The sequence below is a fragment of the Lynx canadensis genome, chromosome B4 (assembly GCF_007474595.2).
Source record: "Lynx canadensis isolate LIC74 chromosome B4, mLynCan4.pri.v2, whole genome shotgun sequence".
Lineage (NCBI taxonomy): Eukaryota > Metazoa > Chordata > Mammalia > Carnivora > Felidae > Lynx > Lynx canadensis.
Window position 1 is genome coordinate 110,165,094 of NC_044309.1, and position 144,179 is coordinate 110,309,272.

Consider the following 144,179-nt stretch of genomic DNA (forward strand, 5'->3'; position numbering starts at 1 on the left):
TCAATTGATACCCTTGTGTGATTTCCCTTCTATGAAACTGTTTTCTCTTGGTGCCTTTAAAATTCTCTCTTTATTATTACTTTTTGCCATTTTAATTATAATGTGTTTTGGTGTAGACATCTTTGGGTCCATATTTTTAGGGTCTCTCTGTGCTTGCTGGACCTGGATGTCTGTTTCTTTCTGCAGATTAGGATGTTTTCAGCTATTATTTCTTTACGTAAGTTTTCTGCCTCCTCCTCTCTCTCTTCTCCTTCTGGGATACCTATAATGCAAATGTTATTACACTTGATCTCACAGAGTTCCCTTAACCTATTCTCATTTTTTTTTTATTCTTTTTTTTTTTCTTTTTGCTGTTCAGCTTGGTTACTTGTCATTACCCTGTCATCCAGATTGCTAATATGTTCTTCTGCATTCTCTAATCCCCTGTTGATTCAATTGGTGTACTTGTTATTTCAAGTTATTGAATTCTTCAGCTCTGACTGGCTCTTTTTTATATTTTCTGTTTATTGAAATTCTCACTGAGTTCATCCACTCTTAAGTCCAGTGACTATCTTTATGACCATTGTTTTGAATTCTTTATCAGGCATATTGCTTATCTCCACTTCATTTAGCTATAATTTTTGTCTTGTTCTTTCATTTGGGACATGTTCTTCTGCCTCCTCATTTTTTCTCTCTGTGCTTGTTTCTGTGTATTATGTAGGCCAGTTATGTCTTCTGGTCTTGAAAGTAGTGACCTTGCATAGAAGAGGTCCTGTAGCACAATGCCTTCTGGTCATCAGAACCAGGCACTCCAAGGGTGTCCCGTGTGGGCTGAATGCACCCTCCTCTTGTGACTGAGCTGTGATTGCCTTTGGCCCAGCTGGTTGCAAGGATCTGTGTTGCTTGCTGTGGGCACACTGGGCAGGGTTTCCTCCCCATATTATTAAGGATCTTCTTTGTGGCCCACTTGGGCTTATTGGTGAGCGGGGCAGGTACTCACCCTAGCTCTATGCAATTAGCCTCTCTGTCACAGCAGCAGGTGCACCAAAGGGCAGGGCACAGCTGCAGCACCTAGAGGTGCACTGGTGTGTGGGGTTATCTGCCACCAGCCTCACCAGGGCATGAGCCACTTTGGTGTGGTGCCAGTCATGGCGGGGGCTGCTCCAGGTGAGGTGGGTGCCTGCGGAAACAGGCAGTTGGGATGCAGTGGGTTCACAGGGGAACGTTGGGGTAAGTCGTGCAGTTCTAACAAGATAAATGGAAGGTGTTAGCACTGGTTCCAGAAAAGTGTCTGGCTATCTAGGTTGGGGGATGGGAAAAGAAATGGCAGCCACCAGAACTTTTGTTCCAGGAGAAATCTCCTACAGATCCCTGTCCCTCTTACACACATTCTAAGATTATTCAATGAATCTCCTTCACATATACCCCAAACGCTTTTCAAACTGCTGCTTCTGATCTGTGTCTTGGGCCAAATTATTTAGAATGCTGACTTTTTAAGGGCAGGGTCTCAGTTTTCTTCCACCCTCTGGCTCTCCTGAAGTTAAGCCTGTTGGTTTTTAAAGCTGCTGGAGTTAAGCCCCACTGATTTTTAAAGTTCTTGGAATAAAGTCCTGCTGGTTTTTAAAGCTAGATGCTATGGGAATGGTCTTCCCAGGGGAGGTCCCCAGTGCCAGAGATGCCCAGTGTGGTGTCTGATCCTCTTGCTTTTCCATACTTGTGATGTCCCTCCTGTTTCTGGTTAGTCTGACCAGGGGTTTGGTTCGCAACTATGTCTCTATCTCTTCTACCCTTTTCTATGATTAGCAGTGAGAAGTCTGTTCTGCCAGTCTTCAGGTGGTTTTTCAGAGTTAGTCGTATGGACGCAGCTGTTATATTTGTATGTCCATGGGATGAGATGAGCTCAGGAGGCTCCTACTCTGCCATCTTCTTAAAACTCCTAGGTCTTTAATAAATAAATACAATGATTACAGAAAGGGATCCTTTATATCCATTTTATATGTTTGAATTAGTTTATAATTTCTCAATTATTTTTATGAACGATTCCAAGACATCTTTCCAGACTGGAGTTAAATGTCTGAGTTTTATCTTTTTTCTTCTAATGTTTTGTTTGTTTTTGTTTGTTTGTTTGTTTGGAGTCTTTAAAACTATGTTAGCAGTCATTACAAGTTCCAAGTCCTTAAAATGTTATTATGTCCCAACAGCCTTATGTTAGAAGACCATCTTGTTACACAAAAACTCTTTAGAAAGTTTTAAAATATGTTAAAAAATGCTTGAAGCTGCTCTATGAAAGACAATGTTAAGAGAATGAAAAGACAAGCCACAAACTAGCAAATATGTGTAGAACACATATCTGACAGAGGGTTTGCCTGTAAATATATACAAGAACCTTTTAAAATTCATTAGTAAGGAAACAAATAACCCAATTTAAAAATGGACAAAAGATTTGAAAAGACACCTCACCAAAGAAGATAAACAGGTGGCAAATAAGCTCATGAAAAAATGCTCACCATCATTTGTCATTAGGGAACTGCAAATTAAAACAATGATGATAAACCAGTACTCATCTACTAGAATGGCTAAAATCCAACAGACTGACCATAACAATTGCTAGTGAGTATGTGGAGCAGCAGAACTTTACACTCATAGCTGCTAGGAATGCAGAATGGCACCGCCACTTTAGAAGATAGTTTTATGTTTTCTTACGAATCTACACATAGGTGTACCATACGGTCCAGAAATCATGCTCCTGGGCATTTACCCAACTGATTTGAAAACTTCTGTGTTCCAAAAACATGAACGTTTATAGCAGCTTAATTCATAATCACCCAAAACTGGAAACAACCAAGATGTCCTTAATACGTAAATAGATAAACAAAGTGTAACACATTCATACAAAGGGATATTATTCTATGATAAAAACAAGTGGGCTATCCAAGCCATGAAAGACATAGATGAGTATTAAATGCATATTTCTAGGTGAAAGAAACTCGTCTGAAAAGGCTACACATTATGTAATTTCAATTATATGATACTCTGGAAAACATAGAAACTGTAACAACAATTAAAAAAAATTACTGGTTTCTAGAGGTACAGGGGAATGGAAGAGATTTTGAATAGGTAAAGCACAAGGGATTTTTTTAGGGCAATTAAACAATTCTGTATGTTCTATAATAGTGGATATACAACACTACACATTTGTTGAGACCAGTGTATTGAGAAGCCGAAAACATGTTATCTCACATACGGATTTTCTGGTTCTATAAACACAGCAATTTTATTAAATTCTATTGTATTTCCTCACCACTAAGAGAAAAAAAAGTGTATGGCTTTGTTTATAATTGTATACTCTGCATTACTGAGCATTTTGTGATTGGGGAAAGCTTTAATGAAACCTTAGTCTTCCACTTACAGTTTTACATATCAGGAGACTGTGATGATTGTGAAAATTTCCCACAAACTGGATTCTGCCTCCATTCATTTCAAAACTCATTTCTCATCCATCACCCGCATACTTCTGGTGCCAGATCCATAAGACACATTCACTAGGGCATCATGATACAACCTCACATATACTTTTAGGTCATGGTGTCCTAGTAAATTGGCACAGTGTCCAGTGGGAGTGTTTCTGGAAGCCATTCCCACATGAGAGGTACTTTAATATCTTAAAGATAAATGCAAGTGGCTGCAAATTTTACAAAAATATATTACTATATGAATACATTGCTAGCTCCTCTCTATGACATATAGAGGGCCTGTATAAGTGAGGACCAGAAATCTGAATTTCTTTAGCTTCACAGAAAATCAGCCTCCAGGCATTAGGGGTCTTTGGAAGTTCTATTCTTTCAGTTTGCAGGTAAAATAGCAATCAAGATTATCGGCTAAGAGTGGGAATGAGGAATGTAGTGGGTGCTTTGGAAGAGAAAATAATGTATGAAATAGCTATGAGAATGGAAAAGCAATGGACTAGAGAAATAGAATTGTTGAGCAGCATTAAGACCCACTTGATGGGAAGGAATCTACAGAGAAATTAGTAGGCATGATGGCGTGTTGTACACCAGACGTGTTTAGCCCTACGAGTGCAGACAGAGAGTGCATGGATAACTGGATTTGAGCAGGGTTGTCATTTAACAAGCAAATATTAGGAAATGAGAGCGATTAAATAGAAGGTATATGTAGGAGAGTGATTATTAATGCTGGATTGTGGATTTTAACCTGTATAAGGAGAGAAGAGAGGACATCAAGTTTGACAATTAGTGGAAAATGGTAGAATCGACAGATTGACAGGCCCACTGGATCAAAGAGAATAAACTGGAAAGATACAAAGTGGTGGTCAGAGATGGAATACATGGAATTGAAGCGATGAATGGATTGCAATCAATGGCAATGACAAAGGCTACAGGAAGACCATCAAACTAGGGGACTAGGATGGTGTTGAGGACTGGTTCATTAGGAGAAAAGTTCAAGGACCTGAAGGGACAGGATGTTGAAAGGATCATTTATGTGCATATCAAAATCCCAAGAATGAAGACAGGAGTACAAATGAGTGACAGTGAACCAGGTGCTAACACCATCAAGAAATGAGGCCGTAGAGCCTGGGAGTTATATATGGAAGGAACAGTGAGTGGCAGTGGAAAATCTAATGAGATTCAAATCTGGGAGGGAGGAGGGAGGAGAAAGTAATACAGAAGCGGCAAGAACAGATAACTCACTTCTGGACTCTGTGATTGTTACGGAGGAAACACAGCCACCAAATGAGAGGGCTGAAGAGATAGATACATCCTCAGAAGACAGACTCATTTTAATTTTGAGTAAGATGAAGGAAAAGTTTTGAAAATACATTGGATTTTGCAAAGTATGGGCTTTGGAATTCCAAAGGGCACACATTATATTACAGTCTCAGTGTCCATCTATAATTTCCTGGCTATTGTGGCACAGTGAATAGAGGTCTATTGAATGTTACACATTCTTCTAATAAATGAAAAATGTAAGGCTACAGAATAGCATTATATACATATATATGTGTATACACACACACACACATTCACATATATGTATATAGTTTGCTCATGCCAAAAAGTTCTCAAAGTTAACACAAAGTAGTGGTGTTCATCTGTGTGTGTGGGGGGGGGGGATCTAAATACAATGAATGTTGAAGGGATACGTTTGCCTTTATTTTATAGCCTGCTGTAGTGCAATATTGAAATGTATAATGATGAGACAATTGAAATATGAATACTTACTGACTCTAATATTAAGGAATTGTTCATTTTTCTTAAGTGTGGCAAGTATATCATGGGTTTTTTTTTTTAATTTAGAAATACATATTTACAGATCAAATATTTTTGGGTATTGGCCTAAAAGTAATATGAAAGGGGGAGTGGATAAAGAGTATAGATAGGAGACTTAGATACAAGATCATTCTGTAGTTGAGTAAAGTTGAACCTAGGCTATGGTTACATGGGGGTTACATTACACTACTGTATTTTTATACATGTTTCAAAGTGTTCATAATAAAATGTTATAGAAAATAACTTATCAGACATTATAATAGGTAGTATCTATTCAGTTAAAATTTTGTTTCATTACACACTTTATTATATTAAATTTGGGGAACATAGTGTTATAAATATTCATGGTCCTACCCCTCACATTGTTTATGGCTTAAAAGTAAAAACAATTAGCAATCTCCTCTCCTTCCCCAAAATTATGAGATGGACCAAGGAGGGCCTTGTAAGCCATGTTAAGGCATTTGGGTTTTCCTTTGAAAATAATGAGAAACGATTTAAGTGTTCCAACCAGAGAAAAATATCAGATGTCTCCATATTATTTGTTCTAACTTGAGGAACTGATTGAAAAAGGGCTAGGTATGTGTGATCAGTTAGGAGGTTATTAAAATTGTCTAGGCTTACATCGGTGAAATTGCAATACAAAGGCTGAACAGAAAAGGCAGAATAAGCAAAGAAGTTGAAAAGACATGGTGGGTGAATAAATATTATGTCATAAAGCTAGGGTATATGGTCTGAAAAGTCAAATACCGACCAGAGGTTAGCAGGATAATGATTTATTGCCTAAACCATATTCGCCACCATGGTGTTTGATCTTGCCATTCCTCTTCTCAGAAACACACAGTGGTTTCCCATGGCCCCTAAGAATGTCTACCCTCCTTGTTGTGACATTCAAGGTCATGCTCTCATCTCTCTGTGTATCTCTTTTTGCATTATATACTCTGGGTGCACTGATTTGATCTGATAGAATATATAGCTTCTTGCTTTGGAAGGTGCTGCTCAGACTGGGCCTAATTCTCCTCTGTCAAAATTTGTCTTACCCTTGTAAGTCTTATTAGCCCAAACACCCAACTCCTCCATAATCCCATGTAGTCTATATCCATTCCTCCTTTCTGCATGCTCTAAGGACATTAACTGGACCTCAGCTTTATACTTAGGTAATAACTTCAGTGTGGTTTTATAAATATTATAGTCGTTTTCAGATCTTCTCCCCAACCAAGTTAGAAACCTCTTGAGGTCAAACAGTGTTAACTTTATCTTCTTCAATTACCTTACCTATTTTAGTAACCGGTTACCTTACCTATTTTAGTAACCGGTAAATACGTCCATATTATAACAAAATCTAGATTTTAGCTTATATGCTCAACCATTTTTTAAACATGTGTGATAACCTTGATATCAAATGACAAGGCAAACTTATGAGAGTGCATAAAATTCTTTATTTAGAACAATAAAGTATATGTATATATATATAATGTAATTTCAAATTCAAACCTGTATAAAAAAGGGTCAGGACATATACCTAGTTTAAAAAGTACACATATAGTATATACACATACACATCACATTTTACAACGTTTTTTATTTAATTACACTTCAGTCATAATAAACTAGAATAGTGTTGACATACATTTACATTACAATATGCAAACTCCAATCTATGAATGAACTAGCAATGTATCTATGCATCCATCTAAATGTTTGAATACTTTTCAAGTCCATCAATTTAAAAAATAGCGACAAATGGACACTATAATCACACATTAATCCTTATAATATAGGATATTTTTATTGAAAAAATTTTGAGCCTTATAGCTGAGAAATCAAGTAGTTGAAAATACTATGTTTTTAAAACAATTTTATTTTTAAAAACATCATAAAGATGTAGTTGGAGATGGCAGTTATAAATTTACAATGCTTAGGAAACATTTTAGGATTATGAATATCCAGTTTAAATTATTTCTAAAACATGTTGTTAGGAAATAAAAGTACCATTACTTTATTTGTAACAAAGGCATTTCCAGACTTGTTAATGAAAAGCAGCAAAACCATAATTTGTGCAATAAAATATCATAAATTAACTAGTTAGAATTTCAATGTTTATATTTTAATGCCAATTTTACAAAATAATACTGTTTCAAAGACAAGCTGGCTTACTTTAAAATTCTTATCCCACCTTCTAATTTTAAAATGAAATTTATGGATGACCCCTTTCCAAATGGATTATAAATTATTTTTTGGCACTCAAAAACTTTAAGCATCTTACATTTCTGTTCTAAGCTTTTAATAAAATGACAGCATTTAAATGCTTAATTTGGTGCATTTCCAAATGTTGCACATATCTTATAGTATCTCTTCCTGACTAAAATGCACTCGTGGTTTTCATTCTTCAGAGGTGATCCAAAAATGTTTACTTAAGCAAAGGAAAAAGCCATCTCTTGTGTAAATGGTTACCCAATTCACCCTATAGGAGATTGAATTTTACTTTTACTAATGGATCCTATTTACATTACAAACAAGAATAGCAATGACTTTTTGTGTTCAAATTGCTTATTCACAGATCAGAATGGAATATCTCATATGGAATAGTTTCAGATCTATTTTGTTGTCTTTGTCAGATATCAATAGGTTTCACACCTAAGGTGTGACCTCCAACTTCACCATAAATAAAACATGGAGATCCAAAGAGAAGAGGTGACTTACCAATATCAGTTAACAGCAGAGAAGTTTCTTACAATTTTTTCCAACATCTGCCTCATTATGCCAAACTGTCTTTTGAAAAATTTCTAAGAATACATGGGAAATGGCTAAAAGCCCCATATTGGAATTACATTTTGAAACCAAAACCTAGCTGCAGAAAAATATTGAGATATCCATGAATCATGAATCATGAATGGATTTTTCTGTTAATTTCAAACCTCAGTTGAATTAGAATACCAAAATATGCCACAAAGTTTCCCCGAAGTACTTTCATACTCAATTAAATGTGTTAATTCTTACTAAAAGCAAACACTACATTAAAAAACGCGTTTTCATTCTTCATATACTTAATTCTTTTTAAAGAGAATAGGGTACTTATTCTATTAGCATATTGAAAAAAACTGAAATTTGTCTCTGACTCATTAAAAAATGGCAGTGTGGTAAGCACGTTAGATTATAATACAAAATCCGGCAACACTTTGATATTACTGGGCAGGCACCATTTATCACAGAGCCAGTTTCTTTATAGACTTGTGTTCTACCAAAGAGGTGCAAAGCTTTTAGTATAATTTAGAATCTGCAGACTTCTGAGATCATTTTAAAAGGCAATTTTGGAACATTACAAAAGATATCAGATACATGGCACCAATTTAAAAGGTGATTTCATGATTGATAATATCAGTTGTGAGTTTTCCATGATTTCTGAAGGATATTCAGCACACATATCAGATAAAATAAAGCAAATGTGTGTGTGTGTATGTGTGTATATATATATACACACACGTACACACACACACATATTCATCTCAAAGCAGATATGACATATAATTCCCAAGCAGCCAGCATCCAAAATCATGTTCAGCCTTTTTCTACTGTTCATGCATTTTATTGAACTTTAGTGTTTTAAAAATTGGTAATTCACGTAACTCTCAATGAACTAATACATTTAATTAGGTAGAATATATCACCCCTTGCCTATGATGCCAGATTTCATAACTTGCTGAATTTGTTATTTAACTCTATTGATTAGGACCATGTCCTTGAGTGTTAAAACCCAGCTCCTGCCTTTGAGAATAAAAGTGCATTTATTGTACTCTCAAGCTCATTAAACAGCATTTTCTCATGGCTAAGAAAATCAAAACCATTGGTGAAATAAACTATTAAATTGAGAAGTATCAATCTTCTCAATCTACACCTGACCTACACACATAACTCATACTAACTTATATCTAGTTTCTTCAAAAAAATCAAAGCCACACACTGAGAGTCAGGTCCTTTCAGCAATTAAACTGATCGCTGGTTTTATTACTAAACGTTTGATCCATGGGATATTTAAGGGCCTGAGTAAGTCAATGCAGCTTCCCAAAACACCTGGGTTGTATCTTAGAGAAATGACTACCATCTGAGGAAGCCCAGCACTTTAGAGAAGGAAGGGATTGTAGAAATCATCTGGGCTTTTTGGTACAAAAAAGCGCAAAAGCCGCTTCACTGGAGTTGTATTTGGATCCTCTTTTAACATGAAGTCCAACTATACTAGAAATTCTTGGACTTTTGAAATAAAGGAAAGCTAGCAGTTTTTCATGCCCTTTTGTATCACTACATTGAAAATGATCATCTGAGGGGGTAGAACATGACAATAATGTTATAACAAGAATTAAGTTATAATAGCTTTGGATCCCTTCATCTGTATGTTCATGACCTACTGAAAGAATCTTAAACCACAAGAAACCATTTCTTTAGTCAGATCTTCGACTATTAAAAAAAAATGGCAAGGGAAATTCACAAAATGTCTTACAAGTTTTAGTTTAAAAGCATGATGTCCATCTTGAGAATTCTTACCAAATTCACTCTTAATACAACAAACGCTGTCACACATTTTAAACAGCAAACTGACATGCATAACTACATAAAGCTCGCTATTTTAAATTCATAAATATTAATATAGAGTGCCTGGTTTTAAATAAATGGATCCCTTAAACTGATAATGGTGACTATACAAGAAATAACTAAAATTTCCTGATTCCTTTCATTCTTATAAAAGCCAAGTAACCTAATTTTCAATACCCATATTACCATGTGGGTGTGGTTTTCTAATCTTAGATACTAAATATAATTTTTAGTTTCTCTCATGATGTAAATTGAAAATGAGACCTTCATAAATTCAGCAATTTCTCTTAAGTCCCTTTACATAACTCTGTAATAGTTTTAGAATATAAACATTTCATAATATATTTTGCAAGCACAATTTATACACTCTATAAGTGGTAGGGGAAAGGGGTGCAAAATGTCCTCCTCAGTGACCGTGCTGTTCAGTGTTCATGGCTTCTTTGGGCCATAACTCCTTTGGAGAGTCTCCTCTCTGCAAAGGCATCAATGTTTTTTTTAGGGGGTGTTTTTTTTTTTTTTACATTTTTATTCAACTTACTTAAACCAAAGCAAACCAAAACAAAAACAACCCAGTTCATCCATTTCTCCCAACCACCCCCATCCCTTGCAACTACCAATCTTTCCTTTGTATCTATGAGCTTCGTATTTTTAATTTTTTTACTTAAAAATTTTTTTTAGATTCCACATATAAGAGAGATCATATGGTATTTCTCATTCTGACCTATTTCACTTAGCATAATGCCCTCAAGTTCCATCCATGTTGTCACAAATGGCAAGATTTCATTTTTAGAGCAGAATCCACTGTATGTATAATACGTGTGTTATACACACACACGTAACACATTTTCTTTATTCATCTATTGATGGACACTTACATTGTTTCCATATCTTGGCTATTATAAATAATAATGCAATGAACATGGGGCTTATACATCTTTTAGAATGTGTTTTCATTTTCCTCAAATACCCAGAAGTGGAACTGCTGGATAACATGGCAGTTCTATTTTAATTTTTTTGAGGAAACTCAAAATTTCCCATAGCGACTGCACCAATATACAGTCCCACCAACAGTGCACAGGGTTCCCTCTTAATTCTTATATTTTTGATAATAGCCATTCTAACAGGTATGAGGGATATCTCATTGTGGTTTTGATTTGTATTGCTCTGTTGATTGATGGTGAGCATCTTTTCATGTACCTGTTGGCCATTTGCAGGTCTTCTTTGGAAAAACATCTACTCAGATCTTCCCATTTTTAAGTTAGAGGTTTTTTTCTTTTTCTTTTTTTTGCTATTATTGTAGGAGTTCTTGGTAGATTTAGCTATTAGCCCCTTATCAGATATATGACTTGCAATTATTTTCTCCCATTCAGGTTTTTTTTCCCATTTTATTGATGTCATCACTGTTCTAATACAATACTGACTCCCAAGCATGGATAGATCCAGCTAACCATGTCCATTTGTCTAGTGGGAGATAGGTTTATGTCAAGAAGAGACCAAGATCAGACCCAGACCATTAATTAGCAGCTACAAGGCTGACATGTTGCCTACTCCAATCATTTTGTTCCTACTGCTTTCTAAATGTAGACTGGCTGATGCTGTTGAGTTTTTGTTTTTAACATTTTTTCTAGATTCATTTCAGAAAAATTATCCCCACTATACAGGATGAAATCTACTTGCAAAGACCAAGATTACTATGAACTGCAGGTTGTAACTGAAAATAAAGCTATGTGACTTTTCAGCAATTAGACACTTCTGGAGGCATGCAAAATGGTGCATGCAATCTGGGACACGTGCTTTCTCTCCCAACGTCAGTTGCAAGTTCTAAATGAGACCACCAGTCCCCCAGGTCTTTAAAATAGAGTCCTGCTCCATGCAAGGTCTTCTTTATAGATGATTAATTCAGTGCCAGTTTCACAGTAAAACACTTTGTTCCAATTTGTGAATCATCCATATAGAGTCATGGGTAGCAAGAACAGATAAAAATGCAGTCTGTTACTCCAGACAGAATATGAATTTGTTTAAAGCTGCTTCATTTATGAAGCAAACATGAACTGTTACCCGCCTAGAGAGGAAAGAAAAGAGAGAGATTATGGTGTATCTGCTTTCTGCCTTCTTTCCATTCTCAATAGCTGAATTCATAGGACTACAGAATGAGTAATATACTTAAAATACAAGCTTCACTTACACAAGCTACAAGAACTTGAGAAATCTTTTCCTAGATGCAATGATTAGTCACTCTCCGTGACCTCCCTGGTAACATTTAACATTATCTGAATGATCTTACTCATTGTTTGACTCTCTCCTCTCATTAAAATGTAAGCTCCATGAGGACAGAGACCTTTGTCTATCTTTTTTTACTGCTGTACTCCAACACCTAGAATAATACCTGGCAGAGGAAATATTCAGTAAATATTCCTGGAACATAAGGATGGATGAATGAATACCCAGTGGCCTTCACACCCATTTGCATACTATAGATTGTTTCCATTTGTGGTAAGAGGGTTATTTTGCAGCCTGAATTTCTCTAACCAAGCTATGAAAAGGTAGTATATACATGGTGAGGGGAGAGGGTTTTTGAAAGACAAAGACAGTGTCTAGAGAGAAATGCAGTAGCATTAAGGAGACATCAGTGGAGAAGCTAATAAGAGACCATCAACAAACAGCAGCCTTCTGGTCACTGAGCAATGCCAGTATCTTAACTGCTAAGCCATCACTTCTCCCAACTGAGGAAACAGCAGCAGCAAGAGGGCTTTCAAAACTGTCAGCCAAGAAAAGGAAGAAATCCTGGCATCACATCCGGACAAAGTCTCTGGGGAGGTTCATTTGGCCTTAACATAACTTATACTTGTTGAAACATTAAAGCCAGACATTGTTTCAGTTCTTCAGAGCTGGTGCTAATCCACTGAGCTTTGGACTCAGCTTTTAGATTTTCAACTTTCACATCAAGTCTCTCTACTTACTTAACTATTTTTTTCAAAGATCGTATCTTCACAATATCTTCAATCACCACCCCTAAATAACCGCGTATGTTGCTTTTTCTTCCCTACTCAATACCCTTCGTCCTTATTTCCTGAATTCAAATATCTCAGTTTTTAAATATTTGACATCAACACAAAGGTTATATATAAACTGCATAAAATTCCACAGTATAAATGGTAAGAAGTGCACTATTTTTTTCCGCTCTCTCTAAATGAATTTACTACAAATTGTACTATGACAAATTATCAGAGAACTCTAGAAACTAGAGAACCTGCATCTGGGAAAGGAGAATTAAATCCCAAGAGGAAAATTAAGAAACAATTAAGAGAAAACTTCAGAAATCCAAAATATATAAGTAGATGATATTTTTAAAATAAGCCTTGATTAAAAAACCAAAAGGGAATCACACAGAATACAAAAGGATATATTTTTTAAAAAAGGAATAGCTTGAAATTCTAAACTTAAGTAGAGAAGATTGGAAATCTATTTCTAGTTTTGTTCCCAGGTCTCTTAGCAAAGAAAATAAACTTGAAGGTTGACAACAGTTTTCCCATAAAACAAAACAACAATTTTTATAATGATACCCTGGGATCCTTGCAACCACCTCATGAAATAAGCAGGGTGAGTCTTATTATCCCCTTACTAGAACTTGAAAAAACAGGGGTTAAAAGACAACTGACCCATCCAATAACCTACAGCTTAACTATTTGCAGAGCCATGGCCTGAACCCAAGTCTGATCCCTTCTTATCCTCTATGTGTGTGTTCTCAGAAAGAGCTCAAAAGCAAATCCTCTGAAATTCTTAAGAAATATCTGGTAAAGAGTCAGAGATCTTGGCAAATCCTGTGTGTGCCAAATGATAAAAATTCGACTCAACGTTACCCGTATTCCAAATCTAGGATCTATTATCGCCTATCTTAGCCCAGATCTGCAGGAAATGTCCAGGTTGTGTTTCTTTTATGAATCTCTCCACCAGCCTACTTGTAATAAGTTTAAGTTTATTTGAGAGAGAAAGTGGGGGTAAGGGCAGAGAGAGAGAATCCCAGACTGCACTGGCAGCACAGAGCCTCATGCAGGGCTCAAACCCATGACCCATGAGATCATGACCTGAGATGAAATCAAGAGTCGGATGCCCAACTGACTGAGCCACCCAGGACCTCCCAAAATTACTTTCAACACTTACCATGCTGGGGTGTCTCAATAACACTGACAAATGAGTGTCTACAAACTCATGTTATTTACTGTCAACCAAACAGGGCCTTCTCAGTGATGCAGTCCTTCTTCCAACGTCTCAATTAAAATTCTTTGTAGATGACTCCCAAACCCCAAATCTATTACCTCCAGCCCTGACTGTTCTTTGAGTTTCCAGTCTACGACATTTGCTCCCATCAATATTTATTAACAACTCCTTCTCTTATTTCCTTTTAATGGCACCGCCATCTGGTTAGTCTCATAGGCTCCAGATTATCCTTGAGTACTACCTGTGATGTCAAGCCTCACATTCCATCAGTAACTAGAATGTGTTGATTATTTCACTGCATATCTTCAAACAGATCCATGCTTTCCTATTTCCATGGCCCTCGCCCCAGTTTACGTCATCATTCTCTCACATCTGTTTGGAAGATTGGCCTCCTAGGTGGACTGCCTGACTTCAGTTCACTGCTTCCATTCATCCGGCCACACCAACATTTCATTACTTTCATAATACTCGGTTTTGACTGTATTACTCACATCTTTTTGAAGCCCTCCATAGCTCCTTACATTACTCAATAGAGTACACGTCCTGTATTTGTAATTTTTCAAACTGATGCCCACATCCTTGCTTCTCAGCATTTCAGCCCTTCATGTGTGACCTCCCACTGTAGTCCAACTGTACAAATGGACCTTTGAACACTTTCTCTGTACTTTTGGCCTCTCTTAGTTTATACCAATTGCAGTGTCTGGATTTCCCCTTCCCTATTGCTATTAAAATGTTACCAGTCATCCAAGATCTAGCTCAGTATAAATGCCACCTCCATCACACCTACATGATGAAACCTTTCTCCTATTGCTAGTGATTTCTTTCTCCTTTCAGATAAAGCAACTGTTTATGGGTGTGCATACTACAGTTCTAAGAGGTCTATCCATACATATCACCATCTATATCTCTGAGTCAAGGACACATCCTGTACAACCATAATCAGTGCCTTTGATCTCTTATTGCATTTTCCTTGTAAGCTCCTTTCATTGTTTTAACTTTGCAAACTTCTAGTTTGCTTTTAAAAATAGGTTATTATGCATATGTCTTACTTCCTTTGGTAGGCTATAAGCAATTTAAGGACACAAGTAGGCTATATTAAGCTTTGCATCCAACAATGTATCTACTAGAGTGTGTTGAAATCACATTTGTGGGAAGAATTAAGAGTGAAATTTTCCTATAATATACTCTTTTCTTTCTTTCTCAAACTGCTACACACAAGCTAATAAATGAAAAATTCTTGTGGAATGCCACTTATGAATACTTGGCATCAGCTAGTCAACTAAGTCGATTTTAAACTGTTTATATAGATTAGTATATTTTCTCTTAGCACCGGTTTCTTTTGTTTCTAGTTCATTACCTTATATTCCATGTTATTTCCTTGTTTTCAAAATATCAAACCTTTCCTCTTTTCATTTTCCAATTACAGGTTATTTCATTTGAAGAACTAATTATTCCATTTTTTGTTCTAGTATTCCAATATTTGTCATTTTTTTTTAGCTGGTGAAACTTCCACTTGAGGGAGAAATCCTTGCAATAAATCTGAGTCATTCCCTGTAATTTCCCCTTCCTTGTTAACCAAGAAAATGACTATAATCCAAATCATATCTAATATTTAAAATATATAACAACAACTGCATATTACATTTCTATCTTGGTACTTTTTACTACGGCTTTCTTATTTATCAGCAAATTTCTTCTTACTGCATCCTATTCTGCTCTCCCAAACCTTTTCCTTCACCACAATCCTCTCCCCAAATTACAAAGTTCTTCATCAGGCCTTAAACCTTTGTTGGTATAGGGACAAGCAAAAGGCTTTTACTCTACACAGTGGGTACTCAGTAAATGGTAACAAATGATACCTACATATTCACACTTTGGAGTCTGCAGATTCATGATGAAACCTGGCTCTTTTGTCTTTATTTTTCCTATCTTCTCCAGGTCTATTTTTGTTTTTATTTTCATAAATTTTATTCTCATATTATTACAGTTTTCTGAGATTCTCATCTTCTCCATTTGTCCTCCAACAAATATTTATTCATTACTGTATGCACAAAGTAGATGTTATAGAGTTTGGTGGGATTCCAAAATGAAACTCAGAAACAAACCTTGCCCTGTAAGAGCTTATGGTTTAGCAGTGGACACAAAATAACTATAAAAGTGTGAAGTCCTATTAATGTGTTAATATTACATGAGTATTACATGTCATGTGACATAGGATTAGAAGGCTATAAATTTGGGAAGTCAGCTTTTTGGAGGTGGTGGTATCTGAGTCTTGGAGAGATTTGCACACCTGATGAGTAAGATATTTATGAAGGAGAATGCCAGTTCATTCCTTATCCATTTCACATTGACTACTCAATAATGTGTGAGGAGTTTATTTCTAAATGATCCAGAGCTTCTTTTTAAACCTAATGTGATAATGTATACATGAATAACATGTTACATTTTAAGAAAAATCATTTCTCATGACTATATTTCCCCTTTAGATGCTTTACTTTCCTATTGACCCAAATCAATAAGTTAAATACACATGCGCGCGCGCACACACACACACACACACCTACATGATAAAAATAAATCCTACTGCCCCTTCTTAAAGATTTTTAAAAATTTATTTTATTGAGGTACGAACACTTAATGTGAGATCTATCCTCTCACCACATATTTAAGTACACAATGTAGCATTGTTAACTAGGGGCATAATGTTTTATAGCAGGTCTCTACAATTTACTCATCTTGCACATAAAAAACCCTACTTCAGAAGAACTATCTTCCTTACCAGTGGTTAAACTTTCATTCAGGATTTATTCACTCTGTCATTCAACAAGTATTTGGTTTGAGTCTACAACACATAGGCAACAAGCTGAGTTGCTATGAGGAGATACAGCAAAACAGGCTCAATTCCTATCCCTGAATGTTCCCTGACTAGCAGACATATGCAGAAATTGCTTGACCATGGTTGTTTTCAAATGCCATTTTTTCCCTCCTAAACAGGTGCCCTGGGTTTTCCCATCATAATCCATTCTCCAAACGTCATAGGGCAAATACCACAATTAAAAACCACATGATTAAAGACCTGTGTGCCAAAACAGGATCCCAGCGATGCAATCCAAAACCAACCAGGACATTACTTGAGCCGTCAAGACTCAATTAACTATTTAATGTGTGGTTTCTGGATGTCTAGCTTAAGGGAACTGAAATGGCAGACAGGAAAGCAACAGTCAGGCTCATGTTGGGGTTGAAGGGCAGAGGAATTATTTTTCTTAGAAAGCTAGGATTTCAACTTGGAGAGTACTGCTCCAGAAAATAAAAAGTATTGAATGAAAGGTCTATTCATTAACATTATTTGACAGAAAACAGACCTTAGAGAGGAGGTAAGATCGTGAGCAGGGGGGAAAAAAAGTGCTATTTATGGTTTGGATATGGTGATCCAGAGCACGATTAAAGGCTGAAATGAAGTCTGTGTAATAGCAGGGTTAAAATGTTAGAGAAATATGAGACATTGTTATTGTATCATCTTATTTGGGACTGTTGGAAAACGTTTTCCAACTATCAGAGTGAGCTCCTGGAGAAGGCAAAAAGCTCTCTGGAGAGAAATCTCAATCTGGGACAGAAATGAAACTGGAAGGACAGTGATCTACAAAGAAAAGGCAAAGCTCACCACAGACCATGTATCTCATAACCCCGGAGAGTGGGTGATCTTCTGACCATGAGGGAGGGCAGGGAAAGAACTGAAGACTCAGGAGGATGAGAGGACATTCATACACCACTGTGATCAATGTGTCGAGATCGGTGGCCGTAACAAACTAACAGCCAGTTAGCACAAGTAGAATGAGAAAGGCAGAACTGACGTGGCTCAGGTGGGTGCCATCAGGGTGCCCTCCCCCTCCCCCACACTAATCCAGGGTCTGCCACTCAGCAGCTGTGAAAGTACACAGGAGAGGAGGTATGAACATCAGGTATCTGTTTCTGGTGTAGGTTTACTGCATCCTGGCTCTGGACAGTCATGGGGCAGGTGGCCCTTTACCTTGACAACTTTCTTCTCCTGATGTACAAGCTATTTTGATCATTTATCCTTTTCCTTAAGATAGCAAGGAAAGATTTGTGGCATGCACTTGTTTACAGCATCTAACAAATGAGTTGCTTTTTTTCTATTACGTTATGGTAGTCACGCCTAACTGAAATTAGTCTTATTTTTACTTCCTCTATTAATATTATCTTATTTTAGTCCTAATTTGTTCTATTCCCCTTGGTTAACTTATTTTCTGGCCTCAAAAATAGTAAACACTTGACTGTTAATTTTTTGTATCCCTTACACACAGGATGAATCCAGTAATCAGAACGACTAATCACTGTTTGCCTTTCAAAATGTAAGAACACACATGACTGCATTGTGCACATCTAATTCATTGTAACAGCTTCAGTTACCACACCAACATCAGTTTAATAGTCAACTTAATAAATTTTGTTTCTAAATTTTGGCATCTAAGATTCTGTAGGGTTCTTGTTTAATCTTTCAGCTTAAATTCTAAAAACTTACCAAGGCACAAAAGTAACAGTGTTGATATAAGCCACAATTACACCTCTTGAAACTCTCTCTCTTTTTCTTGCAGCATACTGAAAAACAACAAGAAAAATGCTTATTTGCTTTTGGACAGAGATTCTGAGGTACACCATGATCTGGGCATTGTAAAAGGTAGGGTTTTTTTTTTTTTTTTTTTTTCTGTAAATACAGTAACAAAAGATGGCAAAACTGAGTGGAAAGTTTATCTTCATCAGTAATTCTAAAGGGAAGAAGGAAGACCTCAACACAGTCTTCCCCAAGTTGTTTAAAAAAATTCTCTCTCTCGCATATGCAAATACACACACTAAACATGCCTATCTGTACTTCATAGGTGTATCTGTATATACGAAGGCATGATACGAGAGAAAGTAACATGCCAAACGAAAACTATAAACGGGGGGTAAATCAAGGTACTAGTGCTGGAGCAATATGGGGTAAGGGAAGGCAAATACATGAAGTATGCAAGAGAAAAGTCACTCAACTATCCTGACTAGGAAGTAACCTTATGAACCAGGGTTGCAGGTGGAGTTTAGAAGGGCGAAGGGGAAGATTCTGCCGCAGCTCAGCCAAGACATCATAAAGGGGTGGATGAAGAGGATGACGATTTCCAAAGTGCTAAGAGACAAACAGAGGAATGAGCATGTCCTGGTTGCTAGTGTGGAGATGGAGATTATGCACAAGTGTGCCTCCAGAGCCCCATGACGGGCAGTTTAAGCAAGATTCTGCTGAGCACAGAAATAGAGCTGAGACAGCCACTACTGATACCTTAAGAGGAGTCACGAAGACAACATGAAGGTATATTCTATAGGGAAGCAGAGATGTAGGACTGAAGCAAGTGTGAGAGGTAGGAAGTGTGGATAAAGACTGCAGATATGCATTGGGAGCTACCACTGAGAGCAAACAACTTGTTAAAAGATGTATAAGCACGTGCAGGGCAAGTGAAATGGCAATGTCAAGCCTACTTATGCACATATTTAGCAAAACAAAATACCTTATCTCATTATCCTCTTCGTTAATCTGTATATTTTCAACTGTCCTTGTGAGATTCGGTTGTTTCTTCTGGGAAAAGAACAAGGACATAGATTGTAGAAACATCAACGGACAGTATAATATTCAAGAGGTAAATGGTCTCTACTTTGATCTTTATGTCAATAACTCCAACATCAGGGTTTTGTTTCCCAGCATGTAGCATGTAAAATATTTCTACAATAAAAAGTTATGAAAAATTGCATCCGTATTAGCGACTTACATTTTCAGGGTGCTGGAGGTGAAAAAGCAACGAAGAAACAGAAAGATTTAAATGGTAATTCAAATTCAAAAGACATTTCAAAAAGTTGAATCGTAATGATTTAGCACATTTTAAAATCTGAGACAGGTTTCTGTAAGAAGAGAACAAAAGAAGAAAAATCCAAAATAGCAGATAATACAAATGACATTTCTGTTTGGCTTTAAGTGCATCATATGTTTTTCAGTTCTATTTCTTCCTTTTTACATTTAGTTCAAGCTATTAAAACCAGTTATCATTTCTAGGTGTACATTTAAAAACAATTTTTTTTTTAACATTTCTTTCTTCTTGAGAGAGAGAGAGAGGACAGAGAGAGAGAGAGGGAGGGAGGGAGGGAGAGGCAGAGAGGCAGAGTGTGAACGGGGGAGGAGCAGAAAGACAGAGAGAGGGACACAGAATCCTAAGCAGGCTCCAGGCTCTAAGCTGTCAGTACAGAGTCCGACGTGGGGCTCGAACTCAAGGGCCATGAGATCACGACCTGAGCCAAAGTCGGACGTTTTACCGACTGAGCCACACAGGAGCCCTTTAGATATACATTTTCAGATAGAGGGGTTTTCTCCAAAGCATGATAAGGAATGAGGGCAAAGCCTTAAGATTTAGATTTTATTGAGACTAAATTAAGGTAGGATCTTTTCTCAGAAAAGGGGTGGCTTGTTAATCATTTATATAAATGTAGTATGAGCAAATAAACATCTGAAGTTCAGGAAGTTTTGATCAAGAAATAAAAGAGTAGCAACCCTACCTTCCAGTAGAAAGGCTCCAAAAGCAATCGATCACAAGAGAAAAGCACGCTGGCAATGCCATGACTGCCCATTGTATGCTGGAGTCTTCTATGGGATTTGTGGCCTTCCCTGTAAGGAAAACAGTACAGTGGTGAACACGGCATATCCATGCTAGAGGTTTGCTCTCATGCTGTGTGTGATTGGCCCCACCTGTTGCCATAACGTACTCTTGACCTATCTCTGTTTGGAATATTTGGAAAACTGGTTTTTCTGCTGGGCGTTGTTTTGGGACAGCAATACAAGTCCGTGTCGTCTCCAAAATACGTACGAGGAAAAAGAAAAGAAAACCCACAGAAGGTTATCTGACTTGGTTAATGTTGACACATATGGACCACAGACGACATTTTCCGAAAAATTATTTATAATATCAAGGAAATCTAAAACCTTTTCACTTTTTCACTCGTGACATCTTGCCAAGAAATTTTAGAGGACGTGTTGCATTCTGGATCAAGGTCGGTATGCATTATGCTGTTTGGCCTGCTGCATATATTAAGTCATTAAATATACTTTGTGGTTAGGGTCCTTTTAGGTACCTCACCCTCAGAGTCATGGCATTGCCTCACCACATCTCCGGTATCCATTTGCTGCACGCCAGAGAATGCCCAACACGGTGCTAAGGACTAAAGGTTTAATTTTTCAGACTTACATTGGAAAGCCCCAGAGTACCAAACACTAAGAATGGTTGAAAGAACCAGTGTCCTCTCACTGCTTACTCTAAATAAAGTAACAGCGTGAGAGAGAAAACGTGTGTGAGATTAAATTGGTCCTCTCAGCTTTGATCCTGCTTGGCAGAATGATCGATGAATTAAACAAAACACATCTCCCACAAGGGTCTCTTCTCCTGTATCTCCTTTTACAAGGACAGCTTAGCTGTTAGAAACACACGGACACACATGCAACTGGTTAACAGTCAAACCTGAAAAGGTTTTATGCATTTTCAGCAAATTATAAGAACAAAATGTTAAACTCAATCCAAGGTAAGAGTGACCATTGGGGCTATAATATTGCACAAGATCTGGGTTACCTGTGTCAGCTACGGTCACCTATTAACATATTAAGTACCCTAAAGTATATAATGTAAAAGAACCAAACCCACTGTACGGTATAAACTTTATAAGGAGGAAATGAACTTACAGATTTTAACCTGAGAGGCAAGAAGAAACAAACGCTATCTACTGCAGGGAGAACAGGAATTGCCCATTTCCCCACCATTTGTAAACTGGGAGCAGGAAGTTCAATTCTAGGATTCCTGTTTCCCAAAGGCTCTAATAGGAAGTTTGTGTGTGTGTGTGTGTGTGTGTGTGTGTGTGTGTGTGTGTGTGTTAAGGGGAGGGTTAGTGAGTCATGGGTACCCCTTACACATAAGAAACAGGGAGACTGTCTAGATAGGAAGTGGGGTCATCCATCCTGAATCACTTCCTTAAGACTCAACTACTGTCTTCTGGCCCCACCCCCCATCCTACAGCCCCATGGGAAAGAAGTTTCAAGAGTTTAAAGTGGAGTTCAACATGGATTCTTTCAGCAAAGTAAGCCAGAGTTACAAAATGGGATTTGGTAGAATTGAAGTAGTACTACTGTCATTATGATAATATAGCTATTTTAAGGGTTACAGAAGATTATGCGTGCTAGTCTGGGATTTGACTACCATTTATAAAAGAGTTTTCTCTCAGAAAATGGATTCAGAGTTATAAGCAATTTTTGCCATTTTAGGCATTTTAATATCACTGTCTGTAAATAACTTGGCTATTTGTGGTTGCATTCCAGTAACAAGTTTGATTTCTCCCAGGGGGCCACTCTGCTACAGCCCACAGTGTCTATTGGGACTGCTGTGTAGTTATGACAGATTTGACCAGGTGACGTCCTGGAGGGATCCCCTAATGAAAGTATCCAGAGAGAACAGAGGAAGCTTCTGATGTTTTTGTCCCCCGACTCCAATGGAAAACTAATGAGCCAGGATGGTGCTATGGAAAATTCCATTACATATGTTTGGATAGCCAGATGCCCTGGAATCAAGGCAGCCAAACACCCTGTTTTTCCCCTTCTTTCAAAAAGCCAAATCTTGAATTGAGCCATTCAGACCACAGGAAGGACCAGGCCCACTACAGCAACAAGCAGAAGCAGGCTACTAGAGAAAGAGGCATTCTGGGATTCCCCACTCACAATCTTTCTCAGGTAGGGCGGCCCCTAAAGAAGGTGTTCCAAACAAAGCCATGCTGGAGGAGAGATCTAATTAAAGAGAACTCACCTCATGCTTCCAGAGTATTGTGACCTTTTTAACCATTTTAAAAGTCCTTCCCCTCCCTGCTCCTGGACTTTGGCCCCAAAGTCTTAGCATCTAAGACATAGAAGCAATCCACTTGCCAGAGGGAGGGGCCTGGTAAAGACCGGGAGGAGAAAGGGACCAGGAGAACTGAGAGCTTCACCTCCTTAAGGGGTCAATGTTACCTTGCTTTTGTTATTTCTCATTAATGCAAAGAGCTTAATAGCCAGCCTTTGGTTCTCTCCACTGATACTGCCATCCCTCTTGCAGAGAAAGAAAAAGGATGTTGTAAGAAAAGGCTTGTTCACACCTTCATAGCTTGGCTCCCAAGAATTTCTATTGCTGCTATCTATGTGGGATCAATGAGATTTGAACTGTCTGCCTCAAGGCCCATATGGTGGGTGTCTGGGGTCAAAGCCCAAGCTAGTAACAAGGCTTTGCTTTTAGTAAAGATTGTCCCAGAAAACTTGTGAGGTAAGGGGGCTCATCTGGACAGGATTTGAGTAATCCCAAATCCCTGGGTTGTTGTTATAATGGTTCTCTCGTTATTATGAAAAGGGTCCATTGTCCAAAATTTATGGGAACTGATTTGTTTGGTTTGACTTATAATACACAACATCTGTTCAAACACAAGACACAAAAAACTGCGCTACAATTTTGCTGAACTACTATTTCGAATGATTCTGCTTATGGGCATCACCATGTCTGTGAACATGGATCTCTTGGTGCTTAGAAAACCTGTAGCTCAGTGTCCCTCCATGATTCAGATTCAAAGCTCACTGTAGGCTTGCCACATTTACTGACCCACAGGCTTGGTGTACCTGACAATTCTAACAATTAATGATGAACACATACATAAGGCATTGTGAGAAATAAGCCCACTGGCCCAATCAAAGGAGGGACACAGAGACTCGGAGCACAGTGAAGTGAGGCTTTAATCAACGTTCTTGCAAGATTGGGTGTCTGAGGGACAGGCACGCTCAGGGAAGTTGCGGCAAACCATTTTTTTCCTAGCATGCAAGTCCTTCCTCTGGTTCCTCATTGGCTGAGTAATAGAGGTTACTGCCTGGGACACAGACAATGCCTATGGCCCATGTCAAGCAGAAAGCAGTCTGACTGGAACAAATGTACATTCCCTGAGGTGACACAGAGACTTTCAGTCCCTCCTCCCTTTGCTCTTGGGCACATGCTCATTGCAAAGCCTGAAAAACAGAGAGGGTAAGAAGAATCAGGAAGTGAAATGTCTAAGGGTTTGGGTCTCCATTGTGTGTGTGTGTGGGTTCGTACTTATTTCCAATAGGTTGTAAACCTGTTAACTAGAAAGCACAGCTTTTTAAAAAAAATTTTTTTTTAATGTTTATTTATTTTTGAGAGAGACAGAGACAGAATGAGAGTGGGTTAGGGAGAGAGAGAGAGAGGGAGACACAGAATCTGAAGCAGGCTCCAGGCTCTGAGCTGTCAGCACAGAGCCTGATGCGAGGCTCGAACTCATGAGCTGTGAGATCAAGACTTGAGCCACCTAGGCACCCCATACATAGATAGCACAGCTTTTATTTGGTACTTCTGAAAATACTGCCCTTACTTCTCACAGGCAAGGCCCCAAGTTCATGTGTCTTAACACATTTAAAACTCACAGAAACCTTCTGAAGGAGGTATTATTATCCTTCATTTGACTGGCAAGTCTAGAGAAATTAAGTAACTCACCCAAGGTCACACAGTTATCCAAGGGCTAATGCTGGGATATAAGCCCAGGAGGTCTGACTCAAAGACTCTCTTTTTAGAAGATGTATAAGGTAATGTCAAAGTAAGAATTTCTTCCAATATTCTTCTTAAATACTGTCTGCAAGGATCTTAAACATCCTTTTAGCTTGGTATATAAAGTTAATTACTTTTACTGTGAAAACCCAATTCCTTTTGGGTAACTTGAACACTTTTATAAGGGAGAATCATGGGATAATACAAGATATGAGAGGACACTCATATCTCAGGACTCCTTCATAGACTTTGGTCTTCCGGCTAGCATGGCCACTTTTTGATTCTTATCTGGAAAACTGGTGTGATCACTTCAAATTTCTCTGGCCATATTCCCCCCAGAAGTCTTACCTCCTTTATGCTACAACTAAAAATGTTTACATACTTCTATTATGATACATACTGTAATCCATACATGGTATATATGATAAAATACTATGAGTATTTTATTTATGTATGTGTCTTTTAGAAAGATGTAAGCTCTACAAGAGCTAGTCTTTGTGCATGGCTATCTAAGTGCTATATTGATGAGTGACATCTGACAGCAGCAAATTATGCAAGATCCATATTTTTTACAAAAAAGAAAAAAGAAAAGAGAAAAAGCAAAACAAAGGAAAAAGAACACTGACCATTCATTTTGTAATTTAAAAAATACCTTCAGACTCAGAGGCACAGGACTGAATAGGTGTTTTATATTCAGTTGTTTTTTGAGGTAAGTAGAAAAGACTTTTGTTTCCAACCATGATAATAGCAGATTAGCCCTCCCAACCTAAATAGTTATTATCATAGACAGATTATAGGCGGCAGTTACTTTCATACATTAGCCAACAGATAGCACAAGAATGTATTCCCTAAGAGAGTAAAAACACACATGGTGAGTCCCACGATTATCTTCATTTTCTAGCTAGGAGGTATGGAAGATAGAGCCCAAGGAAAGTTCAACGGTCTCATTTGAGATAGGGTATCAGAAACTGAAGTTCAGGGATGCAGTGGCCACAGTTTGTGGGGCAGGTTTATTTGTGGGAAAGGAGCGGGGCTGAAAAGAAATCTCTGGAGGCATCTCCTTAAGTCACCAGTTAAGAAATAAGCTGTGCATGGACAGAAAGAGACTTCACAAAACCTGGCAATAAACAACACCTGGGAAGCTATGACCTTGGCATTCAGAGACAAAGGAGCTCTGACAAGCAAGAATGGAGAGATTTTCTAAGCACTCAATATCTCAGAAATTTCACGCCTTAGAAATAAGGCTACTCTCCCTCTTTCCTCCATGAAAGCTTAAAAACAAGACTGACAAGGAAAATAGTCTGCCAGTAACTGAACTGCCTACCTGAACAAAACTCAAAAGTCTCTAAAGGAATGAAACAAAATCTGCTTTCTCAAAAACATAGTATCCATAATATCCAGCATATATTCAAAAAATTACTAGTTATTTAAAGGGAAATGTGACCCATAATCAGGAGAAAAAAGCAGTCAATATACAATAACCCTGAGATGACCTACATGGTGAGATTAGGAGACAAGCACTTTTAGAGCTTTATTAACTACAGTTGGCACTTGAACAATGTGGGGGTAGGGGCACGACCCCCTTGCACAGTTGAAATCTATATATAACTTTTGACTCCCCCAAAACTTCACTAATAGCCTGCTAACTGGAAGCTTACCAATAACAAACAATCGATGAACATATATTTTGTATATCTATCCTGTATTCTCACAATAAAGTAATCCAGAGAAAAAATATTAAGAAAATCATAAGAGAAAATACATTTATAGTTCTGTAAAAAAAATCCATGTATAAGTGGACCCATGTGGTTCAACCCCATCTTGTTCCATGGTTCCAGGGGCCAAAAAAGAAAATATTATCATAATGAATATGCAGAATGCAAATCTCAGCAGGAAAATAAGAATCAAATGGAAATTCTAGAATGCAAAATACAGACTTAGAAATGAAAAAAATGCACTAGATCCAAACCCAAAGAATGTACAGCACCAAGAGTGAACCCTATGTAAAATATGCACTTCCAATGATTATGATGTGTCCACGTAAGTTCATCAGTTGTAACAAAGGTACCTCTGGGGTGGGGGAGGGGGATGCTGATAATAGGAGAGGCTGCACATGTGTGGGGGCAGGGAGGGTGTGGGAAATCTCTGTACCTTCTCCTCAATTTTGTATGAATCATAAACTGCTATAAAAAAATTAAAAATAGCAAAAAATAAAAATGTACTGGATGAAAAGTTTAGCAGCTTACAAATGGCAGAAGAGTCAGGGAACTTGAAAACAGGTAAGTAGAAATTATACATTTTGATGAATACAGAAAAGAGATCGGGGCAAGGGAAAACAATGAACAAAACCTCTAACATCTGAGATAATATTAACCTACCTAATATATGTGTTATTGGCATGTGTGTGATTATTAACTAAGTAGAACATTTCAAGTTAAGATATATATTGTAACTCCTAAAACAACCACAAAATAATAAATTTTAAATTTTATTGAAAACAAAATAATAAAAAAAATTAACCCAAAATCAACCTGGAAAGGAGAAATAAAGAAATGAGGCAAATAGGAAACAAAATGGTAGACCCAAATCCAACCATATGTTGATATGATGATGATGATAATAATAATAATAATAATAATAATATAAGAACTGTATTAAATATAAATGGATTAAACACTCCAATTAAAAGTCAAAGACTTGCTAAAATAGCAAGGCCCAACTATATACTGTCTACCAGAGATGTACTTTAAAAATAAAGACAATAGATTGGAAAGAAAAAAATATACCATGAAAAAAGTAAGGATAAGAAAAACTGGCTCTACTAATACACATAAAATACACTTCAAGACAGAATACTAGCAGAGGTAATGAGGAATATTTCAGTAACAATATAAAGGTCTGTTAATCAGGAAACCCATAATAATAATCAATATATAACCACCTAATAATACAGCTTCAAAATATATGAAGTGAAAAACTCATAACCAAAAGGACAAATGGCCAAATCCACAATCTTAAGATTTTTAATACCCCTCAGTAATTGATAAAAAATTAGACAAAAAAATGTAATAAAGATATTGAAGATCTGAACACTATAACCATTTTGATCAAATTTGAGAATGCTACACTCCATATTTGAATGATACACATAAAATAAGTCTCAATAAATTTTGAAAGATTACAGTGTATGTTTTCTGAATTTAGAATTCAGAATTTAGAAACCAGTAAGTACCCAGAAGAACCACATATGTTTAGACATCAAGCAACCCATTTTAATATTACCCATTAATCAAAGAATAAATCACATGGATAATTAAAAAATATTTTTGAGGAAATGATGGAAACACAATATATCAAAGTGTATGGGATGCAACTAAAGTTGTTTACAAGAAAACTTATACCTTTAAGTGCTTATGTTAGAAAATTAGAATGGTTTAAAAATCAATGATTAAATTTTTCTACTTGAAGAAAACTAGAAGTTAGCTGAACAAACTCAACCCCAAGTAAAAGGAAATAAGAAAGATGAGAAATCAATGAAATAGGGGCGCCTGGGTGGCTCAGTCGGTGGAGCATCTGACTTCGGCACAGGTCATGATCTCATGGTTCATGGGTTCGAGCCCCGCATCAGGCTCTGTGCTGACAGCTCAGCCTGGAGCTTGCTTCGGATTCTGTGTCTCCCTCTCTCTCTGTCCCTCCCCCACTCGTGCTCTCTCTCTCAAAAATAAACATTAAAAAAATTTTAAAAAATGACATAATATAAACTAAGAAGCTAAAAGTTGCATCTTTGAAAAGATTAATAAAATTGGTAGTAGAGATCTTAACCCATGTAGTCCATTCTTAAAACTTTTCAGATCTGACGTGTTATGTAATTCAAAATTTCAGATTTTACAAAGTTCTGTCTTACAAATAATATTGTATATAATATCCTCATTGAGGTCTGGGTAGCACACTGTAATCAAACACAGTATTTCTGTAGTGAAATCAAGAAATATTCACTTTTGGAAGGAAAAATACTATATATAAATAGCCTTATCACGGGTCAGGTCCAGTTTTGGTGGCCAAAATTCCTAAACAAACGGATTTTAGAAGTTTTTAAAAATTTTCTGAATTGCAGATTTGTTATGGTGGATTGGTACTAAATTGATTACTCTTATTTACAGGTAGTTCTTCTATGTCCCTGATCATATGACAGTGCCCCATTACAAAGTTTTGAGGGATGATTTTCTTAGCTAAGATCACAGGATGAAGTTCTTCCTCCTATAGCTTCCATGAAACTAGAGGATCAGAATATTTAGTAAAACCCAATGATCTTTATAATGACCTTGCCTGTATTTGAAAAGAGGACATTAGACTTGCACAAAATTGGGTTCTTGGTTAAAAGGAAAGAAATTTCAGGCAAAGCAGCATATTCTCCTCTAAAATAATTTTATAGTAAAATAAAATCATCAAATGTACAAACACACAATAGTAAATACTGTGAATAGTAAATATAAACAAAACTGAAAATATCCTTGGAATTCTATATAACCAACATTTGTACTTTCAATTTTTTTTTTCCTTTTTTCAACGTTTTTTTTTTTTTTAATTTTTTTTTATTTTTGGGACAGAGAGAGACAGAGCATGAACGGGCAAGGGGCAGAGAGAGAGGGAGACACAGAATCGGAAACAGGCTCCAGGCTCTGAGCCATCAGCCCAGAGCCCGACGCGGGGCTCGAACTCACAGACCGCGAGATCGTGACCTGGCTGAAGTCGGACGCTTAACCGACTGCGCCACCCAGGCGCCCCTGTACTTTCAATTTTTAAATTCCATTTTTGTCAGGCAAATTTCACATAAAAATATAAGTTGACAATGAATAAAGCTTAAAAGTATCTAAAATTAATTACATCCCTTATGTAAAATAATTTTAGAAGATTTTGACCCAATTCTCTAAAAATTATTTCCAGTTACAGGGAAACCCACTTATACAAGCCTAATATTTAATTCTGAGGAAGACCATAACAGGAAGAACAGTAACAGAACAGTATTAATAGTAGTAATTGCAGGAATTTCCTTTAAAGCCCATGCAATACTCCTATAGATGCTAACTGGAGTCATGCATGCATTAAATCAGATATATGTACTTACTATTACTGCTACTGCTGTCATTCCTAAGGGAGCTGGCTGCAACAGGGGGTAACATAAATGGTTTTGTGACACTGACCCTGGAATCTAAATAGAAAGCAATAATGTGTCAGTGTTGCATGGCGATTTAATGAATTACAGAGTCTGCAAAAGCCTGAAGTGCAATACCAGAATATTTTCTAGGTCTGCTTCCCAAATCTTGATTAAGATCCTATTTATTTCATACTGAGTCCTGTTCTATTTTTATTAAATGCACCACAATCACATTATAGAACAAGGATTCATTGCTTACATGGGTTAATAAGTATGAGTAACACAAATTGTTGGTAACTGGTCTTAAAAACAAAACAAAACAAAACAAAACAGAAAAAGCAATGAAATTAGATTTTGTAATACTGGGACCCAGTGGGAAAAAAGGTTCTTAATACAGAGTAACTACTGAAGATCAGAATTCATGACCCAGAGGCAGACCTTAAGGAAAAGATTTGAAAAGGGTACATTAAGAAGAGTGGAGGTGAAGAATAATATACTTGCACAATGCTAGCAAAGACCAGATAAAAAATATGAGTGACGAATTCCTATATTGTTTACTCACACACAATTCTTATATTTGAAAATGAGGAGTGTTGCTGTGGCTTGAAAACCAACAAATTAACTGATCATTTCTTTCATGCCATTGATATAGGTCTTTGTATTACACATATACACATACATCTTTCTCTAGCTACACATATATTTGAGTCAGAAGTAGATTCTTACCTAAACATTCAAGATTCAAGCTTGCTTTTGACATTTAAATTAGAAATGCTTACATGTCTTACCTTTTTCAGGACTTAACGTTGAAGAAACCACACATTCACTAGTTTTAGATGCCACCATCTCCAAGTCCTTGAAGGCATCAATGGATCTATTAAAAATTCTAAAGAATTCTTCAGGAGTAAAAAGCCTGGGTTCTGGGCTCTTAGATGATTTTTTTACATTCTAGAAGAATAAAAAAAAAGGATTGTGTTTTTCAGATAATTTACAGATTTAACTGATGTCAAGGTAATAGATTATAAATATGTCCTCCAAAGACTCAAGTAAAATTGATACTTTTAGACAACTGCTTTAACACACAGAATTCAATTGGTACTGCAAGGTAGTGATCCCATCCAGTTAGGTCTGGGGCTCAACTCCAGATAAAAGGAATGGGGTGCTGGTGGGGATGAGTAAGGTGACTAGAAATGCTTTAAAATAATTATTCCTCAAAAAAAAATACCCTTACATAACACATTCTCCAGCCCAAAATTAACAATTCTGATGATACTAAATATTGCCAAGAATATGGAACAAAGGGGACCCATATACTGGTGGAATGATGTAAACTGGCACATTGGATATCCTCTTGTAAAGTAGGACATGTGTCCATTTTGTAACCCAGCAATTCTACTTCTAGGTGAATACTCTAGTGAAGTTCTTGCACATATGCACCAGGAGACATATAAGAAAGTTCTTAGCAACAGTATTCTATAACCCTTACATCAAACAACAGAAGAGTGGTTTAATAAATATTGGTATATTGAATCAACTCTATAAGCAGGAAAAAAACTGAGTTTCAGCTGTATGCATCAAAGTGAATATAAGTTATAAACAATGCTAAGTGAAAGAACCAAGTTATGAAAGAATAAAGAGTATGATTAATTTCTAGAAGTTCCCCAAGAAAGCAAACCAACACTATAGTTTAGGAATTTGTAAATGCATGATTACCTATAAAGAAAGGCAGGTAATAACAACACCTATGTAGCACTTGCTATATACCACTCTAAGTGCTGTATATAGATTAACTCAATCGCCAAAAAAATTGAGAAATACCAGCTGGGTTCTTGCCAAAGTGTCATGATTAGTAAGTGTACATTCTCCAGTGTTTGGGGTACTCTTCTCAACATCACCATTTACCTAGCACCTAACTCCATCTTTCAAGCTCCAATGGGAGCTTATTTCCTCCGTGACACTGTTCCTGATATGCCCTACTTTTGGGGTCCTTGATCTTGTATCATTGCCCTCAGAACACTATTTGTACTAACAATATGAAAAGACATGTTAACTCTAAGAGGCTATAGATTTTAAGACACACTATTCAGAAATTAGAAAGTAAAGCACAGAAGTGATGAAATACAGTGAGGAGGCTATTAGTATGGTAAGAACTCTGAGTTTGAAACACAAATGGGACTGACATTGGGTCTCGAAGAGTGACTGGAAGATGGATGAGAAGGTAGTATTTGAGTTTTACAGTACAGAACCATGTTTAAAACCTTAGATTTAAGCATCTAGAAGGCCTGTAGGATAAACCCTGAACTGTAAACTCTATGCCAAAGCAGGCCTCCCAAGACCTATCTTATTATAGATGAGGTGTTCTAAAATAAGAATAAGAAATATTTATTAGGATTTATTTTGCCAGACATGGTACTAAGGCATTAATCAGAAATCAGCCAATGTCAATTCCGTGAGATGCATCCTGTCATTGTCCTCATTTTAGGCATAAAGAAAGTGAGCACAGAGAGGTTAGGTTCACAAAGCTAATTAGTGAGTCAGGATTTGAACCCTAACACCTCATTTTTAATCTCTATACTCTGCCTCTTCAATATACTTAGATCTGAAAACACTGCCATGACCACATTCTGAGGCTGGTGACAACGAATCATCAGATGCCCTGGACTGGAGATGTGAAAATGCACTTCATTGTTGTGACAGGATTACTATGGATAAAAGGTTAAGTAAGAGTGTTCATTATAGGTAATTTTCCATTTAAAGATAAATGAACATTTGTAACCTAATAGGTAGGTTAGAAGGACTTCACTCCCTTCTGAAATAAAGGTGTTTTTTTTTTTCTTACGTTGAGGTGTGAATAAATTTTATTTTTATGTTAAGTAACAACATTTAAGCCTTAATGTAGATTTCAGCATTGCAGGGTAACTACAAACACCTATTCACTGTGCTCATCTGAAAATAATTTTTAATTAAAAGTCTTTAAATTAAAAACTTCACAAATAGAGACAACCCCACTCTTGCCACTGCCAAAGGGCATAGGTTTTGGAGAAAAGTAGTAAAAAAGGAATCCCAGGGAATACAAAGTTACCTCAGATGAGTGTCCTTCCACGCACTCCACAAGGTCATCCACTATTTTCACAAGTTTGTCTATGATAGAATAATTACTCAAGCCTTCAGAAATATTCGAAAACTTGTCCAGAAGATCAGTCAAACTGACTGACAACTGTTCCACCATCACGCTTATCCAACAATGACTAGGCTGAAAGAAATTGAAAGAAAGGAAGATAAAATCTCTATGGTCAGTCACCCCTCAAAGACATCAATGTTTTAGTCACTGCTGGATAAAGAATTTCCTTATATCAGAACAGGTCAGATGTTTTGTTTACCTCAGATTTAACATCGGTTTCAAAATTTGCAAATTAATAAAGATCAGAGCCAATATTGATGATGAACAATATTGCTCTCGTATGGAAGTAAACTAAGAGCTAAGTCTTACCCTTGACAAGGTTTACTCACTGTTCTTAGAAAAGCTTTAGCACAGAGGGAGTTAAAAAAAAAAATTGTAGGAGAGAGCCCTAGCCTTCAAGGAACTTGCAGTCTTTTGGTGAACTGAAATAATAAGCAATGGATTAAAAATAGCCTGTTTTTCCAAACTGCTTGATAGATTTCAAGGTTTCTCTACACATAAATTCATGTGGGTCTTTAAAAATCAAACAACAATCATGGCAGGAATGTGGTCTGAGAGAGAAGCACTTTTGCCTTAGCAGCAGGACCAGCCACATAATTTGTGGGTCCAAGGACAAAATGAAAATACATTTATTGTTCAAAAAGTTGTTCAAAGCTGACTAATTACAAGATGGTGACAGTAAAGCATTAAACCAAGCACAGAGTCCTGCCCATGACGCTAGCCCTGCCCATTGGTTAGAAGCTCAAATCTTAAGAGTCAGGTATAACTGGGTTTGTTTTGGGCTGAGAAACTCCAGACAAGCCACGTAAATTCTCTGAACCTCTCTTGGATGGGAATGGGAATAATGGAACAAGGTAGTTATGGGGAGATAATGTACATAATGTGTAAGTTTTATGAAGGCAGTATTTTTTTTTATAAAAGCTTGTTCCCCATGGTGTCCCTATGGCCTAGAACTGTGTCTGGCATGTGGAAGTTGCTCAGAAACTATTTGCTGAACAGATGCATGAGTGAAGAAAAAATACATGAGAAAAAAATTACTCTGTCAGGGATCTATACTTTATGTAAAGAGCCAGATAATATGTTAGACTTGGCATGCTAAGAGGCAAAAATAAAGGATATTATGTAGGTACATATATAGAGAGAAAGAAAATTTCTACAAAACTTTTATTACAGAAAATATAATTGAATATAATTTCTTTTGCATAATAACCAAATTTAATCTTTTTTAGTACAGGTCTACCAATAAAATTAATGGAATTCTTTATTTTGGGTCAGCATTTGGTGTGGTTGGGCCTCACAGCATTCTCTATTATCAAACAGACCACAAATGTCCATCTGTAAAAACTAATCTCAGTTAGCTGGCCATATAAAACCAGGTGCAGACTGGATCTGACCTACAGGGCATAGTTTCCCAACCTTGGCTATGAATGGTTCTGGGCCAGTAGAGGTTTAGATTATTAGGAAAAACCTCCTTGATACATTAAAATGGATTTCAGGATTTTTTAAATTATTGTGGCGTTACTTAAAATAATTACTTAAGTTCATATATATTCTGTATTTTAATGTTATGTTTTCTCACAAGGATCTTTTAGGTAGAAGCTCTGATTTTTTTCTTTAATCTGCTAAAATGTAACAAGTGAGGGAAAAAAGACTGGGAATGGCTACAATTGCCATAGCTTATGTGATCCTAAATTATTTAAAATAACTTCTGCTGTAATAAATATATTATAATCACAGGGAGTAACTGATGCCACGTAAAATAAATCAAACCACTAAACCCAATTTCTACCAGCAGATATCTCTAAGGGAAGGCCAAGTAATTTATCCTAAATTAGGATATTTGGGGCCCATCTATTCATTTAACAGAACAGTTTTAATTAATAGAACACAGCTAAAAAGGAGACTGGTTTATCTACAGAATGGTAAGCCCCAATTCCTGGAAGCACAAAATGACATTCAAAACTTTCAGGAGTGTTGGCTCTGGCTTCAGAAAAGTAGAATAAACAAACCCCCAAATGGGAATTAGTTCAATTAGGCCATTTCACTCAACTCATCAACCAAGTTCTCAAAGACTATGTGTTTCCAAAGAATGTTCAGAATGGATTCTTTGTTTTGTTTACTCAGTGCTTATCCCAAGCACATGCAAGTTCACATTCACATCATTCGCACGTCTTTTTCCAAGATGTCAGTCTTTCCTACGGGGCTTAATCACTCTCCAAGTCTCCCACCATTTAGGCAGTGATAATTCCCTTTTAGATAGCCAGCCCTATCAGCAAGGGGCAGATTTCCTAGGATACAGGACACAGCATATCCTGGAAATACTGTTTGAAGGGTATTTATAGGGCAGGGAAGCCTTCCCCAATTAGTTCATTCTGTTGTAATTGTGCAAATTTTACTGTGGCAAGAAGATTTTAGGTGTTGGGTCTCTTCAAACTCTGTCATTATTCCGCTTTATAAATATTCTTGCCTATCCTTCCCCTCAGATCTTCTGATGTGGAAGAACCAAAATCAAGTTCCCTTAATCTGAAATAAGGTATTCATTTAGTTTCTGCAATCTTTGCCTTAAGTGAGCAGGTTTTTTTTTTTTCTTTTTTGTGGTTAAAGTAGAAAAAAAATTTTGTTTATAGGTTTCTTATATTTAAACCAGGGAACTCTGGGGGTGCTTATTGCTACCACTTCTGTTTATCTCTATTTTCAGCTGAACTCTAAGTTTGCATTCTGCATTCAAGTTCTCATTTAGCTATGACGACTCCCTCATGGCCACCCACGTTCTGTCCACATACCTAATCAACAGCTGAGGCAATCAACTTTTTCCAGGAAAATCCTCAAGCCTAAACTTGTAATTTCTTACAGTGAAATCATGGCAATCCAACAATCTAATCTTAGCCAAATCTGCCCCTTTAACATGAATTCATTGATAGCCAATATGAAATTTCTGTACTACACTGCTGAAAAACACATCTCTAAACATCTTATAAGTTGTATTTCATTCATTACTCATTCTTGCAATAATTTTCTTGGAAAAAACTGTACAATTCAGAGTTCTATCTTTTCATTAATTTGTTCAAAGAGTTAACATGTTAGGATTTTAGGATTCTTGGACTTATTTTTTTTATTTAAAAAAAAATTTCTTAATGTTTATTTTTGAGAGAGAGAGAGTGTGAGACAGAGTGTGAGTGGGGGAGGGCCTGAGAGAGGGAGACACAGAATTGGAAGCAAGCTCCAGGCTCTGAGCTATCAGCACAGAGCCCAATATGGGGCTCAAACCACAAACCACGAGCCGTGAGAACATGACCTGAGCCGAAGTCGGACACCTAACTGACTGAGCCACCCAGGCACCCCAGGATTCTTGGACTTATTCAAGATGGATCTGAGGTTAAAAAAAATATATCAAATATCGGCCAGTTTTGACCTGTCTCCCTGCAAAAAAGAAAACCAGTTCTGACTATATCATCAAGCAGTTTCATATTTTCTTTTTAATTAAATATAGTCAATGATTTGCAAAAGAGAACAAAATACAGTAAGCTAATACTTCATTTGTGAGATGACAGACCTGTTTTTTTTTTTTTTTTTTGACTGATTCCAAGATTATGATTAGGAAATGGATGATTTAAGGCTATGGGGTTCCCAAATGTAATCTTTTCCTTTGCCTTAGTAACAGGCATTATTGTCACACTTTCTTAGCGTTCAGAGACAATTTTAAGCTCAAACAGTTCCATATAAATATTAACTCACAACATGCATCAGAAGAATGTAAGATATAAATAATGTTCTCTATTTTACTAACAGAAGAATGTGAAGAATTAGGAAAGTTGATAAAGCCACAGAGGAGTTCAATGAAGTGATGTAAAAAGTACCTTTCAAATTCTTAAAGTACATATACCTTAATGTTCGACTCACCTATATACATACCAAAAGAAATACAATCCTTGCTTTGAAAGGGAAAATCTAGGGGCGCCTGGGTGGCTCAGTCAGTTAAGTGATTGACTTCGGCTCAGGTCATGATCTCACAGTTCATGGGTTTGAGCCCCGCAAGGAGCTTTGTGCTGACAGCTCTGAGCCTGGAGCCTGCTTCAGATTCTGTGTCTCCCTCTCTCTCTGCCCCTCCCCCACTTGTAGTCCACCTCTATCAAAAAAAAAAATTAAAAAAGTAATAAATAAAATAAAAATGAAAGGGAAAATCTATCTGGGTTTTCCTTAACTCCATACTCTCAATTTCTTATCTTCTTTCTTGGTAGCTTCCATCTTACATTTTCTGGGTTAATTACAGCAACTCTGGATAAAACCACTGGAAAGATATGCTTCCAATTCCTATATAACACATATCGTTCTAGAATGCTAAGTTAGTCAATGATAATGCATCAACATCCTTAACGGGCTACCATGCCCCTACCCTTGAAGATTTGCTTAAAAACTGTGAACCTCCTGTAAGTGATTTTTTTTTTTAAGTTTAAAGTGTGTGAGCTGGGGAGAGGGGCAGAGGAAGGGAGGGACAGGGAGAGGGAGAGAGGGGGGTAGAGAGAGAGAAAAGTCCTAAGCAGCTCCATGCTCAGCACGGAGCCAGATGTGGGGCTCCATCCCACAACTCTGGGATCACAACAGTAGGTGAAATCAAGAGTGGGGTGCTCAACCGAGCCATCTGGGTACCCCTAAGGGATTTTAAAGTTTATAGCATCATGACTAAGTTAATGATTTAAGTAAATGATTAAATGAAAGATATAAAAACTATTAAAAGCATTCTAAACATAACTAGGAACACTACTGCTTCTAAAGATCAATAATGAAAAAATCCATGCACATTCTAAAACCACACATATTTAAAATACATAATATATGAATATATGAAATAGATAACATATGATATGTGATATAACACCTCTGCAATCCCAGAACTGATACATTTGAGACCCTGGCTGAAATTGTGTGTTTTAAAAACATCCTAGTGGGTGCCTGTGTGGCTCAGTCGGTTGAGCATCCGACTTGGGCTGAGGTCATGATCTCACCGTTCACGAGTTGAGCCCCACATAGGGCTTTCTGCTGTCAGCACAGAGCCTGCTTCAGATCCCGTTCCCCACCCTCTCTCTGCCCCTTCCCAACTTGCAGATGAGCTCTCTCTCAAAAATAAACATTAAAAAAATAAAAATTGAAAAAACAAACATCCTGGGGACTTACTCAGTCTGCCATACTTTCTCTTCTCTGTTCTCTGCTTCATTCAAGAAATTGTTCTGCTTTATTAGCTGAAAGAACTTGACACATTATTCTGCATCAATCTTGGATGCAGAGGGAGTCTCTAAGAGCAGTCACCATTAGCTTTATAGAATCAGAAGGTGAAAGTGGACACAATGTACTGTAAATTTCTTCATGCAAGCACTTGGCGCTTCTTTCCATTTGGTAGCTATTTGAAGACAGATACCTGTGTGCTTCCTTACTGGGTCTAAGGTTGGTATCTGCGTTGTGAGAGTTCCTGACAAAGGAGCTGGGGTAATGTATCTGTTAGAGATTCTTACAGAGAAACAGCACTGGCTCATAACCATGAGCCCTCTGAGGAATAGTCACAAGAAGCATGCACTCAGTCTTCTATTCCAACTAATCTAATTACTAGCATTACCGCCCACTTAGATTGTTTTTGTTTTCTTTTCTTTAATGTGTGTGTGCCAGTATTAGAGGTATGAATGCCCAAGGCACAAAGCATTCCTTTGTTTCCTCTCCTGTTTCCAGCATTTCCCTTCTGAGAAATCAAAAGAACCTAGAGCCACGCCATTAGAATCACAATAGTTTGGATCTGGAAGGAATACCCAAGACCACCTGGTCCAGCCCCATAACTTCACAGATGGGAATGCCAAGACCTAGAGCAATGACGTGATTTGTCCAAGGCTGTACAATAAATTTAAAACAGAAACATTACAAAACCGAGACTCCCAAGCACTCACTTAGTTCTTTTGTCAGTGGTACAAAGCACATACAGCTGCAGCATTTCTTCTGCCAGGTTGTCTATGAGTCTTGTGGTCTCACATCTAGACCAGACTATACTGGCCCTTGGACTCAATGAAGAGATCTCTTGGGAATGGAAATGGTTCCGTCTCATTTCAATGAATTCAGAGTCTACTGATGAAAATAAATTTCTCCGAGCCAACGGTCACAACCAAACAGCAAATGCCAATTGCCTTTAGTGGCCTTTCTTTATCCTCCTTCTGGTATTTAGTCTTAAAGGCTAGAGAACTGACACTCCCCTGCTACTCACAAACATTCCACAGCAGGCAAATTTCAAACATTTCTATAAAAGCACTTTGCAAAAGCAGTGTGTGCTCACATTAGTAGTGTGGAATCTCTAAAATCTTAACTCCCTTTTGGAGGAGCCGGGTTTTGTCAGGATTTATTTTGGTCTTCTCCCTAAACAATTTGGGTCTTCGGTATTTACTTTAGGCATCTAACTTTGCATTTTCTTGCTTGAATTAAAGTGATGTAGAAACTTTAACCTGATTAAGATGGTAATCAGCCCACATACTATAAATACGTGTTGTTTCCCATGGCCTATAAATGGTCCCTGAGCCAGACACAAAATAGCACAGTGAGGAAGGAACAGCACAGACAGGTGAGGGCAGAAAGGATGAACTAGAGGTTCGGTGTTTAGTCTTAACTGTTAACACACTTTGTGATTTCAGTCAAGTCACTCCATCTATTCAGAGCTTCAATTTCTCCATAGACTAAAGGGGTCATAAAATACAGGGGCTATTAGCCACCTGTGGCTACTGATCGCTCAAAATGTGGCTAGTATAAAGCACTAACATTTTATTTTACTTACTTTTAATTTGTTTACACTTAAAAATCAATACTTGATTCAATGACTGAAAAACTTTTAAGTATATTTAGAAAATCTTAGGTTTGTGAATCTGCACTTTCAACTGTAAACTTTATGAAAATCTAAACATGGAGTAAATATTTCTGATGAAAATTTAACATCTGCACTGAAATGTGCTGTAGGTATGAAATACACTGTGGATTTTGAATAACATGAAAAAATGTAAAATTCCATTAATTTATATTGATAGGGTAAAATGATATTTTGGATATATCGTAGTAAAGAGAGAGAGAGAGGGAGGGAGGGAGGGAGGGAGGGAGGGAGAGAGAGAGAGAGAGAGAGAGAGAGAGAGAAGCCCAAGTAGGCTCCACGCTCAGCCCGGAACCCCATGAGGGGCTCCATACCACGACCTTGGGATCATGACCTGAGCTGAAATCAAGACTCAGCCGCTCAACTGACTGAGCCATCCAGGTGCCCCACGCGCCGCCCCCCCCCCCTTTAACTTTTTAAAATGTGGCTACTGAACAATTTTTAAGATTATATATATAGCTTTCATTATGTTTCTACTAGACAGCAGTGGTCTAGATATTCTGAACAGCATCTTAACATAATCACTAAAGATGGACCCTGCCTGTAGTTTGAGTACACAAAAGAGCCACTTAAAAATAGTTTTGGGATGCCTGGGTGGCTCCAGAGTCAGCTGAGCCTGCTTAAGATTCTTTCTCCCTCCCCCTCTCCCTTACTTATGCGCTCTCTCTAAAAATAAATAAAAATAAATTAAAAAAAAGACAATCTTCTTAGAATTAGTATTTAATGTTATGTTTTATTCATTTGACTAACATTTTATACCTATTCTTTTTAAATAAATACTTATTCTATGGGAGATAGAAGTAGATAACTACAGTGTCTGCTTGGCTGATTTCATCTATTTCTACAGGAAGTACTTCTAACCATAGGGTTGCCCCTCAGGAATCATACTCACAACTAGTGAAGTTGCCCTGTGGCCATAACTGATTGGACAACTGGCTGGAGTCCCTTCATGAAGCCTGGCTGCATCCTTGTCCTTTAACTTGGAATGCTACCCTTCAGTATCCTTATAACCGGAACTTTTTCTTTCTCTCTTTCCTCTTTAGAATTAAGTTTGAATTCATTACTATTAGTGAGAACCAAAGAACTCTAAATAAATGAAGATGGACCTTTCAAGATTTGGAAATCAAGACATTTTTTTGCCACAGTTAAATGCTAACTGGTAAGCAGTTTCTGAGTAACTACTATCTGCTTGAAAGGTGAGGAAATATAAAGGAGTGAAAGATTTGATCCCTAATCATTAGACAAATAAAATACAGTAAAAAGAGAAAATATAAGAAAATAATAATGATAGCATCTGACGATGTATAGATCTTATATCTTGGGCTTTTCCTATCTTAATTATTTCTCACAACACTTTGAGACAAATATATAACACATACAATTTTAAATAGCTAGGTGAGAAATAATATGATCAGGTACCCAAAATGAGTTGTTTCTGGACAAGTTCTATAAAAATTCAGAGATGATGAACTAAAAGGTAAAGTCTACAGATCAGACACCATCTTGGTATTCCTGACCACTGCATCCCCCGGGGCAAGCAGAGTAGGGGTGAAGCCAGTTTTACTGGATGATGCAGGGAAGAGAGCATGGAACAGTAGGAACTAGCCCTGGTGAGAAAGGTAGATCTCACCCTGATCTTGGACAAGAGGCCATGGAGAAGATGCTTTTAGCTGCGAGACACTGCAGGATTCTACAGGTAGAATTGCGATGGCTGGATGGAAGGGGAAAGGACATCCCTGGCCAAGGGAAGTAGCACTGAGCAAAGTCAGAGTTGAGAATAAGCAAGGTAATTTTAGGAGGCAGGGATGCATCTAGCTGGGGTGGCTGGTTTGCGTTGGGCAAAAATAGGTATTAAGATGAGGTGGTTAGGAGGAGGCAAGATTATGAAGATTATGAACATTAGATTCAGGAATTTGGCTTTCAGCCTTTAGTTACTGGGAACAGTGAGAATGTTCTTGAATATGGAAATGACTCAGTGAAAGTGGTTGGACAGAAGCCTCAAGAAAACCATGATTCCTAAAAATTGCATAATACGTGGGGTGGCTCAGTTGGTTGAGTGTCCGACTCAGCTCAGGTCATGATCTCATAGATCGTGAGGTTGAGCTCCGTGTCAGGCTCTGTGCTGACAGCTTGGAGCCTGGGGCCTGCGGCCTGCTTCAGATTCTGTGTCTCCCTCTCTCTCCACCCCTCCTTCACTCACATTCTCTCTCTCCCTCTCTCTCAAAAATAAACACACAAAAAACCCTTAAAAATTGAATACCTCATATCTAAGATTTTTAATAAAATACACATATATCTAAAAAAAAGACAGCAATAATATTGAAGTGCAGGTATTGTGTAAGGAGTTACAGGCACTCAACACAATAATCTCATGGACTCTACTCAGATCAAATTTGTTCCTTAGAGAAATTACATGAGATGACATGGGAACTTCTTCCTTCTTCACTTTCAGCAGGGATTTATTAAGTGCCTATTGTTCATCACGCACTGAAGACATAAGAGCAAACATCGACAAATTCCTGCCTTACAGATGTTTTCAGGCGTTAAGTAGAAGGTTATCAATTAAATAAATCCACAGATAAATGGAAAACTGCTATTTTGAAGGAGGTTACAAAAAGAGTTTCCAACAGGAGGATTTGGCTTCTTCGAGGAAGAAGGGGAAGGCTCCCTTAAAGAAGTGAAATTGAAAGCAAGAGTCAGAAGTTGCCGGGATCAAAGGACTGCTCAGGTACACAGAAAGCCATGTGCAGAGGAACAGTGGCAACAGGAAACACGTGAGGATGTGCAGCTAAAAGAGGACTTGGAAAGGGGCCAGATCATGAGAATCTTGAAGGTGTTATTTAAGGAGCTCCTTTTTCTGTTTCCTAAGAGCAACAGGCACACAGACATCAAAGTGTATGAAGAAGGAGGGGTAAAATAATCAGGTGTGTTTGTTTTTTTTAATTACTCTGTCTACTCAAGAAGAGTCAAAACCTCAAATGAGAAGTCCTGAAATGGCGAGGGAGATGGGAAGAGCCCAGAGGCCGCAGGGCCGGGTAGAGAAAGGTGGGGAGAATTGAGAATGGGAATCCTGGATACGAGGGTGAAGGCGCTAAAGGGAAGGTGGCCTGCAGGCTTATTGTTACATATTGCCAAGGGCTTCTTTGTTTAACCCTGCCTTTGGAAATAGAAACTGATGTGGCAAAGACTGGTTCAGGTAAGAATCATCAATACATACTCAATTTATGGGATAAACTTTGATGAAGAACCGTACATGGTCTTAAAACATCTCCCCAAATATTGCTTCTGAGTTGCTCATGAGTAAACACACAGAAACAGTGTAACACCTTAATCAGGTGATCCAAACAGCACCATGAAGGGGGAATATGGACACTGTGTGCCTCTGGGTATGATAACCTGAGGATGTTTCATCACTTATATAGCATTCATGGCTTGGAACACATAACCTAAATGTAACAGTCATCAAGAAACACCAATCAAGTGTCTCAGAGACACACGTTTTACTTAAAGAGGAGGGCTGTGTTACTCAAAAATCTCAGTGTCATAAAGACAAAAGAAAGGCTGAGGAACTCTTAAAGCAGACTGGTGGGCTTAAAACAGTACAAATTTATGATGTTACAGTTGTTGAGGTCAGATCCAACTCCAGGCTGTTTAGGCTCAAATCAAGGTGTGCACGTGGGCTGGTTTATTCAAAGGGGCTCTTCAGGAGAATTATTTTCCTTGCCCTTTTCAGCCTTTAGAGGCCACCACCTGCGTCCCTTGGCCCGTGGCCCCCTTCCCCATCTTCAAAGCCAATAGTGTAACATCTTCTAATCACTCTCTCTGGCTCTGATACTTCTGCCTCCCTCATATAAGGATTCACGTGATTAGAATAGAACAATCTGGATAATTTCAGATAGCTTAAGGACTTAGAGATGGGGCATTTAATTATATTGGCAAAATCCCTTTTTACATGTAAGGTGATATGGTCACAGCATGGGACATCTTTGGGAGACATTTGGCCGTCTCACACCTGATGTAAAAATGCAAGCCATTATCCTAGACTGGATCTTGTACTAGAGAAAAATACTAAAAAGATACAGCCAATAGATTTAAGTATTTTAGTTATTGGTAAATTTACTGAAGTTGACAACCATACTGTGGCTACAAAGGAGAAGAGCCTTTACTTAGGAAACACACACTGAAGTATGTAGCGGTAAACATCCCTTATATATACAAGTGATTCAATGAGTTCAGAAAAACAATAACACACATGTTTGCACATTTACTTTAGTAAAGTAAATGAGGCAAAATGTTAAAAGTAGACGAATATGCATTAAAGAGTTTGTGAGTGTTTTTGGAATACTCACAACTTTTCTGTAAGTTTGGAATTATTTCCAAATAAAAAGTTAAAGCTGATAAATCTATAAAAATGGATAAATCTTCTTTTTACTCAAACACCATAAGCAAGTCATAATATATATCATTTTATAAACGTTGGGATAACAGCACATGTGTGGCACAAATTCAGCAATCCAATTTTTGGTCTTTCTGCAATAACGTCACTGGTAAATGAAAGGATCAGAAATGTTTAGGATTTTTAAGGTTAGTGACTTAAAATCCTAACAGTCTGGCAATATTACAGTTTCAAGAGCTTAAGACAGAATTGGTGATTATCATCAGGTTTAAATACCAACTGGCTGGTAGCACCCTGCTATTTGTGAGAAGGAAACTGCTAGGTAATTTTCTAAGAAGTCCCTTAGAAAAGTACCTCCCCTCCCCCCACCATTTTCAGGAGTACTTAGCAGAATTTTAAAGCAAAACTACAACAATAAAGCGTATTCTATTCTAGAGCCACCTTCTGCCCGGTGCTTCAAGACGGAATTTTATTGCCGTGGCCCCAGAGAATCTTTCTGGTGCTCATTCCGATTCCTACTCCACCCTTTATTGTTTAAAGACAAAATATAACGCAGCTGGGTCTCTGACCACTGACAAACAATCACTGGCCTCTCCACTGGGAAACTCCTCTGGTCTTGGCAGAAACTAACATTTGAAAATAAAGGTAAAACAAAGTGTAAGACCCCGTTTCTACCCAAAGCCTTATGCACGAGCTTATTTTTCTTGCCAACTGTGGTAGCCAAGAACAAAGTTTCTCCAGTTGTGCCAGGACGGTGTGCCAAGATCAAATAATAGTGGACTTTTCTCAATTACAGAAACAAGAAAAAAAAACGTGGCAATGAATCAGCTTTATTTTTGCAAGTTTGGCTCTTGCTACCACAGCCCATACTAAAATGTGTGACTGAGCACAACCTAGGATTTTATCAGCACAAAGTAATCTATTTTGTTATTTTCAATTTAACGTGAAAAGCTGCATGATTTCTTTGAGTTTGGCAATCACAGACCTAAATGCTTCTGCCAGGAGCAGGATGCACCTTTATTACTTACATGTTTCACTCAGAACACCCTTCCTTGCTATTGATGACTAGAGGTTTCTTTTTAAGACTGTCACTTTTTAGTTGGACAACCCTGGGCAAAATGCTTATAAACCTCAGTGTGTCATTTGTAAAACAAGAACCCATACAAATCACAGAAGCTGTCTTGCCTTCCTTGAAGGGTTTTTCTAACCATCCAAAGAAATAAATATGTGAAATCATCATGAAAGTTAAAAAAAAAAAAAAAAGCATTATGAAAAGGCCAGATAGTCCCCCTCACCTAGTTATTAAATTTTTTGCACATAAAGCTAATTGATGTGTTTGTTCCTTAAAATGTCTGCCAAAGGGCTGGCTCCAGAACTTTTCCTAACAAATACTATACCTGCTGCCTGAGTGATCGACTGAATAGATGAATTAACTTTCAAGCTGCTATGATTTTACATTCCTATTTGAAGAGAACTCCCCCTAATTCAGCGGAACAGACACTAACCTAAACTTGAGGGTATCTGGTTCAACATGAAGAAACACATTCTAAGGAGTTCTAAGGAACTTTAGATAGCTCATGCTAAAATGTTTACTTTCTTAATGAAAATTGGCCTTTGACATTCTCTTGAAAATAACCTTATAGTCTTTGAATGACTTTTTAAGCACAAGCACTTAGTGATGTAACACACTTAAAATGGTCATCATTTTGATTGACTAAGCCACAAAAAGTATTCAAAGCCTAAGACAACTTGCACAGGGTGGATTTATAATAAGCATTTCATAAATCGTGGAAAGATGTTTACTTGCAGAGTAACCCAAACGATTTTAAATTAAGTCAAGGAACACAATCCAGTAGTTAAAATGAATCATCGTGGATCGGCACATTATAGGTCAAACGCATGTCACAAAATATAAGCAAGTTGCAAAGTGGTATATGTACTACAGTGCAATTAACATAAATATGAAAATATGCAAAAAATACAGTATCTTCTGGGTGCATAGTTTGCCGTAAATATGAAAGAGCAGGCAGAGTTACTATGCACTGTTGCACTCAACACAACTCCTCAGGCCATGACTTGAAAACACATGGTAGAATGAAAGATTCCAGCTCAAAATACTTGTTCCTAACATCAAATTGCCTGTATGAGACAAAGTGGGGACCACTGGAGATAGGAAAGAGGCATGGTAGTATTTATAATGTTTCATTAAAAATACATATTTATGGAGCGCATGGATGGCTCAGTCAGTCGAGTGCCCAACTCTTGATTTCAGCTCAGGTCATGATTCATGGTTCATGGGTTTGAGCCCCCACACTGGGCTCTTTGCTGACAGCACAGAGCCTGCTTGGGATTCTCTCTCTTTGGCCCTCCTCCGCTCTTGCTTGCTCAAAAAAAAAAAAAGAAAAAAAGAAAAAAGAAAAAAAACAGCCAAAACAAACTATGCAAGGTCAAATTCCAAAAATACCCTTCTTCAAATACTAACAATCAATAACTCCTAAATGGCAGATAATTTCCTGTCTCATAGAATGTTCTCATCTCTTTTGTCAGCTCTGAAAAGAAACGCAGAAATGTACAGTTTACATACCAAAACCATCCATCCCGGGGACATATTTGAGGGCTATCTTATAGTCTTTTGGAAGATTTGCCACCTACAGAGACCAGAAGAAAAACAAAGAAGGAAAAAAAATCCATGAGAAAATTCATATATATCAATTAATCATTATTTTTAATGGTTTGGAGGAAAACACATATACACGTGTCATATTGTTGTTAAGTTACCACTGAATATCAATATTTACATAGTGATTTTCCTTTCTTGATTTCCCTTTGTAATCACAGGCACTCTCAAAAAAAAAAAAAAAAAAAAAGGAAGTGACAATACAAGTCTTTTGGACTCCAAATTCAATAATGAGTGGCTAAGTATAATCCATTGAATTTTGGAAACCTCTAAATTTCAATTTTTACCTGTGGTCTTGGAATTCCCTCCCAGGACTAGTTTCCTACTGTTTCACCAAAGAATCAATAATATGATGTGTCTTCTTTGTTTTGGGTTCTTTTGACAGTGGTTTTCAAAGAGATGTGTCAACATCACCAGGGAACCTGCTAGAGATGTAACTTCTCAGACCACATCAGACCTACTGAATCTTACTTAACAAATTCTCTAGATGACTTTGATGCAAGTTTGAGAATTTATTGATCCTAGAAAAAAATGTCAGTGAAACTTCAAAAGAACTACTACTTATGAGATCCAAGTGCTTTCTAACCTAACTTGCAAAGATTCAGTTCTGTGAGAGAGCTTAATCTGCTTCCCCAGGACTTAAGAAAGGTCTCAAATGTTTACCTAGCTTCTTTCACAGGCTTTTAAAAAATATCTAACACATTTTTATCAGTCATTGTGAGATATGTTGACCAAACACCTGATCTGGAACCAAAGCTAAATTCTGTACTTTGGTTTCTCTCATCTATAAAATGGAGATAAAAGTACCCATGCCCAAATAGTCAATGTACGAACTAACTGAATGTGCCAAACACATCATAAACACAATCTAGATCCTTTACTGAGAGATATATTGGCAACTGACTTCTAGAATATATATCATGGTGTCTTAGAGTTCTAGATTCCCTGATCTCCTTTCCTACAAACAGTACTAGCTCGGTCATGCCACCACTATTACCATTTCCAGCTGAATACAGCCAACAACTGATTCAGACCATGGAGTCTTAAGACAACATATGGTGGAAAAGTGTGGTTTTGCACGATTACGTCTTCAATACATCCCAAAACTTTGCTCTTCCCCACATTAAGCTAGGATCTTGCTCACGTTTGCTGGACTGGGTCACCTCCGACAAGTCTCCCGTAACACAATCTGTATGTTTCTTCCTGGCCATGCCAATAGCTTCTAGAATCTGAGAAAAATTTGGTGAGAAAAGAATCTAGGCACAGGCATAAGTAGTCAGAAGGGAGCCAAGGGAGCGACTGCTCCCTCGTGCTTACCACCATTCTACCTCCAAGGGTACATCTTACTCGTCTTACACTCACCTTAGTCTGGAGCCTAACCTTTTCTGAATATGTAGTATGTGCCAGGCACTGTGCTCATGAAGGGCTTATGTTGCCTCATCACATCTAGTCTTCCGATCCCTGTGACACATTATCTCTATTTAACAGACGGAGAACTTGAGGCTCAAAGAGGTCACACAGCTACCACGTGAGGAGTATGGACGAGAACTAGAATTCAGATCTTGGACAGCAGTGCCTCCCTTTCCTCTTTGTTCTACTACACATTTCATCTACTATCTGCACATTTGTCCTGGGTACGTTCTTCCTCTCAAATTTCTCCCCATGCTTCCATGATTTCTTTTGTCTTTTGGATCTTCATTCCCATGTTTGAAAGGCAAAATTACCCAGTCATTTTATGTAAGCCCTGCTGGCAAAGAAACAGTGGACACTTCCACATGTGTAAAAACTGGAATTAGACTAAGCAACAACATTCTATTATGTTATGAACCAACCTTGTAAATGAAAGCCATTCCAGATGGAAAAACTGGACGAGAAGTGGCAGGTGTTCCGAACACAACCTGCTAGCCCCTTCTTCAGGATAGTTTACATTATCTATTTCTATCCATCTTTATAAAATTGACAGAATTCGTATTCAGCAAATTTAGGACCTGAGTATATATATACATACTCCTAACAAGCAGGAAGAAATATAAGGGATATGGTCAATTAATTTTATTATTAATTTATATATATAAATTGGTTCAAAGAAGTCAAAGAAACCTTACAAGAAGTTCTCTGACCAACACACTGAAATCTCTATACCTTACTACTTGGGGGGAAGGGGTATATAATAATAAATTCTGCATTAAACTGATTTGCTGATATTTAATTTCTGATAGGATGAAAAGTAATAGTATTTCTAAAAATGCTTCATAATCCATAACAAATTTTCATATACAGCCTGCCACAACTTCATGAGACATATATTATTATGTCTATTTTATAGATGAAGACATGGAGGCCCAGAGGGGTTAATTGGTGTCTCCAGGTAGCAGAGCTCAAGAGTTCCAGATGCAGGAAGAATACAAACCTGGCCCCACGTGCTGGGCTCAGTAAGTCATCTATAGGGCAGTCTCCCTTTATTATTTTCTCAGCTTACATTGGTTCCTTTCCAATTATATTTGGAAGAGAATTTAGGAAGAACTTAGGGAGTCAAGTTGTAGATTCTTATGGTTGCTTCATGAGTTACTGTATTACTTTCCAAGCACACAAGAGTGTGTTAAAGAGCACTCAGCACAGATAACCTTGTGATAAATTCAGCTTGATATACATGGATCATTATAGGAAGTGTGACAGTATAGAGGGAGCCTTGGGCCCGGAGTTTAGATGTTCCTTTGAGTTAGTCTGATGTACGAGTCACTGCACAGGTGCTGGGAATACACTGTTCGGGTTGGATCCAGGCCCTCAGCCTGGCAACTCAGAGATCTTGGGCAAGTTCCCTAATCTACTTTAGCCTCAATTTTCTCCTACCTAGAGGAGAGGTCGTATGCAAAGACAAAGAAATGGGAAAGCACAAGGTGTGTTTGGGAAATCGTGGACAGATAAATCAAGCTCCAGCAGGTAAGAGGTAGGAAATATGCCAGGAAAGCCACATGAGAGAAGGACTTGAGTGTTGGGTGAAGGCAGCCCACTAGGAGACAGTGAGGTTCGGTAAGACACGTTTTACCAGAACCGTACAGCAAGTCACTTCTTCCTTAGACACATCGTTTCTTCTCTATAGAACCTCTATTTGTCTCTAAAATAAAGGGAACAAACTAGTTACTGAAAATTGAGTCTGATCTAACTTTCTCACAGAAGAAGTGGTGCTGCATTAAATGTCTAAGCAGGGAGGGATGGGATAGTAAATTCAGAAAGATTGGTCTGCAAGGATGGATTACAGCAAGGACAGAAGAGAGACCAGGAACAGTTTAGAAGACCACTAGGAAAGTGCTCAACATGTATTAAATATTCCTGTAGAGATTGGAAGCTGAAAACAAAACAAAACAAAACAAAAACAAAAACCCAGGAACGAGGTTTAGAATCTAGGGCAGTAGCCCATTGGTAGGGTCAAACAGATAAGTAATCAAAACTGTAGATTCTGAAAACAAATCTATTCTAGTTTCTAAAATAAGTTCAGGGCAAAATATAAAATAATGAAATGGAACTTAACTGATTAAAAATTTTACTGAACGCCAAATTATCCCAGTGAGCTTTGTGATTTGGAGTATGAGGAGGTCAGTACTATGCCAGATTGTAAAATGCATAAAACAGCAACACAAGTCACTTTATGATGGGCCCACTCTACTAGATGGGCCCCTTTGGCTGTATTTTTTGGATGTCTTGAGGACTGACCATACTCAGTGACACTGGGAAGAACAAAGAAAAAAATGCATAAGGGGCAGCATGCAGAAATCCTGAAAACTCAGCCAAGAAAAAGTTTTTTTTATGCCAAATTGTCACTGGCTGCATAGCAGGCCCTAAAGGTGTTTGGACTCAGGAGAAAAAGAACTCAAGGTTAGAACATTTAATGCCCCCTCTAGATCGCTAATCTAAAATCTTTGGAACTCATAATTCAAATGTCGTTGAGGTCTCTAAATCTTATGAAATAGTGGCTTCTTAAATGTCTTTGCTGAGACACATACTTGTCTCCATTGTTCTCCCCAAGTTCAAGGCAACAATCAAAATACAGGAGTGGTAACTCATGGTTCCCTTGACACTGTACATAAAATGTTGCACATAACAAAGCCTCTGGGAAAAGAGTCCACAGTTTCCAGAGTTTCAGACCCAGAGAAGTTAAAGAGTTGCTGCTGTAGAGGGGGGAAAAAATCTATGCTCATATTTAAATATCACAGCCTACTCAGGTACAGCTTAGTGTAATGCTGGTTTTCAGAAATAACACAGGAGGAAGCTTTTTGCTTTTTAAATTTTCCCTTGTAAATCATCTCCTGTTAATACTAACAATCTAATTCACCAGGACAACTGTCTTCGGTTTTCACAGGTATTTGTTTTTTGATAATAACTCAATTAGCAACTAAAACAAAGGTAAGATGGCAATTTTACAAGACTTTTCTGAGTCATCGTTTCTCAGTGAAGAATACCTAAAAGTTAGAAGACTCTTCTCCCTCCAAAAACAAAAACGAGAGAGAAAGAGAGAGAGATTAAAAGAACATCTAGATTATATTCACTCCCTCATCATGTGACTACTACTTAGGAAGTAAAATTCGAGAGGTTACAATGATAGCTCTTAAAACTGCAGTTGACATTTACATCTTTTTAAATTTATTTTTATTTTTAATATGAAATTTATTGTCAAATTGGTTTCCATACAACACCCAGTGCTCATCCCAACAGGTACCCTCCTCAATGCTAATCACCCACTTTCCCCTCCCTCTCACCCCCCCATCAACCCTCAGTTTATTGACATTTACAGCTTAAATTAAGACATCATACATTATTAACTAGGTTCTTGTGTTCCAGAAACAGTTACAGGTTCAAACCTCTCCACTCAGCTTCCTATTTCCAGATAAGGATGATCAGGTCACTTATCACTAGGTCTCAGCTTCCTAATCAATAAACAGGGGGTAAAAATAATTACTTCCTAGGGTTGTAATGATTAAAGGGGACAATGTGCTTTGCATGGTACCTGGATACTCACACAGTAACTACTGCTTTAAAAAGTCAAGGAGTAGGAGACATAGTACCTAAGTGGGTCATCCTACAAAGGAAAAAATATTTTTTTTTCTTCACAGTAAGTTGGACATGCTTGGTAATATAGCAGGCCACATACTTGTTAGTTTTACAAATATTATTTCTAATATACTTCTGTCCTTTCTTTGAATACTGAAAGTCCAAAATTTAGTTTTAAATGGAAAAGAAGATTTCTACTGACCACAGGAGAAGAAATTAAAATGCTAAATATAGCAAACTAATAAAATTTAAAAACTATCCAGTTGTCAAACCATTGTTTTTCAAAGCTCCAAAAAAACAAAAACCTATGCGGTGAGAATTCTATTTGAAGAACTCTGCATTTGAAGAATAAAAATCAGAATTATTCAAAACTGTCCGAAGTGAAATTTATCTAAGATATTTTATGATCTCCCATTATGCTGAACTCCTATTATGTTAAAATAAGTGCCTATCACAAGACCAGGAAAACCATAAATTCCTGTGTTTTAATTCTATTACACTGATTTGTAAACTGACCTTGAAAGACAGAGTAATTTCACCCTTATAAGATGGGGCTGGGACTGCAGCCTGCCTTAAACATTATTCAAAAGATATTTTAAAATAAATAGGGTTTTAAAAAGCAACATGGTCACATTTAATCAAATACCCCCAAATGGAAGAACACCATGATCGCAAATGAAAGAAACAGTAGAAGAACAAAAGGAGAAACTAATTTGAACTATTTCAATATTTGTATGCCTCCTTATATTAACACAACTGTTAAAAGCTGTAGCCTAATTATCCCACAGATACAAGTTTTTAAAGTTTGATTCATCCTCTGCCCAGACACTTGACCTTTTCTTTAGGTAGGTCTGAGTTTGCCATTTAAAACAAGTCTTGCAACATTTTTTAGAAACAAAGCAAAATGTTCTGTAAATAGATGAACTATTATGCTGAGCAAACATGCCAGAAGGATTTCAAATGAAAACCATAGGGACTGTAGGGACAGCACAAAGGATCCAAGAAGAAATAAAAAAAAAAAAATGACATTAAGGTCGTAAATCATGTGCTTCTGTGACATGAGAATCACCCCAAGCAAACAGACTTCAGGTTGGTGGGCCCCATTGCAAGTTGCCACCTAATGCCGAGGCAGAATCGGTAGAGACTGTGAAGAAATGAGTTCAGTCAAAAGAAATTACTGTGAGCAAAGGTAAAAAGGTACTGTCAACCTACTTTATTTCTCCCAAATAGAATATACCAAGGTTATGCCAGCAGAACAATTACTTCTTGTTCTATGCAACCTCCTGGAGTCCAGGCATTACTGAATTATTCTGAAAGGTGCAACCGCACAAAGTATCATTATGAAATGAAAGAATTGCAGAGCTGAAAAGGGCTTCCAAGAAGATTTTTAGTGCATCTCTTTGGGCGGAGGGGTATCACAGGCTTCTCTGGGAAATTAAAACTATATACCCTGTTCCCAGAAATGTGCATAAAGCGTACAGAGGCACAGTCTGGAGCTCCACTTGTAAGAGTTCGAAGTTTATGAATCCTAGACTCAGAACTACTGATCATGTCCTTGTTCCTCGTTTTAAAATCCAGAAATTGAATCCCGGATTTATTTGTCCAAGATCACACAGCAAAGTAACAGCAGAGCTGACGCTTAAACAAGCCAGTACGCCTGACTTCAAGATGCTCCGCCCCACTCTACTTTAGAGTGAGGCTGTGATTATCTGTATCCATACAACTCTGAAGTCACTCATGTTGCTGTCTGAATTAGTGAAATTCATGAGTAAGGATGAGAACACTTTCTCCCCCTGCCCAAAGATGAAAAAAACCCAACCTTAACAAGTATTATGGCTTCAGCAGTCCTGGCACCCTATCACCTAGGCTGCTACTTGGCAACATTACCGTTCCTACACCCCATCTCCACCAGCTGAGACTCTGTATTTCTGCAGTAGAGCTCTGATAGCTGTCCTTTCATTAAGTACCCTAAAAAAGTATGATTGAATGATTCTCAGATGATATCCTACAAATGCTGGTTTACAGCAGTGACTTTCCAACATTCTTTTCAGAAGCTCAATTCTTTTTTTTTTTTTTTTTCTAATTAGGGGTTGACATCTTTTTTTTTTTTTAATTTTTTTTTTCAACGTTTATTTATTTTTGGGACAGAGAGAGACAGAGCATGAATGGGGGAGGGGCAGAGAGAGAGGGAGACACAGAATCGGAAACAGGCTCCAGGCTCTGAGCCATCAGCCCAGAGCCCGACGCGGGGCTCGAACTCACGGACTGCGAGATCGTGACCTGGCTGAAGTCGGACGCTTAACGGACTGCGCCACCCAGGCGCCCCTCTTTTTTTTTTTTTTTCAAATCAAGTCTTATTTGGGAGTCCAGATACACAAAAGCAGAGTGGCTGAGCAGGCTCTAGGAGCCAGTTTGAAAATCAATGTTGTAGAAGGCACATCACTGGTAAATGGGGCCAGGAGCTGTGCTTCCCTGCTCCTGGGTCTCAGTTTCTTTATTTATGAAACAGTTTGTCTAGATTATCTCTTAAGTTCTCTTTCAGCTCCAGTATCCTATGATCCCACAACACCACAACTACCACTAATAGCTAATAGCTACCACTAATAGCTAATATTTAGCAGGTGCTTGCTGTGTTCCTAACACTGTTCTACTAATTGATTCAATCCTTAAAAATCACTCTGTGAAGTACTATTTTTTTTTTTAATTTTTTTTTTCAACGTTTATTTATTTTTGGGACAGAGAGAGACAGAGCATGAACGGGGGAGGGGCAGAGAGAGGGAGACACAGAATCGGAAACAGGCTCCAGGCTCCGAGCCATCAGCCCAGAGCCTGACGCGGGGCTCAAACTCACGGACCGCGAGATCGCGACCTGGCTGAAGTCGGACGCTTAACCGACTGCGCCACCCAGGCGCCCCTGTGAAGTACTATTAATCTTAATACTGATGAGGAAACTGAGGCCCAAAGAAGTTTTCTGACAATGACTATATTTAAAAATCTGTACATACGTTCTCTCTTATTTAATCTATAAGACAAAATTGGGAAATAGAAACTGAGATTTAGAAAGGTAGTTAGTTACTCATCTAAGGTCAAAAAACTGGGATTTAAATTCAGGTCTACCAGGGCATCTGGGTGGCTCAGTCGGTTAAGGGGCTGACTCTTGATTTTAGCTCAGGTCATGATATCACGATTCCTGAGATGGAGTCCAGTGTCGGGCTCCACACTGACAGCATGAAGCCTGCTTGGGATGCTCTCTCTCTGCCCCTCCCCTCCTTGCTCACTCTGACACACACACACACACTCTAAATAAATAAACAAAACAAACTTATAAAAAAAAATTCAGGTCTACCACCAATTCCAAAATCCATTCCTTAACCAATATATCAGCACAGGTTGGTACATCACAAAATAAATTATATCTATTTAGATTTTATTTTTAGCTAATCTCTATACCCGACATGGGACTTGAACTCACAACCCCCAGATCAAGAGTCTCACACGCTACTGAATCAGCCAGGTGTTCCTACCACGAAATCTTTTAAATGGCATCCACGCATGTCTTATTACTGTGGTATTAATGATATGTATTCATATTTTTATGGAGATCATTTATCTCCCAAACTAGATTATGAACATTTTGAGGTCAAGGATTATTTTTCTACTTCCTACTCTATGAAATATGGGCTGTGAATCATGTCAATCTGTACTTAGTTAGGAGTAATCTGAGTCCAAGTTTTTATTAACTTGATTTCTTTCATTAATCCAAAGTAAACACACTAATTTCACTAAATCAACTCTTGAAATTAAAATATTTCCCAAGTCAGTTGCTGGAAGGGGTTAAAAACAAAACAAAACAAAACAAAACAAACACCTTTTTTCAGTCTTAGTATTTCACATTTGCCCTTGGGGTGAGGAACTATATTTTAGTGTCAACATTAACAAGTTATCCCTCTTCCAGGTACTTTTCTCAGTAATGCTTCTTGCCATTTTTCATTGTATCACCTGACAGGTAACAGACGGAGAATAAGCAGATGTTTAAAGACAAGGATGGAAAATCCTGGAAGGTGCTCAGAACACCTACTTAGGCCACTTCAAAATACTAGTTTGACATTTCACAGGAAGTAGTGCTTAGTGAGTAGTATTCCTTCAACGCTTAGCAAGTAATAATGCTTAGTAATTTTCCTTGACTACCACGTTAATCTTGGACGTGCGTGGCCTATGGTCAAATATACAATCATCTTCCAACTTTGATTCATTGCCAATATACTTGACATTTTCCCCTTAAGACCACTGCAGGTCTCCATTGCTCATCCCCAGCTCCACGGTCATACCAGCATCCCCAGGAGAACTGTAATTTCCCAGCTATGAACTACTTTAAGCATGTTTTTGAGACTCATGTTAATCTGACATCCATATAATTCACGTAACACAGATAAAGCCAGTCATAGTAAGAATCGGGACATACTAGGATCAAGACACTTTGGTTTCCAAATGTTGACTGAACAGATCATCTAGGACAGGAGTTCTTAAATCTTTCAGAAATTTCTTTAAAATATAGACGCCTGGAGCCCTTCCTCAGACTGATCATTGTATCAGTTTTTTGGAGTGCTGCCCAGATACCTGTAATTTTAATAAGCACCACAGGTGATCACAATGCTTATCACAGCAAAACTCATCAGGTCTTCATTCACTAAACAAACATTTAATGAGTGTCTTCTGTTGATATAAAATTTAGAATATAAGCATATATTTTCTTTTTAGTGTAGTTTCTTGGATCACAAATTAACAACTAACTTGAGGAATAGGTCCATGCTCTATGTTCTTTAAAAAACAAAATCAACTTTCCTTACCACATCTTTATACCCAATATCTAGCAGGGCAGATAGCAGGAAAATGGTGCACTGCTTTGATCACCAGCCCCTTGAATTAAGTGTGTTGATATATCTTCAGGTATTGCATCAGAGAATACTTTTTAAGCCTGGACCCCAGGGCATCTTTCTAAGGAATCCACATAAATTGCGTGTGTGTGTGTGTGTGTGTGTGTGTGTGTGTGTTATTAATTCTGCATTGAGCCTAAGCCAGAAAGACTCTGACCCTAGTATTAAACTTTTTTTTGAAGTTTGGCTATGAACCCCAAATAAAATATAAACCAGGAAACGTATATAAAGAGTAGGAAAGTATCTCAACAAATAGCACTTTCTTTTCTCCATATCACAACCCTTATCTCTTCCTTATTCTCGTATCATCTCTGTTCTCTAGACAGTTTTCAAGTAATAGATGCCACTTGGCTATTTTGAACCAGGAATTTGTGAAAAATGCTTCTCAAAGTTTGTTCATGCTGAAATCACATACTGCCGCTCAAGTGCGCACATAAAATCTCCCCTACATCAGGAGAGTTGGGAAGAATCCATTCCAGATGCTGTATTATTTCCCTCTCTGTGGTGTGCATTTTAAGAGAATGGTGGCATGAAACTGGCAGTGACCAAGGGGCACTGGTGTAAGATTGCTTTTGCTGAGAGAAGAGTTCCAATGTGGCAAATGTGGGAGAGAAGTCGTTCAACATTTGGGTAACAAACCACTCCTCCAGCTATGTTCTCACACGGGTCACCCACCCACCCACATGTGACAGGGTCTTTGTGTTGTTGGAAAGGGGAGAATGGCCATCTCAGATCTTTTTTGTTAGGCTTGTTAGAGAATAGTAGGAAGGCATGTGGAGGGGGATAAGACACACTGTGGAACCCACAAAAGAGAAAATGGGGAACAAGCTGGTGCTGCCACATCAGCACAAAGAGAACTCTTCGGTGTCCTTCACTGCCTGTGATGGAGATGAAAAAATGAGCAAAGAAACAAAGTCACCGCAGTGATGTACCAATTTTACCCACAGATTCTCCATGACCTTAAATATCTCCCTACCTGCTCTCTATAAGCCCTTCAGAATAACTCCAGGATTTCTCTCCTTGTCTTAGAAAAATACTAACTTGGGACAGGAAAAAAATGAAGTCTTTTTCAAAAACCACAAGAAACAAAAATTCACAGCTATCGAAAGCATTCCTTACTTACCAATTTTGTAACGTCTTTCACATCATCAGTCACACGGTTCCTGCAGAGCCCTTTAGTTTTGACCAGAGGGTTAAATAGGAGCAGCTGAAGATAAATGCAAGTGACAATCCAAGTCTAGATGAAAACAGAAAAACTGCTGGTGATGACCAGTGAAAAACTGTAATCACTCAAACGATTGCATCTTATACCTTAAGGTGGAAAGGACAATCTATATTAAAAAAAAAAAAAAAAAAGAAACAAACAAACAAAAAACTACTGCCTTAAATATAACTTAAATGCTGGGTGTTCAAAATATGCTGACCAAATTTTTAAAAAATTGTCTGTTAAAATGTGGTTTGGATTTTCATTTCAATGACATTATTGTTAACTCTTGTCAAAAGCTTTCTAAGGCCAATTTCCTAATGGCGATTAGGAATGAACATGTAGCAACTTATAAAGGATCTACCACTAAAGGTGTTTTCTTTTTTAAACTAGGAATGTATGAAATTCGTACCTTAAGGCACCAAAAAAGGCTTTCTATACTTTAAGTGTAGACCGTTTGGCAAGTAGCAGCAACCCCTGAGCAGTGCTTTAAATCCGATAGTATATGATAGTACTCCAAGTGAGGGAGAGAGATGTATTTTTAGATCTGGGACAGAATTTAACCTCATTTAAGAGACATCAAAAGAATCGTCGTTTTTAATCACAGCTTTTAAACCACTTAATAAGGAAAAACATTTCCTTAGTGAAGAGGAAGACATTCCTGAACCCTAGCATGATCGATCGATCTCTCTCTCTCTCTCTCTCTCACTCACACACACACACACACACACACACACACACACACACACACACACACGTGTGCTCACACACACTTCTCCTTGAAAATCCCACCATGTTTTGTAGTTACTTTTATGCAGGACTTATTTTTTCTTACTACACTGGATTCTAGGTTTTTAAGAACCTGAGCACCTGATTCTTTTTTTTATTTTTTTTATCCTTATAACACACAACACAGCACCTTGCACATTAAGAGCTCTTTATGTAAATATTGGCTGGATGAATCAGTGACCAAAGTAAAAACTGTCTAATGCTTCAAATTCAAATCCAATTTATTGAGCACATATTATGAAACAGGGACTGTGCCAGTCACTAGAGAAACAAAGGTGATGAAGATGCCCTTGAAACTCAGAGGCAGGTGCATAAAGAACACACACACTCTATGACAAATGCTTTGAGAACACAAAGAAGGAAGCAATTAATCAATTAACCTTAAAGGAGGAGAACCCCTTGGCAGGAAGACAGTGCCAAGAAAAGCCAGAAAAAAAAAAAAATAGGACTCTGGCTGGCTTTTGGAGGACAAGGAGGAGCTTGCAAGAGTGGACAAAGAAGGGACATGCATTCCAGGAAAAATAAACAGCATGAGAAAAGGCATGGATATCTGAAGACATTTTAAAATGTGACGGTAATCTTTTAGGAGTTAACATTTGTCTATGGCATCTTACAATTACACGAAGTCCATCTGCACACGACTAGAAACCTTTCCTATTTATGTAGCTAGCCAGGTACTTTTTAAAAACACTGGATTATTTTCAACTAATATCTGCACACTAACTAGCTGTCACACTGGACCAAGTGAACATCAGCATTTACAAAATTTCTGAGAGTACAACGCTACCTACATAGATAAGAGTGGCTTGTAAACAAAACCTAAGCCTTTTCATTGTTTTAGCATCGTGACCTATTCTAGCAGTAATCCTGTTTAAGTTTGGTTAAGGCTACTTTGAACACTGAGGGGTCATTCTGTTCATAGCACTGTCTCCCTTGGATTGAAATGAAGACTAAGTTGTGCAAATGATTTCCTGAAAACAACCAGGATGTTCTTCAGCAGGTGGATAAACTGTGGCATATCAGACAATGGTATATTTTTATTAAAATATTAATTAATATTAATCATTAATCATTAAAAAGAAATGAGCTATCCAGCCATGAAAAAACATGAAGGAAACTTAAATTTATATTATTAAATGAAGGAAGCCAATCCAAAGAGGCTACCTACATACTGTATGATTCCAACTATTAGGACGTTCTGGAAAAGGCAAAACTATGGAAACAGTAAAAGGATCAGCAGTTGCCAGAGACTGTAGGGGGAGGGATGAACAGGTGGAACACAGGATTTTTAGGGTAGTGGAAATACTCCGTATGACACTATAATGGTAGACATTGGCCACTGTACATTTGTCCAAACTCACAGAATGCAACATTAAGACTGAACCCTAACATGAACTATGGACTCTGGATGATTAAGAGGTGTCAATGCAGGTTTATCACTTGTAATAAACATACCACTCTGTGCATGTGTAGGGGCAGGGAGCGTATGGGAAATCTCTGTACTTTCCTCTCAATTTTGCTGTGAACCTCAAACTGTTCAAAGAAAGAAAAAAAAGTCATTAAAAAAAATCACTTCACTGTGGTGAGAACAAACTTTAGGGTAGCAATAGGTAGAAGAAAGAGACCATTTAAGGGCTATCGTTATCACCCAAGCAAGAAAGGGCTGTAGCAATGCACTGACCAGAATTGGTTTGATTCTGGATGTCTCCTGCGGGCTCAGCCAATAAGATTTCCTGATAGCTGGGGTGTGATTTGAAAAAGTCAAAGGTGACTCCAAGGTTTCTGGCTTGAGCAAATGAAAAGATGGTACTACCATCAACTGAAGTGGGAAGGCTGATGGTGGGGAAGGTCTGGAGGTCAGATTAGGAGTCTAATTTTGAGCGTGTGAAGTTTGAAATGTCTTTGAGATATCTTACTGATGATACCAGGTCATGATATTTGAATCTGGGTTTAGGAGGTAAGTTTGGGCTAGATACATAAATGACAGCCTCTGATGTATAAATGGAATTTTAAGCAAAGAGTGGCTGAGTCCATCCAGGGAATAAGTACAAATGGAAAAAAAAAGAACAAAGGACTGGGTCCTACAGTGCTCTAACTGTAAAAGGTCTGGCAGAAGATTTAGAAAGCACAAAAGAATCTCAGGGAGAAGCCAAAGGAGTAGGAGGAAGCCAAGTTTAAAAAAAGAAAAGTTAGGTTAAGGAGAATGAGGTCGAACTACGTCAAATACTCATAACAGGTCAAGTAAGATGAGAACTGAGCACTGACCACTGGATTTGGCAGAGTTCAGGTCACTGGTGACGTTATCAAAAACGGTTTTACTGAGGCAGGTGCAGGAAAAAGTCAGTGGGGTGTGGGTTTCAGAGAACATGAGGGAGTAATTAGAAACGGTGAATGTAGACAGCTCTCTTAAAGAGCTGTCCTTCAAAGGGGAGCCAATAAGCAAATGAATAAATAAAAACAAGTGGGGTAGTAATTGGCAAGGACTTGAGGGAGGGGAGAGTTCTCTCTGCAAGTTGGTAGGAGCACTGGGAAGTGTGTATGCCCCTGGGGCTGATCCAGCAGGAAGGTGCAACTGGGCGACGCAGGTCAGAAGAGAGGCAACTAATTGCTGGAGCAATGTTCTTGAGAAGGCAAGAAGCGGGGAGATCGAGGCGTCAAGCACAGGGGCTGGCCTTACGTAAGAGTACATACAGTTTATCAGTGCTATCAGACAGAATGTCCGAAAATGTGAGTGCAGATGTGGGTGATTTTTCAACAATACGGTGAATGACAGCTACCCTCTATGTGTGCCAAGCATTTTGTATATCTGATCATAAACAAACTTCAAGTTTCATATATTCTAATTCTAATGATGGAGAAATTGAACTACAGAGAGATTTGGTGACTTCTAAGTGGTAAAAACCCAGGTCTGTCCACAATTCTAAATCCTGTGCTCTTCACCACCCAATACTGTCACAGTACTCCCACAAAGCTGTCACATCATTGGTGAGAATTCCAAATAGCACAGTTCTAAAACGGTCATAATTTTTAAAATATTGAGCATATCAAGACAAGCATGTTCCATAATCCATGTCAGTTGAATACTCTATGTTTTTCAGATTACCATAATTTTTAATATGTTCTATTAGTTTTTAAAAATATACTAATACAGACTTCTATAACAATTGCAAAATAATGTCACCAAGGCAGCGTCAAAATATTTTTTTTGCATCAGTTATATACAAATACCAGTGAAGATAGATTCCTATAAAATGAGCAAAAGCCTATTTGGTCAGGGCTAAAATTAAATCTGTTAATACATTCACACATCTCTGACAAACTTGTATTTCTTGAAGCACTTTATTTTAAAGCTGTTAAATAAACTTACGTTGTAATTTAACTTTGTATATACTTAGCTACTAGTAAGGAATAGTCACCTTTTGTTAAATTCAACAGTTCACTCTGGCAAAACTAGACATTACAATAGAGAAGAAATCATAGAGAAATGTCCCTCATCAGTGTTCTCGTGAGAGCGCTGAAATGCAAAGCCTATTTCTTTGTATGGAAAAGTAATTTTTCAGTATTATTCTATAGAGAATACAGACATTTTTCTAACATATAGTACACGCACTTCCTTGACTTCTTAAACGGTGGGAAGAAGTACTAAGCTTTACTTTTTTTTGATGATTCAGGTTCATCAAATAAAAGAGAGACTAAGTGAAATAAGCCAGACATAGACAAATATGATATGATCTCACTTACATGCAGAATCTAAGAAAGAAAATAATAATGGTAACAGAGTAAAATAGAGTGGTGGTTATCAGAGACTGGGGGATATCTAGAAAGGATACAAACTTTCCAGTTATAAAATGAGTAAATTCTGCGGATCTAATGTACAGTAAGGGGACTGTAGTTAATACTATATTGTAAAGGAAAACTATGAGGGGATAGTTTGCTGTCATTTCATGATGTATGCTTATATCAAAGCCATCACATTGTACACCTTAAATATATACGATTTTTGTCAGTTATACTTCAATAAAGGTGAGGGGGAAAAAACATTCCAGGTATGCAGTTGTGACGACCTTTGCCTAAGTAGCTCCAAATTACTGTATTTGACTGAATGACTGTTTTTAAAATGTTGTTTTAGTTTTTGTCGGCTGGCTTCCCAGTTTACCAGTTTCTCCCAGTCTGTCAGTCATTACTTGCAACATAGTTTACTGCTAGTATGCCTGTTTCTAGCCTCCTGCAGTCTCAATGGCAAAACACAACACATGGACCACAGTGGGTGCCTATGGTAGTCAGAACTCTGGCAAAAAGATGGCCATGCCCTAATTCTTGGAGCTTGTGAATTTTTTGCTTTGTATGGCAGAATGGACTTTACAGATGTGATTAAGCTAGGAACCTTGAGATGGAGAGCCTACCCCGTATCTTCTGGGTCCAAGAGAGTGCTACAGCTCCTCACAAACTAAGAATGTTTTCCAGCTCTGGTGAGAGAACCGCAATAAAGGAAGAGGCGGAAGATGTGACATGGTAAGGACTTTACTTGCCGTTTCTGGAAATGGGCCAGGAGTCAAAGAATACCAGTGGCTTCTAGAAGCTGAAAGAGCAAGGAACAAAGTCGACCTCAGAGCCTTCAGGAAGGAACATAGTGGCCCTGACACCTTGATTTTAGCTCAGTAAGTCCACCAAGTTTGGATTTCTGAATCTACAGAACTGTGACATAATAAGTTTGTATAGTTTTAAGTGGCTAAGTTTGTGATAATTTGTTATAGCAGCAACAGAAAAAAAAAATCAGAGCTTAAGAAACTCACTTTTTGAATGAATCAATGCATGAATGGTATAGTGTTGCAATGCCCAAGCTTTTCTGGTAAGGAAAATAAACTGCCTCTGTCAGTATTCTGGGCCCCCAACCCCTGCTTTAAGCAAAGCAGCTCAGCTTTTTTCCTGCTTTATTTGTTCATGCTTCTGGGTAAGATTTTGTTTAAACAAAGGTTTCCAAGGGTAAGAGAGAGAGAAAAAAAAACACACAAAAAAACACATGCTTTTGAAAACTGGTGGTGTGATGGCAGAGAACAGAACATGAATCCAGGAAACCTCTCAACTCCTTTACCGTATGACCTCAAGTAAGCCAGTTAATTCTTCCAAATGTCTGTAGCGTATAAGAGGACAATAATTTTTGCCTCACGCACTTCATGGAGCGATGGTGAGGGGATCAAATAAAAACTTTTCCAACTACAGGTGCTGTGCAATTATTTGCTGTGCGGTTTGTAGGTTTTAGATAGTCAAGGAAACCAGGGAAAGAAGGGCTTCAAACTGAACACTCAGGGAAAGGACTTTACATAGTCAATCTTTCATGAACAAAGAATAGGACCTTTGGTATGGATACTTTGACACCAGTACTGGTTTCACACGCGTTTTTCAATGTATTTCTTAGTTCTCAACTGTGTTGAGAGTAGCTTCAGTTAACGCTGCACTTCCAATTAAGTGAGGTATTTCCCCATCTTTGGTTTCGCACTCTTCCTCTTTCTCTAATTTCTGGAAACCCTAACAAAGGTACAGGGGTACCTAAATGTGGGGGTGTGCACGCACACACACACACCCTATTGGAGATAGAATGCTGAAGCAAAATGTCCCTGTGTTTGTGACTTCTGCTCTAAAATGTATCTTTTCACTTTGGGCAGTCATCTCACTGGTTTTTTGTTTTGTTTTGTTTTGTTTTTCCTGTAACATTCTCTGCTTCTGCGTACGACATTTTTCTTTGGCTACTTTGTTTTAGCATCCTACAACTTTTCTCTCTAGGTCACGCTCATTATGTGATAACCTCTCATTTCATGATAACCTTTCATTGCACAGACACATTAAACTAATCTTATTGTCGGCAGTTCTAGATTTTTTATTTGGAGGCATGCGTCAAAAGTGTCCCCCACATACTCCCCACATCACACAGAATTCCACTAACCCTTTCATTGCTAATAGTTGCCTTGAAATTATTTACATGATTAAAAAAAAATGAGAAATCTGTATGTACTGTTAGAACTAAGCCATACAATAGAAATAGTTCTGGTAGAGGGAAATATAGGGAATTAACATTCATACTTAATTTTGAATGACAGAAAAGCAGATCTTTTTCTGGGGAGTTTTTATAGTGGCAGACCATGCTGAAAAGATCCTTTGAAGAAGAGGAAGAGGGGGAAAGTTACAGGAAGAGGCCAGAGACCCTGAAGACCTGAGACCGATGTCTCATTTTTGTTGAGAACCAGTCTCAGTAGATCCCAGTGGGACATTCATCTGCTCGTTAATTCTTCCTGAACATAAGAACCTTCCTTACAATAAAAAGCCACATGCCAGGAAAAAGAGCTGCAAAATCCCCCTAAAGCAAACTATTTACTTGATCTGAACATGTGTTATGACACAGAAGTCGCTTTGCAAACTTCTTTCCTTTGGTAGAAACTAACATGATTGCAGCCCAAGAACATCAGGGGAACATATGCTGTTTGAGAAATCAGAAGATTCCTAGCTTCTAAACTTAAAGAAAAAAAAAAAATCCCGCAAACTTTTCTATGAACTTGAGAAGCGATTTTAAAATAAGTGTTGCCAGGGCCCACGTGACAGACTTCTCAAAGTCAAAAAGTGAGTGCGGTGTCTGCGTAGCTCGTTTTCTTTATGCACAGACCTACAAAGTGGTATTGGGTCTGCCCCGAACAAAACAGCAGCTGCTGCCAAAAACAACATTCATCTTCTCTTTAATCTGGAATGCCAGCTAGCGAAGCAGGCAGTTCCCTTGTAGCCCAAATGTGCTTTGGAAACAAGCCAACTGGCTTAGCTACCCAGAGCCAGGAAAGCAAGTTACCAAGATACAGGTATAGTAATTAGTCCTGAGTTCAGGTCTTTTGAGGTCGTATGAACCATATCCTTCAAAAATAATCGTAATGTAAACTACCAACAGATTCTGGTTCAGTGAGTAACCATTTAATTCTACAGAACTTCTTCCTTCAGATTTTTAAAAAAAATTTTTTCATGTATATTTTTGAGAGACAGAGCATGAGTAGGGGAGGGGCAGAGAGAGAGGGAGACACAAAATCTGATGTGGGCTCCAGGCTCCCAGCTGTCAGCACAGAGCCGACGTGGGGCTTGGACTCACGAACTATGAGATCAAGACCTGAGCTGAAGTTGGACACTTAACCAACTGAGCCACCCAGATGCCCCTTGATTTCTAATCTTTAAGTAATATACCACTAAACATTCTAGAGAAAATACCGAATCATCCTACACAAATTCTTCTCTAGTGATCATCCAGTAAGCTCAAGGGGCAAAGTAAACACTTAGCACAAGCCTCTCAGGAAAGCAGATGTTAACAGGGTAGCTAAATGAAACTCAAGCCAGCTTCAAGTCCAGATTGGTGCACTAGAATCTTGTAAAGATCTACTTCCATATCTCTCCATGCAGATGCTTTTGTGAAGAAGTGAAATAAAAATACTCTAGGGACACGTGGGTGGCTCAGTTGGTTGAGCGTCTGACCTCGGCTCAAGTCATGATCTCATAGTTCTGGGAGTTCAAACCCCACATGGGCTAGCTGCTGTCAAGCACAGAGCCCATTTCCGGTCCCCTGTTCCCGTCTCTTTGCCCCTTCACTGCTTGCAGTCTCTCAAAATTAAAAAAAACACTAGGGGCGCCTGGGTGGCGCAGTCGGTTAAGCGTCCGACTTCAGCCAGGTCACGATCTCGCGGTCCGGGAGTTCGAGCCCCGCGTCGGGCTCTGGGCTGATGGCTCAGAGCCTGGAGCCTGTTTCCGATTCTGTGTCTCCCTCTCTCTCTGCCCCTCCCCCGTTCATGCTCTGTCTCTCTCTGTCCCAAAAAAAATAAAAATAAACGTTGAAAAAAAAAAAAAACACTAAAAAAGATCCTAAAGTATTGGTGATCACTAAAACATGTTAATATGCTCTACTAACAAAAACTGAACAACCTAGAAATGAATTTTTTAATATGAAAAGACAAACAATGGCTTTAATGTAAACAGGGAATTTAAGGATTTCAGTGGATTCAATATAGGGGAAAAAATGAGAAAAGTCACTATTGATAGTCCTTACTCTAAATGTAAATGCTATTTAAAGAGGAAATGACTCACATGTATAGACTTCTACTAAGGGCCACACACAGGAGCAACAGTTTGCAGATATTACATATAACCTTCCCACCAACCAGATTTTACAGGTTAGTAAAACATGCTTCAGTAGGATTAAGTAACTTGTTTATGGACACTCTGCTAGTAAACCCCTGAGCTGGGTTTAAACCAGTATCTACACTATACTAGGAAGGAAAATCCTGGGCTAGTCACATAATAAAACTGATTTCATTTATATTTAATGAACTATTCAATTTTTTCGAAAATACCTACGCTGTGGATGGCGTATAGGTCCATTTAGCTGAATCAGTTTTTGATTGAAGCCACCATATCAAATTATTACTAGGCTGGGTAAACAAGTAGTACAGGTAAATCAAGTTACACTTCACTGTAGGTTTATAAAAAATTGCATAGCTAGAGGGAGGGGAAAAAAAAACAAAGTGATAAGTTGTTCCTTCTGATAAAAACAAAATTAAGTGCTTTCAGACTTCTAAGAGCTACCTATTCATTTAACAAACATGTACGGGAGTGCCTGGGTGGTTCAGTTGGTTAAGCGTCTGGCTTTGGCTCAGGTCATGATCTCGTGGTTCTGGAGTTCGAGCCCCGCGATGGGCTCTGTGCTGACAGCTCAGAGCCTGGAGCCTGCTTCACATTCTGCGTCTCCCTTTCTCTCTGCCCCTCTCCCTCTTGTGTTCTCTTTCAAAAATAAATAAACATTTAAAAAAACGTATGGCGTACCTGATAGGTATGTAAGATAAAGACACAGCAGATGTCTTCTTTGGCCCAGGAGGGACAGCTAAACCTGACTTTGGGGGAACTGAAGGAGAGGCTCAGAGATAGCTCCTGGGAGATGACCCCTTCTTCGGGGGTGAATAGCAGGTAGCCAGATCAAAGAAAGCAGGGGTGAAGACACCTGGCAGAGGAAGTAGGAAGTGCCCATAGAATTGAGAAAACAGGGCATTTTCATGGAACTTCACATTGATGACATGACTGGAAAATGAATTTCAAGGAATAAATAATAAAACAGAGGAAGCTAGAGAGATAGGCAGAGGTCCTCCCAATTTTGCTAACTGGTGTGGATTTTATCTTAGAGACATGGGGAGCTCTTTATCTTAGAGCAGGGGAGGATCAAGATCTGATTTTAGAAAGGCTTATCAGGCATCAGAATGAAGGATAGGCTGGGGCTTGTGGAGGTCACTGAAGTCATCAACTAGGACAGACGCAGTGGGAGTGAAGAGAAATGGAAATGGACGAGTTCAAGAGGATATAAAGTTGAATGGGACTTGGGTGATGGGCAGAAAGTGTGTGGGATAAAAGGAGGAGGAGTCACAAATGACCTCCAGTTCCAGTTTAGGTGACGGGGTAAAAAGTAGAGCTATTCACTGAGCCAGGACATGTAGGAGAAGTGGTAGCTGGAGATTATTGGAAGTTATCACCGAAAACCTTGGGGGATAACCCCTCTAAGGGGGAGAAGAACTGTCTGCAGAGGAGAGGAGAGAATGAGAAGCGGAGCACGAGAGGCAAGTCTGTTGATTGTGGGATCTGCAATCACTATAAAAAGAAAGCACAAGAGGGCAAGTGTGAGCAATAAAACAGGCACTGAAAGAGGTCAACCTGATGGTTGCTGAAAAATACCTAATGGGGTTGACGCTGCTAAGGATAGTTTCCAGGAGTGACAGAGCTAGGAATCAAACCACAGTGGTAAATGAGCCAGGGGGAAATTTCAAGGCGATATACTACAACAGCTTGAAAAGGAAGGAGAACAGGTAATCTGGAAAGGCTAGAGAGTTCACTTTAGTCTGGGTAGAAGCAAAGACAGCTTGGAAAGAGTGGAGCCGTAATGATGTGCTAAGCTTTCTTCTTTCTTAAAGGGTCTGTGCCTGGGAACAACTCCCCTGTGGTCCATGACAGCCAAGTGAGCTGCGAGGCTTGGCCACTGTGGAAATCCCTGCAAAGAACTTCTACCTCAGGCTAGAATCTAGGGCCTAGGTGTTCAAATTTTGCTATTACTATTTTGGAATAGACATGTACAAGGCAGAAGCATTTGTGCCAGCAGTAGACATTACGTCATTAGAAACAATGGTAATGTAAGTCATTAGCTATTCATAAATACAACAGTTATATAAAAATAGAAGGAAAGAATTCCCCCAAGCAGTATAATCTGCTGTATTTTAGGGAAATGCTGGTTGATGACTAATTCTAATCAATTTTATGAGGATGATATGTAACAAACCAAACTATGCTAGAAAATTGCTAGGTGCTAGTTTAATGTTGAACCTAGATGTACATATTTGTTGCCAGATTTTTTTTTTTTTGATGTAAGTATACATTTTCAAAGAAATAAGAGACAGGCCCCCAAATTGGCAAAAGTATAGGAACATAGAAAAAAAATTTAGGGCAGTTTTGAAATTCAGATATTCACCTTCAAACACTCCACAGGCACAGGACCTTGTTCACTATTATGTCAATTAGCTGCTCTTAAAATTAAACCACAATATGCACTCCCAGTGTCGTAGCTTTCCAACAAACAGCTACAAAAACGCAAATTGTAATTTATACTCTCTCAACTATGTGACTCACTTCTGAAAGTGGGATCGCACGTAAATCAAAAGCTCTGCAATTTTTGAAAACTTGTAAAATCTTCTGCACTCCCAACAACTGAGAGATGGAAAATGAATGCAGATTCCAGCTGCTATCTGATCCCATGTGCTGAATTTGGACTGAATGACTCCCCTATAGAACTTCTTGTGTTTTGTTTTGTCCTATGGTTGCAATTAAATGGGCTCAGATGTCTTGTCAGATCAGCTACCAGGAGTCTTACAAGTTGGGTCTCTAAGGGACTTTTAATCTTTTAATTTTTAAGAACTTAATCTGAGGAAGCAGCTCAGAAAATCTCTGAAGGTCTTCTCACCTGAGTTTTTTTTTTTTTTTTTTTTTTTTTTTTACCACATTAAAATAAACCAAATCTTTATACTCTGTTAACTGCTTCCAATAGCATCAAAACCACTGGGAGTTAAAGGCATAAACTCAAAGAACACTCACAATCTTGATCATTTTCTCCATCACATCAGATGATAAGCCCAGTTTGCAAAGGTCACGGCATAAGCATCCCTGATTATGCAACGTGTGCTAGATACACCAACTGCTTTGGTTGAGTTGAATAAACTGTTCAAATGTTCCCTGCTTTCACTGAAGGTGCCCTAACCGGAAACAGGGTTGGGGGGGGGGGTGCGGGGAATTGGTTGTCTTACCTTTAGAAGAAAATGTAATCATCTGGGGTGTTTATGAAGATTTCAGATTCCTAAGCATCATACAGAATCAAAATTTCTGAGGGTGCATCACAAAGATGTGCACTTATAACAAGCCCTCCATGTGATTTTTAGGTATTCTTTAAAATCTGAGACATGCTATTTTAGGCTGTACTAGCTCATGGGTGTTATATCATTACAGAAAACAAAAAGGTCTAAAAAGGTAAATGAGTTTACATTTGGTTCAAGGGCTACATATTAGATTCTCTGGATTTAGAGCAACTTGAAAAAAGGAAAGCTAAACGTAATGAACAGTGTAGGAGTGGTGAGTGTCGAGGATACTACGGATTGGCTCTTTCAATTCCTACTCCATCTCTCTCCTAGCATATTCTCCTACACTGTGGTGGCTGCAAAACTTCCATTCCTTTGTAGTCAGCTACAATTGCAGATGTGACTTAGGTTCTGGCAATCAGGCACAACTCTGCAAGACTGATGTGGGAAGGAAATTCTTGAGAAAAGAAGCTGGGTGTTGGGCATGCATTTTGCTCCCTTGGGTGGTAATGCGGGCAGAAACTCCCTGCCATCAGTAGCAGTAAGAGCTTCCTGCATTAGCTGTAACAGTTTTACAGACAGTGGTGGATTTAACTGGGTTCCAGGCAACCAGAGTATTCCGGAAGCTCAGACTCCTCTTCTAGCCCTTCCAGTGGTTTTATAAGCCATCAAATACATTTCATTATATCCCCCACTCTGTTTAGCTGGAACGGTTTATCCCATCTGCAACTAACCCCTAAGCAATACTTGGAGAAAAAGAACCCAAGTTATTAAGCACTTCTTATAAAGGTTAGTCTAAACTTTCCGTAGGAATTTTCCATTAGTGTTTAAAAATTGAAACTGTAAGATAAGGATCACTTTAAAATTTAAGAAAAAAAAAAAAAAAAGAGAAATTTTTGATGGTCAACCCCGGAGAATGTTAATGTAATTCTACCACCTAAAGCACAGCAAAGCATCCATCTCTGACATGCCCGGGACATGTTCCTTTGGTAACAGTACACTTCATCAGCAAGTTCATTGTTGATGCAGGAGATAATGTTTAGAACAGAAGAACATCAGCAAAGTAAGACATGGATTCAAATCCTGATTCTGTCACTGACATGCTATAACCTTGAACCAATTATGTAACTTCTCTGAGCCTCAGTTTTCTCATGGGGCGGGGAGGGAATAGCATTTCTTTAGATTTTTGAAAAGATTAATTAAGACAGTATTATGTAAAGCACCGACAAGAGGCCTGGAACAGATCATGACATGACTGCCAATGCTATAGGTATTTTATCATTATTACTACTCCTTTAGATGCTGAATTCAAAACTAACAGTTGTACTAATAGTGAATTTCACATTCCATTTATGTTCTGCTTCCCTGTAGATTGAAGATCAGCACAGGAAGATGATCAAGAGTTTGTGAAACTGCCCTGGGTTTGGATTTGGATCAGCTCTCCCAAAGCAAGTGGCCATCTTGACCTGGTGTAAAAGTGAGGCTGAACTGTTTGGGCCACGGGTGAATGTTAACCTAAACAGCAGAGTTTCAAAAGTCAGCTTGAGCTTCAGCAATAAATAAATTCAAGACCGCTTTCGAAAACACAATGTGTGTACTCATGCACAGAGAAGCAGTGTGGAGTAGGGCCTGGGGGACAGTGATTCAGACTACCAAGGGGCACCTACGTGGCTCAGTTAAGTGGGTGTCCGAGCCTTGACTTCGGCTCAGGTCTTGATCTCATGTCATGGGGGCAAGACCTGCATCAGTCTCTCCACTGAGCATGGAGCCTGCTTGGTGTCTCTCCCTCTCTATAAATAAACAAATATAAAGTGCCCCTTCCCCACTCTATAAATAAGCAAATTTTAAAATCAGACTGCCCAACTTTGAATCCCCACTCTGCCACTGACCTGCCTTGTGGCCTATGGAAAGTTTATCTTTCTGTGCTTTAGTCTTCTTACCTGTACCATGGGCCTAATAGAACCTACTTTCCAGGCCTGTTGAGGACTAATATGCAAAGCACTTGGTACGGTACCGGACAGGAAGCACACCCCTGTAAAAGTTACCATTGTTAACAACGACACTTAGAACAAGCATCCTGGATAATGTTATTTCCAAACTTCAAGCCAAAACTCTGGGCACCATCCTTGATTCTTCCCCTATTTCCATATCCAGTCTCTTATGCCCTGTTAGTTCTACCAGCAAAATAAATCTTGCAACATTCACTTCTCTCCGTCTCATCTTGTACGGCTACAGTACAGGCTCCACGCTTGCCCAGAAGCCTTCAAAGGCCTCTAAATAGCCTTCTCTGCTTTCACGCTTGCTACTTACAACAGTGTGGCCCTTTGGGAATACATGACAGTACTCACTGCTTGCTTCGAATCTCTGCATACCTTTCCGTTCCATTTACAAGATGTGAGCTGCTGACCAAGGCCTAAAAGGCTCTACTTAACATAAACTTGCCTACCTCCATGTTCCCATCTTAGCATGCCCTCTCTCCCCACCATACTCACCACAACCCCACCGGCCTCCTTTTTGTTCCGGAAACACCTGAAATGTATTCCTGCCATTAGCCCTTTGCACTCGCTGCCATGAGCTTTCTCTGCAAAGCTCTGCAAAGGCAAGTCCTTCTCGTCACTCAGGATTCAGTTCAAATACCACCTGCTCAGAGAAACCTTCCCAAGGTGACCTGTCTTCAGCAGCTCCAAACCTTCTCCTATCACAGTTTTATTTCCACGGAATCACTTTTCATCAGAAAGTTCTCCTGCTTACCCAGTTAGTTTACTTGTTTGTCACCTGTCCCTACTGACAAGCATGTCGATGGTGTGAAGATGAGAAGTCTATTGTTCTTGCTCTTCACTCTTACCTCCAGCACCTGGAGCTCCTCCTCACTCACAGCACAGGCTCCTTATGTGTGCGTTGCACACGGTGCAACCTGCTACTGAAGTATCCACAAAATGCAAACCTTCTCTTATACGGGACAGACCACGATGGTTAGAGTGCAAACGCGGGTTTACGAACTGGGGTACAGATGAAGTCTGGATAACGCAGGCTTCAATTCTCAGCAGCCAGTGTCCATATTCACACAACTGAATTGCAACATCATCCACCAGTTTTGCTTATAATCTGTCTCTTGCACTGGGGTCTGAGCACCACCGGCCAGTACTTGCAGTGTCTCACCATTTTGTCCAGAATGGATAGAGCCGTGACGAGCACTGGGAAGCCTCTCGTGAATATTTTTTAAATGAACGAACACAGGAAGGACAAACAGAAGAGTTTTGCTCATCAGTAGGCCATAAACCATTGTCCTACTTCTCACTCGAGGGTCCGGTGAGTGCTAAATCCTAATGACATGTATAAGTAATATTCCACATTCTCTTAATTATTCAAAGTGTGACATTAGCTAACTGCTTTTTGGTTTGAACTTCTAACCATTATCTCTGTACCTTTAAGTACTTTTCTAGCTCCATGAAAATAGTAAATTGGGATATAAAACCAGGGGTAGACTGTAAGCTCCATGAAGCACAGCAATGAGGTGATTTTTTTCACTACAGTATTTCTAGCCTCTAGCACAGTGCCTTACAGTAAATGCTACAGAAACAACTAATGAATAAGGAACTACTGGAAAATGCCTTTCCTGGCAATGTGGCCAAAGCACAACATTAAGCCAAGGTGCTGACCTGCCTGTAAAATCCTCAGAATTCTTTTTTTTTTTTTTAAGTTTATTTTGAGAGACAGAAAGTGTGCACATACATACAGCATAAGCAAGGGAGGGGCAGAGACAGAGAGGGAGAAAGAGAATCCTAAGCAAGCTTTGCACTGTCAGCACATGGAGCCTGATGCGGGGCTCGATCCCACAAACCAGGAGATCAAGACCCAAGCCGAAATCAAGATGGATGCCCAACCGACTGAGCCATCCAGGCACCCCCCTCAGAATTCCCTTTCTAAAGAACCTAGATTAAGTATAATTTTAGAGTTACTTTCCTTTATTGACCCAACAGGAGCATATTAAAACAAAAACAACAATAAAAACCCCACAGATCTGAATGCAGACACTTTCCTATGATAAGTTCAGGGGAAATCTCTGAGAATCCTACAATTCTGCACTTCATTTAGAATTCAGAATACAACAACTTTAAATTTCTCCCTGTGTCCCCAGTGAGCTGCAATCCATCAAGATTTCTCAAGCAGTCAAAAAAAAAAAAAAAAAAAAAAAAAAATTACTCATGGTGCTTCTGCACTGGGAACACTTGCAGAGACTAGGACTTCACTTGGGAGCAGATATGTTCAGAAGCAATGACACAGGTTAAGCTTTTAAATGCTAATCTTATCTCTTCCCAAAGCATGGGTTGACTTATCTCTAGGTCATCCCTAGAGACCTACTACAGCAGGCAAAAACAAGCTCTTAGAGCTATTATTATTATTATTTTTTTTGTCATCCAGACCTATTCCTAGTATGATTGAAGATATAAAAAGCTCCCTTTTCTTCAAGAGAGTAACACAGGCATACTTTAACTGCTGCCCTCTCCCTTGACTTGTATGCAGGAAATAAAACAGCATGCTGGAAAACTCATGCACCAGCTCAAATGACACTCTCCGCCCCACTCCCATAGGCTTCAGTCATGCCTAACAGTAGGAAAATGCAATAGTAAGTGGTCAGCCCTTTTATTCCAATTTTTCACCATGATATTCATGAAGTTATACTTAGCATTCTCCATGATATCACTTATGGAGGAGAAGACTCCAAATTCAGTACAGAAAGAAGACTTAACAACAGAAATTAAAAGGCCGAGCTTTTACAGTGTATCAGGATACCAGTACAGGCATCACAGGTTTAAAAAAATTTTTTTTTTAATTTTTTTTTCAACGTTTATTTATTTTTGGGACAGAGAGAGACAGAGCATGAACGGGGGAGGGGCAGAGAGAGAGGGAGACACAGAATCGGAAACAGGCTCCAGGCTCTGAGCCATCAGCCCAGAGCCTGACGCGGGGCTTGAACTCACGGACCGCGAGATCGTGACCTGGCTGAAGTCGGACGCTTAACCGACTGCGCCACCCAGGCGCCCCAGGTTTTTAAAATTTTTAAAAAGATTCTGAGTTAACAGTCTTCAGAGTAAATGTAAACTATTTTGTGTTCTGAAATTCTTTCTCAAGTTGGACTTGGAAGCTTACTTGATAATATTCTCTGGTTTAAAAAAACAAAAGAAGAAGATGAAAAATGTACTTTAAAACCCTCAAGTTCTTACTCTAAGTCCGGGAGGAAAAAAACAAAAAACAAAAAACGAACTTTCTTCTTGAGTCAGGAAAGAGGGTGAGTGGGTAGCCATGCAAGATAATCCTTGGCGGGGGGGGAGGGGGGGGGAGTTTCTTTTCAAAGCAGCTGCTTTGCTGAGGAATTAAAGGAAGCTGGGGGGAATAAATGTAAACAGGGGGACTGCCTGGGTAGCACAGAGGCTCTCTCACCATAGCTGGGAGAATGGGGATCTACTTCCTCGGGACGTGGAGAGAGGCCTGTGTGGGCAGCACCTCCAGTTAAGTGAAATTTAAAAGATATGCTTCAGCTGCTCTATGATTTAGGTGCCAAATCCGCACAGATAATTATGCACATCTACTTCATGGTTTCATTTTTGTAGGTTATCTCCTCTTCTCATTTATGGTACTTTTTGGAGCTTTCATTTTCCAATCAGGGCAGGAGGTAGACTTTGCTCTTTTTGAGGTAATAATTATTTAATATCTGAGAAGTTTTATGGGTTCCAGAAATGTTAACATTTTAGTTCTACACCCCAAATGGAGCTTACCTGATTAAGACAAAAAGATAGACCATGCTACAAGGTTGCCTAACTTTAAAATTTCAGAACTTTGGGGCGCCTGGGTGGCCTCAGTCAATTGAGCATCTGACTCTTGATTTCTGCTCAGGTCATGATCTCATGGTTTCTGAGTGTGAACCCAGCATCAGGCTCCACACTGACAGCACAGAGCCTGCTTGGGATTCTCTCTCTCTCTCTCTCTCTCTCTCTCTCTCTCTGCCCCTCTCACACTCTCTCTCAAAGTAAACTTTGAAAAAAAAAGTTCAGAACTTTGAAAACTTGGCATCCAAAGAGTTTTATGAATTTTTTAAAGTATACGAATCTTATACTATATTGTTACTCTAGCACTGTATGGTAAAGCAGCATTATTACTTCCCTGAGTCACTAACATGGTGTATTCTAATCACAGATGAAACTTGAAAACATCACTTCTTATTAATCCTCCTCTAACCTTCTTCCTCTGCATGTAAATAGATCTTTGATCTTAAGTACTGAAACATCATTTTTTGCTAAATTCCTTAAACACATCGGTCTTAAATGTCACTCAAATTGAGCCATCTAATACTTCTCATATTGTCATATTTCTGTCTCCTATCACTTTCCAGATAGGGATTATACACATCAGGATCAGAATGTATAGAACACCCTGTCTCTGTCAACTGCACTGGCTAACTATTAAGTAACACAAACTATGAAAAGAAAATCTAAAAGGAAGCATCTTGGGGCGCCTGGGTGGCGCGGTCGGTTAAGCGTCCGACTTCAGCCAGGTCACGATCTCGCGGTCCGTGAGTTCGAGCCCCGCATCGGGCTCTGGGCTGATGGCTCAGAGCCTGGAGCCTGCTTCCGATTCTGTGTCTCCCTCTCTCTCTGCCCCTCCCCCGTTCATGCTCTGTCTCTCTCTGTCCCAAAAATAAATAAACGTTGAAAAAAAAATTTTTTTTTTAAAAGGAAGCATCTTGAATGTAGGTAAGCTGTGGAGTAAGAACCTACTTTACTTACAACAATCGTATTCATTATATTATATATGATTATTAATTGTATTGTATATCAAGGAAAACACGCTATCCAGGCAATACAAGAAGATGACAAATACCAGTACAAAGCAAAGGCTTAGGAGCAAACAGATCAGGTCTGAAGACTGACTAGATAGAAGATGCAAAGTCACTTGCTCAACCTCCCCAAGCCCACATTCCTCTTCTGTCAAAGGAACATCCACAGTACCACTCTCACAGATGGAGACAGGGGAGATAAAGCATGTATTTTTTTTTTTTTCCATCAGCAACAGTATTATGCCTCAAATCTTTTCTGGCTCTTAAACCTTCTATACATCTTAGTTAGCAACACTGCTGGCACCTGATATTCGACCTATTGTATTATTTCCTTAAGGATGGCCAGTAACTTGGGGTGCCTGGGTGGCTCAGTCGGTTAAGCATTTGACTCTTGATTTCCGTTCAGTTCATGATCTCACAGTTCATGGGTTCAAGCCCTGTGTCGGGCTCCTTGCCAACGGTGCAAAGCCTGCTTGGGATTCTGTCTGCTGTTCAGTCTGCCCCTCCCCTCTTCGTGCACACGGTTTCTCATGTATACACGCTTTCGCGCTCAAAATGAATAAACTTAAAAAAAAAAAAAAAAAAAAAAAAAGATGGCCAGAACTTTCCCACCCTCCTCTCTGTTTTAATCCATGGTCTCCATTCTCTTCTACAAGCCCAACTGGCCCATTTCTCTCTCCAAACAGAGTTATGTTTGAACAACATACGTTTGTGTGGGCCAGTGTTATCTGCATGGTTATACGTACTTCTTACTGATACCAACGCAGAATAGTACGATTCTAAAGTGTTCTTCTTACCTCCTAACTAAATCACTCTCCTTAGTGCCAACCCATATATCAACTGAGGTCAGCAGGCATAAAAATGATAAATACCCAGATCCAAGCTCAGAATGCAGCATCTGATCAGAGTTTGGTTCAGAAAATCTTTACGGAGATTCTGGTGCTGGGCCCCTAACTGGAGATACCAACATGAGGCAATTTAGACAGGCAGACAGGTAAGAAGATAATTTCAGTACATTGTTTTCATTCTATGATTTTTTGCTTTGGTTTTGTTTTGTTTTGTTTGAGAGTGAGATAGCATGAGTGGGGGAAGGGCAGAGAGAGACAGAGAAAGAATCCCAAGCGGGCTTTGCACTACTGGTGCAGAGCCCGACGTGGGGCTCCAACTCACGAATCGTGAGATCATGACCTGAACAGAAATCAAGAGTCGGACATTTAAATGACTGAGACACCAGGGTGCTCCTATGTGATTTTTTTTTTTTTTTTAAATGCTACGGAAGCACAGGGTAGATCCGGGGAGTACGGATGAAGAATAAGAGCAAACAAACATCACAGAGGGCTTCTTGGAAGAGGAAGTAACTCAGAGGATGGAGAAGGGCTGACAGGGCCAGAAGACCAAGTCTGGTGTACTAGGTGCATCACTACACCTTTATTACAGTGTCAGATGACACCATAATAAAATTTACCACTCAGGGAGCAGAGGGAATAAGCAACAGCCAACAGAGAACCCTGTATAGTGTGCTGAGGGTTTGGACTTTATCCTGCGGGAAATGAAAAGGCAGGGGAGGATTTTAAACCAGGATAGTTACACAGCGAGACTCCCTCTAATCACTCTAGATTGTGTGCTCTAGACTCTTTCAAACTACAGAAATCACCATTTGTTTTGTTGGATAATGAAATGGACACCCTTGGAAAGACTAAAACATCAAGACCACATAACTGTATTCAGGACATGGATCTCCTGTGTGGGCAAATTCTTGTTCTGACATTCCTGCAGAACCCTTCAAATGTCAGGACACAAATTTTGGGGTAGAGATGCAAAACTAAGCTCCCTTGTACTCCAACTCTCCTCCTAGACCACTAACAAAAATAATATGTGATAATGTTCCATCCCATTCTCCTTTGGGTCTGAAAATAATGGACTTATACTTTTTTCCCCCCTTAACATTTAAAAGAAATTTCGCTTCTTGGTTTCACAGTCTTGGTTCAATTTTTTTTGTTGTTGTTGTTAAATCTACTCTGAACTGAACCCAAAAATCACATCGTACATTTCTAGGTTGGTAATTTAATCACCGAGGTAGCAATGGTAAGAGATTCAGTCAAGAAACCTCTAGAAAGGCTCTTTAGATTATACAATGTCAGGAAACAGGAGCTGTTTTCTTTCACAAGTGCTTTGAACCAGTCAGCACTCCATCAAAAGGAACACAACAGTTTAATGTTCGGTCAAAGAATGGAATGCTTGTTTACCTGAAGTAACAGACTGATAAAAGTAGCTTGTTTGATTGATACAAACTTACTTGAAGATTAACCTGGACAATCAAGCCCTCACACTCTAAACACAATTACCTTCAGGAAAATAGAACACTCCCAAATTATTGATCCCCACACACTTATTAAATTTAGTACTTGCAAAATAATTAAGTCAAATTAAAAAAAAAAAAAACTTAAAAAAGCTTTGAAAGCAAAAACACACTTTGCTTAAAAGCACCTAGAATTTATTGCAGGTACTGGCTCATTTAATCCTGACAACCATCTGAGGAATTAGAACTGTTGTAAACCTCGTTTTACAAATCAGAAAATCAGAATATTGTGACTCAAGGTCATCCTTCTGAAGAGATGACTCCAGATTTAGGAATCTCCAAAGCTATCAATACATACTACACATAAGGTTGTTTGAGGCTCATTTTTGGAAGACATTAATACAAAGCATTTGTATGTTTAGAAAGTTTGAATTTTTTAATCACTCAAGAGTTAGAATAACATGACCTAGACCCCTGAGTGGAACAGCATGGTCTACAGAACACTCACTGCTCAATTATCCTCTCTCTCTCTCTCTCTCTCTCTCTCTCTCTCTCTCTCTCTCACACACACACACACACACACACAGCTTGTGAGGTAGCCAAGACGTATGTCACCATCCTTAGTTACAAAGGAGGATGTGGATCCTAAGCCAGACCCCTTACTCATCTCCAATTACCATACACAATCCCATTTCCCACATCTCCCATAACCTCTGCTCTTTAACAACAACAGATTTTAAATTATTATAGCCATCACACAAATGGAACAAACCCACAGAGTACACAGTCTGGCATATACTGATCTTATCTCTGCTGGTAAAATGTAGCCCCAAAGATTAGAGATACCACTTATCAAACATCGGTTTCGCGTCAGCCAACTTCCATAGATTATGTCATTTAATCTTCGTATTCTTCCAATTGTGTACTATTACCTATATTAACCCATTATACACATGAGAACATCAAGGCCTAGAGAAAGAATGTTAACAACATGCACACGGTCTTGGTGAGTAACAGAGCTAGGACTTGGGCTTCCTTCTAACCCCAAAGTCCATTCTCCTTCAAGTGTCTTTGAGGCCAATGAGTCAAGCACTTTCCACAAACATATAATTTTGTGTTTAACAGTATAGTAGGAAAATATGTGTTAAGCCTGACAATTATTTTTTATAGTAGTGTAATTCCATGAGTGACAATCACAAAGCAGGTAGATAACATACTCTTTCTCGGTTAAAAAAAAAAGGGGGGAAACAAGGAAAAGAAGGGGGGTGGAGGGAGGAAAAGGGAGGAAAGAGGAAGAAAGCCTCTAAGTATTCTTATTTTATTTTATGGAGGAGGAAATTTGGGGCACCTGCTTGGCTCAGTCGGTTAAGCGTCCGACTTCAGCTCAGGTCATGATCTAGCGGTTTGTGAGTTCGAGCCCTACGTCAGGCTCTGTGCTGACAGCTCGGAGCCTGAAGCCTGCTTGGGATTCTGTGTCTCCCTCTCTCTCTGCCCCTCCCCCGCTTATGCTCTCTATCAAAAATAAATAAAATGTAAAAAAAATTGTTTTTTAAATGGAGGAGGAAATTCCAGGTAAGAAAAGGTTAAGCAGAGTTAAATAACTTGTATAAGATCCCTTGGCAAGCTGGAGTCAAGAGCTGGAGGCAAGGCCTAGGTCCTCTAACGCAAACGCTCTTCCCATTCTCCCTGGACAGGTGGCTGTATTTCTGTTGATGCTGAAAACGACTTCTCCTTCTGGACGGGGAAAAGTAGGAAACCACTCACCAATTCAGGGGAAGGACTCCTACTCCGTGCCTCCAGCTCCAAGCACAGAGTTTAGGAATAGAGACTCTGGCTCTGAACTGGCTGGTTCATGAAGCAGCTCTACCTCGGATTAGCTCTGTGGCCTTGGGCACACGACAGAAAGAAGTAATTGCTCCTAAACTATCTTGCGATTGTAAATCATGCACATTTAGCTCTTTTTCAGTTTTTGTTAAAGTAGGGAATGAAAACAATCAAATTATTCAGGACTAAAGGGAGTCTGAAGCCTGAGTTATCTGGGTGAACTGCTTCAACTCTCCCTTTCGTTCTGACAGTCGAGACCTGACAATTAAAGTCACTTTAAGACAGAAGTCATTGACACTGATAAACTTACCACGTCTTTAATGCTCACGATAACAGCAAACATGTATTATTGCCAATGTGCCAGGCACTGGATTAAGGGCTTTTTGTGGATTTCATGTAATCTTCATTACCACCCTGGGTAAATGCACTATTGGTCCCCTTGTTTGGCAGATGGGGAAACTGAGGCTCAAGATGATGTGCTTAGCCAACCAAAGTAGGCCATCTATTTGGTGTCTGTTTGGTTCATCACACCCCTGTTCTGTTCCCTTCACCTGTACTCAAATGATTCCTTCTATTTAACACTTTCATTTCCAATAAAGTGCTGCTAGGTCACATACTGATGCGGCTGATAAAGGTATTGTGACTGTCATTTATTTAAACAATCCTAACATCAATGCAGAAAATGAATTTTTACTACTCCTGCACTTGGGCAAAGAATGACAATGCAAAGGTCACAACTTAAATGGCTGGTAGTTTTAAAAGCCAGACATAATAAGCATAAGGGCATTATTATGAAATAGTTTTCTAGTATCATCAGAACCACTTAAAACTGTCTTCAAAAATAGCACGAAAGAAGGTCAGAGCAAATTGATTAAAGTAATCCCTGAAGCCTCCCTGTTCCTCCAAGAAGTTTTTTGAAACACAATTTTAAAATATTTTAAAATCTTCCCTCTGTCAAAAAACAAAAAACAAAAACCATTTTCTTTGAAAGACACCAAGGATTTGGCAGTACTTCTTAATTCTGTAAAGTAAAAGGCATTTTTACAGTTTCTAAGGGGCCTCCCTTACAACACATGAGGGATGCATCTGATGGCTAAGGAGACGGGGGCGGGGGCTGGGGGTGGGGGGAGAGGCTGGGGACCAAGCCGAGGCTCCTGTTGGCCTTGACAACTATTTATACTCCTGGGTCAAAAGCAGCAGGTCACTTAAGCAGAAACTCAGCCCCACCTGCTCTCAGTCTCAGTCTTGCCCACATTAGATTAAAAGGCATAATCTACACACACACACACACACACACACACACACACAAATCCTCTGGACCACATGTGTATATACATACTTAAAATACAGGTGCATTCTACTGCAGCAGTTAGGAGGAATCTAGTCTTTGTAATTAAACAGGCTTGTCTTGCAAACCAAGCTCTCCCACTTACTTGCATTTTTTTCCTCTTAATCTTGGGCAAATTTTCTTTATCTCTCTGAACTTCAGTTTCCTCGTTTTTTTCAAAAAAAACATCACTATCTCCTTAAATTTTCTCCCCCCCCCCCAAGAATCCAATGAGATCCACCTGTGCAGTTTGTGGCATGGTGCCTCATCCACGGTACAGAATCAACACTATTAACTTACTAACTAGTCTTACTTCCATATTCTATTAGCTGCTGTCTCTCTTCTTAACCAGCTTGTCTTTTGGCCTATTTTATACAACTGTTTCCTTTCTCAGAAAGGGGAGAAAGGTAAAAGATAAAACTGGGGGGGGGGGAATTTTGCTGAATTTGCTAAGAGTACTTGAGTATTAAAGAAGGTAGATAATATATAAAAAAGGAATTAATCTCTAAGGATTATTGTAATTCATTTATTCATTCAAGCCCTATAGCCAAAACCAGGTATTGCTAATAATGAATTTATTTCTTATAGCATGTGGGTTTGCTGTAATGTTCTGTGATTCACTATTCTAGCAGAGAATCAGAAGATTATTTAGTAAGTACAAGTCACTGTGCCCTTAGACATGATCTCACTTAATCATTACCTCTTCAGTAGTATAATAGGCAGTTATTTTAAGATTGGGAAAGTAAAGTTCAGAGAGAAACACTGAAAGTCATATAAATAATAAGTGGCAGAACCAATAACACATCTGAGCTATAACTCAATCCAATGTTTTCTATTTTCTTGCATGGTCTCCAGTTTTGGTTAGTAAATTATATTGCATATATACTGAAAATTAATGCTGTAAATGGTGAACAGAGTAACCCTTCCAATCATCAACCAAACACATGTGTTTGTATAATAGACTCAATATAGTAGTTGAAATTTGCCTTCTGTTAAAAAAAACAAAAAAAAAATTCTTAAGAATATATCAGTACCTAACAACCTGAATCAGGTATCTATTCATTCCACAACATTTGATATGTATTTATTAAGCATCTAGTATAAACCATTCGGTTAGGGAACTAGAATCACGAAATTTTTGTTGTTCAAATTAGTATCACTGGCAGCTGTTTTAATATCTGAATTGCAATTGTTTTTGGATTCAATGTTTCTATAACAGAATATGCATCTTTGAGGTACTGAATTAGCCTCACGAATGCACTGTGGTTGTGCCAGCTAAATATCTTTGGGTGTTAGTGTTGGCAATCAACACTTGGAGTTGGCAGAGAAAAGACCTTATCTTAATTTCCTCATCTGTGAAATGGGATTTGGAAAAAAAAAAAAAAAAAACAACAAACAGCACCTACCTCCCAGAAGAAAAATTCTATGAATTAATTAATCTTGGATCAGTGTTCTACTAAGTGTCATTTTGGCATGATCTTAGTATCAGGATGATTTGATTTTATAAAAAACAATGATGGGAGCTATTTAAAATGGCTACACATTTAAATGTCAAACATTTAACACTTAACTACAGTAAATTTCCTTTTTATTTTCCCCCAAGATGAATCATTTATGTGTGACATTTGTACAGAGGTACAAACAGTGGTCAAATCAGTCTGGGATTTAAAAGTGCATAGAATTGATCAGAAGTAAAAAAGATCTAAGTTTCAAATGGGAGAAGAAAAGCCCACTTTCTGAATGTTGTTAAGACACAGCACTATGGCCATGGAACATTATAAACAAACACGTACTGAAGTTTAAAAACTATTTTCCTGGGCAGGGATTAAGAAATAAAAAGTTTTAAAAATGAAAAAAACAAGCCTGTTACAATTGTTGTGAAGACAAGGATTATATAAACCCTATTTTGCAGCTCTGTGCTTTTCTACATAGAATTTCATCTAATATTAAACACATTATGCTAATGACCTCCTGTTTATTTTTCATGAATGTTTTCTAGCTCCTCTTTCATCCTTGGCATTTTGGTGTCCACTTTGGACCACCTGGAGGCTGAAAACACCAGCCACTCCCCTGTACTGTGATAATTTATCTAACAAACAATAGAATAACATGTGTTAGGCCTCTGCATAATGGAACACATCAGAGATGTCTGGGCAGGGCCAGATAAATAAAGCAGTTTTCTAAAATCACCAGAAGATCCCAACTAAAGCAATCACAGGAGGTTTTAGTTGGTCATGAAAAATGTAAATCCCTAATGTGTTGACTGTTTCAGAAGCGTTAAATTGCAGGTTTACACAGAACCATAAATAATGATGTGTGACTGCCAAGGTTTGTTTCGCAATCCTTGGGTTTTCAAAATCACATTTCATATGAAACCTCTCCACCCTGCCCCCCATCTGAAGTTCCGCAGTGAATATAAATTTTGAGGGCCATCCTTATGGACAGCACATCCCAGGAGGGGGTTCAAGACCTTTATAACACAACCCGCTTTCTCTGCAACACTCTTCTTGGAAATCAAGGAATCGGTGTTTTCACAAGGCAGTTGCCTGGGAGGGCATTAGAAAGGGACCCCCAAGGAAACAGTGGAAAACTCAGCAGAAGAGAGACCCTCACAATAGACAGCTACTATTAAATTGTCATTTCTATCAGTGCCCTGGTTTACAACCATTCAAATGCGTGCATTAAGGAGAAACAAGCCAATTAGGAGAGGAGTTTTGGTCCTGGAGTTTAGTCAAGGCACTTCAATGGAAAGGTCACTGGCTTCAGAGATTTTATGTCAAGGTGAAAAAGAGGCGAAAGTTCTCAGCACCCACAGGGCTTTTGTTCAGAAGATAAACTTCTGTTCCTCAAAGAGCAACAGCATGTGTATAGCATACAAGACAAACACAGGGCCCTGCTCTGGGCTGTGCTCTTTCCTCCCAGGTCCACAGGGGAGGCCTATTATGCAGTGGGGATGCCCTTTCCTCAAAGGTGAAACAGAGGGAGGCTTGCTCTTTCAAGTGAGAACTGAGGGTGGGTTTGCTCTTGCTCTCGCCCTTTACGCCCTTTTCCACGGGAGCAAGGCATTCTTTGCAAGGCAACTGCGGGATTTTTGAGCTGCCATCTATGCACCAGGAACACAGAAAAGGCACCCTAACTGCCCCTGTTAAGACCACATTCTAATCCACGGTATTCAAGGCCTCAAGGCAACCTGCAAAGTCAAGTACTGAATTCCTGCATCCAGGTAACTGCTAGTTTAACTGTCTGGATCACTCAATTTTGACTTTGTTTTCATGGGTAGCACATTTGACTCTGCGGGCGTTTTGAGAAGAGCATTACCATCACTGTCTCGGCTCTATTTTCTGAGGCATCCACATTCTCTTGCTGGAGGAGAGGTCCAACTGACCTTTGACTAAGAATGTGGTCAACAAGAAGAATAGGAGAATTCATGCCAACAATAAGAAAAAAAGAGAGTCATGGCTTCTGACTGCTAAGGAAAACCGACTGCCTGTTACTGGGCTTGCCCCAACTCTCAGCTAGTATCAGTCCTTAAGGAAAGCTAAGGAAAGGAGATAGCTGAGAGGTGTTCCAGAAACTGAGACCACATTAGAACTGCAAAAAAGCCAGGGCAAGGAGAGACTCTGCCACTGCAAGTGGCAAGTGTCCTAAGTGTTATCCGCAGGAAAGGTCTCTTCCCTGCGGCAAAAGGGTTGTTCCCTCTTTTTTCCAGCTTCAGTGCCTCCAGCTACAGGTCTCCACTTCATGATCTTCTCAGGATTAACTCTGAGTGAGATGCACAGATACTACTACCACTCAGAGACTTGCCTGTGACTTGCCCATGATTTGCCAATGACTTGCCCCTGACTTGCCCAAGACTTGCCCAAGACTACTAAGATTCAGTGATGGGCAGTGGAGCAAGCGTGAACATTGGACCCATTCCTCTGATTCTGCCCACTAAATGCTCCTTCTACTCCACTCCCTGCACACAGATGTGGGGGGCTACAGAGGCAGCAAAGAGAAGCAAATAAATACTGGGAGGCCTTCATTACCTTTTGTAAATTTACCTCTTCTGGCTGTCTGACCTTGCCTTAGGATTCTTCTTCACTTAGAGAATTTAAAGATTAGAAGCGAAAAAAAAAAACCCCGTGAACTGTGGATATTGCTAAAACAGGAAAAGCGTTAACTACCATTATTATTATAGAGAAATTGCATGTAGTAGGTGAAATGGCTAAAAGTAGGACAGTCTATACTTAAACCTTCATTTCTCCCCATTGGCTAGTTCATAATCATAAACCAATGGTTATAATTTGTATTCACACCAAACCAAAGCAATGGTTACATAAATCTCAGAATCAAAGCTCAAAAGTCATGTGGTTCAAACCTTTATTTTACTAGGATCTTAGAAATAGAGAATTTTAGAGCTAGAAGGCATTTAGAAATCACCTAGTCCTGGGCACCTGGGTGGCTTAGTCGGTTAAGCCTCTGACTCTTGATTTCATCTCAGATCATCATCTCTTGGTTCATGGGTTTGAGCCCCATATCCTGCTCTGCACTGACAGTGTGGAGCCTCCTTGGGATTCTCAGCCTTTCCTTCTCTGCCCCTCCCCCGCTCATGCTTTCGCTCTCAAAACAAAAAATAAAAATAAATAAACTTAAAAACAAATCACCTAGTCCTACTTTCTCACTTTACAGTTGAGGAAACCAAGGTTCAAAGAGACTAAAATACCTTCCCAAAGCCATACAACTTCTATCTGGGCTAATAAGAGAACTCTATCCCCTAATATCCAAGTCAATGTGGCAGCCTAGAAACATAGTAAAATGTAGCCAAAAGAGAAAGAGAGCTACATAAAGAACAGTCTTTCTTTAGATGACACACATTGTGATTTTAAAAAAAGAACCATGAGGCCTAATTATAAGAAAATCACCACCCCCGCCCATCTCCTTTTTTTTCTGCGCAGAAGGAAATAGGTAGAGATGAAATGACAGTTTCTCAATCTCCTGGCCCTTGTAAACAGTTTTTAGTATACCCATAATTAAGTGAAAAGGCAAAAACATCTTGTTGCATCTACAAATTAGTAAGGGTATAGTCAATGGTTTCTATGAGACAAAGTCTACACAAAATAACTGAAAACAGCATTTATTATAAAAGCATCCCAGTGTTCCCTCCATTTGTTTTATAAATTGGTCTAACTACACAGGTGACAAACACCAAAAAAGGGTCTCCTGCAGCTGCTCATGATTCATGTAGTAGAAAACAAAGATAAAAGATCATTCCTCATATTTATATCCAAATGCTTTACACCCTTATTTACAAAAGGGAACATTAAGGTAATCGAGAAAAGGGGGAGGGGGGAAGTCTCACAAACTTGCATAATGGAAAAAAAAAAAAAAAAGTTACTGCATGTTGCCCAGTAAAGACATTCTGCAGAAATGAATGCATGGCCTCCCTCAGGAGAGCAAGTGCAAGAGAGAACATCAAGGATAGGAAGCTGACCAAGTACATTCAGTCTACAGTAAACTCTCAGAATCCTACCAGGGGAACTCAGAAAGTAAGTGAAATATGGATATGAATCAGATATGGTAATAATACTTCCAGTTTCTATTTTTATTTTCAATTCTAATTCCCTCATTCAGGTTTACCTTTAAAAGAAACAATTTATTTTTATTTTTTTTTAATGTTTATGGCTTTACTCTTGGGAAAGAGAGAGAGAGAGAGAGGAGAGAGAGAGAACGCACAGCAGAAGAGGGACAGAGAGGGAGACACAGAATCTAAAGCAGGCTCCAGGCTCTGAACTGTCAGCTCAGAGCCCAACACGGGCGGGGCTCGAACTCACAGACTGCAAGATCATGCCCTGGGCTAAAGTTGGATGCTTAACCGACTGAGCCACCCAGGTAGCCCTAAAGAAAAATTCCAAAGAATTTAACATCTCTCATGCCACATAGAGCCTCTGTCTTCACACATTCCTATTTGAGGTGTATTAATTACAGTCTATAAAAATATAACCATGTATAATGAGAGGCACTGAATTCACAGATCCAAATTTATAAAATTTTGGTCTGTCTGCTTTGTTGGGTAAGCATCATTTAGCTGCAATAGCCAGTTTTTCTTTGGTTTTTAAGTTGCCAGCAAGGCAATTCTCTTCTGGGGGATAATAAATTCTGACTGTAACTATAGGAAGTCACAGTACTGGGATAAAGACCTATATAAAATTTTGTTTAGCCCTTTACAATGATCAGGAAAAGAATCTTTATAACTAGTTTATCATCATACAGATTATAAAACAGAAATCCTAAGAAGTTTAACCATTTGCCTAAAGTCATTTGTCTTACCAGTGGTAAAACAGAAATCAGAGTTTAAGTCTTCAAAAGCAAGATCCTAGCATCTTTCCATTATAGTTGAGGCACTCCCCAGACATGGATGGAGAAGGCACATGCAGTGGGGTTCAATGGACCACGCAATAAAATATCCTCCAATATTTAGACTAGCTATTTGGGCAGGGATTTTTTTTTTCTCCAATGTTATTTATGGTGATGGAAGAATTTCAAACACTTATCATTAAAGAAAAAATGTGACTCACAATTGCTATCTTCAAATCAGTAGTTAGACATAAAATTTAGCAATTTTAATTGGTTTGGCTCAGGCCTTCAGATTTCCATATGGTTTCTTTCCTTGTTTTATATTAAATGAAATTGACTTAGCACTTGACTTTTAAAGTCTTGGCAGAATCTATCAATTAAAAGCTATCTAAATTAGAATTATTCAAAGCACACAATCCAAATGGAGCGATTTTAAAGACAAAATTTTAAAATGCTCTCTTCATAAATGTTATTTTCTATAAACTTGCATTATCACCCAGATGCAAACTTCATACAAACAAGAGGATTATTTTCTTTGGAATAACATAAGCTAACAAGAATTCTATTTGTTTCTTTTCAGAGAACTAACATGTGCCTAAAATGGCCTTTCTACACTGTTTGCAAGATGAATTTTTCCTATGTTACGATTTCTAAAACTGACAGCAGTCATAAAAACTCTCACAAACCATCTCAAAACTAAAATACAAGTACAACATCGATAAACATGGCACCAGGCCCATTAAACTGACAGCACTCTTCTAATTGGTCTTACCAAATATGCTGCACAATTGTTATTTAATATACCAGTATAACAGAGCATTACATTGAAAAAAAAAAATGATTACACATTGAAATAGATGTTCTTTCTAAGCCAGAGCCACAATTCTCTTCAGAAACTGTAAAAACCACACAAATACAATCAGAAATAGGAAAAATGCAAAGTGTATTCATTTCTATAGGCTGATTGAATTTGTTACAATTGTTCCTAAGGACTACTGCCCGTGTAATTATTTTCCAAATACTAAAGTCTTATCACACATGCTAAATGACAGAATAATTTATCAACCCCCAAGTGGTTGTTGATGGAATTTCCACACTTATTTGGTTTGAGTGAAAAGCCAGAATGCCTGGTGTCCCTGGGATTCTTGGAGAGCTTGTAATTCAAGTTAAAACTATTACAATTAATAAATTATCATTTTAGGTATTGGGTAATGGAAACATATAGAACCATATGCCTTAGAACTCTGGTATCAATGCCATCTTTATAAATGATCATTTAAACTGTTAAGCATTAATAGATATTCCTCCCTGGCAAGAACATTAGATGCAGAACAAATGACCTTACATATTAATGTCTAATTTCCTTATACTATTCTCCATCCTCATACAGTTGCACAGAAAACTTCTAACTTTTGGATTAGGAAATTTAACAATATGAAGGAGAATCTAATTCCCCTCCCCCATTTCCACGGATTATTTTATCGATTTCCTGCTATTTCCAAGTGTCTTCTTTTTTAGTGGCAAGAATGTGGAATTGCTAGAAGTATCCTTAAAGGAAACCTTGAAGGTCATCAAATCCCTGGCAATGAATGCCTTCATTCAACAAAGGGCACTGCCCTCCTTTGCCTGCAAACCCTTTAACATCAGCAAGATCCCCAGAGGGCTTGCACTTTAACTTGGTTGGAGCAGGTCACATTTCTAAAATATTTAGCCCTCTCAAATGTCCCTGGTCGGCAGCACTGAGTCACTGACGCCACAGCGTTTCAGCCTAGATCGACCTCTTTCAGGTTTTCAATGGAATTATTCCATGTAATCCGATTTACACAGCCATTTAATCAAAGTGAGAAAGGAGATTACAGAGCTCACGTTTGTTTTGCAAAGCAAGGGTGCAAGGATCATCAATCCTACTGACTCTCAAAGTGACAGGATAGTACATCCTCCCCCTTTGGAGTGTTGGTCATTAACCTGATCTGTCTCCTGTGTTGTTTAAATAGGAAAGTTTAGGCTTTTTTTTTTCTTTCTGAACTAGAAGGTAACGGTTTCTCCACCAGATCCCACCACTACTATCCACCTGAAGAGATGCTATTATAACAAGGAATTGGTCCTCATCCCCCGCCCCCCCCCCCACCGCCCTTACATTCCACAAAGCAGAAGGCTTGTACAAGTCAAATAATTACATTATAACTTTTGTTGTCAGTCTTTAACATTTGCATTTCAACATCACAGTGTGCAGATCTCAGGTGTGGCGGCGTTCAATGCTCTGCCTATGAACCTGCTTTCGAGAGGAACCCGCGCTCCGCTTAGTCTTGGGCGGCTGCCCTGAAGACTGCACAAACCTCCTTTCTGCCAGGCAGCATCCCTTCCCCCCGCCCCCTGCCGACCTTTCCACACCTGTGCACTAAGCTCAATTCTTCCTACTTCCTTCTGAATGTGTACATTTCCCAGGCCTACATATCAATTTAAAGTAGGATACAAAGCAACTCATTCAGTAAAGCATTTTCTGCTTACGGATGCCTTCATTCTAAACTGAGGATGTGGACAAATTCTCAATTTCCTTTTTTCCCCACCACTTCCACCCCTTGGACACATTTCAGATAGTGCAGTCTCTGAGAGATCCTCTTGGGGGTGAAAGGGCAGTTTTACCCAACTCGCGGCAGTTACGCAGATAGATTCCTAAGGGGAGAAGTGAGAAGAGGTAAGAACCATAATGCAGAACGAACTGTGGGTGGGAGTACCTCGGCAGTCCTTTCCAAACGATAAGTCAAATATTTGCTTCAAGGGAAAAAAAAAAAAGTCTAATTGTACCCCTGGGCGGTGCTTTACCCACAGTGTTTATGTATAATGCACAATTGAGCAGCACTGGGAATTACCTCAATAACTATCATTAGAGGTGCCTATTAAAAACAAAACAAACGAACAAAAAAAAAACCAAAAAACAAAAAACAAAAAAAACCCTTCTCCTCTGTAATGGAAGAAGGTGGGTGCAGTGTGGTGGTATTACCCCATCTGTGGCTCTCTGGAAACTCACCCAGAGCCGCAAACCTGGAAACGCCTCGCAGAGCGAAGTTTCCCGGGCTGGCCGGGCAGGGCATGTTCTCCGCCCCGCCGAGCGCAGCTGCTAAGGAGCTCCCGTTGGCTTCGCTCCAGCGGCTGCACCCGAGTCCACACGAGCCCCACGCCCACTTGGGGGGCTGCACAAAAACCTGGGTTCGAGAGCGAGCGTGGTGCGCTGGGAGCTGTTTTGCAATCTCCCGGAATCCACGGGAAAACATCTCCCGTGCAAAGAAATGCCTTCTCTTGGTAACTTAAAAAAAAAAACAAAAACAAAAACAAAAAAAACAAAAACCTCTCCAGCCAAAGAGCAGATCCTTCCATTTTACAGGAACTGCGGTTCCCGACTGACAGCTCGAAACTTAACGGCTGCGGCTCCAAACTTGACACCAGCTCTCTCTCATCGTTCCCTCCTCTCTCTGGCTCACCCGCCACAGCCGCTCGGACGCGCACGCCACGCCCGCCTCCCTCGCACCCTCCTGGCTCGTGCGGCGGGCAGAGCCCCACTCGCCCCGGCAGCCGGTGCCGAGACAAGCCGGCCTCCCGCGAGCTCCGGGAGCGATTTCCTGGGAGACCCGGCGAGCTCCCGGCGCGCCCTACTCACTTGTGTCTTCTTCATAAGGAAAGGCAGCGCTGTGATCCAGTCCAGGCAGCGGTGTGGCGACTCCGTTTAGATGTTCTGGAGCTCCAGCATATTGCACGAGCAGCGGCTGCAGATAGTCCACGCATTGGGTAGCCCGAGCGCAGCGCCCTCTCCCCGGCCCGTGCTTTCCCGCAGCGATCCCAGTCCCGGCGCAAGGCGGCGAGCGAAGCCCCGGCCGGCGCGCCGCCAGCACTTTTATACAGGTCCCTCCCGCCTGCTCCGGACACGCCTCCTTCCCTTCCGGAGCCCCGGGGAAGCAAGACGGGGCAGGGGCGCGGCGGGGAGACCCGGGAGGGAGGCCGGAGCGCAGCGAATGCCCCCGAAGTTGAACAAATCAGGCCAGGCGCTTCCCCTGGCGTGGCAGCCGCGGGCGCACACCAAAGGGAAGCCGCGAGGGCGCTTCCCTCCGCGAGCTTAACAACCTGCAGCCGCCGATCGCGCCGCGTGCCTGGTGCGGCGAGTCCCAGCTCTGCCTCTCAGCTCCGCCGGAGCTCACCTGGCACCGCCCGGGGATAGACGCGCGCTGGAGAGAGCTGGGAGGCCCCCCTTTTACACAGGCGGTTCGAGAGGAGTTCGCTGGGTGCCTAGCAAAGAATTCACCCCCCTCCCCGCCCCGCCTTAGGGAAATTTAAAAAAAAGCTTAATTGGTATCTGTAGCAGGCCATTGTCTTACCTTCTATTTAACAATTTCTTCAGTGAATGAATGAATATTTATAATTAAAAAAAATTTGTTGACTCAGGGTTAAGTATTGCTAAGGGAGATGGTATTTTCAGGATGGTTTGCTGTTGTTTCTTTAGAAATCAAAAAAATAAACAAAATAAATTAACATTAAAAGAGAAGGGATAGATTATTAAATGTGCGGGTCTCTAATAGCAAGTGTTTGAAAAGCTGTACTTTTTGAAAGCTGTTAGGGAAAGTTTTGAAGTAGGAAAAATAATGCAAAACAGTGATAATAGCTAACACCATTATGTAATGCACTTAATTATATACCGGGTGCCATGCTGAGGACTTTTTGTAGATTATCTTGTTAAATCTTTTCTCAAACCTATTGTGTAGGTCCTGTCATTTTTATTCCCATTTTATAGGTGATGAAACAGAGGCTTAGGTCAATTTTCCCAAACCACATCTAGTAAATTGTACAGGTTAATTGGAATCCAGAGCCCTCTGGCTATATAGCCCTTAAAAAAAATACTTAGAACAAATATTTTATTGCCTCTCCAAAACCCTTCTATATTTGTTCTTATAACTGGAGACCATTAAAAAGCATTTTATTAATTTTTTAAAAGAAAATGGTAACCAGACATAACACCAACAGTTTTTTGGAACAAGAATGATGTATAAATTTAGGAATTAGGTATTTTAATGAGAGGATTCCAAATTTGCATTAATTAGTTCAGTGTACTTTTGTTAAAAAATGAATATGCCAAACTTATAACCATTAGAGATCAAGAAACTAGGTAAAAGTTGAAGCTCACAGGGTGCCTGGGTGGCTCAGTTGGTTAAGATCCGACTTTGGCTCAGGTCACGATTTCGTAGTTTGTGAGTTCAAGCCCTATGTCTGGCTCTGTGCTGACAGCCTGGAGCCTGCTTCAGATTCTGTCTCCCTTGCTCTCTGCCCCTCCCCCACTCACACTCTGTCTCTCTCTCTCTCTCAAAAATAAATAAACATTAAACAAAATTTTTTTTTCAACGTTTTTTTTTTTTTTTTTTATTTATTTTTGGGACAGAGAGAGACAGAGCTTGAACGGGGGAGGGGCAGAGAGAGAGGGGGACACAGAATCGGAAACAGGCTCCAGGCTCCGAGCCATCCGCCCAGAGCCTGATGCAGGGCTCGAACTCCCGGACCGCGAGATCGTGACCTGGCTGAAGTCGGACGCTTAACCGACTGCGCCACCCAGGCGCCCCATTAAACAAAATTTTTTAAAAAAGTTGAGGCTCACTGTGTTAGTTTTCTATGGATGCTGTAACAACCACAAGTTTAATGGCTTGAAGCAACACAAATTTATTATCTTACACGTTGAAGGTCAGAAGTCCAAGATGGATTTCACTGGGCTAAGTGTTGGCAATGCTGCATTCCTTACAGAAGCTCTAGGGGAAAATCCCTTGTCTTGCCTTTTTTGGCTTCTAGAAGCTGTCCACATCCTTTGGCTCATAGCCTCCTTCATCTTCATCGGTAAAGGTGAGTTGAGTTTTCACATCAGACCACTCTGACTTTCCCTTTGGACTCTCCTACTTCCAAAGACCTTGTGCTTACATTATGTCCACCAGAATACTCTAGGAAAATCTTCCTATTTTAAAGTTAGCTGATTAACAACATTAATACTCTTTGCAATGTTAATTCCCCTTTGCCATGTGACATAACATATGCACAAGTTCCAGGAATTAGGATTTGACATCTTTGGGGGGGTCATTATTCTGACTACTGCATTCACTTAATGGCAAAGGACTCTGGGGACTTGGAAATGTGAACTTCGTATGTCATTATGCAGCCTTCAGCAAGTGCTTTGCTCCAGGAGGCTAGAGCTCCCACTGAGAAGACTACTTACCCCTCCATAATTATGAAAATAAATGTTTGAAAAAAAGGACACAAGAAAAGTTCACAGTATTAAATGATCGTTTTTACTTTCAATCAGAATAGTGCTGCAAATCATTTTAAGCAGAAGTGGAAAGAAGCCTGAAAACAGAAGCAAGTATGACAGTACTAGACAATCATTTAATTGTTGACTCCTCCCTGGTAATCCCAATCTTAACACAACCAGCCCTGCGGGGTAATTTTGCTATGCCAAAAAATCTTCCAAACACTTGCATATATATTATGTCTAAAGGATCTACACTCCTGAAATGTATATTATACTTTAATGGAAATGAGTATGAGCAAGGTTGTTTCAGATTGTGCTGCAGGCTATATGACCTTGTCTCAAATCATAGGTATAACAGTGTAACATGCATAACTGTAAAGGTTCCCAGGATGATACACAGATTAGTATTTTTATTTTATCAGAGGAGTATGAATCAAAATGTATACATTTTAAATGTGTATATATATAATACACATATATATCACATCAGATGACTCTAAGTAGTTTCTTAGTAAAAAATGTGAAGGGTCAATTTAAAGACAGTTTAATGTATAATATTAAATAAATAATAACTAGTACTAAAGGAGGGTGTTCGTGACAAAAATCATGAAGTCGGTAGAATTACAAAAGCTCAGTAAACATCAATCTAACCATATTAATTTTATGAAATCAATAGGAAGGAAAGGCTAATAAATTAGACCAGGTTTAAGGAACCCAGGGGGTAAAACTCTCATAAATTCAGGTCAATTTTTTTTTTATTATTCAACTAAGTCATTCATCTCAGTACTCAATATAGTACTCCTATAGTGTACTCCTATAGTGTACACTCTCACCCGCTCTCTCCCTCCCTCCTTCCCTTCTTTTCCCTCTCCATTCTGTCTCCTCCTCCCACCTGCACAGCTCAATCAATGGCCCTAGCTACATTAATATCATCACTGACTTTCTTATCCATAACTGTATTTTTTGTTTCCTTCATATTGCTGCATCACAGTTTTGCTGTAGAATCATGTTATTTGAAATCAGGTCAAGAGAATAAAAAAAGCATATCTCAAAGAGATTAGGAAGAGCTCATATAAAATTTGAAGATTCTCCATCAAGCTCATGAGGTAGTCCAAAGTGGGCCAGAAAGATGGAGTTCTTCCTTTAAGGTAGGCCTTTGGAGGAGACACAGGCCAGTATCCAGTCCCTTAGCAGAAGAAAACTAGGAGCTACTTAAAAGTGAACAAGAGGCAGAGCTATGCTCCAAGTGGAAAAGGAGACATGGGGAATATTTTCTTGTAGAAATAGTAGCTTCCCATTACAGGGTTCAGGGAGTTCAACTTCAGTACATTGGGAAGAAAGTCTCTCCATGATGATCTCATCTATGCTTGCATTCTTTCACTGCTACTTTGTCCATCATGCTGTTTCTGATTAATTGTTGGAAACAGTTTTTGGTTTTGAGCTTAACACTTGTTGTTAAGAAACAACTTTCATTTAGCAAGTAAGTCTTGTAAATCTTGTCTCATGCATGTAAAACATCTCTTGTTCACTCACCATTTTGTGACTGCCCTGTGTTAGACACACATGTTATTTTCAGTACGTTTCTTTACAAAAATGGCACCCCAAACTAAAATCTCTTTGTTTGACCAGGCTAGCCCAGAGGGTTGCCATCCATTCCCATCTTTGGGGGAGGTGGAAATGGAGAAGGATTAGAATTGTTCTTTGATCATGCAACTTCCTCTGCTGAAAACTCTTTGGTGACTTTCCATTGCTCTTGGGATAAAGCAGTACATACCTTAGCAAAGACTTCATGGCTTCCAGGGTTTGGCCCCTTGCTACCTCTCCAAAGTCCATTCATTTTGTGCTCCCCTGCTCCAGAGGCAAGGGCCTTCTCTCTGTTCCTCATAGTTCCTTACCCTTTCAGAGCCTCTGCATATCTCCTTCCTTTAGACTCCACTTACATCGCTTTGCTCAACCCTTTCCTCTTTGACTAAATAACTTTTCATTCTCATTAGATCTCAATTCAATATCCTCTATATTCTCTTCCTTAGGCAGGCTTTCCTTAACTTCTGATTTAGTCAGCTCTGCTTTTATTATAAACTCAAGTGTGAATTCCTTCTCTTCTGTAGCACTTACAAAGTAGCTGCAGTTTAACATTTGTCTGTATGATTATTTGATTAAAGTCACCGACTATGACTGTCCTCACTCATTTTTTTATCTTCAGTGTCAAGTATAGTGAGCAGAACATAGTGAATCTCTGTTCTAATTAAGTTGCTGATGCCAGGCTTGAGGCAGGGACTGTGCCAGGCTCTTAGCTTATACTATGTCACTAACTTCCTACAACAATCATGTAAGGGAGATAATTTTTCGATTTGATAAATAAGGAAACTGAGGACAACAAGATAGAGTAGTTTCTTAAAAGGTCCCTCAATCAGTAAGTAGAAAAAGCATTGATCTAATCCAGGCATGTGGACTATGGTAAGCATGTTTTATCTGCCCAGCACACCTTGCTATTCCTCTTCTGCTAGCAGCACCCTACTTTCTTTTGTAGAATTCACATGGATTCCATGTCTTTCAGGATGGATTGTAATTCACAAGTCTCTGTTTCCCTCATCTGCAACCCCACTGTAGGGGTGAGTTTATGACCCAGGCCTGTCCAATCCCCAGATTGGTGAGGTAGGGATACATCGCCTCAGGTGGACCAATCAAAATCCACTGTGAGACTTAGCTGCTAAAGTTAATTGGAAAGATCAACTCTCTCCTGTGGAGTTGCCAAGCTACAAAAATGTAAATCCTCCTTTATCCTTCTAGGTGTATGATTTTACCAGCCCTAAAAATGATGAAAAGCATCAGTTAATGGAGTATTCTTTGAGTAACCCTATTTTTTAGTATTCAGGGAATATCATCAAACCCATTTGTTTAGTTCATTGTTTTTCTTGGTTATAGAACAAAGATTAGCAAATATTGCCAAAGATACTAAATACTTAAATTATTGGTAGTTGGATTTTTTCCCTTTACACTGTGCCTAAAAATGAATCATAGGTCCAATTTAAAAATTAACAGTAAATAATTACATTCCTGAAAAGAGGTGAGCCTGGGTAATACCAAATCAGAGGGATGTTAAAAAAAAAATGTTTAAACTCTTGGGGCACCTGGGTGGCTCAGTAGGTTAAATGTCCCACTTCAGCTCAGGTCATGATCTTGCAGTTCCCACCCGGCATCAGGCTCTGTGCTGATGGCTCAGAGCCTGAAGCCTGCTTTGTATTCTGTGTCTCCCTCTCTCTCTGCCACTCCCTCATCCATTCTCTTCTCTCTCTCTCTCTCTCTCTCTCACACACAAAATGAATGAAACATAAAAAAAATTGTTTGAACTCTTGTGAAATTCTAGAAATGTTTATAATATTAACTCAGAATGTTCTGTTTAATGTTGTCAATAAAAATTGATCATATATCAAATGGAGTTTGAAATTGACAAAATAAAAGAATTAGTGTTCCATGGAGATAATTATAATAAAGATAGATCATTATTCTCTACATTTATCAAGTAATCAAGAAGCTATTAACCATATGATTCAAAGAAAAATTGAGATTATCAAGAAATATTTTTAAGTTTATTTATTTATTTTGAAAGAGAGAGAACATGGGGAGGGACAGAGAGGAAGAGAGAGAATCCCAAGCAGGCTCCATGTTGTCAGCACAGAGCCTGGCATGGGGCTTGAACCCACAAACCATGAGATCATGACCCGAGCTGAAATCAAGAGTCTGACGCTTAACTGACTGAGCCATCCAGGTGCCCCAAGAAATTCTAAAGTTATAAACTTATTCAAACATTCTGTTACGAATATGAGAGAAAAGAAATCCAATGGATCCTAGAGAAGGAATTTCCTGGCATATTTAAAATTGTTAAATTTTATGGAGATAACTCATATCATTTATTCATGTGTACTATTCATTAATCAATTTAACAAATATTTTTGAATACCTCCAAATGATTAATTTTCTTTAAAACATATTATCTATTTCTGTTATCTACTGCCCTACTTCAGAGTCACAAGAATTTCACTTAAACTATTTCAACAGATACACCAATGGTCCTCCTTGTTTTTGTTTTTTCCAGTCCATTTCAAATTCAGCGCCAACATTTCAGTAGCATCTGTAATAATCTGGTCATATCACCTCACTGTCTATAAATGTATGTTGATTCTCAATATCTAGAGAATGAAATCCAAAGTTCCTCACAGTTTGGCCCCAATCTTTATAGCTCCCTAGACTCATCTATTGTATGAGCCACTTCTGTCCATCTAGCCATGTTGGACTTAACATTTTCTCTGACACCTTTGTTCCTGTGTTCACATTATTCCTTGATCATGGAGTAGCTTTTTTCCTATTTTCTGCCTGAAATCTCCTTTTCATCATTCAAATCCTGGTTCAAATAACACTTCCTCTTTGAAGCAGAGTGCAATTCATTCTTTATAACCTTAATTACATTTACAATTAATGGGAAAATTAATTTGTAATACATGAGTCCTCACTCAGTGAAAGGGAAAAGGATATTGGTCACAATGTGATGAGTAAAAGAGTAAAGTAAGCTGTGGGCATTTGATGGAACATTCTTGGGAGAGAATATGAAATAGGGCTTGATAAAAGTTAACAATGTTTTCATGTCATTATATTGGCTACTAAAAGTTTAACAAATATTTTTTTGACTCAAAATGTATTTTTTAATAAAAGAGGAAAACTTATTTCAATTAACTTATATCAACATTTTGCTTGTCATTTTCTAATTCGGAGAGATTACAGAAGCTGTTATTTCATGAACACATTGTTTTTAATTTTTTTTAATGTTTATTTATTTTTGACAGAGAGACAAAGTGCGAGCAAGGGAGGGGCAAAGAGAGAAGGAGACACAGAATCTGAAACAGGCTCCAGGCTCTGAGCTGTCAGCACAGAGCCCAACGCAAGGCTCAAACCCATGAGCCAAGAGATCATGACCTCAGCCGAAGTCGGATACTCAACTGACTGAGCCACCTAGGCGACCCGTGAACACATAGTTTTTAAAACTATAAGGCAATTTTGATAAATGTAGTTTACACAGTTAATCTACAGATGAAGAAACTGAGGCCACAAAGGGCTAATTTGAATGAGGGGGTAGACTCCATATCTCCAGAACTGACTTATGAAACACTTTATGGCTAGTCCAAAAGCACTACTTCTAAGGAATCAAGATCAAAGAGTAAATATTCCACTTTTGTTTATAGTAAAGAGTGATTTATTATCAGGGCGCCTGGGTGGCTCAGTCAGTTAAGCATCCAACCCTTGATTTCCACTCAGGTCATGATCTCATGGCTCGTGAGTTCAAGTGTCTGTGCTAACAATGCGGAGCCTACTTGGGATTCTTTCTCTTTCTCTCTTTCTGCCCCTCCCCTGCTCGTGCTCTCTCTCTCTCTTGAAATAAATAAATGATCTTTAAAAATATGAAAAAAAGTGATTTATTTTTTGAAGAGTGATTTATTAATAAGCAAATGATTTAAAGATTATTCAGAGAAGGATTTCTAGAGAAGAAGAAAAGTTGAAATTGATTTTTTAAATGATACGTGTGTTCTACATATTCTATGTATATAGGGGTCTACTGAATATATATATATTTTAGATGCTTAACTACCATGAGATATTACCTACCAACTTGAAATATTTTGCCAGAGATCCCTCTTCTCCATGACATTTAAAAAATATATCATCTAATTGTACATTTTTGCATAATTTTCCTGGTTATGACTTTCATATGTGTCTCATAACTGTTATGTGTATAAGAAAAATTAATTTACATTGTGTTTTTGGCAGTGACACTATCATTTTCAGTTATCTGATTTTAAAAGAGATTCATGGCTCCAATTGTGGCAATATTTTTTTTTATGTTTTTCTTTTGAAATGTGTGTTCTTTCACAAATCACTTAAATGAGAAGTTTTGAACATGGCTTATTTCCTAATTGACAAGTGTTTTATGTACAACTCTTGAATGGCACAGTTAACAGAGTGTAGAGAAATAGATAAATATACTACTTTGCAAAGCTCTATGGCAAGATGTAATTCAACTCCCCTTGCTATCTCTTTCTATAAAAACTAGAAACAGGAAATACTGGAGAAACTCACATATTTGGAATTTTTTTTCTTTCTTTCTTTTTTGAAGGAGTGGTAGGTGACAAAGGATGGGTTTGACATTAAGCTGGCTAGGCAACAGAAAACTTTACTATTGTGGGTTCCACAGTCTGAAATAAGCATTGTAGATACTTTTTTTTTTTTTTTTTAGTGGATGTGCCACTTAATTAGACAAGTAGCAGATTTTTCATGTCTCTCTCAGCGTCATCAGACCATTTATCAAAGACCATTTATCAAGTTTGGATAAAAGACATTTGTTCACAATGTACCTCATTGTCTGTGTTTTCCCTCAATTAGAAACTGTTTGCAATGACCCTATCTGTAGAGGTTATGGGGATCTTGACCAGTTTTCAACCTATGCTTCAGAGGCCTTGAGGAAAGAGAGGGCTTTCAAAATTTAGAGATTCAACCTTAAAATGGCTACTAAGCCCTGGACATTGTCATCATTAGCCACATACACCAGCCACCCTCACCCACCTTCCTTTGCTTTATTCTGTTTCTATTCAAAGCTGCCATTCCATGTTATGGAGGCTCTCATGGCAAATCCCAGATACCACCTTTCTTTTTTTTTTTTTTTTTAATTTTTTTTCAACGTTTATTTATTTTTGGGACAGAGAGAGACAGAGCATGAATGGGGGAGGGGCAGAGAGAGAGGGAGACACAGAATCGGAAACAGGCTCCAGGCTCTGAGCCATCAGCCCAGAGCCTGACACGGGGCTCGAACTCACGGACCGCGAGATCGTGACCTGGCTGAAGTCGGACGCTTAACCGACTGCGCCACCCAGGCGCCCCAAGATACCACCTTTCTTATTCTGAAAACTAAACTCTAGGTGAGACAGTGTGAGACAGTAGATAAAAGTAAGATGATTGTTGTCATAACAATTGATTTTTAAATATGTACTTTATTTTTCATTTATAAAGAAGGCATGCTTAAATTGGACTGATTATTTCTATGATAACTTTCCTTTGCCTTAAAATATGTAGGATGATATTGTGTGTGTTATATCACTGAAAGTGCATCCCCCAGGTGCTGTAAGTATTCTATTTAAGAATTTCAGTCCAGGGCTGGCCAGCTAGCTTTCTAACTAGAAGTTACATGCTCTAGAAGATATCAATGCCAGTGCTTCTATTATCTATATCTATACCATCCACATTTACCTTATTCATAGATGTTGGAAATATGTTAGAAATAAGAATGTCGGATATCACCCATTAATAGCATACTATATGGCAAAATAGGCAGGAAAATGTTTGCTTACTGACTTACACCATTAATGTAAGAAAGGCTCACTGGTAAAATTAAAGCTCTTCAGGATACGTGGTTTGGATAAAATTGCTTTAGAGGCATGGACAGGAATAGGGTATAAGAATTCAAGGAAGTCTGAAGCCTTTGGCAGTAGAAATGAGGCGTGAGACTTGAGCCGTAAACAGACTGATTCCAGTTACCGGTGTGGGAGGATTTCTAATGACGTGTTTGTCTTGAGTAAATATTTCATGCAAGATGTTAATGAGAGCACTTAACTGTACAAAAAGCTAGGACTTTATCAAACTTTAAAGAATATTTTATATGACCTGAGTTGTGTCTATTTGTCAATACAGTGGTCTATATGTGTTACAAAATTTGGTTTGTAATTCGCTTTCAGTATGATCTGGTGGCCACATAATATACCACAAAGAACCTAAAAGCTGTGCATATTAAATTGGCTTGAGGTCAGTTCATGATTATCTATGGAGCACTTACCAAATGCTAAGTACTTTGCATATATTATTTAATCTTCATAGTAATCTATACAACAATCCTCGCAATACTCCTAACACAATTGTTACTTTTTGGTTGGTAAACCATCTATGCATAGGGTGTTGCTAATCATTGCCATTATTTGGAGAAGGAGAATCAAGATGATCAAATCCAGCTAAAGATGGGTACAATTACCCTGTTTTACAGATTAGGAAATTAAGCCACAGGGAGTTAAGTGACTACTCAAGGTCACAGAGCTCGAAAGTGACCAATTTTGGATTTAATTTGTGCCTGAGTGACTCTAAAAACCCATCCTTCTAATTATGATGATTTACTGCATCTGTTAATGATTCTTTGCTGTTAAAAAGAAGAATTTAGGGACTAAGAAGTAAGTTAATTTCTGATGCTACAGTATTTACACTGTAGAGTTTTCTTGTGTGGTCAAAAGGTGGAAGATAACTTGTCAAATCCTAGGGCATGCTGGGTAGCTGTCAGGACTATAGGATAATTAGATACCTTTCAAAGGAGTACGCTCAGCATGGAAAATGTCCTTAAGGACTCTGGTTCAAATGACTGATTTCATGACAATGAAGGACTCTGAAAGCGGAACAAGGTTCTTTTATGTAGACCAAAGGAAACAGTTAGGTTAGCATTGAGTCTTTTCAGGGCAAACATTGGAAGCTGAAGATTATCTGTGCTGATTTTTACCCTAATCCCCGTTACTGGGTTTCTGGTTACCTGACCTTAGTATAGGTTGTACAATATCATCTCTGTAACCTTTGTGTTTGTCAGTTTATCTTGATCAACTATCAGTGCAAAGTGAGAAGCTGTCTTTCATCTGGTTTCCAAGGGTGCTAACTAGAAAAGGAGAAACTAAAAAGTTTACATTGAGCAGAAATAAAGTAGCCAAGGTATTAAAGCACCTAACAGTGAATCTAAAGAAGGTATTTGAAGAAGGAAGACTTCCTAGGGAGAAGGTTCACTAAAGGATATTGGCACCATAGGACATTGCGAACAAAGAGGGTTGGCTAAAATCTTGATTTGCAATGGTACAAAGTTTTCCTATCTAAACTACAATAAAGAGTTTTTGTCAATTCATCCTTATGCTGAAGCAGTTCTCCTAAATCTAATGCATCAAAGATCTGGCATCATTAAGGAAGATAATCCTAAGAACTGTTAGCAATATAAGCAGAGCTGGCAAAAAAAAAAAAAAAAAAAAAAAAAAGTGTAATGCTACATAAGCTTTCCTCTCTGGAAAGAAAATAGCACAGGTTTGACTTTTGGAGACCAACTAAATCAGATGGACGAGCAGAGAGAGGCTTTGTAGCCAAGGAGGTGGGGGAAAGTGAACAAGAGAGCTGTAAAACACAAAATGATTTATTTACAGCTGTTTATTAGATGAAAGGAAGAGGCACATATCACTTATCTAACATGTTTCATTTTTTAGTGGAAAGAATATTAACTATTCAGTAAACAGACCTGGGTTTAAAGCTGGCTCTACCATTTTCCACCTGGGAAGTTTAGAGCACATTCTTTAACCTCTCTGGGCCTCACTTTCTCCAGAGGTTAAATGGAGCTTCCAGTATCTGTCTGTGTTGGAGTCTGTATTTGTCACTAGCCGTCTGTTTTTGACTCCGGGCAAATCACCCTACTGAGTGTCAGAAGTCCCATCTTTAAAAAGGGAATAATAATGCTCCCTGGTCCCACTAGAGAACTTTTTCCCATACATGTGGACCAAACATACAGGACTGATGCCCTTGGTGGCTTTTGTTCTGTCAAACCAGAATAATAATGACTACCTAGTAGTGGCATTTTAAAGATTATACAGTAATTTCTTTCAGATTTCTAGTTTGTGATAGCCAGGCTATAAATGGTGCATAGTAGGTATGCAGTAAATATTAGAACTACATTATTAAATTTATACAAGGTCTATAGGTATACAAGGTCTATAGGCATTGGCTTACTCAAAACTTGCTTTCACAAAAAAAAAATGAATGCCATAGTAGATGACATATGAGATAAAAATTTCTCATATTTAAATTGTGTTCTCCATTTTTTTCCAAAGCATAATCATATCCTCCTAGAGAAGGACACACATATATCATACCCCTTATTTTCCAGAAAGGAAGGCTGAGATCCAGAGAAATTTAGCAATACTTACCAGAGATGATGTGACTTTAAGTAGGAAGTTAGGCTTGGATTCTGAATTCCTGAATTCCATCCCAGTGATCTCCTCACTACATTATAGTCTCTCTGTTCTGTGGGTATGGCACACCTTTCTAGAAATCCTCTGTTATGGTAAACAGCAAGAGCAAGACAAAAATAATTAAAATAGGCTTTCCCCTTATGAGCTCATGATGTGTTGATATCCTTGGCTTATTGTTTCAGTTTTTTAAATGTAAAAAAAAAAAAGATACTGAATTCTCTGTAACATTTAGAGAAGAACAGAGAGAACACACTTTTGCTAAATTGAGTGGGCTCGTGCCACTATCAATTTTGAGCCTTGACCTGATTTCAGACCCTTGAAACTTGAAAATTAGCAAAATGTTTTGCCATTTTTCAGAAACAAAGATTGAAGCTTTTTAAGATTACAAATCAAATTCATCAACTTTAAATAGCTAAGGAAAACATATTTTGACCAACAAAGAAAACTGGAGTATCAACAAAATTATTTAATTTTCTTTGAAACATGTCTGCTTACAGTACATGACTACTTACCACACATCGTTTAAAAGCATTGGGTTTATAAGAATCAAGCCCAAACTGAGTTAAATTCCTTAATGTAATTTATTTTGCTCTGGAAAATAATGTTCGATAGGTTTTTTTTTTGCACTATTAGAATACTTCTAGAAAGTATCAGAAATATAAAGCATCGTGTAAATGTAATATACTATCTATTTTAGTTCAGTCCAACTTACAATAATTTAATTCAACCTATAATACCCATAAAGAGTCTACCCTTTAGGGCATACTGTTGGCCCTAAGATAACTAAGGTCTTTGAGGAATTCAGTGTCTGTCTGAGCTTTATGATAATAAAAGCATATAGTTAAATTTATTGATCTCTTGCATGTATCAGCCACACTACTAAGTTTTGCTCATGTTTTCTTATTTAGTACCCCAACAACATCCTTTGAAGATATATTAACCCCATTTTATAGATAAGGGAAAAATGGCTTAGATTAAGGAATATATCCAGGGACACACAGCTCACAAATGGCTTAATTTATTCACCTAATTAATATATTAACACAGATATGCAGACACAAACCAACATGCCTACATAAGTAGACACAAATACTTGCAACTTTAAAAAAACTATGAATAGGGGCGCCTGGGTGGCGCAGTCGGTTGAGCGTCCGACTTCAGCCAGGTCACGATCTCGCGGTCTGGGAGTTCGAGCCCCGCGTCAGGCTCTGGGCTGATGGCTCAGAGCCTGGAGCCTGTTTCCGATTCTGTGTCTCCCTCTCTCTCTGCCCCTCCCCCGTTCATGCTCTGTCTCTCTCTGTCCCAAAAATAAATAAACGTTGAAAAAAAATTAAAAAAAAAAAAACAAAAACAAAAACTATGAATATACTTTTTCTTCTTTAATTGAAGCCGAGGTGTTCTTTCTGTTAGTATTATTTCTCCTGCCAGCTTATGTTTAAATAATGACTATGTGATAGTGTCATCATTATCATGCAGAAAGGGCAATGTGTTTATAATAACAGAGGAGCACAAAAGCCTTTCATGGCTATTAACTCCAGTCTCAAATACTCTGGCCCTACCACAGCACTTTGTTCATTTTTTTAAAGACAAATTATAACCAAAATGATATTTAAATTTTCAGTTGACTTCATAATAAAACTTCTCCTCTTAAACCACATTTGTGTTTTTCCTACAGAATTATGGTAATAGCCTTCTTTGAATATACTCAGAACTGTCTTTTATAAAAGGATCCCAATAAATTTCATATAAAAATATATATACATATAAAAGGATCCCAAACACACAAGGCTGGAGAACCTCAGACATGTGTGCATGAGGGGAACATGTATAGGAAGGAAATTCAGAGAAACATGAAGTTTTAAAAAAAGAATAGACTCCTCCCCCCCATTTTATTTAAAATTTGCATATAGAAAACTCTTGGTAGAATATTTAGAAAAGTAGAGATTTCTAAATCCATTCATGCATTTAAATAGTAGATTGAGTGTCTGTGTTAGTTTATCAGGCTGCCATAACAAACTACCACTGACTAGGTGGCTTCAACAACAGAAATCTATTTGCTCACAGTTCTGAAGGCTGGAAGGGCTGGCTTCTTCTATGGCCTCTCCTTGGCTTGCAGATGGCTGCCCTCTTGCTGTGTCCTCCCAAGGGTGTCCCTCTGTGCACACAGGCCCTGGGTATCTCTTTGCATGTCCAAATTTCTTATTATAAGGGCAGCAGTCAGATTGGGTTAGGGACCATGCTATTGGCCTCATTTTAGCTTAATTACGTCTTTAAAGGTTCTCTCTATAAACACAATCACATTCAAGCTACTGGAAATTAGGACTTCAACATATGAATTTTGAGGGAAAACAATTCAGCCCCTAACAGCGACCTTTAGCTGTAAAGAACTGAGAGTTCTTCCAGATCTAGAATTCCGTGTCTCTTCTACAAAATTTTCACTGCATATAAATTGACCACAATCTAATTTTACTATATAAATGCTTTTCTTTTTTAAAAAATGACATTCCCGTTTTTCTGTGCTATGCAGAGAAGAAGATCCCTATTACATTGTCTGGGTTTCCTTCATAACTTAAAGGGAAATTTTCACAATGTCTGGAGCCCTAAATGTCCTGCAAATGAAGGAGGAGGGTGTGCTCAATTTCCTTGCAGCAGGAACCCACTGATGTGGCACCAGCCTTGACTTCCAAACAGCGCAGTACATTATGGGAAGGGGAAAAAAAAAAGCCGTGGAATTACCTCATAAATCTGCAGAGAACCTGAGAGATGCTTCTGCTGGTGGTTCGTGCCATTGTTGCCATTGAAAACCTGACCAATGTCAGTGTCATAGCCCCCAGGAATACTGGCCAGCGAGCCTGAAGTTTGTTGCTGCCACTGGAGCCATTCCTGTGGCTGGCCCCGTAGCTCCTGGAACCTTCCCTAACCAGATCCAGGCAGGTTCTGGGAGCCGCGACTTCCTGTGGTTACTGATCCCAGGTCTAAGCACCATCTGCTCACGGTGGCCTCGTAGGTTAACCCTCCCGCCATGGCTCCGTAGAACAGACTCTCTTCCGCACCAGGTTCACGTTGCCGTGTCTCTGTGAGGGTCTGATAGGGTGGCTACCGCTGTGGGAAGTTCTACGCATGCGCGCCACAGTCTTGCGTGGGTGCCCGTGTGAGGTCACGTTTGATCTCTGTGTCTGCAGAGATCCTGAAGGGATTGGAAAGGAAGAGCAGGCCGCTGCTGAAATGACCATGACCAAGGAAGAATTTCAGGGTGAGTGGACTGCTCCGGCTCCCAAATTTACTGTAACTCAACCTGAGGTCACAGAAGAGAGTGAAGGCCTGCAGGTGTCCTCTGGCCTCTTCCGTGGTTCCCTGCTGGAGTGCAGCGCCCAGCCTGCCCCTCAAGACTGCAGCGACACTGCTCCAGCTACTGAATGGGTAGGAACAACCACTGCGTGGTCTTAAGCTCTTCTTCTACACACTCTTGTTTTTAAATTTACTTTGAGAGAGAGAGAGAGAGAGAGCGCGCACAGGGCGGGGTGGGAGGGGGAGGGGCAGAGGGAGAGAGAGAGAGAGAGAAAGAGAGAACGAGAGGGAATCCCAAGCAGGCCCCACATTGTCACCACGGAGCCCCATGCGGGGCTTGAACTCGCCAACGGACCCGAATGGTGAGATCATAACCTGAGTGAAAAACCAAAAAGTTGGACACTCGACTGAGCCACCCAGGCGTCCCTCTTTTTCCACGCACTCTTAAACGGAAAATGGAAATGAGATTGCTGGAAAAGAAACAGTTTAAAAAAAAAAAAAAAAAAAAAAAAAGATATTCCTGAATTAGCTTTAGTAGGATATTTTATATATCTGTGTGTGCATATATAAATACACACGTATGCACACACTAGCAGGCAAAGAGACGGCTGTGGTTATAGCTACCTTGTATTCACTCACACATTTACAACCAAAAGTATGCATCCATTTATTAATTAGACATAACCAAACGAGTAGCAAGAATCACATATTCTTACCATGCTAGAAGCATTCTTTTTAAAAATGCATTTGGCTAAGTTTCTCTTTTAGATTAACACAATTTCATGCTACATTAAGCCTGATTTTGGGGTATGTTTATATAGACTAAAATAAATTATCTGCGGTTGTACCGAGTTAAACGTCATCCCGAGTACATTCAACAAGGGTCTTGCTGTTTTCAATTGAATTTTCCAAAAGTGGCAGCAACAGCATTTCCAATACCACAGGCTCTTGCAACCTTCAGTCAAGAGGTGGAGCCTGTGTCTCTGCCTTCCCCCCGTCTACACCTTTAAAACTTCGTGGGCATCTGTGACTGCCTCAATAAATGGAACGCAGCAGAAGGGATAATATGGGACATCTGAAAACAGGTCATAAAAGACGATGTAACAGTTATTTTTGTTTATTTGACTATTTTTAGGCAAGTTTTTCAAATATGTTTGCTTTTTTAATGCTGCCTATAGTTCAAACTTTTACTTAGTTTCTTTTTCGTGATTCATATAATATCGGTGTTCTCATCTAATACATTTGTTTGCCATTCTATATAAAATAGCCATCTGTTTTTATTGTGGAAGTAATATATTATGAATCTTGGATTATTCTGTCTACTGTCTTCAAGTATGACATAAACCAGTGAAATGTTCATTAATAAGTTGACTATCATGAGCTGTACCCATTTTGCTTTTCTAGACCAGTTTTCTCATTAAAAAATGGGAGGTTATATCAAATCAGTATATGATCATTAAATTACTTAAGACATTTGTTATAATGTTCTGAGTCCCTCCTTGTAGAGATTCAGTAGGTCGGGAGAAGTGCTCAGAAGACTTTTTTAAAATTGAGAGAATTTTTTTTAACAGGACCTTGATATGACTCTATGGTTAAGAAAGTTTTTGGAGTAATTTGTAGTTGTGCAATTCTTTAGGAAGATTTCAAACTCAGTAGAATTACATTTAATTCTTAATCACCATTGATAATAGGAGCAAGATGCTAATAATTCAAGGGGGTGTAAGTAAATCCCAGATTTTGTACTTTTGGATTTCAAGTGAGTTTTACATAATTTTGCTTATTGTTATATAGTCCTAATTATTCTTTATTGTTGAGATATAAAATTTAATATTAATTTTAAGATCCTTATCAACCATATACAGTTCCAGGAAAAAAAGCTCTTAAAAGATACACTTTTCAAATGATTCAGTCATTCCACTCCTCAGAGAAATGAAGACATATGTCCATACAAAGACATGGCTACAAATGTTCACAGCTTCTTTTGTAGTAGCCAAATAATGAAACAACCCAAATTTCCAATAAGTAAATGGATAAACAAACCATTTTATATACATATGATAAAATATTACTCAACAATCAATAAAACCAACAATTGATACACATAAAATCATGGATGAATCTCTATAAAAATAATTATATGGAGTGAAAGAAGTCAGACAAATAAATACAGTCAAAGTACACACTGTATGATTCCATTATTCAAAATTCTAGCAAGTGAAAAATAATCTATAGTGACAAAAAACCAGATCAATTTTTGCCTGGGGATACCAGTGGAGGGTGGGTAAGAGGGACACAAAAGTACATGGGAAACTTTTGGTGTGATGAATATGTTCATTACCTTGGTTAGTCTGATGGATCCATCAGTATACACATATATTAATACCTATCAAATTGTACACATTAAATATGTCCCTTTTGTATGCTAAATATACCTGAAAATAGTTTCTAAAATAATATAAAAAATCTTTAAAAATGAACAAAAGGTATGTGAGAGCTATGCAAAGAAAATTTTAAGACTTAAATGTACAGCATCTATGGGACATTTTATTAAATTCTTGGAAGAATTTTTGTGCTTCTACTGAATGGCATGATGAATATTTCAGTTTCCAGTTTTGATAATTATGTAGTTTGGGGATATTTTTTATAATGAGTTTGCATTTGAAACTGGATACTTGAACAATTAATATACATCTATGCCCATAATGAATAATAATGCCTAATTTAAAAATTCAGGTGTAACCAATGTTAATTTATTGCTGCAGCAATGTTCAGTCTGCTGTCTTGCTAAAAATTGTGGTTTTCTAACCTGATTTACCAGCATTCAATTACTCAACATAAATGTTTGAACCACATTATGATACAGGTTGTGGGTAGGGAGATGATATATATGAATTGGACAAACTTTGAAATCAGATAAAGGAGTGAAGACTCAGGCAACTCTAAGAGAAATGATAAATACATTTAAAGAATTACAAAAATGATTGTTAAAAAAGTGAAGAGTTACCAAAAAAAAAATAAAAAATAAAACCACAATCCACCCCACATGAATTTCTGGGCGGGGCAACTCATCACTCTCAATGGATATGTAATGCATTCCTATAGATCACTTGTATCTGAGAAGACCAGGGATGTCTAATGGGTAAAAGGCTATTTGAGATGACATTTTAAGGCAAGATAGAATCTGAACGTTAGGTTTGGGTTTGGAGAAGAGAATTTTCCAAATGAAGGGAACTATGTGTGCAAAAACAGATGGCTAAAAGTGCCAGATGCCTGTAGAAAATTTTGACTGGTACATTACTCTGTGAAGGCCAGTACTTGGAGTATAATTGGAGTGGTAAACTGATATCAGATCAGATCTCAAACACTCTATTTGGTTAGATTTGAGTTGGTAAGCAAGAGGGAACCATCAAAGTTGTTGAGCATTTTCATGTCATGATAAGATCTATATTTTAAGCAAATGATGTGACAGTAGAATGTAGGAGAATTTGAAGGAACGAGAAAAAAAATTTTCTGCTTTAATAGTTTTTCATTTTTGAAATGGTCACCTATTTGCCAAAAGATGCTTTCTTAAGCATATCACATTGCCTTTATTAGGGATGCCGAGAAAGAAGAGTTGCTTTTAAGAAATGGGATGGATTAAACAGCTAGTAACTGTACAATCCACCTGTAGACTTGGGTTTACTTGTATTCTATCATACTGATCATACCAGATAATACTCTGGATGAGAAGGATATTTGTCTCCCCTGATGGGGCAGCTTTTGGCAGAATATACTGCCTTGCTAAGACAAGGTGAGTTAAGAGTCAGGACTATGAACCTGCAGACAGAAAGTATTGGGTAAGTATAACGATACATCTGGAAATTAGGTAAAGCAGGGATCAGCATGCAAGTTTAAACTAGGCAGGGAATTAGTAGTGGTTATAAGGGGTCATGAGGCAGGTGTGGAGTTGAGGGGAGGAGAGGAGAATTTGTAGCATGTACCAGCTTCCCTGGTGTAAATGTTTCTACCACAACCAATTTCAAACTACCAAAATGGGATCAATAGGCTCACAAAATTTTTGAAATTTAAACAGTCCATTCTCGTGAGCCATCATGGGGCCAGCTCCAGCATACTACCAGTGCTGCCACAGAGATTTGTAACGTAGGCAGGGATAATGGACCAGGGATCAGGGACTTAGGCAGACAGACTGGATGAGAAGTTGTCTGAATCCAGGCAAAGCATCTGAGTAACATGCACCAATATCACCAGCAAGAAAAAGCTGGCTATATTATTGAAAATTTTATGAGCCATGGCCTCCCTTTGTTCTTTTCTTTCATCTCTCCAGGAGGGTAGGTCAGAGGTAGGTGGAGGCAAATTGGAGTATCCGCTTGAGTTGTGAGCAAGGAACCTAAGAATGTGGCAGTCACTGTCTTCTTTCTCCTGGATAGACATGATAGGTTTCTGGGTCATTGGTAAGGCTTTGCCTCCTCCTTTTGATTAGAAGCTTCATTCTCAAGCCTACAGCTTGACAAGTATGGAAAAGGTAAAAGTAGTCACTGAGGGAAAGCATTTCTCCATCTGCTAGTGAGTTGCTTGCTTCTAACCAGCTTTAAAAATGAGATAAATGAGATAATTTCTACAAGTCTTTCAGCTGCTCTCTTCCTCCCTCCCTCCCTCCCTCCGTCCCACCCGCTAAGTTCTGACTTGCTTAAAGCAAGCTATCATTCCCAGTAACACCATTCATAGATATGGTATTATAAAAATATTATTTTTTTTAACTTTATTAAGCTTTATTTATTTTTGAGAGAGCGAGAGAGAGAGCGAGCATGAGTGGGGGGGAGGAGCAAAGAGAGGGAGACACAGAATCTGAAGCAGGCTCCAGGCTCTGATCTGTCAGCACAGACAGAGCCTGACGCGGGGCTCAAACTCACAAACCGTGAGATAATGACCTGAGCCGAAGTCGGACGCTCAACTGACTGAGCACCCAGGTGCCCCTATAAAAATATTCTTTAGCTCACATTCTAGGATGAGTTTCAGTGTTTAAATATGTGGAATGAGGGACGCCTGGGTGGCTCAGTCAGTTAAGCATCCAACTCTTGATTTCTGCTCAGGTTATGAACTCATCTTTGGTGAGATCCAGCCGCACATTGGGCTCTGGGCTGATAGCATGGAGCCTGCTTGGAATTCTCTCTCTCCCTCTTTCTCTGCCCCTTCGCAGCTTGTGCACATACACACATTCTCTTTCTCTCTCTCAAAATAAATAAACTTTAAAAAAATCTGTGAAATGATTTTATTTCCAGAAGAAATTTACAACCTAAATAATAGTAAAAAGAATTCCAAAATGACACGACTGTAGTTTTCATCACTTAATAAATCTTTTAAAAATAGCTGTTCTAGCATACCATTTTTTTTTATGAGTTAACCTTTGTGTACAGTTTTAGTAATGGTATCCCCATTGATAATTTCTGCCAATTAGAAGTTTAGAGAAGCCCAGAGAAGTCCAGAATGTCAATAAAACAATTAAATATGGTATTTAAAGGATCTAAATTTTGTTAATGAAACTAAAAATTTCATTAGACTATTCCCTTTCCTTTCAAATGTTTTTTGTTAGTTGTACTAAATATCCTTATGCAAATAATTGTGGAAACAGTGTCTTCTAAAGATACACATCAGCTTTATACCATAAAAATTGTTGATACAATTTAAAAAATGGTATATATAATGGGGTGCCTGGGTGGCTCAGTCAGTTGAGTGTCCAACTCTTGGTTTCAGCTCGGGTGATGATCTTGTGGTTTGTGGGTTTGAGCCCCACATTGGGACTTTGGAGAAGAGGCTCAGGCACATTATCAGAGACAGTCTAGGACTTGAACTCTCTAATCAGGTAGAGGCAGGCTTCGTAGCATGGAAAAGTAGAAGTGGCCTACAGTTAAGAGTTATGGAAGGAGAAATGAAGTGGGCAGTAGGCTTGGGTAGGGTGACTTTTAAATTAATATTTAAAATTTTTGTTTATATATCTTGTTTTCCCCTTCTCAAGAGACAGAGAACCCAACCACAAACTGCTTCCAATTCCACGACTTCCAATGATTTTACATAATTTCATATATTTAACTATATACATACCATTTTTTAATTTTTTCTTTTTTCTTGTTTATTTCTTTTGATTGGTAGGAGGGTCAGAAAGAGAGGGAGAGAGAGAATCCCAAGTAGGCTCTGCACTGACAACACAGTGTCCTCCCAAAGCCACTAGGCTTTAAGCTTTCTCTTTCTCATAAAGCCCAGAGGCTCTCCCAGGAGAGGTATGCACTTACAGTTGTATGCCTGGGTCAACAACATTTCTGTCCTGCTCCTTATGAATCCACAGAATGGTGAAGTGCTATAGACCTCTTTGTGAGTTGTAGGTTTCTTTGTTTACCATACCATTATGTACTGTTTATAACTCCTTTTTTTTTTTTTCTTTCCTGAGAAGGGCTGTGGAGGTAGATTTGGTATTCCATTTCCCTTGGATTTCGTAAGAAGCCACCCCTGGAGTACAAGCCTGTATTATGTTACCCAAAGTCATTTATTGACTTCTCTACTTAGAATTGCCTTCCCTCAAACCTTTAACCATGCTCCACATACTCTCTATCCCCTTTTCAGCTCTCTTTTCCTCCCTAATATTCATCACTGACTGGAATGCCTTATATTCTACTTCTATATTTGTCTATAGTTTGTTCCTTTTCCACTAGAATATAAATTGCATAATATCAGGGATTTTATCTGTGTTGTTCACTGTTGTATTCCTGGCCCCTGGAGCCGTACATAGTACACAGTAGGTACTAGATAGTTATTGAATTCATGAGTAAATAAAATAATGAATGAACAAATTCTGAGGATAGGGTTCAGAGCTGGTAATAGGGTCAAAGCTGTGGCTTTCTAGTTGCCAGCTTCATAAGAAAGAAGATGAACATAATTTCCATGCGGGACTATTATTTAGTATAAATATATGCTTCATTCATTCATCCATTCACTTAAACATTTGCTGAGAACCTTTTACGTAAAGGCATTGTTCTATATGATGGAGTTGATACAGAGTTCTAGGTTAGCAGGTTTGCTAAGGCAAGTAGGGTTTAGAAATGATGTGTATTATTATGATATACTGTATGGATGCTTACTTACATGCTGGCTGGAAGAATATATGAATGAATGCTAGAATAAGCATCCTGATAGAGGTAGATATAAAGTAGGAACACAGAAAAACTCGTGAGTGCCTTTAGGGAGGTTGTGAAGAGATATTGCCAGTCATGGATCTACTGAGGAAAAATAATTTATTTTACATGCCAAAGGAGTTTTTAAGAGAGGTTACTCTGAGCTGAGGGAACTAAATGGTCAAAAACATAAATGGGGAAGCTTATGGCATTTGGGGGGAATTGCCAAGTTATTTGTGACCAGAGATAAGACTGGGAATGTAGGTTGGGGCAGAATTAGAAAGTATCTTAAGAATTTTTAATTTGTATCCTGTAGGCTCTGAGAAACTACTTAAGGTTATTAAGTGAGGAGTGACATATATGTTATATGTTTCAGAAACATACACATTTTTGGTGCAAAATGTTTGGGAACGGAGGAAGAAAGAGATTTCATATAGAGATGCATGCTAGGGAGCCATGACTTTGGTCCAAGTGAAGGTGATAAGGACTAGGGTGATAGCAGTGGGAGCAGAGAGGAGGTGATAGAGTAAATAAATATTTTGGAGGTTGAATCTATAGGATTTGAAGAAAAGAATAAGGTAAAGGAAGGAACAAAGAATGAAAAAGTTTCTAATTCAGGGAACTGATATATTGTTTTATCTTTAACTAGTACGACTAATACATGGGTAGAGGGAGCAGGCTTGGTAGAAAGAAGGGGAGGGAGACACCAGTTTGCTATTAAACATGCCATGTTTGAATTGCCAGATGCTATTAAGAAGATGACCCCTGAGCTCAGTGTAAAATGGGGCTGTAGAGGCAGGTTTGGGTGTCATTGCTGAGGCTATAGGATTTTATGGGTGCCATCTGCTAGAAGGTACAAGGCAAGAATACAAGCACTCCTAGGATGGAATTCTGAGGTACATGAATATTTAAGAGGAATTGGTAAAGATGGAGAATAAATACTCAGTTTCACCAGAACCAGAGGAGAGAGAAAGGAAGGGGAATCTGCAGAAGGAAGAATCATCAACCAAAAAAATGCTGCAAAAGTCAAGAGAATGAGCAGTTAAGAGTTTGGGGTGACCTTAAAAGAGGCATTTCAGTTGGGTGATGGAAGTGAGCTGGATTGTGAGGCCTGAAATATGAGAAAGCAAAATCAATGCTGTACGTTTTATATAAATGCATAGCAGCATCCCATACCGCACCCTTGGCCCTGCCCCATGCAACCTTTTCCACAGAAACAGATTCTCAGTCATGCAGGGCTTGCAATGAGCTGAATTAATTTAGCACCTTGTGCTCACATGCGAACTCTATAATAGTATTCACGAGTTATACAATGTGACTGCAAGCCCTTTCTTTTTCCTTTAGCACCCTCACGGATACTTTTTATGACTGAGGAATATCACTTACTGAACAAAATGTGTTTGAGGCGGTGGGTGAGGAAGTCTTCATTTCTAAAAGAATCAAGAGTGGATGTTCTGATTATCAATAGTAGTCACCTATCCTGATGTGTCCTTAACTTAGGTTTGATTGCTTCTGAGCTCATGATAATAGCCCCTGTCACCTATATGATGAAAAAAATTGCCGAGATCATTTTATAAGCAGAATTTTTGTCCAAAAGCAAAAGGAAAGAAAGGACATATATAGCTATGTATCTATATGTATAAATATATAGAAAAATCTGAAGAGTACACACCCAATAGTTGTCAGTGAAAGCTTTGGTTAGGGGAGTGAGATTAAGGAAGGCATAAAGGCAGAACTTTGCTTTTTAATTATATTCTCCTGTACTATATAAAATTTTCAATCAACATGTATTCATGGATTACTTGTATAATTCTTTAAAAGAACTACTATCTCCTGATGTGGAAGGCTCCTTTCTACACCTACCCCCACACAAAATACTAGAGTGTATAATGCATTGAGGGTTTAAACATCTATTTGTTGACAAGTTAGTCTTAATGATGAGCCTATTGGTGAAGGGAACAATGTGAGAGAGGCTAACCAAGGATATAATAAAAATGTGTATAAATATGGTGAACCAAATTTGGTGTTCTTTCAGCAGGCAAATGGTACAGGACACTTTCTCAGAGGGTAGACCTCTTGCATGTGACTCATGGTGGGGGGGCAGGGAAAGGTTCTCAGTAGAAACACAGATTCCCAGGTTCCACTATTGATCTACCAAATAGGATGCTCTGAGGGTGATACCTGGGAGCTTGTATTTTTAAAGAACACTGTTGGTGATTCTCACGTATATCAACCTTTTTTTTTTTTTTTTTTTTTTTAAGTAGGCTCCGCGCCCAATGTGGGGCTTGAATTTACAATCCCAAGATCAAGAGTTACATGCTCTACTGACTGAGCCATCCAGGCACCCCAGTTATACCAACTTTTGAGGATCATTGGTACATTGAAAAGAGTACTAACTTGAGAACCCAAGGGCCCGAGTTTTAGTTCTAATCCTTGTCATTTAGGTGGCCTTGCACAAATGGCACATCTCTGATACTCATTTTCTCATCGGACAATTGGCATTCCCTCCCAGTTCTAGGATTCTATGATATGTATGACTGTAAGCATCATGTGGCACTGTGAAGAAGAATCTTACCTTTAAATAAATCTCCTTGTTGTCATGTGTGTGTTTGTTCCTGGGCCTACCAAGTAAGATGCCTTTGGTGAAATTGTGTTTATTGTTTCAAACTTTTAAAATCCTGGCTTACCAAACCCTCAGGTGCCTCTCTGCGATAGGAATTCCTGCTGCCACTGGGTGTCAGTCATTGGGGGATTCCTTGCTGACATAATACAGCAGTCATTAAAATTTCCCTTATTTCTTCCTGATTTGTAAATATTTAGATGTGAAGTGTCTGTAAAGTGGCTGGGACGGGAAATGGGGTTGGTGGAGTAGGCATGGGTAACAGACGGAGTGTTGCAAACATAAAGAAGTTTAGTTCCTTAACGTTGGAGGTTATTGAAATTCTGTGTTTCCTTTAGTGTGGGTATGATCTTTCTCACCTCCTGTCTTTGTTTTGTTAGCTGATTAAATAGGTAATTAGGTCTCCTACAAGCTTGTTTTGGCCTTGTTCTGGTACTCTGGACCAGATTCCCCATTTTCTGGCAACAGTGATTGAGAGTTAACTTGGTGAAATGACCTTGGAGTTACACCCTAAAGTGAGAAAGCTAGAGTAAGGGGTTGGTGAATATCAGGGTAGAGACTCTCTCTTCTGTTGACCTTTCCTCTGCTTCCAACCTAGAGAAGAAAAAAGGAAGAAGGATTGATATACTTTTTGTATTTCACTGTACAGAAATTCATGAGAATTTCTTATATTTGTTTAAAATTACAATTGTTAAGGACATAAAAATGTGGTTTCCCTGGTATGTGTAACACTCTACTGAATTTGGTATAGCCTAGTATATCATAACCACAACAAAAATAACCACATGCACACACACACACACACACACACACACACACACACAACAATATCCTGAAATTTCCTAATGGTACTTAGGATACCAAAGTCCCAGTTGTATTTTGTAAGACGCCGTGTCCCTTCTTGGCTATGTTTCCTTTTTCAGTCCTAGAACTATTGCCCTCCCTTTTTCTCTCCCTTTTCCCCTCAATTTCAACCTCTCTTCCTTCTTTCTTTTAAAATTGATGTCTAATACATTTGAGACCCAATAGAATTTTTTCATAGACTGCAGTGATTTAATATATGCAGTGGAGGCATATTTTATTCATTTTTGATAAATAAAGTTTTTAATGAGGTCATATTTTTAAAAGTACAACTACTTATGAATTCTATGGTAAGGGAAGGTTGAAAGGAAGCAGGATTCAATTTTGAGTGGAGACTCTCCTTTTGTTTAGAAAAATCACCCTATTAGTATGAAAAATCAAAGTCCAGAGTATGTTGGGAGAGGTTTGCACAAAGAAGAAAAACTGCTGTGCTATCTAGTGAAAAAGGCAGTATTCGTTGAGAAAGCAGGCAATTCTGAGAGATGGTTAGGTTAACTGATTCTGCTTCTGCTGGCTGGTGGATGGTAGGTACAGGAGATATGGGTCACTGGGGGATGATGAGAAACAGAGTAAAAGACCTTGAATTGTTGTCTAAGGCTCACCCCGGGGAATAAGGGAAAAAGCAGGGAGATTATAAGTAGGGAACTTCTCATGGAAGGGCATGACCCATGAACTTTAGGAGCTCAAATAATATCTGTTGTTAATTTTTTCCTTATTCTCATTTCTTTATTTATACTTAAATTTATATTTAAGCTTTATCAATCACTAGTGTCTGGATTAAACTTTGCTGAGAGAAATTATGAGACAATTTTTTTTATCACAGTTGTATTGAGCTCATGACATGAGAGTAGCTGTTTGTTTGTTTGTTTTTCCCTGAGGTTAATGGGAAGGTAACAACATCCTTCCAATAGATGTCATCAGTTTGTGAATTCTATGAATTGGTCAGCAATAATGAAAGTGGCTCATGAAAGAGCAAGAAATGACTAGTGACACCCAAGATTGGCCAGTAGAATGCACAAGTATTCTTCAAGGTTGACTGAAAAATTAAGAAACAGGAATATGAAAACGACATGGATATCTGCAATCATGCAAGATGAAGAGTTGAATGATTTGTATTTGGATATTAAAGGAAAGGGAATCTCCAAAGTCTTGCAAACTTGAGACCCTCAAATTAGTCATGGTATATTGTGTTTTCCAAATGCTCTACATTTAGGATTATACATTTTGTAAACATGAATATCATACTTTTTACATTCCATAAGTCAACATTTAAAATTTTTTCCTAAGTTTAGGGATATCCTCTTAAAAGTAATTTTATATAATATTATACCCTATGTGATGGGGTGAGGGTTACATTTTGTCCACATAAGACTACAATTTGATGGCAATAAAAAAGATGGGTAATGTTGGAGGACCTCTTAGAGGTCATCTAACTTTAAAATGATGAATGGAGTTTATTTGATTGACAGATCTCATAAAAGAGAATTTTGATGGAAAAACAATCTGACTTTGTAATCAGTCACAGTGTTGTTTTTCATAATCACCCTGGAATTCTGCCATTGATACAATGCCTGCTTTGCAATCTGTTTTTTTCTTAATCACTGCTTTCTTCTCCAAAATTCTCTTCAGATTAAGAAATACAAAACCACACTCAGTAATAGTGATTCATCAATAAAAAATTCACAATCCCGAGTCCTTTATAGCTCCAAATTTGTTTTCTCTTCCTTGAGCTTTTTCAGTTTGAAAATAAATAGAGACACTACTGGTAAGATTAAATTATTTTGTTGTCATCAAGTTAAAAATCATCTGATTCATATTGGCCTCATTCTAGCCCAAACAATAAAGATTTTATAGAATATTATTTAAGCATAGTTAGTTTTAATCTTTGGGGAAAAAGAATCTTTATTACTAGTCAGTAGTCCAGTTCCTGGGATTGGAAGGTGAATGTGGGTATGAATTGTGGCTGACACTGCACGCCCTACATCAGTGATTATATCAGGAGTCAGAAGCCTCAAAGGGAGATACAAATTGGTGCTACAGACTTGGCGCCAGGCACAGACAGGGCCTGGCTTTCAGTCATGACCAGTGTTGCACTGTCAAAGTGATTTCTGGATGTTGCGACCTATTACCAGCTCCCTTGCCCTGGGAAGCAGAGCCAGTATTGAATAAACTTGCTGTTAATTTGTCTTTTTGCTTCTGTGTTCCTTTACTTCTCTGGCCTCCCTTTCTTCATTTTAGCTCATCGTTAGTTACAAGAGTATGATCTGGAAAGTGACTCTTGAGAGGTTGACTGAGGGACCATGATTGAAATGGAGTTAAAGAAGAAGCCCCCCGTTGCAGGAAACTTGAAGGAGCACAACCTCAGAAAATGTGGACGTTATAAGGAGAATCTTAGGAGGGGGAAGATATCAAGCAGGAAAACTTGACAGATGAGAGATTTTTCTCAAAGAATGTCATGGCAAAAAGGGACAGACATATGGGTGTTACCTGGGGAAGAAAGCATCATAGCTTAAAAATGAAAGGGAGCCAGAATGGGAAGGAAAAGAAGGAGCTGGTTAGGAAGAGAACTTTTGTGTAATTTAACAGCCTTCAAAGCAGAGGTATTCCTAATAAATAATTAAATACATGTAAGGATATATATTATAAAAGTTCATAAAAATAAATTCAATTGTTAGATGTAAAAATTGAATTTCCTTTTTCCCTCCTCTAGTCTTCAGAACCTAATAAAGAAAGGCCTCAGAGGATTTTCCTTAAGTCATTATTAAAAAAAGAATTCCTCTTCTCTTCTGCCATTAAAACCTTGCATGGCAGTCGACCAGAGTACATAAGAGTCTTATTGGGGAGATGCTAGTGAGGAAACTTACAGTAAAGGGGATGAAAATATTTCTGCTCGCCTCTGTTCCCATGGCCTTAGTTTACTAAAGTCACCATCAGCATTTTTCTCAAGCTGGATTTACTGTATATATTCAATTTTAAATTAACTGCATAAGGTTTATTTACTTCATGGATTATCTAAGACTCCTTTTAAAATATCCAAATATTAAGTAGGGTTTTAGGGTCTGAATTTCCTCCCATTGTTCAGTTGATATATAGTCATGAAGAATGCTGTGGTGTGTGTCAGCGAAACATAGGAAAGCTGGATGTGAAAAAAAAAAAAAACAACAACTCAAACATACAGAATGTCTAAAATCAAATACGGTATGCTTTAGATCTTCTATGGTTTGAGATTATTTATGTTGTTAAAATTACTCCTCTTCATTAGTACAGTTAACTGCCAATTGACCAAATTCTGGTGCCTGGAACTCATAAATAAGAAGACTATCAAGTACTATAAAATCACTGATAGTTGCATTCTTAAATGACTGAACTTTTGATATTTTCTCAGAATCACTCTTGACCTCATTTTAAAATCCAAGCAATAGTTAAAAAAAACTATATATATATATATATATATGGTTTCAAATAGTTTCAAAAGCTTCTAATTTTCTGTACTTATGATGGGTTAGAGTATCACATATACATTTTTGCAAAAATTAGGCCACTTCATCCAAGATAAATATTGTGTAAGCCCCTGAACTATTATAATGGCCCAGAAGTAAAGTTACAACAAATAAAAAGAAAACAGTCCTTTACAGAAAGCATGATCAGCAAGGCAGTCAATGCAATGCATTCTTGATAGACATTTAATACATACTTTATCTTAAATGGAATATAAATATTTTTGATTATATTTTGAGATAAGATCTAAGAAGCAGCTCATATGTTTGTGTTATTTTAGTTTGCTCATGTTACAGAGAAGTGGTACAATACCGCTATGCCCTCTTGACTGCCTTTGTTAACCATATTTATAATAGTCAGCATTAGCATCTGAAGTCTTTTTTTGTTCTGCCTTGGACTGTGATTGGTTCTCCTAAAAGTTTCTTTGGTCATCTTTCCATTTGAGGTCACTATGTTGTTTTATCTTGTGTGTCCACTTGACCGGGCCACAGGGTACCCAGATATTTGATTAAACACTATTCTCGATGTATCTTTGAGGGTGTTTCTGGAGGAGATCAACATTTAAATTGGCAGGCTGAATAAAGCAGATTGCTCTTCTCAGTGTGGGTAAGTCTCATCCAAATAGTTGAAGGCTAGAAGAGAACAAAAAGGCTGAGTAAAGAAGAATTTTCTCTCTTTGCCTGACTGTGTTTGAGTTGGGACATCAATCTTTTCATGCCCTTCGAGTTAGACTGGAACTTACACCATCAGCTAGCCTGGTTCTCAGGCCTTCAGACTCTGACCCAAACTTTTACATCAGCTCTCTTGAGACTCCAGTTTGCGACTACGGATTTTGGGACTTCTCCACTTTCATAATTGCATTGCTAATTCCTTATAATAAATATCTTTATATGTATGTATATTCTATTGGTTCTTTTTCTCTGGAGAATCCTGACCAATGCATTCACCTGTTTACCTTTCTCATGAGTTCATCAGAAGGAGCTAAACTTTACCATAAACACACTAGCTTCAAAGACTTGTACTCCTTTCTGCAAAGTCTCTTTAAAGAGAGAGCTCCAAGAGAGAAAAGCAAAGGGGAGCCATTCCTATTCATGGGGCTAGATGCTGTCCCATGGCAACCCCATTTAAGCAGAGTCCTGCTCTGAAACACCTACCTCAAGCTCATTTCATGTAGCTCTAGGTCTGTTTTCCTCTGGCTTGGAGACCCAAAGTGCTTTTAGGATCTGGCAGCCACTTGCTCAGTTCTCAACTGCTGAAGCTTAGCTGCTAGAGGACTCACTTGGCCTCCGGAAGATTATACCCATCCTCTGAAGTTCATCTTTGCTCTTGTTATTTTCAAAGCCCCCCAGTTTGGTCGCTTCTACTGGGGGCTGCCTCTGACTTCTTCAGGGGTCTTTACTCTCATATAGATGGATGGGTTTTAGAGACCTTGGAATGCCAGATATATATATATATATATCTGGTTCTTTTCTTTTCCTTCCCAGGGAAGAGATACCAGTCAAAGCATTGATTGCTTTGTTGAGCCCAAGAAGTTCAGCAGTATCTTAGCACTTTCTTAACTGAGTGCCCTCCCATTGACGGAAAAGGTTGCATATACTTATTTCTCAGAAGGACATATGAAGCATTTGCAGCTCTCTTAGGGTGAGAAAAATAGCTCAAGGTTAAACCCAACTATATACTTTTTCAAGGAAATCCTGTAGTTGCTAAGCTTTTCAGGACATATACAAGTTCAGTGTTTATTCAAATTTTAGGATACCTCATGTTTCCTAAGCATGCATATTAGCAAAAGACGTATTTTTCCTGCTTCCTCCAACATGTCCCCTCCCCTCATCGCACTTTTATTTCAGGGCACTAGAGTTCAGTGTTAGGGTTTTCAGTGATTTCCAACAAATACTTCTGGGATACCGCTGTTCGTTTAATGCCTAGATTTTTATAGTTGTAAGCTACAGTGACAGGATAAAGTCACTGTCATAACTTTTCCCTGAGTAAACGAACAATGCAATACATTCATGTTCTGCCAATTTGCTGCTCTACCATGATCTCTTGAAACAGGTTTTTCTTAGTTATGTTCCTGTCACCTAACAGTAGGACTGGTCCTTGTCTGCATGGAGCTGTCAGTTCAACAGGAGAAAGCTTCACAAATAAATAGTGATAATCAAAAGCGACAACCATAATAATGGTGTCTACAAAGTGCAATGGAACTGCTGCGTGGGGGGCAATTAACTCTGCTTTCACGCATGCAGGTCAGGGAGGGCTAGGAAAAGCTACTGAGGGACTTTTCTCTTGGGTCTTGACATGAATATAATTTGGCCACAGGACCAGTGGGAAGGGAAAAGAGGGAGATCTGATGACTGTAAAATACTTTAAGACTTGAAAAAATTTGCAGAGGCATTCTTTCTTAAACTAATGTTTAGAAAATAATTACTGTTTGAGTTAGAGTATTTAAGCATTCCTATTAAGCAACGTCTTTAAATTCTGTGCCAATTTTTTTTTAAATAGGGAAACAACTGCATGCATTCAATGCTTTATTAGTTTTAATTTTAAACAACAATTGAAAACATTTTATGGAGTAATTTTTCTTTTGCTTTGGAATTAAATTTATTCTTTTTGTACATAGGCACTCTGTTTGTCTAAGTTAATGGAGTATTTTGTATACTTTATCTAATATATACTTATTCTCTTAGGAAACAATTTAGTGCTTTCTATAGAACAGAACTGCTGCCAGCTACTATGTGATTTGATTTATTACAAGAGTTTATGAGTTGGACTCATTAACACACTCCTTACAAAGGATCACTCTAGGAGAAGTTTGATTTAAAATTTTCAAACTTTTGTAATTACTGGTCAGAACCTCGTGAAATATCTAGTCCTCTATCGCAATAAAGTATCAGAACTTTATTTTTTTGTGTCTTTATAGATGATGGTTATTCTTGAATAGTTTTGTGAGGAAGTATATTCAAAGACATTTATGCGCAATTATTTAACACTTCAATTACCATAAATTTTTGTTGTTTCAAAACTCCAGTATTAAGTGTTATTTTTAATATTTTTTTAATGTCTATTTATTTTTGAGAGAGACAGAGACAGAATGCTAGTGGGTTAGGAGCAGAGAGAGAGGGAGACACACAATCCGAAGCAGGCTCCAGGCTCTGAGCTGTCAGCACAGAACCTGACGTGGGGCTCGAACTTAACGAGCTATGAGATATGACCTGAGCCAAAGTCGGATGCTCAAGTGACTGAACCACCCAGGCACCCCGTATTAAATGTTCTTTTTAATAGTTTCTTTGCCAGCTGATTGTGTAGATATTTTTGCCATTTTAATGGTAACTGAAACTTCTGTTTAAAAACACAATAAATTTGAGCACCTATAAAATATAATTGTGCTCAATACCTATAACACAGTCTTGAGGAAAAATAAGCTTGGAGACAAAGAATCATAGTACAATTAGTTAAGTGCTATAAAAGAAGTATGCATAAAGTATCAGAAACTCACCAATTATGAAACACTAAATTCTGTTTAGGGAGAGGTGAGATGGCTCAGAAAGGTTACCAAGGGGAGAGGATGTTTGAGAAATGTCCTGGGGACATAAGGAGAAGAGTATCTGAGTTGAAAGCACCATCATGAGTGTAGTGCAGGAGGACTAGTAAGAAGTCCTATGGGACAGGAAGTGAGACTGGGAACAAGGCTGGAGACACAACAGTTGAAAGGGTTTATGTACCACTTAAGCAGAAAAAAGAAACAGCATGTATTAGAGAGATCACCTTGATAACAGAAAGGGGAGTAGGTCCTTTCTAAGAAAGAGCAATGCAGCAATGCAAGTTAGTAATTAATAGGCAAATTTGAGCACGTCAGATGCAGTACTTACAATGGAAGGAGACAGGACAGGTGGGATATGAGAACTGTCTGGAGATGGTAAACTTGAGAAGAGCTGGTGGCCGATAAGGGAGAGAAGAAGAGGTAGACATAATGGAAGAGGAAGAGTACTAAATGACTAATTTTTTTGTTTGGGAAATAGAATGAATAGGGGTATTATTTATTCATCTAGGAAAGATAGGAGGAAGAAGCAACAGTACTTCATTCTGGAAAGAATGTGGACACAGGTTTCAATCTTGGTCTTCTGCTCTAGTATTACTTACTAGCTATGGGAAACTTGGCCAAGCTCTTCAGCCTCTCAGAGCCTCCTTTTCTTCTTTTAAAATAGGGAAAATTATACTCTTTGTGGAGTTGTTGAGAGGATTAAATGACAAAGATGTATATAAAGTGACTGGCACTTTCCTGAAATATCAGAGACACAATTTCTTTATCCATTCATCAGTTGATGGACATTTGGGCACCTTCCATAATTTGGCTATTGTTGATAGAGCTGCTATAAAAATTGGGGTACATGTGCCCCTATGAATCCTCACTCCTGTATTCTTTGGATAGATTTCTAGTAGTGCTATTGCTGAGTTGTACGGTAACTCTATTTTTAATTTTTTGAGGAACTTCCACACTGTTTTCCAGAGTGGCTGTACCAGTTTGCATTCCCACCAACAGTTCAAGAGGGTTCCCCTTTCTCCACATCCTCATCAACATCTGTTGTCTCTTGAGTTGTTCATTTTAGCCATTCTGACAAATCAATGTGGTTTTGATTTGTATTTCCCTGATGATGAGCAATGTTGGGCATCTTTTCATGCGTCTTTAAAGCAGAGTTAATACCTGTTCTTCTCAAGCTGTTCCAAAAAATAGAAACAGAAGTAAAGTTTGCAGGCACATTCTATGAAGTCCGCATTACCTTGATTTCCAAACCAAAGACCCCACTAAAAAGAACTACAGGCCAATATCCCTGATGAACGTGGACATAAAAATTCTCAAGAAGATACTAGCAAAGTGAATTCAACAGCATATTAAAAGAATTATCCACCATGATCAAGTGGGATTCATTCCTGGGCTGCAGGGCTTGTTCAATATTCACAAATCAATCAATGTGATATATCACATTAATAGAAAAAAGGATAAGAATTATATGATTCTGTCAATAGATGCAGAAAAATCATTTGAGAAAATAAAGCATCCTTTCTTAATAAAAAACCCTCAAGAAAGTTGGGATAGAAGGAACTTTAACTTCACATCATAAAAGCCATATATAAAAGGCCAGCTGCTAGTATCATCTTCAGTGGGGAAAAACAGAGCTTTCTTCCTAAGATCGGGAACACAACAGGGATGTCCACTCTCACCAGTGTTGTTTAATGTAGGGTTGGAAGTCATAGCTTCAGCAGTCAGACAACATAGTGAAATAAAAGGTGTCCAAATTGGCAAAGAAGAAGTAAAACTTCCACTTTTTGCAGATGACATGATACTGTACATGGAAAACCCAAAAGACTCCACCAAAAAACGGCTAGAACTGATACACAAATTCAGCAAAGTCACAGGATATAAAATCAATGTACAGAAATCGGTTGCAATAATGAAGCAACAGAAAGAGATATCAAGGAATAGATCCCATTTACAGTTGCACCAAGAACCATAAAATACCTAGGAATAAATGTAACCAAAGAGGTAAAGATCTGTATGGTGAAAACTATAGAAAGCTTATGAAAGAAATTGAAGGAGACACAAAGAAATGCAAAAACATTCCATGCTTCTGGATCGGAAGAACAAATATTGTTAAAGTGTCGATACTGCTCAAGCCATCTACTCATTCATCGTAATCCCAATCAAAATAGCACCAGCATTCCTAACAGAGATAGAACAAGCAATCTTAACATTTGTGTGGAACTAGAAAAGACCCTGAATAACCAAAGTAATGTTGAAAAGAAAACCAAAGTTAGAGGCATCACAATCCCAGACTTTAGCCTGTACTACAAAGCTGTAATCATCAAGACATTATGGTATTGGCAAAGACACATAGACCAATAGAATAGAATAGAGAACCCAGAAACGGACTCACAAATGTATGGCCAGCTAATCTTCACAAAGCAGAAAAGAGTATCTGATGGAAAAAAGACAGTCTGTTTAGCAAATGGTGCTGGGAGAACTGAACAGCAACATGCAGAAGAATGAACCAGGACCACTTTCTTACACCATACACAAAAATAACTTCAAAATGAATGAAAGAACTAAATGTGAGACAGGAAACCATCAAAATCATAGAGGAGAAAACAGGCAAGTTGACCTCTGCCACAGCAACTTCTTACTTGACATGTCTCCGAAGGCAAGGGAAATAGAAGCAAAAATGAACTATTGGGACCTCATCAAGATAAAAAGCTTCTGCACAGCAAAGGAAACAATCAACAAAACTAAAAGACAACCAACGGAATGGGAGAAGATATTTGCAAATGACATATCAGATAAAGGGCTAGTATCCAAAATCTATAAAGAACTTACCAAACTCAACACCTGAAGAACAAATAATCCAGTGAAGAAATGGGCAGAAGATATGAATAGACACTTTTCCAAGATTTTTTTTAATTTTTAACTGATCTCTACACCCAACATGGGGCTCAAATTTACAACCCTGAGATCAAGATTCACATGCACTACTGACTGAGCTAGCCAGGTGCCCCTGACCTCTTTCTTCTTCTACATCATTATTCATCAGCATTTTTTTCTGTTATTAATATAAAACACAATTTCCCCCCACAGAATGTCTAAATATTTTATAAATTCTCAATGTCAGATTCAATCTACTGAATAGATTAAGATTCCTAAAGGCTTTTCCCCCGTTTTTCCCTTTTATTCCCTACCACAAGAGGGCATATATCTATCTCATCTTGTCTTAGAAGTTAATAGAAAAATATAGGAAATGTGTGCTGTTTCCAGTTGGTCCAGTTGCCTATCCTGTCCTGAGATTTCAGATTGAGAGAGAGGTTCCCTACCACTTCATGGTTGCTTTTGGTATGGAAAAACATCTATCTTCTTATTTCCAAAAATTCCCATTTAGTATCATGAATTCATCCAGTACCATCCAAAGTTGGGTTTTGTTTTGTTTTGATTTGATTTTCTTTTCTTCTCTTTTCTTTTTTTCTCCTTCCTTTCTTTCCTGTTTGTTTTTATGTTTGTTTGTTTGTTTTTTACCTGAATCATCCCCAATATACCAAGCAAAGAACATGGCTTTACCACCTGTTATATCAAATATTTTGGCAACATATTAAACCACCTTTCTAAATGCTGAAGAATGCCATCTTTCTATAATTCTGCAGTTTAGTAAATAAGATGCTGTTCCATCTAACCACCAGATCCTAGTATTTATTTTTCTTTACTCTTTATTCAGAAGAGAGACAACCTGGAATCCTTGGAAATTTCCAGTTGACTTGTAAATCTAACTTGAAAGGGAACAGAATGGTGTTTCAGAATAGGTTCGGTCAAGCAGTAGCTTTGGATTTATTACATTGTTATTCCAGATATGTTTGTTCCAAAACAAACTGATTTTATTTTTCTAAATTAAATTCTCCCTTCCCTTAGAGTTAAGAGGGGATATACCTCAGAATATACCTGTTGTCAGTTTTACATGGCCTATAGGATGGCTGGAGGCTCTGAGGCTGACAGCATGCATTTTTGGCTTCTCAGACTTGGTATAACATTTCCAAGGCCTTGGTTTTTATGCCTTAGTCCCCAAACATTCCAGGCCTATTGACATTAGGTTACTGCTTCCTTCCAGAATATTTTCTAGCCCCATGGAATCTTATCTCATTCTGAAGTTACAATACTCCTCTCTCTTTAATCTCTGTGAGGCCTTCTGCCTCTAAAATAATCCAGCTTCTTTTTAGTTAAATTCAAGAGCAAAAGTCTTTGGAACACAAAAATCTTCCTTTTCTTCTACAGAGGGAGGAAGAAAAATGGTTCTTATTTTCCTGGTGAGCCTACTGAAAAAGAAAGTGCGATTTACTTTATCCCTGATTGTTCTGTTACATTTGTTTAGCAACGGTTTCTATTTGAATGGTATTAGAGGCTTCTAAGTGAATGCTTGAGTATTCCTGGTATAAAACAGTGACATCCTAGGATTTGTGTGTAGAAGTCTCTTAGATTGAACAGATTTTGTGTGTGTCTGTATGTGTTTATATGTGAAAATATCAATAATTCAGTATGAATTAGTCAAGTAAAAAATTAGGTATTCATGCCAAAAAGACTTTACAGGACACGATTGTGTTGTAGGTACTGTAATTGGCATTGGGATTTGGGGTATAGCTGTGAATCAGAACTTATATTCTATCAGGAATTTTTCTGGGACAAGATGATTAAAATGATGATAGCACTGTCATAAATGCTATATGTAAATTATTTTCTTTAATATTTGCAATAATTCTGTGTTCAATTATAAATTATTAGTCCCATTTTATAATAAGGAAACAAATGGAAAACACTTACGTGGTTTGCCAAAATTTAAATTGCCTATAAGTGCTTGAGATACTATTAAAATCCACACATTCAAAGCCTGTGCTCAATGCTGCCACACTAGTCAGGATGGCCACAAAGACTAGGAAGATAGATTTTTTAAAAAATAGATGAAACATCTTGATTGCTTCTTTTGAAATATGCTTAAGGTGCAGGTTTCTTCAATGACAATTAGACATACCAATTGTTATGGGTTAAACTGCATCCCTCTCAAATTCATATGTTGAAATCTTAACCCCCAGTACTTAAAAATATTTTTTTTTAGAAATAGAGTTGTCATAGATGTACTTACTTAGGTCAAAATGAGGTTATGCAGAGTAGGGTGAGGCTCTAATCACCTGATGTCTATATAAAAAGAGGAAATTTGGACATAGATACGCACAGTGAAAATGCCACCTGGACATGAAGGCAGAGATAGGAATGATGTGTCTACAGGCTAGGGAAAGCCCGCAAAATACCAGAACTGAGAGAGAGGCATGAAATAGATTCCTCTTCAGAGCCCTCAGAAGAAATCAAATCTGCTCACCCCTTAATCTGTCTCCAGAACTTCAGACTTCTACTTCCAAAACTGGAGACAGTACATTTATGTTGTTTAAGCCACCTAGTTGTGGTATCCTTTTACAGCAGCCCTAGCAAACTAATATACAAGCCATCTAAAGCAACACATCACAGATGCGTGTGCAGAGATTGATGAAAATGCTCCCTTAAGGTACCGTATTCACTGTTGATGAGGAACAACATATTGGACAGATTACATATTGTAATAGAACAGCAATAAACTGTTTAGTATGCATGTTTATGTTGCCAGTCTTTATGGCCACCCTGTATATTTTACTTAGAGAAGTTGATTCACTTTATTTTTTTAAACTGTTTTACTCTTTTTTAAAATTAATTAATTAAAATTTTTTTTTAATGTTTATTTATTTTTGAGAGAGAGAGATACAGAGTGCGAACAGGGAGGGGCAAAGAGAGAGGGAGACACAGAGTCTGAAAACAGGCTCCAGGCTCCTAGCCATCAGCACAGAGCCAGATGCGGGGCTGGAACCCGGAGACTGTGAGAGCATGACCTGAGCTGAAGTCAGACACTTAACTGACTGAGCCACCCATGCGCCCCTAATTAATTAATTATTTTGAGAGAGAGAGAGAGAGACAGAGACAGAGACAGAGATCCAGTGCTTGAGAGAGAGAGTGGGGAGGAGCAGAGAGAGAATCCCAAGCATGCTGGGCACTGTCAACGCGGAGCCCAACTTGAGGCTCAAAGTCACAAACCATGAGATCACGACCAAAACTGAAATCAAGAGTGGGACGCTTAACCGACTGAGATATCCAGGCGCTCTGAGAAGTTGATTCGCTTTAAAAAATCAATAATTTGGGGCGCCTGGGTGGCGCAGTCGGTTAAGCGTCCGACTTCAGCCAGGTCACGATCTCGCGGTCTGGGAGTTCGAGCCCCGCGTCAGGCTCTGGGCTGATGGCTCGGAGCCTGGAGCCTGTTTCCGATTCTGTGTCTCCCTCTCTCTCTGCCCCTCCCCCGTTCATGCTCTGTCTCTCTCTGTCCCAAAAATAAATAAACGTTGAAAAAAAAATTAAAAAAAAAATCAATAATTTATCCATCGCATCTAGTAAATTCTTCTTTAGTTGAGGAGTTTAATTAAAGGGAAAGGGGGAGACCTATAAAAGTACATTTGGAAAACAGAACAAAAATAATTAAATACGAAATCTGAAAATAATCAATCAAGATAGCCAGCTGTAGCATTTTGCATTCCCATCAGTTCCTATTGCTGTAGATTCTCACCAGCATTTGGTGTTGGCAGTGTTCTCGATTGGTGTTTAGTGGTATTTTATTGCTCTTTTAATTTGCATTTTTTTTTTCGTTTCAACTTATTCCAGAAAGGTGACCTTTTATTTTTTTTAATTTTTTTTTAAGGGATATTGTATTTCTTTTTATTCAACTTTTTTTTCAATATATGAAGTTTATTGTCAAATTGGTTTCCATACAACACCCAGTGCTCATCCCAAAAGGTGCCCTCGTCAATACCCATCACCCACCCTCCCCTCCCTCCCACCCCCCATCAACCCTCAGTTTGTTCTCAGTTTTTAAGAGTCTCTTATGCTTTGGCTCTCTCCCACTCTAACCTCTTTTTTTTTTCCTTCCCCTTCCCCATGGGGTTCTGTTAAGTTTCTCAGGATCCACATAAGAGTGAAAACATATGGCATCTGTCTTTGTCTGTATGGCTTATTTCACTTAGCATAACATTCTCCAGTTCCATCCATGTTGCTACAAAGGGCCGTATTTCATTCTTTCTCATTGCCACGTAGTACTCCATTGTGTATATAAACCAAAATTTCTTTATCCATTCATCAGTTGATGGACATTTAGGCTCTTTCCATAATTTGGCTATTGTTGAGAGTGCTGCTATAAGCATTGGGGTACAAGTGCCCCTATGCATCAGTACTCCTGTCTCCCTTGGGTAAATTTCTAGCAGTGCTACTGCTGGGTCATAGGGTAGGTCTATCTATTTTTAACTTTTTGAGGAACCTCCACACTGTTTTCCAGAGTGGCTGCATCAATTTGCATTCCCACCAACAGTGCAAGAGGGTTCCCATTTCTCCACATCCTCTCCAGCATCTATAGTCTCCTGATTCGTTCATTTTGGCCACTCTGACTGCCGTGAGGTGAGATCTGAGTGTGGTTTTGATTTGTATTTCCCTGATGAGGAGCAACGTTGAGCATCTTTTCATGTGCCTGTTGGCCATCTGGATGTCTTCTTTTTTTTTTTTTTTATTTTTTTTTTTATGTTTATTTATTTCTGAGACAGAGAGAGACAGAGCATTAGAGGGAGAGGGGCAGAGAGAGAGGGAGACCCAGAATCGGAAGCAGGCTCCAGGCTCTGAGCTGTCAGCACAGAGCCTGACGCGGGGCTCGAACTCACAAACTGTGAGATCATGACCTGAGCCAAAGTCGGTCACTCAACTGACTGAGCCACCCAGGCGCCCATCCTGATGTCTTCTTTAGAGAAGTGTCTATTCATGTTTTCTGCCCATTTCTTCACTGGGTTATTTGTTTTTCGGGTGTGGGGTTTGGTGAGCTCTTTATAGATTTTGGATACTAGCCCTTTGTCCGATATGTCATTTGCAAATATCTTTTCCCATTCCGTTGGTTGCCTTTTAGTTTTGTTGGTTGTTTCCTTTGTTGTGCAGAAGCTTTTTATTTTCATAAGGTCCCAGTAGTTAATTTTTGCTTTTAATTCCCTTGCCTTTGGGGATGTGTCAAGTAAGAGATTGCTATGGCTGAGGTCAGAGAGGTCTTTTCCTGCTTTCTCCTCTAGGGTTTTGATGGTTTCCTGTCTCACATGCAGGTCCTTTATCCATTTTGAGTTTATTTTTGTGAATGGTGTGAGAAAGTGGTCTAGTTTCAATCTTCTGCATGTTGCTGTTCAGTTCTCCCAGCACCATTTGTTAAAGAGACTGTCTTTTTTACATTGGATGTCTTTTTTACATTTCCTGCTTTGTCAAAGATTAGTTGGCCATACGTTTGTGGATCTAGTTCTGGGGTTTCTATTCTATTCCATTGGTCTATGTGTCTGTGTTTGTTAATTTACATTTTCTTGATGACATATGACGTGGGTCATCTTTTCATGTGCTTATTTGTATCTGTATATATGTATAATTTTTTTGATGAATAGTCTATTAAGGTTCGTGTCTCATTTTTAGTTGGAATTTTTTATCATTGAGTTTCAAGAGTTCTTTACATATTTTGGATTACAGTCCTTTATCAAATGTGTCTTTTCAAAATATTTTCTCACAATCTGTGGCCTGTCTTCTCATTCTCTTGACACTATCTTTGGCAGAGCAAAAGCTTTTGGTTTTAATAAAGTGCGGCTTATCAAATATTTCTTTCATGGAATGCATATTTGGTGTTTTATCTAAAAAGTCTTGGGGCGCCTGGGTGGCGCAGTCGGTTAAGCGTCCGACTTCAGCCAGGTCACGATCTCGCGGTCCGTGAGTTCGAGCCCCGCGTCAGGCTCTGGGCTGATGGCTCGGAGCCTGGAGCCTGTTTCCGATTCTGTGTCTCCCTCTCTCTCTGCCCCTCCCCCGTTCATGCTCTGTCTCTCTCTGTCCCAAAAATAAATAAACGTTGAAAAAAAAAAAAAAAGTCTTCACCATTCCCAAGGTCATCTAGGTTTTCTCCTGTGCGTATCTATTTCTGGACTCTGTTCTGGTCCATTGATTTCTTTCTTTCTTTCTTTCTTTCTTTCTTTCTTTCTTTCTTTCTTTCTTTCTTTCTTTCTTTTTTTTTGTCTGTTTTGCCAGTATCACATTGTCTTGATTAAAATAGCTTTATAATAAGTCTTTAAGTTGAGGAGTGCCAGATCTGCAACTTTGCTCTTCTCCTTCAGTATTGTGTTAGCTAACACAATATTTTTGTTTTTCCTTATAAACTTTTGCTTTTCCTTATAAACTTTGGAATTAATTTTTGGAATCCATGAAAAAACTTGCTGGGAATTTTTATTGAGATTTAATTGGATCTAGAGATCAAGTTGGCAAGAACAAGCATCCTGATATTGAGTCTTCCTATCCATGAACATGGAATCTCTCTCCAATATTTGGATCTTTTTAGATTTCTTTCATCAGTGTTTGTGGTTTTCTTCATATATACCTTGTGGATATTTTGTTATTTATACCTAATGTCCCATTTTGGGAGAGTAGTAATGTAAATGGTAATTGTTTTTAATTTAAAATTCCATGTGTTCATTGCTGATATATAGGAATGCAATTGACTTTTGTCTATTAACTTTGTATCCTGAAAACTTGATATAATTACCTATCAGTTCCAGGAGGTTTTTTGTTGTTGTTTGATTGTTGATTATTCTGAATTATTTTGAATTATTATTATTATTATTATTTGAATATTGATAATTTTGGGTTTTGTGCCTAGACAGTCGTATCAACTTCAAACAAAGACAGTTTTATTTCTTTCTTTCCGATATATATTCTTCTTACTTCCTTTCCTTATTGCAATAGCTATGACTTCAGGTATGATGTTGGAAAGGCATAATAAGAGGCAACATGCTTACCTTGTATCTGATCTTAATGGGAAAGCTCACCATTGAGTATAATTATTGTTTTTTTGTGGATATTCCATATAAAATTGAGGAAATTCCCCTCTATTCATAGTTAGCTTAATTTTTATCATGAATGGTTGTTGGATTTTATTAAATGCTTTTTCTGTATCTATTGATAAAATCCTGTGACTTTTCTTGTTTATAGCCCATTGAAGTGATAGACTACGTTAACTGATTCTATTTCCAGTTTTATAGATGTAATTGACATACATCACTATATAAATTTAAGGTATAAAGCACAGTGGTTTGACTTACATGTACTATTGAAATAATACATTAATTAATTTTGCAACTAGCCTTGCATACCTAGAATAAATCCCATTTGGTCATTGTGGATATTCTTTTAATACATTTTAGGTTTCAATTTGTTAGTATTTTATGGAAGATTTTTATAATTATGTTCATAAGAGATATTGGTCTATGGTTTTTCTTTTGTAGTAATGTCTTTAACTAGTTTTTGTATTAGTGTAATTCTGGCCTTAAAGAATGAGTTAGTAAATGTTCCACTGCTTCTATTTTTTGGAAGAGATTATAGAGAATTGGTATAATCTCTTCCTTAAATATTTGGTAGCATTCGCCACAGAAATCATCTAGGCTTTGCTTTCTTTTTTGGAATATTATTAATTACTGATTAAATATTGTTAATAGATATACGTTTACTTGAATTATCTTTCACCTTTGTGTGTTTTGTTTTTTGTGTTTTGTGTATTTGTGTCTTTAAAGAAATTGGCATAATTCATCTAAGTTATTAAACTTTGAGTACGGACCTATTCATAAAATTCCTTTATTATTCTTTTTATGTTAATGGAATTAGTAGTAATGACCCTTTCATTTCTGATACTAGTAATTTGTGTCTTTTTTATTCTTGGTTAGCCTGGCTAGGAGTTTATTGATTTTACTGATCTTTTCAGAGAATCAGTGTATATTGTTAATTTTCTTTACTGATTTCTTCTTTACAATTTTATTGATCTCTGCTATAATTTTTAATATTCCTCTTCTGTTTGCCTTAAGCTTATATTGCTTTCTTTTTCTATTTTCTTAAGGTGAAGGCAAGGAGTGCTGAGTGTAGATTTTTCCCGTTTTCTAATACATGGTTTCAGTGCTATAAATTCCCCTCTAAGCACTGTTTTTGCTGGATCCTACAAATTTAGCAATCTTTATTTACATTTAATTCAAAATATTTTAAGTTTTCTCGAGGCTTCTTCCTTGACCCATTGATTTCATTTTTTGAATAATTGTAAAGATACTGTTATTTGGAGTTTACTAAATCCCAACTACAATAAATAAACTAAAAACTCAAAGTTCCATATTTTTCATAGTATAATAAATTTTTATTCATTCTGACTTTTATTACTGTACAGAAAAATGCATCTATATTTTATTATAAATAATTATGATGTAATGAATCTAAGTCCCTAAGGTAAATAATTTGATTTTTGTTTTTTTTTTTTTTTTAAATTTTTTTTCAACGTTTATCTATTTTTGCGACAGAGAGAGACAGAGCATGAACGGGGGAGGGGCAGAGAGAGGGGGAGACACAGAATCGGAAACAGGCTCCAGGCTCTGAGCCATCAGCCCAGAGCCCGACGCGGGGCTCGAACTCACGGACCGCGAGATCGTGACCTGGCTGAAGTCGGACGCTTAACCGACTGCGCCACCCAGGCGCCCCTTGATTTTTGTTTTTGAGTAAGCATCTAAGTAGCCAAGTATATTGTTGTTTAAGAGTGATTTACTTATGGACTACCCATGTAAAACAGTGCCCATCTCGTTACAATGTTAGGGCTTGTCTCCTCTTCAATGCTATAACTATATACCTATATCTATAAGACATGTATGTGTATGAATTGCAAAGGTGGTCAGAATTAAACAAATGCCTCATTTTACTTAATTTACTCAAATAAATTATACCTAAATCTTAAAAAAAAAATATTCCTAGTACTTGTATCACTTAATTTAAATCCGTCTCTGTCTGGCTTTGCTGGCACACACAATAGCTGCAGCTTTCTTCTGCTCACTCTCTCTCCTGCCCGACAAAGTATTTGCAGCCCTGCATTTTGAGTCCAAGGTTGTAGCTCCTTGCTCTTTCTGGTTTCAGGATCTTGTACTTCTTTCCCTGTTGTCCTTTCCTCCTTTTGCTTCACTTCAAATTACCTGGGTTTTGAACAATCTTCCTTATCTTGCTTTCAGTAGTTGTCTCCTGGTTCTGCTCCATATATCTGACATTTCACTTCTTACTTCTCTTGATCTCAGTTATTTGGGTAAGGAAAAGATTCTTTTAAAAAAAATCATGGTAATTGAAGGGCATGGGAGAGGAGGTACCCCTCTTGACATTTGCTTAATTCTATCTTAAGTTTATAGTTGAAATAAAACATGCAATCTTCTTCATAGAGGCTAAGGCATCCTTTATAGAAAGAAGCCTGGGAGAAAAGATGACATCCCAATTATTATGTAATGCTAACTTATAAGTATCTTCCATTACAATAAGTTATTTAACCTTTAAAGAGCTTTTAGAATTTCAACAATGAGAATCACTTCTAGAGTGAGAAGAAAAAATTTTGTTTCTTTCCACAGCATGCTTACAAATAATTTCTCCTGCTGTCTAATGCTTTTCAAAATCATAGTGCAGTGAAGAATCCCTTCACTTCCTTTGTTGAAAAAGGAAGGAACTGAAGTCATTAATGGTTCTGATGAAATTAGGAAATTCATACTCTCCCAGCCCCAAAGAGAATATGTTAAGAGTTTTAACAGCTTAAAAGTCTCTTTCAACTTCTCTCTGTGTCATTAAGAAAACAGATGAGAAATTCCCATATGGAAAGTATGGATTTTTCTTTCCCCTAATCACATAAAGTAGCTTCTTATCTCTCCTATTCTTTGTGCAGGAGTGAACTGGACTAAACCACAGGCTACTGTCTGTTTCAGTGCATTCTGGTCCATCTCTACCGCCAATTAATTGCCTGTGCTCAAATACAAAGGTAATCAGCTCTTACGCTTCTAGAAATGTGTTGACCCCTTCTCTTAAGTACATATACAGAGACTTTTGCCAAAGTTTCTAGGCACTTTGTCAAAGATTCACTGTCTGTAATGAAGATGGGGGAGGTCCCAAGCACTAAGAGCAAAGCCCACAGCTGCTTGAAGAAACATTGCCAAGATAAGAGCAGCTTTGAAGGATAAACTGGGAGATTATGTTAGCAAGCCTGGTTAAGGCTTCTGGAGGGCTGGGGGGAGGCTGCACTTCCATATAACATTGTATTACAAGTCTGAGAGTTTTACTCTTTTCTAATGAACTGTTTATGTTTCTGGGAACACCAAACAAAACTTTTCTTTCAAAAGAATAATATTAAAAGTGCTTACGCTTTGGGGTAAACATATTTTAGGACGTAAGAAAATCAAGGACAATGATTTCCACAAATGTCTTATCTGTTAGCAATGAATGTTTAGATGGATTCAGTATAGTCACACTATTGCCTTTTCTACAAATATTTTCCGAAGAAATGGATAACCTTTAGGCCAGGAATCCACTCTGTGGTATATGATTTCAAATAAGATCTATTTTTTGTTTTCTGTCATAGTTAAGTTTCGTTTCTTTGGAATGGTTTCTTTCCCTGATTTCTGTTGTCCTGGGTTAAAATGTTTCTTAAATTTTTAGTTTTCTTTGTGATGTATTTTCCCCTTGTCTTTGAGCACTGCTTATAAAAATTAAATTTCAGAAGCTGGTATGGGCATTGGTAATATATGGAATTCATCCGTATTTATTCATACATATTCACACATAGCTATTCATGCATATTCATAATATTTACTATCCAATAATATATGGAATTTAAATGACTATCTAAATCCTAAACTTTAGATTTTGTGGCTATATGATTTTCTTATTGCAGTCTTGCTTTCCCAATTATATTTTTTATTGAACTGACATTCAATTCAGTTTCCTTCCTGAAGAATACATATTGGGAAATACACACAAATAAAGTAGCATAGAGCAATACCTACAGATAGTAGGTGGTAAATATATGCTGACTGAATTGGTGAATGAAGCAATGTTGCTGAATGAAGCCCTTAAAAAAATCAGAGTTAAAAAAAAGTTTAATCAGATATCACTAAGAACATATTTAATGTAGTTAATTGAGAATATATCATATTTTTCATATTTTCATCATGGTATATTACTATTTATTTTTCCATTGTAATAATTAAGTGTATATGTATATCTATATAATTATTTAAACTTTTTAAAACATTATGTTATGAATGTTAAATGAATATTGAATTTACCTAGGTAATATATAAGAAAATAGGGCTATATTTTTTAACAGTGAGTAGGGTATTTTAGTCTCTACCAAAGTAATTTTGAAGCTTCAGTTCTAACTCAGTTTTATTCAGCTCAAATGCTCTTTAATATTGAATCAAGACATAAAAAGGATGAGCAGCTACTCTTGTTCATAGTTTCAATACTTAAATATTTTTTCTTACTAAAATACATTTGTCAGAAGTCTTTCTTTCTAGGTGTATATTTATAACAATTACTCCTGGCTATTTTGAGAATGATGCCATTTTAACACCTTTATTCCGTGTAGCATAGGATATCTTTATAGTGTCTGGAAAGACTTGACTGACTTGACTGAAACACTCAGGATACGGGAAAGGCTAATTTGAGAATTGTTGGGAAAGGCTGATTTGGGAATTGTTACCAAAAAAAGAGGTTACAGATATTGGGCAGGAAAATATCATAAATGTCCACTTTTACTATTATTTATTCACCTGATGCTTCATGAATTACATAACCATTTCTCTACATTTGAATCTTTAAGTTGTTTTTGAGCATTTAGCTCCAATGGGCATTTTTTTCTAAAATTAATTAAAAAATTTTTTTAAATGTTTTTATTTTATTTTTGAGAGGGGGGTAGAGTGTGAGTGGGGAGGGGCAGAGAGAGGGAGACACAAAATCTGAAGCAGGCTCCAGGCTCTGAGCTGTCAGCACAGACCCTGATGCGAGGCTCAAACCCACGAACCATAAGATCATGACCTGAGCCAAAGTCGGTCACTTAACCAATGGAGCCACCCAGGCACCCCTAAAATTAATTTTTAAGAACAAAATTATTGGGTCCAAATATATTAGTATTTTTTAATAATGTATTTTTGTATGTTTTTCAAAATGGTTGTACTATGATGAATAGGGCTAACTGGGCTAACTGTATGTAACACTAAAGTAGAAATTTCCCTGGGAGGGGTGTGATAGAAAAAAAATTAATCTTGTCTGAGGTTACACACCAACTGGAATTTAGAGTTTAATGCCCAGACCCAGAATACTATGTTCCCCCAAAACTTTAAAACAATTTCAAAAACATGCCTTGTGCTTGGTTGGCAAATGTATCATTTATTTATTTATACTGTACCTTACTACAGAAAATATTTCGAGATAGCTAAATGCATCTATAACAATGACTCAGAACAGACTTGACAAAGCTGAGTGGAATATACACCAAGTTTCTTTCCAAGAGAAAGAGAGTGGAGGAAGCAAAAGCCACTTAAAAAGTCCTTTAATTCCAATTTCCATGTGGAGCTTGAAGCTCCTTAAAGCTGAGATATAGGCAGATTAGTCTCCTGGCATTAACTTTTATATCCCTTTTGGAAAGCAGCTTGGCAACTACACTGTGAGCTTTAAAAATGTGCCCACTCTAATTCACTAATGTCACTTCTAAGAAGCCTAAAAAAAATAAATTGTAAAATGAAAATAATAAATTTCATGCATTAAATGTTCACCACAGTATTGTTTATAATAGTCAAACCTGGAAACAACCTAAATTTTCATTCAAAAAGGAAATACTAGATAAATAGAATTATATCTACTTGTTAGGCTAACAATTTGGATATTAAAGTATGGTTATTAATCCTTACAAAAATCAGTATAATGTTAAGTGAAGAGGCAGAATATAAAATACCATGTGTGACTATCATTATGTTAAAAGAGAAAACGATCATGGTTTAAATTAAAAAATGAAGTAAAATAGACCAAAAGTTCAGTTACTATACTAATATGAGGGGAACTATGTATACATTTTATATTCATTTTTGTTTACTAAAACTTTATTATGGCTTATATTACTTCCAAATAAATTACATCAGAAATAATTAAGCCTCTATATCTGAAAAATCTCATTTTTATATTCTGAAATAATATTAAGAAACAGGAAAAATTGCTGTCAAGAAGTTACCATCTGGTAAGTGTTTGCCATGTTCTATGAGCCATATCAACCCTCAGAGTATGTGAAGTTCTGCAATGGGAGGCCTTCTGAGATTAAAGAGAACAGGCTTATGAGGAGGAGAGATAATGGAAGCTTACAGGGTTTGAGAATTTGGGAAAAGCCAACAGCCTAAAGCTGAAAATCAAAATGGGGCACAACTTAAGCAATCTTATATAAGGAGGCCTTAAGGAACCAAGAAGATTCCACATGTATGGAACCAGTGACTGTCAGAGGGGATGTGCATACCATAACCTGTGGTCGTTTATTCTAAAATTCCACTCCTGCAAAATATAAACAGTCATTGAAATCTGTCTCTACACTCTCTTATAGATGAGGAATAGGGGAGCACCTGGGTGATTTCAGTCAGTTAAGCATCTGACTTTGGCTCAGGTGGTGATCTGATGGTTCAGGGGTTCAAGCCCACATTGGGCTCTGATGTTAGTGCAGAGCCAGCTTCAAATCCTCTGCCTGCCCCCCCCCCTCAAAAATAAGTAAACAAATAAACGTTGAAAAAAAAAAAATAAGTAAACATTTAGATGAGGAATAGAAACAAATAGAAACATAGTAGGTGCTGGCCCTACCAACCTAGAATGAAATCACACAAGATTCTTCTTGAATGTGGCAAGAGAGTTCTCATTTTTTTTAACCTTCTATTTTTCAAAACTTGTGTTTAGTGCTTTATCTATGCTAGCTTACTTAATTTTTTTAATGTTTATTAACTTGGGGGAGAGAGAGAGACAGAGAGAGAGACAGAGTTGGAGTGGGGGAGGGGCAGAGAGCGAGGGAGACAGAATCTGAAGCAGGCTCCAGGCTCTGAGCGGTCAGCACAGAGCCTGATACGGGGCTCAAACTCACAGACTGTGAGATCATGACCAGAGTTGAAGTTGGACGCTTAACCGACTGACCCACCCAGGGGCCCCTATGCTAGTTTATTTAATTCATTCAAAACTCTATGAGGTAGGTGATATCATTCTCATTTTACAGAGGAGGAAACTGGATCCCAGAGAAGTCACATGTTTTGCATAGGGGCACACACCTGGTGGTAGAATTAGGATTTGAACCCAGGTCTACAAAGGCCAAGTACTTCCTATTATTTTTAGTGGGTCTAAGAGTGAAATGACCCAGTAGCTTAAATCCAATGAATTGTTATCACACTTCCACCCCAGGGCATAGGGCAGAAAAGATGAACTTCTGTACTTCATTTTCTCTCGAAAGCAATTAAGTTATCCACAACCTGTTAACCTATAAGTGATAGTATAAAAGACTATATTCACCCGACTACAGTCAGGATAATTGGAATGTGTCTAGGTCCAGAGTCAGACCTACATTTAAGATAATATTAATAGTGCTAATGGCATCTGTAAAGAAAATCTTAGATGTTGCCTCCGGTCTTGCGAAATTCAGAGATACATTGATTCATGTTGACAAAAGTACATGTTTCCAGAGCTCATCTGTCCAAATTCAGTCCAAACCAACCCAAACCAAACAGAGTAAACCAAACCAGAACAAAATGACTCTTACAAACAGCTGATGACCTTGCGTAATTATGATTTTATGCATGTAGAGTTTATGGTCAAGCAATGAAACAATTACTGACTATTTACATATAGTTGTATTGATGCAGAAGGAAAAGATTACTACATAC

At 38.3% G+C, this 144,179-nt stretch overlaps 1 protein-coding gene and 1 pseudogene across 1 annotated transcript; one reads left to right on the plus strand and one right to left on the minus strand.

Annotated features, from left to right (window-relative positions):
* Nucleotides 1–11,100: 11,100 nt before the first annotated feature.
* Nucleotides 11,101–92,854, minus strand: KITLG (KIT ligand). Its single transcript, XM_030323347.1, is given in 12 exon segments — nt 11,101–11,913; nt 18,610–18,686; nt 19,625–19,692; nt 20,661–20,689; nt 20,692–20,769; nt 29,841–29,924; nt 30,659–30,818; nt 32,953–33,123; nt 46,003–46,007; nt 46,927–46,984; nt 58,117–58,230; nt 92,665–92,854. Coding segments are annotated over 11 exon segments (822 nt in total). The 5' UTR covers nt 92,680–92,854; the 3' UTR covers nt 11,101–11,913; nt 18,610–18,646.
* Nucleotides 92,855–94,741: 1,887 nt separating this feature from the next.
* On the plus strand, nt 94,742–108,809 carry LOC115518770 (annotated as a pseudogene).
* Nucleotides 108,810–144,179: the final 35,370 nt, after the last annotated feature.